Here is a 121896-nt window from a genome sequence, read left to right as displayed (position 1 = left end):
TGTACAGATAAAATTCCATAGTGCACTCTCCAAAAGATTGAATGCAAGTAAACCTTTTAAAGAGAGAAAAATTAAGATAAAATACCTTTTGCCAAGCTTGTTTTAACCACCATACTGCAGTAAAAGTTGCTGAACTATTTTTGGATCCATTCTTCGCTTTGCATGCTGGTACCAGCCCCAGAACTGGACTCTGGGTAATCTAGGACTGTTTCCTATGATGTGTGTCTTCAGAACATAAAGACTATCCTTCTCTAGACTATGCCTTGCCGGTTGATATTGAGGACCTGTTATGCTGTTACAGGGTCAACCAATTAAATTAGGGGAGTATTGTTTTAACTTGTTTACTTATATTGCTTGTTTTGTATGCTCTTGTATTTGTGTTATTTATGTTGATCATATTAGTTATAAGAAGTCATATAGTTTTGTCTACAGAAAAGTATGCCTTATTGGTATTAGTGCACATTGTAGCTTATGTACTTAAACAAAGTAACCCTTTAGATAAGCGTAACTCTAAACCTTGCAGTACTGTAACCTATTGAATGGCCCACTGAGTATAGAAAATATGTTTGCACCTTTATAGTTTAAAGAAAATGCTGCAATATATCAGAATATTTTAGACCCTCCACCCTATGGAACGCAATGAGGACATGTCTCAGCTAGAAGTTTATATAAATTATACAGAGAAATATTTGTTTAGGGAGTAGCAAAATTATAGTTATATTGATGGTATATTTTCTACCAACCTTGGCTCTTATTGGAGCTATGTTATGAAAGCAAATGTATTTTGTTTCCCTTTTATTAATTGCTATGGTATCTGCAATTTGAATTTGGTAATTACAGATGTTTGTCAAAGAAAGGAATTATCTTACCATAAAGATGTGTTTACCTTTAAGAGATTTTGTAGTTTTAAATAATGTTATGATTGTATGCTTTCCTCATACAGGAGTGTGAGAGAATTAAGTTTGCATAAAATAATTAGTAAACTAGTAGTGTTTATATCAGATGAGATTGTTGACTACTAAGATCATAGTTGGAGAATTATAAACATTACAGATAGTAGCTTTGCAGAATAAAGCAACACACGTTTCTTTTATTTTTAGTAGTTCCAAGTGACAGTGTAAAGAAATTCATTTTAAAGAAAATATTTTTATTGGCTGTTTTATGTTTCATTTTTGTTACAGGGCAGGCCTTAGCATAAGTTTTAGCATAGCCATTCAGCCTCTTGATGAAGTCTAGCACTTTTCACTTGCTTAGTATTCATGAAGTATCATTTAAATTGTATAGAGAAGCTGTGAATTATTCTCTGTAAAAGTTTAATCAATGTATTTAGTTTGTATTATATATCCACAATGTTTTCTTGGTTTTAAATGACATAGGATGAGTTAAGCTAAAGGAATTGTGATGCTTACAAAAAGGTGAAAGAAGTTTTATTTGGACATAAATGTGATTGTATTGGGGTGTGTACTCATCTTGTGCTGTTTTGTTTCCTTCTTAGACTCCTGACTAGAGTGTCTGCTTGCTATGGGGATCCACTGGCTACCTTGTCTACCCCATGAACAAACCATTAGACTTTCAGCATCTACCTGCAGAAGATCACTGGATAAGCACCCTTATTGCAAATGAACTGTATGGTATTGAAGCAAAGTGTCTGAGGAAGGTGGAGCACTCTAAGAGGACAACAACTGTTCTTAAAGTGATCAGAGGCCACCTAGAGACATTTGTGCTGTTCCCATGTCATGCTTTACTGTGGAGAATGTACTGAGCAAGGAACTGTTGGACATATTGGGGGGTGCTAGCAATGCAGGTGGAGAAATAAAAGATGCAGCGTTGTTCGGGGGTAGATAGGGGGCTGGTTGGGTCTTTCTGCAGATAGACCAGTAGTTTGAGGATGCTGGGAGGTGGACGGGGAGAGTATTGGAGGGGCCGCACCTATGTGCAGTGAGAAATTGTGCCCCATTGGCCTATAAAAAATTATACCACTACATATGAATACCTTCCTCTACAGTATTCTCACATAGATTCACGTTACCGTAGTATTAGGCTTATATGGTTGTTAAAGGCTTTCCTAATTTTCTGTGCTTTTCTATTTTTGTGATATTCTGTTAGAATAAAAGGGTGGTATGTTAGGAATTATTGTTAGCGTGACCAGCGCCATTTTGTTCTTGGCTGCCATTTTGTCTTTGACATCCATCTAGTCTCAATAACCTTTATTATAGTGGTTTATTATGTAGTGAGAAATATGCTGATGTTAGGGAGACTTGCATAGCTAGAATAGCCCTGAGAATGACCCTGACGATGTGCTTGGATGCACTGTTATCTCTACAAGATGTCAAACAGCCTTGATTTGTGCTGGGCTATGAGGCTCATATTTACTGTTATCTGAAGTTAGGTATTTCTGTAGAAATGACTCCCTAACACTCCTTTTCTTTTGATTAAATTTTAAATGAGCTTCTTTGTTCTTGCAGAAATACTATGCAAGATGATGCAGTTATGAATACGTCACTTGTTAACCCTATATGCCGTAACTGTTGTCTGACGTGCCTTTCAACTTGCAATAAACAGAATAGCTTTTAGAATCATTGCTGCGCGATCTGAAATCTGTTCTCCTGGATATCCTGATCAAATGGTATACTCATTTCCAGTTGGTACTGTGTGCCCGATGCCCAGTCCTGAACTGACACTCCCCCCCTGAAAACAACACCTAACAGACATAAAGAAGGGACAGGACTCCAGAGGGATGTGTTACTGAAAGCTATGAGGGATAATATCACTTATGTGTTACTGAAAGCTATGAGGGATAATATCAGTGCTATGTGTTACTGACAGCTATGAGGGATAATATCACTTATGTTACTGACAGCTATGAGGGATAATATCACTTATGTTACTGACAGCTATGAGGGATAATATCACTTATGTTACTGACAGCTATGAGGGATAATATCACTTATGTTACTGACCGCTATGAGGGATAATATCACTTATGTTACTGACCGCTATGAGGGATATTACCTCTATGTGTTACTGAAAGCTATGAGGGATATCACTGCTGCGTTACTAACAGCCATGAGGGATAATATCACTGCTGTGTGTTACCGAAACCTATAAGGGATAATATCACTGTTATGTGTTACTACTATGAGGGATAATATCACTGCTGTTACCGACAGCTATGAGGGATAATCACTGCTATGTGTTACTACTATGAGGGATAATATCACTGCTGTGTTACCGACAGCTTTGAGGGATAATATCACTGTTAAAACGGCACACAGTATCTGTAATATGATAGTTTAATTTTCTCTTTCTGTCGCTTTAAAAGACCATATAACTCCCTTAATTAAAATATTCACATGACCCAGGGTAAGTTAAAGGCTCTTTTTATTTGTATCCTCAAAACCAGACTCCAGCTGTTCTCCACCAATATACTGGACAATCTGTGATGGACACGATAGTTGGGCAACAATGTCCCACCTAACAGCACTATTTTAGCCCCAATGTTAATCCCATGATGTAGATTTGTGATAACTAATAATTTTACCCCTTGGCTGCCAGTAACATACAAATTAATGATTTTCTCTCTTTAGCTGCTAGTAACAAGTAAACAAAAGTGATTTTAAACCCTTGTCTGCGCCATGCTGTCGTACATATAGGCAGGGGGATTTTTTTGCACAAGCACTTGTTAGTTTACAATATTTAGTTCTTATTAAAAAATATTTAAGGAAAAAATTGTCAATTGTCTCTTTATATGGCAATTAAAAACATGGTGGGGGAGGGGCAATAGGGCAGAGGAGGTAGGTGGAGCAAAGATGTGGGGGGCCCTGCCACACTTTTGCCCTGGTTGGTCTTAGTACGCCCCTGAGCAAATTAGTAAACATGGTTATTTTACCTGCTCTCACCAAAGGTAATCCTGAAAACATGGCCCGAGGACAGGTTTGAAAACCAGTGTACTAGGTGTATGGCTTCTTTCTAAACAGCCATTGTGCCTCAGCTGGAAAGCTCTGCAAGACAATAACTTGTTCTTCAGTCTTCTCAAAAGCAGCTTTGGAAGAAATGTCCCAGAAACTATACTTACATAGGGCTCGATTTATCAAGCCCGTCTCTCCCTTTTGACTGCAGGTTCGCTTGTGCGAACCTTTAGTCAGAATTTATCAAGCTTCCCTGCCCTGTTCTCCAACTCTTAGGTGGAGAAATTCAATCTCCAAGTTTGTTCCAACAGGGGAGATTGACAGTAACTGCCCGCGGGCAAGGGTGGCACACGAGCGCACAGGACCCATTGTGTGCCATGATAAATGCGGACAGCTGCCCACCAAAGGAGAACCCGGTTGGACAGGGGCGAATATGTACGACAGTGGATGATAAATCAAGCTTATATAGTGTTAAAAAAGGCTAAAGCAGCACTCCATGGTAGAGCTGTAAAACCTCAGGATGCTACTGACTTCCATGTCTGTTTAAAGAGACAGTAAAACACCTTTCAGTTTTAGAAACATCCTTGGAAAAAAGAAAAGAATTCCCACTTTGCTATAAATAATAATTTTGAATCAACAGTACTAAAATAATTTAAATTTATTACTCCTATACATGCATGGTTTAAGTCAAATACTTATTGCGAGATTGAAATTTCCACCTCATTAAAATGGTAATAACCCTCAATACAGTTATAAAGTTCTTACATGTTAATCCAGTGGTAATGTGGGTTTTAAAATGATACTAAACACCAAAGACTAACTTTTCTACAATCCACGGTGGTTTAGTACAACAATCTTGGGCTTCCATGGGAGAAATGCGTCTTCTGTAGTTTTGTTTTCTCATTAACAGGAGTTTACAAAATAAATACAATATATCTGGTAAATGATTTTCTCTGTTAAGTTCACCACCACATTCAGATGGTCCCTTTAATTATCTTCTATTCGTCCTCAGCATGGAACCAGGAAGCAGTGCATAGCACTAATAAAAGTCTCTCATACAGAACATACTCCAAATTTAAAGTTTACAACTGGTAGTAGCAACCAAAATTGTAATTAATATCTATAAAGATTTTTGTTGTTGCTGCCAGTTATAAAGTTTACAGCTGAAATACAAAATCCAATTTTGTTATTGAACAATTATCGTCCTTCTTTGAATATAAAGTCAGTGACAAAATGAAGAGTCCTCTAAGGCGGGGATCTTGGAACTCACTGTATCCAGTGGTTGCCAGTGACAGTCTATTAACGCATCATAAAATTCCTCGCTTTGTTCCATATACTGTTTATTGGCTTCTTCTACATCCAACTGAAGGGTATATTCTGTCAAAGCAAATCAGAGTTATTACTTTATCAAGCAAATGTTACTGTGACTGTCATACTACAATCATAAAGCCATAGCATTGTCAAACAGATAAAATTACATATGTAACAACTTCTTAATCTCCAACTGTAAAATGTCAGAAAAGCAATCTTCAGCTAATGGTAAAAAATGGCACCGACATTTCTTTCATACAGGTGGTAAGTGTCCACGATCCATTACTCCTGGGAATTACTCTTCACTACCACTAGGTGGAGGGAAAAAAAAAAAAAGATACCCAAACCCCAGGAATTCTATAAAACCCTCACGCATAACTGGCAACTCAGTCTTGTCTTTGCCTCTGCTGGAGGAGGTTAAAGAATGAAGATGTGCATTTGATTCTTCAGTGAAAAGGGTTCTCAGACAAGTGATTGTTGGAGGGATGTATTTTGAGTATTCGTAGTGGCATATTTTACTGACTAACATTTATTCACACGCCTTTCCACGGATGTCTCAGGGACTTGTCCTTTGTCTCCTTCACTTGGTTTGTCGATATACTCCTATTGGCAAGTACTTTTAATTTTATATTTAACACTCTATAAGCCTGTTAGGTTATTGTTATACATGCTTATTATATGTATATGACCTTGGGACAGTTATATATTTTTTAGGTAATTCCTCTTTATTATTAAGAATTTCTAATTTTGCATCAAGTGATTGGCAGTGCACATTTTTGAACGATTAAAGGGCCACTGTAAGTAAATATTTTCTATGCCTGTTACTAACTACCTACCCTAAATACGCTTTTTATCAATAGCATTTCATTAACATATTTCTACCGTACATCAGAAATCTTGTCTGCAAATTTAATTGTTTTCCAAACCCACTCCGTGGGTATCCTTTGCTCTGTACCAATCCGTTTACAATACCTAGGTTTCAAAATGGCGCTTTAAACACAAAGTTATTGGTTTAAGTATTTTGAACACTCAGTGCTGAAAATAGTGGGCAGGATAACGTGACATCATCGGCGAATAAAAGATATAACTTTTAGAACGTTATGAAACTTCGTTTTGGAGAAAATATAGGTCAGTAGGTTTTAATTAATGTTTATTAACTTTAATATGTTAGTTTTTAGCTTAAAAATTATAACAGAAAGTAATCCTTTAATACACATTGACAAGTTGGCTTTCAAGCATGCATGCCCCGGGCGATGGTGTACGTTTTGGTGTGTTGACTCCACAGGAATGAGCACAATATTATCTACATGGTACACATGAACTAGCGCTGTCTAGCTGTGAAAAACTGTCAAAATGCACTGAGACAAGAGGCAGCCTTCAAGGGCTTACAAATTAGCATGAGCCTACCTAGTTTTAGCTTTCAACAAAGAACATCAAGAGAACAAAGAAACATTGATGCTAGAAGTACATTGGTAAGTTGTTTAAAGTTGCATGCCCTATCTGCATCATGTAGGTTTCATTTTGACTAGACTGACCCTTTAAGTGTTTATAAGCCAAGGTTTTAATTTCAGGCTATGCATTCATTTCTGACCCAACGCTGCTCTTGCTTCTAAGGGTGTTCCTGCTTTTTCTGTTTGTATAAAATCCTTGATTCCAGGCTTCTGTGTCTGAAATGTTGGTTCTTCAAGTAAGAGTAAAAGGTCAGGTAAAAATGTACCTTCTATTAGCTCTAAGCCTGCTGGGGTTAATGTTTCTATTCATAAAGCTGCTATGTCCTCAGAGGAAGAGGTTTGGTTCTGTGGATCAGGGGTTTACCTCTTATGAATCCGATATACAGTATACTTATTATTTTAAATTGAGTATATATATTTTTTTAAGAAACTTTATTTACTTTAGAGGTTAAGGTCCTAAAGTAGATGGTACAAATCCAGTTTACCGTTTAAATCTCGTTTTTTTTATATGGTCAAATCTCTTGATATATTTCCTATCCCTAATGTGGTCTCAGATTGTTCCAGATATTAGGTATTAGTTTCTTAAAACTTCCAGAAGGATTAAAACAATCGTTTCTTTAGCTTCCAGTGTTAAATTTTCGCAAACTCTTACCAAAGTGGATGGGGCTATTTCTACTCTGGCTTTACATAGCTCTATTAGAAGCATACAAAGGAGGGTTTTTAAGCAGGTTATCTTTCTATATCAGAAGTATCTATTTTTGATATGGCTACTGCTTCTTTCGGTTTAATGAGCTTTTTGGGCAGTTTTCTGACAATTCTGCTAGTGAAAATCTTTAACTTTTTTGGCAAATGTGCTCATGCTTCATTTAAGTGTTATGTTAAAAGCATGTTTTTGGCAGTACTTTCTAGGGCTTTTTTGGTTAAGTCTTGGTCTGATAAGATTTCTTAATCCAGACTTATCTTTCTTTTTAGGAAACAATTATTTGGTTCTAGTTTGGTTTCTATTATCTCTTATGTGATAGAAGTCCAGGGGTAACTTTATCTAATCATTTTTGTTCCTTTCCTCAGAAAAGGGCATCAATCAGATTTCTTCTTTCAGAAGCTGGTTCCTCTGGTTCTGTCTGTAAGCCAAGTTCTAACTGGAATATGTCTGAGAAATCCAAATAATCTACTCCCTTATCTCAGTTTGCATGAAGGTGCAGCTCTTGTTCCAGAGAATCTGGTCGGGAGCAGGTTAAGCTTCTTTGTGGAAGTTTGGTTTCATACTCTGGATCCCCGGGTTTTTAATAGTCTCCCAGAGTTAATGAATAGGTTTCAGAATGAGGCCTTCCTCGGAATGTTTTTCTATCCTAGGTTTTGTGAACTGCTGTGAATGTTCAGGCCTTTTCTAGTCCATTTTGGATCTAGAATTTATGGGAGTGATTGTTCCTATTCCTTTTTTGGCACGGGGAATGGGGTTTTAATCTAACCTCTCCTCTATAGCTTTCAGGCCAGTTCTGGATCTAAAGGCTCTGAACTAATTGTTCAGTTTTTATTTTCCATATAGTGTTTTGGATTGTCCTTTAATTTTGCAAGGTCAGTTTATGTCCATAATAGTTTTATGGGATGTTTATCTTCATGTTCCTATTCTCTAGGAACATAAACAGTGTTCTAGGTTTGCCTTTCTGGTCTAGAATTTTTAGTTTATTGCTCTACCGTTTGGTCTAGGTTCAGCTGTCAGAATATTTTCTTAGGTCTTGGGTACCCTTTTGTCAAAACTCAGGGAATTGCAGCGTTTCCTTTTCTGGACAATTTTTTGACAGACATCGATTTTAGCCAATCAGAGTTAGTGCACCTTAACTCCACGTGCGTGAGCACTGTGTTATCTATATGACAAACATGAACTAACACCCTCTAGAGTGGTGAAAAACTGTCAAAAGGCCCTGAGAGAAGAGGCAGCCTTCAAGGGATTAGAAATTATCATATGAACTTCCTAGGTTCAGCTTTCAACTAAGAATACCAAAAGAACAAAGCAAAATTGGTGATAAAAGTAAAATTGGAAAATTGTTTAAAATTACATTCTCTATCTGAATCATGAAAGTTTATTTTGGACTAGACTGTCCCTTTAATGTGCCAAAGTATTATATTGAAACTACTTTAGTTTTCAGACAAACCTCTAGTTTGTTTGTGTTCTTTTCTGGTTACAGGAAAGAAGAGTAAACTTCTATATTCTTGGCTGAGACTTCTGTTCCACAAGAGTTTGAGTCACGTTAGCCTCCACCTTAACATATTACTGCTTATTCTATTAGATTGATTGCCATTTCTTGGCTTTTTAGGAATGAGGCTTCAGTTGTCCAACTTTGCAAGGCAGCTATTATTTCTTAAATGTTACCATTTTGGTGTTATTCTGAGACAGCCTTTGGTAGGAAAGTCTTTCAGGTAGTAGTCTCAGAATGATTATTTGCATATTGGTTATTTTTTCCATTGCATGGTTTTGGCCCTTTTGTGGGTTTATTGGGGTTGTGGATTTAGTTTTTCAATGAAGAAAGAAAAAAAAAAAAAAAAAAGTTTGTTTTTTTTAACCCACCCTTTATTTTTCATTACTTGTTGACTCCACTGCTTGAGTATTCGTTTCCAGGAGTAATGGACTGAGCACTCTTTAACACCTGTATACAACAATTCAGTTTATGGTTACCTGAAATTAATTTATTTCATGGTGGTGAGAACTCACTATAAACCCCATCCCCTGTGTTTTTCTGGTGTTTTTTTCTTATGCACATCTTTTTTCCCTGCTTTGGTTTGCTCTTGATGCATTCCCTACCTCTTTGGCTTGGCCATACGTCAAATTGAGTTATCAATAAGGTGGAAGGGTTTTTATAGAGTTCCTGGGGTTTGGAAATCTTTGCCGCCTCCTAGTGGTACGGAAGAGTAATTCCCAGGAGTAATGGATACTGGACTCTCACCATCATGAAATTAATCAGGTAAGCATAAATTATGTTTTTTCTTCTTTATCAATTTTCTTGTATTGCTCAAAAGTATGATTTGAGATCCAAGTTATTAGGTCACGAAAATGAAGTAAAGGTATGCTAATGATTTACCTTAAAGAAACATACCAGTGTAAAAAGAAAATGCTCTTATGTCTTACAGCAGTTAATAATTGCATTATTGCTTGCATATAACTATGCATTTAACCCCTTCAAAAATGATTAAACACACAGTTAAAAAAAAATCTGGGTTTGTGTCGGCAGGCAACGTTAGCCTTTTGTCAAAATTTTAGTATAAAGTACATTGTTTTGCAGTTTATTTTAGCTAAAACCAATTGCCAACACATATGTAGCATAGTTAGCCTTGAGAAGTCAGCAGGGTGCATTTCAAGTTCGGAGAATGAGATATGGCTCAGTTTACATGAAAGTGGGCAAAATAATGAAAATATCACTAAGTTGTTTTTCTTTGCATAACTAAATATTTGAAATAAAAATATCAAGGTTTACTATCCCTTTAAAGTCAGATCCAGGGCACCAATGCGCTATTTGGAGCTAGCTGCACACACCTGGTGAGCCAATAACAAGACAAATGTGTGTGTCCACTAGTCGTATTAATGCCGTTTGTAATGTTAAAATCCATTTGTACATATATTAAAGTAAATATTATAGTAAAAGTGAATTTGAAAGGGTTGTAAAATTACATGCTCTCTAAAATAAATAAATTAAAAAAGTATGACTTTCATATCCCTTTTAATTTTGTGCCAGGGCTACTTCCGAGAGATCATGGTTGACATCAAACAGTTACCATTTCTGGTTCTCAAAACCAATGTATCCTAATGGAACACTGTGAAATAATAGAACACTATGCTTGCGCCTTTGATATTCTTACCACTTGGGGTAATCAGCATAAGATCTGGGGAAGTGCAACATGACTCCCTCAATGATTTTAAAGTGATATAAAATGTTTAAATTATGAAGTATGAAGTATTTTTTCATTATTTAATTGATCCCCTTTACCTGGAGTTTAACTCTGAAATTTGTGGGTTTCTCTCCCCCCCAAGTGTAAAATATTCACAAGTGTACGCTGTAAACTTCACAAGCCTTAACCTGTCACATATCTGTTCGTCTACCTGGCCTCAGCCAAGAACAGGAGCTGCAAAACAGTGGAAAACCTGGTCTACTCCAATAACAAGTACAGATTGGCTACAAAAAAAAAAAGAAAGTTGTGGATGGAACTTGACTGTCACTTTAGATCTACTCTATCTAGCCCCATCTGCTTCATACAGTAAATGCTATGTATGTGCATTTTGGACCAAACATAGAAGATGGCGTCCGCTTGCGGCATTCTTCAGATCTGCATTTATTTTTGTAAAAGTACGACACACAAAGATCAGTATTTGCTCAGATCTTAGTACGTTGCATGTGCACAAGAAGAAATGTGGTTCTGAATGAACATACCAAGTAAATACCTCATTAAGAGAAATATTTGGACGGAGGACAAATCATCAAAACTGAATGGTTACCGACTAATCTACATACTTGATGCCACATACTGCCGAGACAGAAAAATCTAATTCCAAAATTCTAACATCTTTCTTTATCTTGTTTGAGTGGAGAGCTATTGTCATATATATTAATAAATATAGAGTTGTTAGAATTATTCTACAATGGATTATTGATTCATTTCAATTAGCAAACAATCTGTTTCAGACTAAAGTAAATGTTATTTGAATCTCAAAGAAATAAATAAAGGAAGATCCAAAAACAGGTAAACTATAGAACGAAGTGACTTGAGATGTACAAAACTCACCTTCAACTAATTCAGTTACTGGTTCCTCATACGCCTAGTTAAAAAAAAAAAAAAAGAAAAAAGAAAAATATATGAATGAATGAAATATGGAAATTGTATATAGCAATTCATCCTACAGTTTGCACATTTTAGTTGGCAACTTAGCAAAGTAAATAACATTCTACAGTCATATTGTTCGTTTACATGTATATTCACATTAAAATGGGTCCATTAAAAAAGGCACAAAAAGTAAAGTGCTCTAATGTATAAGAATATTGTATTATTCCACTTCTGCTTTAACATAACTGTGTTTAACCTCTGAAACACATAGTTAAAGTCAGTTCCAGAGCAGCAAAGCACTACTGTGACCTAGGTGAACATATCTGGTGAGCCAATGAAAGAGGCATTTCTATAAAGCCACCACCAATCAAAGTAGTGTATTGCTACTCCTGAGGCTACCTAGGTATTCTTTTCAACAAAGGACACCAAGAAAAGGAAGTCAATTTGATAAGTTACCTTGAAAAGTCTCTTAAAAGTGCATGCCCTACCTGAAAACCATGAAGGTTTACTTTTGATTTTCATGTGGAAAATGTTAAAAATGGACATGAAAATGTTCTTTCATAATTCAGATAGAGAATACAATTTTAAATAACTTTCTTATTTACTTCTATTATCAAATTTACTTCATTCTCTTTGTATCCTTTGTTGAAGCTGAACCCATTGTGTGAGCCAATAATGAGGCAGATATGTACAGTCACTAGCTCCTGAGCCTAACTAGGTATCCTTTTCAACAAAGAACACTAAAAAAACAAAAAACAGAATTTATGCTTACCTGATAAATTACTTTCTCCAACGGTGTGTCCGGTCCACGGCGTCATCCTTACTTGTGGGATATTCTCTTCCCCAACAGGAAATGGCAGAGTCCCAGCAAAGCTGGTCACATGGTCCCTCCTAGGCTCCGCCCACCCCAGTCATTCGACCGACTGACAGGAGGAAATATATATAGGAGAAACCATATGATACCGTGGTGACTGTAGTTAGAGAAAATAATTCATCAGACCTGATTAAAAAACCAGGGCGGGCCGTGGACCGAACACACCGTTGGAGAAAGTAATTTATCAGGTAAGCATAAATTCTGTTTTCTCCAACATTGGTGTGTCCGGTCCACGGCGTCATCCTTACTTGTGGGAACCAATACCAAAGCTTTAGGACACGGATGAAGGGAGGGAGCAAATCAGGTCACCTAAATGGAAGGCACCACGGCTTGCAAAACCTTTCTCCCAAAAATAGCCCCCGAAGAAGCAAAAGTATCAAATATGTAAAATTTGGCAAAAGTGTGCAGTGAAGACCAAGTCGCTGCCTTACATATCTGGTCAACAGAAGCCTCGTTCTTGAAGGCCCATGTGGAAGCCACAGCCCTAGTGGAGTGAGCTGTGATTCTTTCAGGAGGCTGCCGTCCGGCAGTCTCATAAGCCAATCGGATAATGCTTTTAAGCCAAAAGGAAAGAGGTAGAAGTCGCTTTTTGACCTCTCCTTTTACCAGAATAAACAACAAACAAGGAAGATGTTTGTCTGAAATCTTTAGTAGCCTCTAAATAGAATTTTAGAGCACGGACTACGTCCAAATTGTGTAACAAACGTTCCTTCTTTGAAACTGGATTCGGACACAAAGAAGGTACAACTATCTCCTGGTTAATATTTTTGTTGGAAACAACTTTCGGAAGAAAACCAGGCTTAGTACGCAAAACCACCTTATCTGCATGGAACACCAGATAGGGCGGAGAACACTGCAGAGCAGATAACTCTGAAACTCTTCTAGCAGAAGAAATTGCAACCAAAAACAAAACTTTCCAAGATAATAACTTAATATCTACGGAATGTAAGGGTTCAAACGGAACCCCTTGAAGAACTGAAAGAACTAGATTTAGACTCCAGGGAGGAGTCAAATGTCTAAACAGGCTTGATCCTAACCAGAGCCTGAACAAATGCTTGAACATCTGGTACAGCTGCCAGTCTTTTGTGAAGTAAAACAGATAAAGCAGAGATCTGTCCCTTCAGAGAACTTGCAGAGAATCCTCTCTCCAAACCTTCTTGTAGAAAGGATAGAATCTTAGGAATTTTTATCTTGTTCCATGGGAATCCTTTAGATTCACACCAACAGATATATTTTTTCCATATTTTATGGTAAATTTTTCTAGTTACAGGCTTTCTAGCCTGAATCAGAGTATCTATTACAGAATCTGAAAACCCACGCTTTGATAAAATCAAGCGTTCAATCTCCAAGCCGTCAGTTGGAGGGAAACCAGATTCGGATGTTCGAATGGACCCTGAACAAGAATGTCCTGTCTCAAAGGTAGCTTCCATGGTGGAGCCGATGACATATTCACCAGGTCTGCATACCAAGTCCTGCGTGGCCACGCAGGAGCTATCAAGATCACCGAGGCCCTCTCCTGATTGATCCTGGCTACCAGCCTGGGGATGAGAGGAAATGGTGGGAATACATAAGCTAGGTTGAAGGTCCAAGGTGCTACTAGTGCATCTACTAGGGTCGCCTTGGGATCCCTGGATCTGGACCCGTAGCAAGGAACCTTGAAGTTCTGACGAGACGCCATCAGATCCATGTCTGGAATGCCCCATAATTGAGTTATTTGGGCAAAGATTTCCGGATGGAGTTCCCACTCCCCCGGATGGAATGTCTGACGACTCAGAAAATCCGCTTCCCAATTTTCCACTCCTGGGATGTGGATCGCAGACAAGTGGCAGGAGTGATCCTCCGCCCATTGAATTATCTTGGTCACTTCTTTCATCGCCAGGGAAGTCCTTGTTCCCCCCTGATGATTGATATATGCAACGGTCGTCATGTTGTCTGACTGAAACCTTATGAATTTGGCCTTTGCTAGTTGAGGCCAAGCTCTGAGAGCATTGAATATCGCTCTCAGTTCCAGAATGTTTATCGGGAGAAGAGACTCTTCCCGAGACCATAGACCCTGAGCTTTCAGGGATTCCCAGACCGCGCCCCAGCCCACTAGGCTGGCGTCGGTCGTGACAATGACCCACTCTGGTCTGCGGAAGCTCATTCCCTGTGACAGATTGTCCAGGGTCAGCCACCAACGGAGTGAATCTCTGGTCTTTTGATCTACTTGAATCGTCGGAGACAAGTCTGTATAATCCCCATTCCACTGTCTGAGCATGCACAGTTGTAATGGTCTTAGATGAATTCGTGCAAAAGGAACTATGTCCATTGTTGCAACCATCAATCCTATTACTTCCATGCACTGCGCTATGGAAGGACGAGGAACAGGATGAAGTACTTGACAAGAGCTTAGAAGTTTTGATTTTCTGACCTCTGTCAGAAAAATCCTCATTTCTAAGGAATCTATTATTGTTCCCAAGAAGGGAACTCTTGTTGACGGGGACAGAGAACTTTTTTCTTTGTTCACCTTCCATCCGTGAGATCTGAGAAAGGCTAGGACGATGTCCGTATGAGCCTTTGCTTTTGACAGGGACGACGCTTGAATCAGGATGTCGTCCAAGTAAGGTACTACTGCAATGCCCCTTGGTCTTAGAACCGCTAGAAGGGACCCTAGTACCTTTGTGAAAATCCATGGAGCAGTGGCTAATCCAAATGTTAGTGCCATAAACTGGTAATGCTTGTCCAGAAAAGCGAACCTTAGGAACTGATGATGTTCCTTGTGGATAGGAATATGTAGGTACGCATCCTTTAAATCCACGGTAGTCATAAATTGATTTTCCTGGATAGTAGGTAGGATCGTTCGAATAGTTTCCATTTTGAACGATGGTACCCTGAGAAATTTGTTTAGGATCTTTAGATCCAAAATTGGTCTGAATGTTCCCTCTTTTTTGGGAACTATGAACAGATTGGAATAAAATCCCATTCCTTGTTCTCTTATTGGAACTGGATGTATCACTCCCATCTTTAACAGGTCTTCTACACAATGTAAGAATGCCTGTCTCTTTATTTGGTTTGAAGATAATTGAGACCTGTGGAACCTTCCCCTTGGGGGTAGTTCCTTGAATTCCAGGAGATAACCTTGAGAAACTATTTCTAGCGCCCAAGGATCCTGAACATCTCTTGCCCAAGCCTGAGCAAAGAGAGAAAGTCTTCTCCCCACTAGATCCGGTCCCGGATCGGGGGCTATCCCTTCATGCTGTTTTGGTAGCAGTGGTAGGCTTCTTGGCCTGCTTACCCTTGTTCCAGCCTTGCATTGGTTTCCAGGCTGGTTTGGGTTGTGAAGTATTACCCTCTTGCTTAGAGGATACAGAATTAGAGACTGGTCCGTTTCTGCGAAAGGGACGAAAATTAGGCTTATTATTAGCCTTAAAAGACCTATCCTGTGGGAGGGCGTGGCCCTTTCCCCCAGTGATGTCTGAAATAATCTCTTTCAAATCAGGTCCAAATAATGTTTTACCTTTGAAAGGAATGTTAAGCAATTTTGTCTTGGAAGACACATCCGCTGACCAAGACTTTAGCCAAAGCACTCTGCGCGCCACGACAGCAAACCCTGAATTTTTCGCCGCTAATCTAGCTAATTGCAAAGCGGCATCTAAAACAAAAGAGTTAGCCAATTTAAGTGCTTGAACTCTGTCCATAACCTCCTCATACGAAGATTCTTTACTGACCGATTTTTCTAGTTCCTCGAACCAGAAACACGCTGCCGTAGTGACAGGAACAATGCATGGTTGTAGAAGGTAACCTTGCTGTACAAAAATCTTTTTAAGCAAACCCTCTAATTTCTTATCCATAGGATCTTTGAAAGCACAACTATCTTCGATAGGAATAGTAGTGCGTTTGTTTAGAGTAGAAACCGCCCCCTCGACCTTGGGGACTGTCTGCCATAAGTCCTTTCTGGGGTCGACTATAGGAAATAATTTCTTAAATATAGGGGGGGGGGGAACAAAAGGTATGCCGGGCCTTTCCCACTCTTTATTTACTATGTCCGCCACCCGCTTGGGTATAGGAAAAGCGTCGGGGGGCACCGGAACCTCTAGGAACTTGTCCATCTTACATAATTTCTCTGGAATGACCAAATTGTCACAATCATCCAGAGTAGATAACACCTCCTTAAGCAGTGCGCGGAGATGTTCTAATTTAAATTTAAATGTCACAACATCAGGTTCAGCTTGATGAGAAATTTTTCCTGAATCTGAAATTTCTCCATCAGACAAAACCTCCCTCATGGCCCCTTGAGATTGGTGTGAGGGTATGTCAGAACAGTTATCATCAGCGTCCTCTTGCTCTTCAGTGTTTAAAACAGAGCAATCGCGCTTTCTCTGATAAGTAGGCATTTTGGATAAAAGATTTGCTATGGAGTTATCCATTACAGCCGTTAATTGTTGCATGGTAATAAGTATTGGCGCACTAGATGTACTAGGGGCCTCCTGTGTGGGCATAACTGGTGTAGACACAGTAGGGGATGATGTAGTATCATGTTTACTCCCCTCATTTGAGGAATCATCTTGGGCAATATCATTATCTGTTGCATTACTGTCCTTACTTTGTTTGGACACTATGGCACAATTATCACATAAATTTAAATGGGGAGACACATTGGCTTTCATACATATAGAACATAGCTTATCTGATGGTACAGACATGTTAAACAGGCTTAAACTTGTCAACAAAGCACAAAAAACGTTTTAAAATAAAACCGTTACTGTCACTTTAAATTTCAAACTGAAAACACTTTATTACTGAATATGTGAAAAAGTATGAAATTAACTGAACCGGAGCCGTTTTTACATTTAACCCCTATACAGTCCCAGAATGAGGCTCTGTCTATAACTAGAAAGGCCCCCATCTGAAAAAGGTGTCCAACACAGTGCCTGCCGTTTTTCTAAACGTTCCCCAAGATTATAATACCAATAATTAGTTAGAATCTGCATAATATGCCTAGTAAAGCAATTGTTTTAGCCCAGAAAAATGTCTACCAGTTTTTAAGCCCTTTTTGAAGCCCTTTATTCTTTTATGTTTAACTAAGAAAATGGCTTACCGGTCCCCATGAGGGGAAATGACAGCCTTCCAGCATTACATGGTCTTGTTAGAAATATGGCTAGTCATACCTTAAGCAGAAAAGACTGCTAACTGTTTCCCCCAACTGAAGTTACTTCATCTCAACAGTCCTGTGTGGAAACAGCAATCGATTTTAGTTACTGTCTGCTAAAAATCATCTTCCTCTTACAAACAGAAATCTTCATCCTTTTCTGTTTCAGAGTAAATAGTACATACCAGCACTATTTTAAAATAACAAACACTTGATAGAAGAATAAAACTACATTTAAACACCAAAAAACTCTTAACCATCTCCGTGGAGATGTTGCCTGTGCAACGGCAAAGAGAATGACTGGGGTGGGCGGAGCCTAGGAGGGATCATGTGACCAGCTTTGCTGGGACTCTTTGCCATTTCCTGTTGGGGAAGAGAATATCCCACAAGTAAGGATGACGCCGTGGACCGGACACACCAATGTTGGAGAAACAAAAATGAAATAAAAGTAAATTGGAAAATTATAAAACAAAAAACACATGCTCTATCTGAATCATGAAAGAAAACAAAATGGGTTTCATGTCCCCTTTAAATACACTAGTGTGTGACATAAGTTAAGAACACGACCTTCTGAATACCTATATAAACCATGAAAGCACAGGCAAGGGATCTGTGATTATTGTTCTGGATATTAACCTTTAGGACTTACATTTACTCCTTAGCTTAAAGTACCATAAAACAGGTTGAGATCTGTGCATATCCTAAAAGGGCCAATTAATTTAAAATAGTTTGCATAAAAAAAAAAAAAAAAAAAAAAAAAAAAAAAAAAAGTTTAAAAATTGCTGGCAAATATTTTAAAATAATTTTCAAAAATAAGCACAATTAATTAAATAGCTAAGCTGCCTGGAGCAGCTAACTCCACCCCCTTATTAGTATTTAGACACAGGCATTGTATTATAACTGAGTTCACAGCTTCTAGGTATGCTCCAGCAGATAATCACTATGCACTTTTGCATTCTACCAAAACAACAATAGATAAAGATACAGCCATAAAAGGAAGAGAGTGTGTGTGGGGGAAGTTAAAGCTTTACAATTCAGAAACTAAAAAGAAAGGGTTAAATGGCGAGGCACTGCAGTATAAATTTGCAGGTAAAGTAATTAAAGTACATATTATATCATTTTGTCTCTATCCCAACTTGTTTTATGTTATTTAAAAAAAAAAAAACACACCACCAAGTTCAACTCCATGGTAGTACCTACATTTTAAATACACTGTCAACTCTTGGCATAGCACACAAACTTATTAAAACGCATCTTACAATAGTCAAATCCAACATTTCACAACTTTATTCTTTGGCATATTTCATTTAAGCTATTTAATCATCAACTTCTGATACTTTACACACATTTGCCTAATGCATGATCCGCTGTCCGCCAGACATCGATAAATGCTGACAGTGATTTATTTATCATTGCACAAGCAGTTCTGGTGAACTGCTTGTGCAATGCCGCCCCCTGAAAATTTGCAGCCAATCGGCCGCTAGCAGGGGGTGTCAATCAGCACTGCTGCTTCTTAAAGTGAAAGTAATTTTTTTTAGATGTGAATCCGATTTTAGTCTAATATACTGACAAACATCGTAATGGCTAACTTATTTTGTTTAAAACAATATCAGAAGTTAAAATTTTAGATTTCCGATCGCCGTTTTTTTCTGCTTCCTCCTCCCCCTCGCTTTCTTCCGGCTTTCTATATTGAAATTCTTTCTGCGGTCCCACCCGCCGTTTGCGTATGGAAGCGTGCGCGTTCTCAAATTGCAAATCTCTGCGCATGCGCTAACTTAGATCTCCGCTTAAATACATACATATAAGGGATTCCCTTTGCAACTGCGTATGCAGCTTTTGTGAACGCGCTAGTTGACTTACATCCAGTTTAGGATTTCACGCATGCGCAATAGAACAAGTGGGAGTGTATCATGGCGATTTAGACGCCAATGGGGGAACCAATCCGTTAGATACGGATGAAATCCGTATTTAATGCAGGTGGAGGAACGACGGTAGTCTACGGAAGACTAAATAAGTAAACAAATGTAAGCAATGGATTTAAAAAAAAAAAAAAAAAAAATATGAATTTAAGCATTTTTATTTTTCATATACATTGCAAACGAACGCTTATTTTAACTTTACCTCCCGTTTCTGGCGAGCCTGAAGGTTTGCGTGGAAACAGATGTATTTGGCCCCACTCAGGCCATGATAAATCTGCCCCATAGTGTGAATCATCTCTTTCTGTATAAACCCTTGGTATGCCTGCTATCTGCTATAGTGGCACTTACCTGGCCAGTGGTCTGTGTATATCCATATTGTGGATACTGGTAACCATCCGTTTTCTGGTCATACTTCAAGTTAGTATACATCATCATCTGGTAAGCTTGGTTATAGTAATTATATAACTCGGTATAGTCAGTCTGTGCATGCACTGTGTTGCTAAAAAAAATAAAATAATGAACTGTAAATCAATTTGCACATTAAGGTAGACTACACTATTTAACAATTTAAATTTTTATATCATATAGAAACTATAAAGATGTATTTCATTTTGATGGACACAAGTATACTGTAGGGTTCTAGAAATCACAGTTGCCAGGGAGCCATAGATTTTAACCCCTTAACGACTGAGGACGTGCAGGGTACGTCCTCAGAAAAAAGGCAGTTAACGCCTGAGAACGTACCCTGCACGTCCTCAGTGTGGAAAGCAGCTGGAAGCGATCCTGCTCGCTTCCAGCTGCTTTCCGGTTATTGCAGTGATGCCTCGATATGGAGGCATCCTGCAATAACCTTTTTAAGTCATCCGGTGCAGAGAGAGCCACTCTGTGGCCCTCTCTGCACCGGAGATCGGTTGCTCCCTGCGTTGGTGGGTGGGAGCCGGACCGGGAGGCGGCCATCGATGGCCCTGTTGATGTGAAGGGGTGCGGGAGTGGCTGGGGGCGCGCACGCGTGCACGGGAGGGTGGGTGCGGGCGCGTGCACGGGGAGGGAGCGGGTGGGAACCGCTACACTGCAGAAAATGTGGAAATAAAAAATATAAAAAAAATGGCAAAATAAAACAATCAGCAAGGTGGTGGGGGTTTGTCTGTGGGGGGTGGGGGGAAGCTACACTACAGAACCCCCCCCCCCCCCCAAAAAAAAGCACTTTTTATTGTAAACTGGGTACTGGCAGACAGCTGCCAGTACCCAAGATGGCCCCCAATAAGGCAGAGGGGAGGGTTAGAGAGCGGTTTTGGGGGGGGATCAGGGAGGTTGGGGGCTAAGGGGGGTATCCTACACAGTAGCATATGTAAATATGCTAAAAAAAAAATTCATTTTTTTTAAAACCCTTTTATTTTAGTACTGGCAGACTTTCTGCCAGTACTTAAGATGGCGGGGACAATTGTGGGGTGGGGGAGGGAAGGGAGCTGTTTGGGAGGGATCAGGGGGTGGGATGTGTCAGATGGGAGGCTGATCTCTACACTAAAGCTAAAATTAACCCTGCAAGCTCACTACAAACTCCCTAATTAACCCTTTCACTGCTAGCCATAATACACGTGTGAGGCGCAACAGGATTTAGTGGCCTTCTAATTACCAGAAAGCAACGCCAAAGTCATATATGTCTGCTATTTCTGAACAAAGGGGATCCCAGACAAGCATTTACAACCATTTGTGCCATAATTGCACAAGCTGTTTGTAAATGATTTCAGTGAGAAACCTAAAATTGTGAAAAATTTTACGTTTTTTTTTTTATTTGATCGCATTTGGCGGTGAAATGGTGGCATGAAATATACCAAAATGTGCCTAGATCAATACTTGGGGTTGTCTACTACACTACACTAAAGCTAAAATTAACCCTACAAGCTCCCTAAAAGCTCCCTAATTAACCCCTTAACTGCTGGGCATGATACACTTGTGGTGCGCAGTGGCATTTAGCGGCCTTCTAATTACCAAAAAGCAACGCCAAAGCCATATATGTGTGCTATTTCTGAACAAAGGGGATCCCAGAGAAGAATTTACAACCATTTATGCCATAATTGCACAAGTTGTTTGTAAATAATTTCAGTGAGAAATCGAAAGTTTGTGAAAAAATTTGTGAAAAAGTGAACGATTTTTTGTATTTGATCGCATTTGGCGGTGAAATGGTGGTATGAAATATACCAAAATTGGCCTAGATCAATACTTTGGGATGTCTACTAAAAAAAAAAAAATATATACATGTCAAGGGATATTCAGGGATTCCTGACAGATATCAGTGTTCTAATGTAACTAGCGCTAATTTTGGAAAAAAATGGTTTGGAAATAGCAAAGTGCTACTTGTATTTATGGCCCTATAACTTGCAAAAAAAGCAAAGAACATGTAAACATTGGGTATTTCTAAACTCAGGACAAAATTTAGAAACTATTTAGCATGGGTGTTTTTTGGTGGTTTTAGATATGTAACAGATTTTGGGGGTCAAAGTTAGAAAAACAGAATTTATGTTTACCTGATAAATTACTTTCTCCAACGGTGTGTCCGGTCCACGGCGTCATCCTTACTTGTGGGATATTCTCTTCCCCAACAGGAAATGGCAAAGAGCCCAGCAAAGCTGGTCACATGATCCCTCCTAGGCTCCGCCTACCCCAGTCATTCGACCGACGTTAAGGAGGAATATTTGCATAGGAGAAACCATATGTTACCGTGGTGACTGTAGTTAAAGAAAATAAATTATCAGACCTGATTAAAAACACCAGGGCGGGCCGTGGACCGGACACACCGTTGGAGAAAGTAATTTATCAGGTAAACATAAATTCTGTTTTCTCCAACATAGGTGTGTCCGGTCCACGGCGTCATCCTTACTTGTGGGAACCAATACCAAAGCTTTAGGACACGGATGAAGGGAGGGAGCAAATCAGGTCACCTAAATGGAAGGCACCACGGCTTGCAAAACCTTTCTCCCAAAAATAGCCTCAGAAGAAGCAAAAGTATCAAATTTGTAAAATTTAGAAAAAGTGTGCAGTGAAGACCAAGTCGCTGCCTTACATATCTGATCAACAGAAGCCTCGTTCTTGAAGGCCCATGTGGAAGCCACAGCCCTAGTGGAGTGAGCTGTGATTCTTTCAGGAGGCTGCCGTCCGGCAGTCTCATAAGCCAATCGGATAATGCTTTTAATCCAGAAGGAGAGAGAGGTAGAAGTTGCTTTTTGACCTCTCCGTTTACCAGAATAAACAACAAACAAAGACAAAGTTTGTCTGAAAACCTTAGTAGCTGCTAAGTAAAATTTGAGAGCACGAACTACATCCAAGTTGTGCAACAAACGTTCCTTCTTTGAAACTGGATTAGGACACAAAGAAGGCACAACTATCTCCTGGTTAATGTCTTTGTTAGAAACAACTTTTGGAAGAAAACCAGGTTTAGTACGCAAAACCACCTTATCTGCATGGAACACCAGATAAGGAGAAGAACACTGCAGAGCAGATAATTCTGAAACTCTTCTAGCAGAAGAAATTGCAACCAAAAACAAAACTTTCCAAGATAATAACTTAATATCAACGGAATGTAAGGGTTCAAACGGAACCCCCTGAAGAACTGAAAGAACTAGGTTGAGACTCCAAGGAGGAGTCAAAATTTTGTAAACAGGCTTGATTCTAACCAGAGCCTGAACAAAGGCTAGAACATCTGGCACAGCTGCCAGCTTTTTGTGAAGTAACACAGACAAGGCAGAAATCTGTCCCATCAAGGAACTTGCAGATAATCCTTTTTCCAATCCTTCTCGAAGGAAGGATAGACTCTTAGGAATCTTAACCTTGTCCCAAGGGAATCCTGCAGATTCACACCAACAGATATACCAAATTATGTGGTAATTTTCTGGTTACAGGCTTTCAGGCCTGAACAAGAGTATTAATAACAGAATCTGAGAACCCTCGCTTTGATAAGATCAAGCGTTCAATCTCCAAGCAGTCAGCTGGAGTGGGTCGAACGGACCTAGAACAAGAAGGTCTCGTCTCAAAGGTAGCTTCCATGGTGGAGCCGATGACATATTCACCAGATCTGCATACCAAGTCCTGCGTGGCCACGCAGGAGCTATCAAAATCACCGACGCCCTCTCCTGATTGATCCTGGCTACCAGCCTGGGGATGAGAGGAAACGGCGGGAACACATAAGCTAGTTTGAAGGTCCAAGGTGCTACTAGTGCATCCACTAGAGCCGCCTTGGGATCCCTGGATCTGTACCCGTAGTAAGGAACTCTGAAGTTCTGACGAGAGGCCATCAGATCCATGTCTGGAATGCCCCACGGTTGAGTGACTTGGGCAAAGATTTCCGGATGGAGTTCCCACTCCCCCGGATGCAATGTCTGACGACTCAGAAAATCCGCTTCCCAATTTTCCACTCCTGGGATGTGGATAGCAGACAGGTGGCAGGAGTGAGACTCCGCCCATAGAATGATTTTGGTCACTTCTTCCATCGCTAGGGAACTCCTTGTTCCCCCCTGATGGTTGATGTATGAACTTGGCCCTCGCTAGCTGAGGCCAAGCTTTGAGAGCATTGAATATCGCTCTCAGTTCCAGAATATTTATCGGTAGAAGAGATTCTACCCGAGACCAAAGACCCTGAGCTTTCAGGGATCCCCAGACCGCGCCCCAGCCCATCAGACTGGCGTCGGTCGTGACAATGACCCACTCTGGTCTGCGGAAGGTCATCCCTTGTGACAGGTTGTCCAGGGACAGCCACCAACGGAATGAGTCTCTGGTCCTCTGATTTACTTGTATCTTCGGAGACAAGTCTGAATAGTCCCCATTCCACTGACTGAGCAGGAACAGTTGTAATGGTCTTAGATGAATGCGCACAAAAGGAACTATGTCCATTGCCGCTACCATCAAACCTATCACTTCCATGCACTGCGCTATGGAAGGAAGAGGAACGGAATGAAGTATCCGACAAGAGTCTAGAAGTTTTGTTTTTCTGGCTTCTGTCAGAAAAATCCTCATTTCTAAGGAGTCTATTATAGTTCCCAAGAAGGGAACCCTCGTTGACGGAGATAGAGAACTCTTTTCCACGTTCACTTTCCATCCGTGAGATCTGAGAAAGGCCAGGACAATGTCCGTGTGAGCCTTTACTTGAGGAAGGGACGACGCTCGAATCAGAATGTCGTCCAAGTAAGGTACTACAGCAATGCCCCTTGGTCTTAGCACCGCCAGAAGGGACCCTAGTACCTATGAGAAAATCCTAGGAGCAGTGGCTAATCCGAAAGAAAACGCCACGAACTGGAAATGCTTGTCCAGGAATTCAAACCTTAGGAACCGATGATGTTCCTTGTGGATAGGAATATGTAGATACGCATCCTTGAAATCCACCTTGGTCATGAATTGACCTTCCTGGATGGAAGGAAGAAGTGTTCGAATGGTTTCCATCTTGAACGATGGAACCTTGAGAAACTTGTTCAAGATCTTGAGATCTAAGATTGGTCTGAACGTTCCCTCTTTTTTGGGAACTATGAACAGATTGGAGTAGAACCCCATCCCTTGTTCTCCTAATGGAACAGGATGAATCACTCCCATTTTTAGCAGGTCTTCTACCCAATGTAAGAATGCCTGTCTTCTTATGTGGTCTGAAGACAACTGAGACCTGTGGAACCTCCCCCTTGGAGGAAGCCCCTTGAACTCCAGAGAATAACCTTGGGAGACTATTTCTAGCGCCCAAGGGTCCAGAACATCTCTTGCCCCAGCCTGAGCGAAGAGAGAGAGTCTGCCCCCCACCAGATCCGGTCCCGGATCGGGGGCCCGCATTTCATGCTGTCTTGGTAGCAGTGGCAGGTTTCCTGGCCTGCTTTCCTTTGTTCCAGCCTTGCATAGGTCTCCAGGCTGGATTGGCTTGAGAAGTATTACCTTCCTGCTTAGAGGACGTAGCCCTTGGGGCTGATCCGTTTCTGCGAAAGGGACGAAACTTAGGTTTATTTTTGGTCTTGAAAAGACCTATCCTGAGGAAGGGCGTGGCCCTTGCCCCCAGTGATATCAGAGATAATCTCTTTCAAGTCAGGGCCAAAGAGTGTTTTCCCCTTGAAAGGAATGTCAAGCAATTTGTTCTTGGAAGACGCATCCGCTGCCCAAGATTTTAACCAAAGCGCTCTGCGCCACAATAGCAAACCCAGAATTTTTTCGCCGCTAACCTAGCCAATTGCAAGGTGGCGTCTAGGGTGAAAGAATTAGCCAATTTAAGAGCACGAATTCTGTCCATAATCTCCTCATAAGAAGAAGAATTACTAATAATCGCCTTTCCTAGCTCATCAAACTAGAAACACGCGGCTGCAGTGACAGGGACAATGCATGCAATTGGTTGTAGAAGGGAACCTTGCTGAACAAACATCTTTAGCAGACCTTCTAATTTTTTATCCATAGGATCTTGGAAAGCACAACTATCTTCTATGGGTATAGTGGCGCGCTTGTGTAGAGTAGAAACCGCCCCCTCGACCTTGGGGACTGTCTGCCATCAGTCCTTTCTGGTGTCGACTATAGGAAAACAATTTTATAAATATGGGGGGAGGTACTAAAGGTATACCGGGCCTGTCCCATTCTGTACTAACAATGTACGCCACCCGCTTGGATATAGGAAAAGCTTCGGGGGGCCCCGGGGCCTCTAAGAACTTTTCCATTTTACATAGTGGTTCTGGAATGACCAGATAATCACAATCATCCAAATTGGATAACACCTCCTTAAGCAGAGCGCGGAGATGTTCCAACTTAAATTTAAAAGTAATCACATCAGGTTCAGCTTGTTGAGAAATGTTTCCTGAATCTGAAATTTCTCCCTCAGACAAAACCTCCCTGGCCCCCTCAGACTGGTGTAGGGGCCCTTCAGAAACCATATCATCAGCGTTCTCATGCTCTACAGAATTTTCTAAAACAGAGCAGTCGCGCTTTCACTGATAAGTGGGCATATTGGCTAAAATGTTTTTGATAGAATTATCCATTACAGCCGTTAAATGTTGCATAGTAAGGAGTATTGGCGCACTAGATGTACTAGGGGCCTCCTGTATGGGCAAGACTGGTGTAGACGAAGGAGGGGATGATGCAGTACCATGCTTACTCCCCTCACTTGAGGAATCATCTTGGGCATCATTTTTACTAAATTTTTTTATGACATAAAATACATATAGTTAAATGAGAAGGAACCTTGGTTTCCCCACAGTCAGAACACAATCTATCTGGTAGTTCAGACATGTTAAACAGGCATAAACTTGATAACAAAGCACAAAAAACGTTTTAAAATAAAACCGTTACTGTCACTTTAAATTTTAAACTAAACACACTTTATTACTGCAATTGCGAAAAAGTATGAAGGAATTGTTCAAAATTCACCAAAATTTCACCACAGTGTCTTAAAGCCTTAAAAGTATTGCACACCAAATTTGGAAGCTTTAACCCTTAAAATAACGGAACCGGAGCCGTTTTTATATTTAACCCCTTTACAGTCCCTGGAATCTGCTTTGCTGAGACCCAACCAAGCCCAAAGGGGAATACGATACCAAATGATGCCTTCAGAAAGACCTTTCTATGTATCAGAGCTCCACACACATGCAGCTGCATGCCATGCTGTCCTCAAAAACAAGTGCGCCATACCGGCGCGAAAATGAGGCTCTGACTATGATTAGGGAAAGCCCCTAAATAATAAGGTGTCAAAAACAGTGCCTGCCGATATAATCATATCAAAATACCCAGAATAAATGATTCCTCAAGGCTAAATATGTGTTAATAATGAATCGATTTAGCCCAGAAAAAGTCTACAGTCTTAATAAGCCCTTGTGAAGCCCTTATTTACTATCTTAATAAACATGGCTTACCGGATCCCATAGGGAAAATGACAGCTTCCAGCATTACATCGTCTTGTTAGAATGTGTCATACCTCAAGCAGTAAGAGACTGCACACTGTTCCCCCAACTGAAGTTAATTGCTCTCAACAGTCCTGTGTGGAACAGCCATGGATTTTAGTTACGGTGCTAAAATCATTTTCCTCATACAAACAGAAATCTTCATCTCTTTTCTGTTTCTGAGTAAATAGTACATACCAGCACTATTTTAAAATAACAAACTCATGATTGAATAATAAAAACTACAGTTAAACACTAAAAAACTCTAAGCCATCTCCGTGGAGATGTTGCCTGTACAACGGCAAAGAGAATGACTGGGGTAGGCGGAGCCTAGGAGGGATCATGTGACCAGCTTTGCTGGGCTCTTTGCCATTTCCTGTTGGGGAAGAGAATATCCCACAAGTAAGGATGACGCCGTGGACCGGACACACCTATGTTGGAGAAAAGTGTGTTTTTTCCAATTTTTCCTCATTTTATCATTTTTTTTATAGTAAATTATAAGATATGATGAAAATAATGGTATCTTTAGAAAGTCCATTTAATGGCGAGAAAAACGGTATATATTATGTGTGGGTACAGTAAATGAGTAAGAAGAAAATTACAGCTAAACACAAACACCGCAAAAATGTAAAAAACAGAATTTATGTTTACCTGATAAATTACTTTCTCCAACGGTGTGTCCGGTCCACGGCGTCATCCTTACTTGTGGGATATTCTCTTCCCCAACAGGAAATGGCAAAGAGCCCAGCAAAGCTGGTCACATGATCCCTCCTAGGCTCCGCCTACCCCAGTCATTCGACCGACGTTAAGGAGGAATATTTGCATAGGAGAAACCATATGAAACCGTGGTGACTGTAGTTAAAGAAAATAAATTATCAGACCTGATTAAAAAACCAGGGCGGGCCGTGGACCGGACACACCGTTGGAGAAAGTAATTTATCAGGTAAACATAAATTCTGTTTTCTCCAACATAGGTGTGTCCGGTCCACGGCGTCATCCTTACTTGTGGGAACCAATACCAAAGCTTTAGGACACAGATGATGGGAGGGAGCAAATCAGGTCACCTAGATGGAAGGCACCACGGCTTGCAAAACCTTTCTCCCAAAAATAGCCTCAGAAGAAGCAAAAGTATCAAACTTGTAAAATTTGGTAAAAGTGTGCAGTGAAGACCAAGTCGCTGCCCTACATATCTGATCAACAGAAGCCTCGTTCTTGAAGGCCCATGTGGAAGCCACAGCCCTAGTGGAATGAGCTGTGATTCTTTCGGGAGGCTGCCGTCCGGCAGTCTCGTAAGCCAATCTGATGATGCTTTTAATCCAAAAAGAGAGAGAGGTAGAAGTTGCTTTTTGACCTCTCCTTTTACCGGAATAAACAACAAACAAGGAAGATGTTTGTCTAAAATCCTTTGTAGCATCTAAATAGAATTTTAGAGCGCGAACAACATCCAAATTGTGCAACAAACGTTCCTTCTTCGAAACTGGTTTCGGACACAGAGAAGGTACGATAATCTCCTGGTTAATGTTTTTATTAGAAACAACTTTTGGAAGAAAACCAGGTTTAGTACGTAAAACCACCTTATCTGCATGGAACACCAGATAAGGAGGAGAACACTGCAGAGCAGATAATTCTGAAACTCTTCTAGCAGAAGAAATTGCAACCAAAAACAAAACTTTCCAAGATAATAACTTAATATCAACGGAATGTAAGGGTTCAAACGGAACCCCCTGAAGAACTGAAAGAACTAAGTTGAGACTCCAAGGAGGAGTCAAAGGTTTGTAAACAGGCTTGATTCTAACCAGAGCCTGAACAAAGGCTTGAACATCTGGCACAGCTGCCAGCTTTTTGTGAAGTAACACAGACAAGGCAGAAATCTGTCCCTTCAGGGAACTTGCAGATAATCCTTTGTCCAATCCTTCTTGAAGGAAGGATAGAATCTTAGGAATCTTAACCTTGTCCCAAGGGAATCCTTTAGATTCACACCAACAGATATATTTTTTCCAAATTTTGTGGTAAATCTTTCTAGTTACAGGCTTTCTGGCCTGAACAAGAGTATCGATAACAGAATCTGAGAACCCTCGCTTCGATAAGATCAAGCGTTCAATCTCCAAGCAGTCAGCTGGAGTGAGACCAGATTCGGATGTTCGAACGGACCTTGAACAAGAAGGTCTCGTCTCAAAGGTAGCTTCCATGGTGGAGCCGATGACATATTCACCAGATCTGCATACCAAGTCCTGCGTGGCCACGCAGGAGCTATCAAGATCACCGACGCCCTTTCCTGATTGATCCTGGCTACCAGCCTGGGGATGAGAGGAAACGGCGGGAATACATAAGCTAGTTTGAAGGTCCAAGGTGCTACTAGTGCATCCACTAGAGCCGCCTTGGGATCCCTGGATCTGGACCCGTAGCAAGGAACTTTGAAGTTCTGACGAGAGGCCATCAGATCCATGTCTGGAATGCCCCACAGTTGAGTGACTTGGGCAAAGATTTCCGGATGGAGTTCCCACTCCCCCGGATGCAATGTCTGACGACTCAGAAAATCCGCTTCCCAATTTTCCACTCCTGGGATGTGGATAGCAGACAGGTGGCAGGAGTGAGACTCCGCCCATAGAATGATTTTGGTCACTTCTTCCATCGCCAGGGAACTCCTTGTTCCCCCCTGATGGTTGATGTACGCAACAGTTGTCATGTTGTCTGATTGAAACCGTATGAACTTGGCCCTCGCTAGCTGAGGCCAAGCCTTGAGAGCATTGAATATCGCTCTCAGTTCCAGAATATTTATCGGTAGAAGAGATTCTTCCCGAGACCAAAGACCCTGAGCTTTCAGGGATCCCCAGACCGCGCCCCAGCCCATCAGACTGGCGTCGGTCGTGACAATGACCCACTCTGGTCTGCGGAAGGTCATCCCTTGTGACAGGTTGTCCAGGGAGTCTCTGGTCCTCTGATTTACTTGTATCCTCGGAGACAAGTTTGTATAGTCCCCATTCCACTGACTGAGCATGCACAGTTGTAATGGTCTTAGATGAATGCGCGCAAAAGGAACTATGTCCATTGCCGCTACCATCAAACCTATCACTTCCATGCACTGCGCTATGGAAGGAAGAGGAACGGAATGAAGTATCCGACAAGAGTCTAAAAGTTTTGTTTTTCTGGCCTCTGTCAGAAAAATCCTCATTTCTAAGGAGTCTATTATTGTCCCCAAGAAGGGAACCCTTGTTGACGGAGATAGAGAACTCTTTTCCACGTTCACTTTCCATCCGTGAGATCTGAGAATGGCCAGTACAATGTCCGTGTGAGCCTTTGCTTGAGGAAGGGACGACGCTTGAATCAGGATGTCGTCCAAGTAAGGTACTACAGCAATGCCCCTTGGTCTTAGCACAGCTAGAAGGGACCCTAGTACCTTTGTGAAAATCCTTGGAGCAGTGGCTAATCCGAAAGGAAGCGCCACGAACTGGTAATGCTTGTCCAGGAATGCGAACCTTAGGAACCGATGATGTTCCTTGTGGATAGGAATATGTAGATACGCATCCTTTAAATCCACCGTGGTCATGAATTGACCTTCCTGGATGGAAGGAAGAATTGTTCGAATGGTTTCCATTTTGAACGATGGAACCTTGAGAAACTTGTTTAAGATCTTGAGATCTAAGATTGGTCTGAACGTTCCCTCTTTTTTGGGAACTATGAACAGATTGGAGTAGAACCCCATCCCTTGTTCTCCTAATGGAACAGGATGAATCACTCCCATTTTTAACAGGTCTTCTACACAACGTAAGAATGCCTGTCTTTTTATGTGGTCTGAAGACAACTGAGACCTGTGGAACCTCCCCCTTGGGGGAAGCCCCTTGAATTCCAGAAGATAAACTTGGGAGACTATTTCTAGCGCCCAAGGATCCAGAACATCTCTTGCCCAAGCCCGAGCGAAGAGAGAGAGTCTGCCCCCCACCAGATCCGGTCCCGGATCGGGGGCCAACATTTCATGCTGTCTTGGTAGCAGTGGCAGGTTTCTTGGCCTGCTTTCCCTTGTTCCAGCCTTGCATTGGTCTCCAAGCTGGCTTGGCTTGAGAAGTATTACCCTCTTGCTTAGAGGACGTAGCACTTTGGGCTGGTCCGTTTCTACGAAAGGGACGAAAATTAGGTTTATTTTTGGCCTTGAAAGGCCGATCCTGAGGAAGGGCATGGCCCTTACCCCCAGTGATATCAGAGATAATCTCTTTCAAGTCAGGGCCAAACAGCGTTTTCCCCTTGAAAGGAATGTTAAGTAGCTTGTTCTTGGAAGACGCATCAGCTGACCAAGATTTCAACCAAAGCGCTCTGCGCGCCACAATAGCAAACCCAGAATTCTTAGCCGCTAACCTAGCCAATTGCAAAGTGGCGTCTAGGGTGAAAGAATTAGCCAATTTGAGAGCATTGATTCTGTCCATAATCTCCTCATAAGGAGGAGAATCACTATCGACCGCCTTTACCAGCTCATCGAACCAGAAACACGCGGCTGTAGTGACAGGGACAATGCATGAAATTGGTTGTAGAAGGTAACCCTGCTGAACAAACATCTTTTTAAGTAAACCTTCTAATTTTTTATCCATAGGATCTTTGAAAGCACAACTATCTTCAATGGGTATAGTGGTGCGTTTGTTTAAAGTGGAAACCGCTCCCTCGACCTTGGGGACTGTCTGCCATAAGTCCTTTCTGGGGTCGACCATAGGAAACAATTTTTTAAATATGGGGGGAGGGACGAAAGGAATACCGGGCCTTTCCCATTCTTTATTTACAATGTCCGCCACCCGCTTGGGTATAGGAAAAGCTTCTGGGAGCCCCGGGACCTCTAGGAACTTGTCCATTTTACATAGTTTCTCTGGGATGACCAACTTGTCACAATCATCCAGAGTGGATAATACCTCCTTAAGCAGAATGCGGAGATGTTCCAACTTAAATTTAAACGTAATCACATCAGGTTCAGCTTGTTGAGAAATGTTCCCTGAATCAGTAATTTCTCCCTCAGACAAAACCTCCCTGGCCCCATCAGACTGGTTTAGGGGCCCTTCAGAACCATTATTATCAGCGTCGTCATGCTCTTCAGTATCTAAAACAGAGCAGTCGCGCTTACGCTGATAAGTGTGCATTTTGGCTAAAATGTTTTTGACAGAATTATCCATTACAGCCGTTAATTGTTGCATAGTAAGGAGTATTGGCGCGCTAGATGTACTAGGGGCCTCCTGAGTGGGCAAGACTCGTGTAGACGAAGGAGGGAATGATGCAGTACCATGCTTACTCCCCTCACTTGAGGAATCATCTTGGGCATCATTGTCATTGTCACATAAATCACATTTATTTAAATGAGAAGGAACTCTGGCTTCCCCACATTCAGAACACAGTCTATCTGGTAGTTCAGACATGTTAAACAGGCATAAACTTGATAACAAAGTACAAAAAACGTTTTAAAATAAAACCGTTACTGTCACTTTAAATTTTAAACTGAACACACTTTATTACTGCAATTGCGAAAAAATATGAAGGAATTGCTCAAAATTCACCAAAATTTCACCACAGTGTCTTAAAGCCTTAAAAGTATTGCACCCCAAATTTGGAAGCTTTAACCCTTAAAATAACGGAACCGGAGCCGTTTTTAACTTTAACCCCTTTACAGTCCCTGGTGTCTGCTTTGCTGAGACCCAACCAAGCCCAAAGGGGAATACGATACCAAATGACGCCTTCAGAAAGTCTTTTCTATGTATCAGAGCTCCTCACACATGCGACTGCATGTCATGCCTCTCAAAAACAAGTGCGCAACACCGGCGCGAAAATGAGGCTCTGCCTATGATTTGTGAAAGCCCCTAAAGAGAAAGGTGTCTAAAAAAGTGCCTGCCGATATAAACTTATCAAAATACCCAGATTAAATGATTCCTCAAGGCTAAATATGTGTTGATAATGAATCGATTTAGCCCAGAAAAAGTCTACAGTCTTAATAAGCCCTTGTGAAGCCCTTATTTACAATCTTAATAAACATGGCTTACCGGATCCCATAGGGAAAATGACAGCTTCCAGCATTACATCGTCTTGTTAGAATGTGTCATACCTCAAGCAGCAAGAGACTGCTCACTGTTCCCCCAACTGAAGTTAATTCCTCTCAACAGTCCTGTGTGGAACAGCCATGGATTTTAGTAACGGTTGCTAAAATCATTTTCCTCATACAAACAGAAATCTTCATCTCTTTTCTGTTTCTGAGTAAATAGTACATACCAGCACTATTTTAAAATAACAAACTCTTGATTGAATAATAAAAACTACAGTTAAACACTAAAAAACTCTAAGCCATCTCCGTGGAGATGTTGCCTGTACAACGGCAAAGAGAATGACTGGGGTAGGCGGAGCCTAGGAGGGATCATGTGACCAGCTTTGCTGGGCTCTTTGCCATTTCCTGTTGGGGAAGAGAATATCCCACAAGTAAGGATGACGCCGTGGACCGGACACACCTATGTTGGAGAAATAGCCTTGGTCCCAAACGGACAGAAAATGGAAAAGTGCTGTGGTCATTAAGGGGTTAATATTTTATTTATAGCTTTTGGATTTTTCTGTGCATGTCTGGACAACTGGGTGATTCGCTTTTCATTTAGCAAATAAAGTTGAAATATTTACTCTGATATTTGTTCATTGGCAGAATGAAACAATACAGCATTCTAGGGCTGCAACTAACGTTTATATTTTCATAATGGATTAATTGGCCGATTATTTTTTCGATTAACCCCTTAACGACCGAGGACGTGCAGGGTACGTCCTCAAAAAAAAGGCAGTTAATGCCTGAGAACGTACCCTGCACGTCCTCGGTGTGGAAAGCAGCTGGAAGCGATCCTGCTCGCTTCCAGCTGCTTTCCGGTTATTGCAGTGATGCCTCGATATGGAGGCATCCTGCAATAACCCCCCTTGGCCATCCGATGCAGAGAGAGCCACTCTGTGGCCCTCTCTGCACCGGACATCGATGGCCGGTATCGTTGGTGGGTGGGAGCTTACGTGGGAGGCGGGTGGCGGCCATCGGTGCGCTATGTGGAGTGGAGGGGGGCGGGAGCTACGGGGGCGCGCACGGGAGCGCGCGCGTGCACGGGGGTGGTGGGCGGGCGCGTGCACGGGGCGGGAGCGGGTGGGAACCGCTACACTACAGAAAAAAAAAAGTTAAAAAGTAAAAAAAAAAAAAACTTAAATGCAATCTAAGGGTTTTGGAAGGGGTTGGGGGTTGGTCTCGGTGGGGGGGGAAAGCTACACTACAGAAAAGGGAATTTAAAAAAAAAAAAAGGCTCATTTTGTTACAAAACTGGGTACTGGCAGACAGCTGCCAGTACCCAAGATGGCGCCCATTATTGCAGAGGGGAAGGGTTAGAGAGCAGTATGGTGGGGGATCAGTGAGGTTGGGGTCTAAGGGGGGATCCTACACATCAGCATATGTAAATATGCTTTTTTTTTTTTAAAAAAAGGGCCAAATACCTTTTATTTTAGTACTGGCAGAGTTTCTGCCAGTACTTAAGATGGCGGGGACAATTGTGGGGTGGGGGAGGGAAGAGAGCTGTTTGGGAGGGATCAGGGGGTCTGATGTTTCAGGTGGGAGGCTGAGCTCTACACTAAAGCTAAAATTAACCCTGCAAGCTCCCTACAAGCTACATAATTAACCCCTTCACTGCTAGCCATAATACACGTGTGATGCGCAGCGGCATTTAGAGGCCTTCTAATTACCAAAAAGCAATGCCAAAGCCATATATGTCTGCTATTTCTGAACAAAGGGGATCCCAGAGAAGCATTTACAACCATTTGTGCCATAATTGCAGAAGGTGTTTGTAAATAATTTCAGTGAGAAACCTAAAATTGAGAAAAAATTAACGTTTCTTTTAATTTGATCGCATTTAGCGGTGAAATGGTGGCATGAAATATACCAAAATTGGCCTAGATCAATACTTGGGGTTGTCTACTACACTACACTAAAGCTAAAACTACCCCAAAAAGCTCCCTACATGCTCCCTAATTAACCCCTTCACTGCTGGGCATAATACACGTGTGGTGCGCAGTGGCATTTAGCGGCCTTCTAATTACCAAAAAGCAACACCAAAGTCATATATGTCTGCTATTTCTGAACAAAGGGGATCCCAGAGAAGAATTTACAACCATTTATGCCATAATTGCACAAGCTGTTTGTAAATAATTTAAGTTAGAAACCAAAAGTTTGTGAAAAAATTTGTGAAAAGTGAACAATTTTTTCTATTTGATTGCATTTGGCGGTGAAATGGTGGCATGAAATATACCAAAATGGGCCTAGATCAATACTTTGGGTTGTCTACTAAAAAAAAATATATACATGTCAATGGATATTCAGAGATTCCTGAAAGATATCAGTGCTCTAATGTAACTATCGCTAATTTTGAAAAGAAATGGTTTGGAAATAGCAAAGTGCTACTTGTATTTATGGCCCTATAGTTTACAAAAAAAGCAAAGAACATGTAAACATTGGGTATTTCTAAACTCAGGACAAAATTTAGAAACTATTTAGCATGGGTGTTTTTTGGTGGTTGTAGATGTGTAACAGATTTTGGGGGTCAAAGTTAGAAAAAGTGTGTTTTTTTCCATTTTTTCCTCATATTTTATAATTTTTTTTATAGTAAATTATAAGATATGATGAAAATAATGGTATCTTTAGAAAGTCCATTTAATGGCGAGAAAAACGGTATATAATATGTGTGGGTACAGTAAATGAGTAAGAGGAAAATTACAGCTAAACACAAACACCTCAAAAATGTAAAAATAGCCTTGGTCCCAAACGGACAGAAAATGGAAAAGTGATGTGGTCATTAAGGGGTTAATCGGATAAAAAATAAAGAAATCATTTTTTCCTATATTTAAATTAAAATCTGCATACTGAGTGTTATAAATATAAAACTTCAGACTAAAACTTTACATTAACACAACTGTTGGTCCAATTTTTTTAAGCAGCAGAACAAATTTTATAATTAAGCAAAACAAAACCACAAACTTTTTGAAGAGAGGTAGAACTAATAAGAGGTAGACTACCACTGTCTATAACATTCTGTTATTCACTCTTTCAGAAATTTTGCATTGAAATGCAAAAAATGTCCACAAGCTCCTGGCTGAGGCTGGCTCTCTTTTGCAGCTATTTTGCCGGCAGCAGAGAAGAGACACTCAGATGGTGTTGAGCTGCCTAAAATGCATAAGTAGGGTTTTGCCAATTTCACCAAGGTGGGCTATTTATCTTTGTTAGCTCTCAAACAATGCAAGGGGCCTCTTAATAAAGTAAGCCTGTACTTCATTCTGACATAAAAATATCTTGAATATCTATATTCAATGGTAAACAACCAGCTATAAGGTTAGGGGGAAAAACATCTAGTCCCCTCTTAAAATTACAGATATATACTTACAGAGGTTGAATTTGGTACATATTACAATTAAAAAAACAAAAAACAAAGGCAAAAGGGCTAAAGACTATATATATCAGTAACAGGAAACAGCCTTACACATTTATCTATAGAATACATATAATCAGCAATATCAAGTGATCCACTAAAATTGTGTAAACAGGCAATAGTGACATCAATTCATATAACAAATGCCATCAATCTAAGGCATGGTGTAAATAACAAGCTTGGCACTATATAACGCAAAGCATAGACCCAAATCACCTGATTTAATATAAACAATCTAAATGACACCTATTGTATTTCTGGGTTGCACATAAGACAGGAGTGGTTGTAAAGTTAAATAGAAACTTATAGTGTTCTGAAAAAGTGAAAAGTATATGTCCTTTAGTCTAAGGGCATAACCATAAAACACAATATTATGTGCAGGAGACCATTGGAGTAAAGCAGCTGGTGCTGTGCACAGACAAACTAATTGCAAACCAACTAATCTATTATGAGATTCGTTGACAACTATTTTCATAATCGATTATGCCGATTAGTTGTTGCAGCTCTACAGCATTCATTCTCATAGCTAAAGATATTAACAAATAAATGAACAAATGTATTTGCTCATTTGTTTTAATTTGACAATGCAGAGGAAGCATGAGGTTTTAGCAATAGGAATTTGCGAGAAAATAAAAAAAAAGAAAAATTGTATAGGCACAAAAAAACCCCATAATTTATGTAAGAACTTACCTGATAAATTAATTTCTTTCATATTAGCAAGAGTCCATGAGCTAGTGACGTATGGGATATACATTCCTACCAGGAGGGGCAAAGTTTCCCAAACCTTAAAATGCCTATAAATACACCCCTCACCACACCCACAATTAAGTTTAACTTATAGCCAAGAAGTGGGGTGATAAGAAAAAAGTGCGAAAGCATATAAAATAAGGAATTGGAATAATTGTGCTTTATACAAAAAAATCATAACCACCACAAAAAAGGGCGGGCCTCATGGACTCTTGCTAATATGAAAGAAATGAATCAGGTAAGTTCTTACATAAATTATGTTTTCTTTCATGTAATTAGCAAGAGTCCATGAGCTAGTGACGTATGGGATAATGACTACCCAAGATGTGGATCTTTCCACGCAAGAGTCACTAGAGAGGGAGGGATAAAATAAAGACAGCCAATTCCTGCTGAAAATAATCCACACCCAAAATAAAGTTTAATGAAAAACATAAACAGAAGATTCAAACTGAAACCGCTGCCTGAAGTACTTTTCTACCAAAAACTGCTTCAGAAGAAGAAAATACATCAAAATGGTAGAATTTAGTAAAAGTATGCAAAGAGGACCAAGTTGCTGCTTTGCAAATCTGATCAACCGAAGCTTCATTCCTAAACGCCCAGGAAGTAGAAACTGACCTAGTAGAATGAGCTGTAATCCTTTGAGGCGGAGTTTTACCCGAATCAACATAGGCATGATGAATTAAAGATTTCAACCAAGATGCCAAAGAAATGGCAGAAGCTTTCTGGCCTTTTCTAGAACCGGAAAAGATAACAAATAGACTAGAAGTCTTTCGGAAAGACTTAGTAGCTTCAACATAATATTTCAAAGCTCTAACAACATCCAAAGAATGCAACGATTTCTCCTTAGAATTCTTAAGATTAGGACATAATGAAGGAACCACAATTTCTCTACTAATGTTGTTGGAATTCACAACTTTAGGTAAAAATTCAAAAGAAGTTCGCAACACCGCCTTATCCTGATGAAAAATCAGAAAAGGAGACTCACAAGAAAGAGCAGATAATTCAGAGACTCTTCTGGCAGAAGAGATCGCCAAAAGAAACAAAACTTTCCAAGAAAGTAATTTAATGTCCAATGAATGCATAGGTTCAAACGGAGGAGCTTGAAGAGCCCCCAGAACCAAATTCAAACTCCAAGGAGGAGAAATTGACTTAATGACAGGTTTTATACGAACCAAAGCTTGTACAAAACAATGAATATCAGGAAGATTAGCAATCTTTCTGTGAAAAAGAACAGAAAGAGCAGAGATTTGTCCTTTCAAAGAACTTGCGGATAAACCTTTATCTAAACCATCCTGAAGAAACTGTAAAATTCTCTGAATTCTAAAAGAATGCCAAGAAAAATGATGAGAAAGACACCAAGAAATATAAGTCTTCCAGACTCTATAATATATCTCTCTGGATACAGATTTACGAGCCTGTAACATAGTAGTAATCACAGAGTCAGAGAAACCTCTTTGACCAAGAATCAAGCGTTCAATCTCCATACCTTTAAATTTAAGGATTTGAGATCCTGATGGAAAAAAGGACCTTGCGACAGAAGGTCTGGTCTTAGCGGAAGAGTCCACGGATGGCAAGAAGCCATCTGGACAAGATACGCATACCAAAACCTGTGAGGCCATGCCGGAGCTATCAGCAGAACAAACGAGCATTCCTTCAGAATCTTGGAGATTACTCTTGGAAGAAGAACTAGAGGCGGAAAGATATAGGCAGGATGATACTTCCAAGGAAGTGATAATGCATCCACTGCTTCCGCCTGAGGATCCCGGGATCTGGACAGATACCTGGGAAGTTTCTTGTTTAGATGAGACGCCATCAGATCTATTTCTGGAAGCTCCCACATTTGAACAATCTGAAGAAATACCTCTGGGTGAAGAGACCATTCGCCCGGATGCAACGTTTGGCGACTGAGATAATCCGCTTCCCAATTGTCTATACCTGGGATATGAACCGCAGAGATTAGACAGGAGCTGGATTCCGCCCAAACCAGAATTCGAGATACTTCTTTCATAGCCAGAGGACTGTGAGTCCCTCCTTGACGATTGATGTATGCCACAGTTGTGACATTGTCTGTCTGAAAACAAATGAACGATTCTCTCTTCAGAAGAGGCCAAAACTGAAGAGCTCTGAAAATTGCACGGAGTTCCAAAATATTGATCGGTAATCTCACCTCCTGAGATTCCCAAACTCCTTGTGCCGTCAGAGATCCCCACACAGCTCCCCAACCTGTGAGACTTGCATCTGTTGAAATTACAGTCCAGGTCGGAAGCACAAAAGAAGCCCCCTGAATTAAACTATGGTGATCTGTCCACCACGTTAGAGAGTGTCGTACAATCGGTTTTAAAGATATTGAGATATCTTTGTGTAATCCCTGCACCATTGATTCAGCATACAGAGCTGAAGAGGTCGCATGTGAAAACGAGCAAAAGGGATCGCGTCCGATGCAGCAGTCATAAGACCTAGAATTTCCATGCATAAGGCTACCGAAGGGAATGATTGTGACTGAAGGTTTCGACGTCTCTTGTCTGTCAAAGACAGAGTTATGGACACTGAATCTATCTGGAAACCCAGAAAGGTTACCCTTGTCTGAGGAATCAATTAACTTTTTAGTGAATTGATCCTCCAACCATGATCTTGAAGAAACAACACAAGTCGATTCGTATGAGATTCTGCTAAATGTAAAGACTGAGCAAGTACCAAGATATCGTCCAAATAAGGAAATACCACAATACCCTGTTCTCTGATTACAGACAGAAGGGCACCAAGAACCTTTGTAAAAATTCTTGGAGCTGTAGCTAGGCCAAACGGCAGAGCCACAAACTGGTAATGGTTGTCCAGAAAAGAGAATCTCAGGAACTGATAATGATCTGGATGAATCGGAATATGCAGATATGCATCCTGTAAATCTATTGTGGACATATAATGCCCTTCCTGAACAAAAGGCAAGATAGTCCTTACAGTTACCATTTTGAACGTTGGTATCCTTACATAACGATTCAGTATTTTTAGATCCAGAACTGGTCTGAAGGAATTCTCCTTCTTTGGTACAATGAAGAGATTTGAATAAAACCCCATCCCCTGTTCCAGAACTGGAACTGGCATAATTACTCCAGCCAACTCTAGATCTGAAACACAATTCAGAAATGCTTGAGCTTTCACTGGATTTACTGGGACACGGGAAAGAAAAAATCTCTTTGCAGGAGGTCTCATCTTGAAACCAATTCTGTACCCTTCTGAAACAATGTTCTGAATCCAAAGATTGTGAACAGAATTGATCCAAATTTCTTTGAAAAAACGTAACCTGCCCCCTACCAGCTGAGCTGGAATGAGGGCCACACCTTCATGTGGACTTAGAAGCTGGCTTTGCTTTTCTAGAAGGCTTGGATTTATTCCAGACTGGAGATGGTTTCCAAACTGAAACTGCTCCTGAGGATGAAGGATCAGGTTTTTGTTCTTTGTTGAAACGAAAGGAACGAAAACGATTATTAGCCCTGTTTTTACCCTTAGATTTTTTATCCTGTGGTAAAAAAGTTCCTTTCCCACCAGTAACAGTTGAGATAATAGAATCCAACTGAGAACCAAATAATTTGTTACCCTGGAAAGAAATGGAAAGTAGAGTTGATTTAGAAGCCATATCAGCATTCAAAGTTTTAAGCCATAAAGCTCTTCTAGCTAAAATAGCTAGACACATAAACCTGACATCAACTCTGATAATATCAAAAATGGCATCACAGATAAAATTATTAGCATGTTGAAGAAGAATAATATTATGAGAATCATGATCTATTACTTGTTGCGCTAAAGTTTCCAACCAAAAAGTTGAAGCTGCAGCAACATCAGCCAATGATATAGCAGGTCTAAGAAGATTACCTGAACACAGATAAGCTTTTCTTAGAAAGGATTCAATTTTCCTATCTAAAGGATCCTTAAACAAAGTACCATCTGACGTAGGAATAGTAGTACGTTTAGCAAGGGTAGAAATAGCCCCATCAACTCTAGGGATTTTGTCCCAAAATTCTAATCTGTCAGACGGCACAGGATATAATTGCTTAAAACGTTTAGAAGGAGTAAATGAATTACCCAATTTAACAAATTCTCTGGAAATTACTTCAGAAATAGCACTAGGAACAGGAAAAACTTCTGGAATAACCACAGGAGATTTAAAGACCTTATCTAAACGTTTAGAATTAGTATCAAGAGGACCAGAATCCTCAATTTCTAAAGCAATTAGTACTTCTTTAAGTAAAGAACGAATAAATTCCATTTTAAATAAATATGAAGATTTATCAGCATCAATCTCTGAAACAGAATCCTCTGAACCAGAAGAGTCATCAGAATGATGATGTTCATTTACAAATTCATCTGTATAAAGAGAAGTTTTAAAAGATTTTTTATGTTTACTAGAAGGAGGAATAACAGACATAGCCTTCTTGATGGATTCAGAAACAAAATCTCTTATGTTATCAGGAACATTCTGAACATTAGATGTTGATGGAACTGCAACAGGTAATGGTACATTACTAAAGGAAATATTATCTGCATTAACAAGTTTGTCATGACAATTAATACAAACAGCTGGAGGAATAGCTACCAAAAGTTTACAGCAGATACACTTAGCTTTGGTAGTTCCAGCACCAGACAGCGATTTTCCTGAAGTATCTTCTGACTCAGATGCAACGTGAGACATCTTGCAATATGTAAGAGAAAAAACATATAAAGCAAAATTGATCAAATTCCTTAAATGACAGTTTCAGGAATGGGAAAAAATGCCAATGAACAAGCTTCTAGCAACCAGAAGCAAAGAAAAAATGAGACTTAAATAATGTGGAGACAAAAGCGACACCCATATTTTTTACCGCCAAATAAGACGCCCACATTATTTGGCGCCTAAATGATTTTTGGCACCAAAAATGACGCCACATCCGGAACGCCGACATCTTTGGCGCAAAAGAACGTCAAAAATGACGCAACTTCCGGCGACACGTATGACGCCGGAAACAGAAAAGATTTTTTGCGCCAAAAAAGTCTGCGCCAAGAATGACGCAATAAAATGAAGCATTTTCAGCCCCCGCGAGCCTAACAGCCCACAGGGAAAAAAAGTCAAATTTTTAAAGGTAAGAAAAATAATTGATTCAAGTGTATTATCCCAAATATGAAACTGACTGTCTGAAAATAAGGAATGTTGAACATCCTGAGTCAAGGCAAATAAATGTTTGAATACATATATTTAGAACTTTATAAACAAAGTGCCCAACCATAGCTTAGAGTGTCACAGAAAATAAGACTTACTTACCCCAGGACACTCATCTACATGTTTGTAGAAAGCCAAACCAGTACTGAAACGAGAATCAGCAGAGGTAATGGTATATAAATAAGAGTATATCGTCGATCTGAAAAGGGAGGTAAGAGATGAATCTCTACGACCGATAACAGAGAACCTATGAAATAGACCCTGTAGAAGGAGATCACTGCATTCAAAATAGGCAATACTCTCCTCACATCCCTCTGACATTCACTGCACGCTGAGAGGAAAACCGGGCTCCAACCTGCTGCGGAGCGCATATCAACGTAGAATCTAGCACAAACTTACTTCACCACCTCCATAGGAGGCAAAGTTTGTAAAACTGAATTGTGGGTGTGGTGAGGGGTGTATTTATAGGCATTTTAAGATTTGGGAAACTTTGCCCCTCCTGGTAGGAATGTATATCCCCATACGTCACTAGCTCATGGACTCTTGCTAATTACATGAAAGAAAAATAAATACTGGCACTGCCCTGTAATGAAAACATGTATATCGACTAAACATAGTGGCTAAGGGCAACTCAGCGCTCTAATGAATTAGGATTACTAAATTAAGTTATTGTGTTATATATCAATAAAATGATCTGTAAGAATATTTGTCTGCTTTACATTTCAATACATATTAAGCAATACAAAAATGTGTTGTACTTTATTAGTTAAAGGGAACAGAACATTTTAAAGCACTTGCCCATGAAATATCTTAAAATAACTAAATAGGTCACATTTTTCACATCTCCCCACAGAGCTTGGTATTGAGGAAAAACAAACAAACCTTTGTTCGTATAGTCTTGGCGTTTGGTTTAAGGCGGGCCTCAGCTTAAACCTCTTGGTCTATGAAATAAAAATAAAGTTAGAGAGGAAATGATTTAACATAACTTTATATTAGATGTGTGTTGATATTACAAGTTTTTTTTTTCCACATTACCTTCAAGAAGGCCACTAATGTAAAATTCTTGATCAAACCCAGACTGCAATACTTCCTGTCTCAATGGTTAAAGCAGTTGAACAAAACAGAATTATGTCTAATTAGCAATACAACAAATGTTAAGAATGAATACGTTTAATTTAATAACAACAATGACGACTTTAAAGTAGCTGCCATGGTCAGCTTGATCCATTTGGTCTCTCCGTATAGAACAGAAACTGCATTTCTAGATTCAACAACAAAATAGTGTTAGAGAGTAAAGGAACAGAAGCAAGCTGCCCATCCTTCTGTTTAATATGAAATAGAATATATACAATAATAATAATAATGTAATAATAAATATATTAGATATAACACTGATCACATGACAAATCACTACCAATGCTCATGAAGTATTATTTTCTCTAGCGACCCTATTCTTAATAAACCATGGTAATATTTTCAAGCCTCCCAATTACTTCAAAGAACTGAAATCTGCAGCATGCTACTCTGTATGTTATGCACCAAAACTGCCATAAAGCATTGCTTCACTTCACAGGGAGGAAAGTATTTTTATAGCCTTAATGCACTGGATACAGAACATTAAAACAAGTATATATATATTTTATTTAATTAAAAAGGGACATTGTATACTAGATTTTACTTTGCACAAATGTTTTGTAGATGATTAATTTATATAGCCCACCTGGTAGTGTTTTTGTAACAAAGTATAGTTTTGCTTTTTTTTTTATTATTTTTTTAATAACATTGTGCTGATTTTTAGACCCTTAACCAGGCCCCAAACTTTTAGATGTATACTGATGTCTACATATATTCCTTTGGCTCCTGTTTGTATAATCTATCTTTTCATATGCAGGGAAAAAGAAGCAAGAGTGTCTGCTGTTCTGTTTTCCCAGCACTTTTTACTAGGTGTCCTAGCCTAACTTCATCAACACTTCTTCTAAGTAAGTTTTTAAAAAGATTATATACTGGATTTTTATATCAGTATCTTTCCATATTCTACTTTATATTAGTGTCTATTACATGCAGTTATATGGAAATTAGTGTATACTGTCCCTTTAAGACACCAAAAATGAATGTGTGATGTCCAAGCGCTGCACTGTAGGAGATATGGGAATTTTTATATTAAAGGGGCAGTGTACAGTAAAATTGGTGCCTCCTTAACGTGTTTACAATTACTTGTTACACCATATGCAAAGTTTAAAATGTATGGGAAGTTGAACCTTTATGTATAATTTTGCATCCAAAATAAACTTACTACTCATTGAAACTACAACCCAATCAAAACAGACCTCATTTTTTCTGTCTAATTATTTACACAAGCCCTCATGTTTTTGTACCGTTTACTCAAAGGCCAATATTTGAGAGAACAATGGAAAATAAATATTTAAAGGGACATTAAACACTACATAAATGCTAGATGGAATGAGACATTCAAAGAAAAGATTAGTCTGAGAATAAAACGTAGATGTAATTAGGTTACCTTCTCTGCCGTGGCCAATTAGGGAGAGTTATAAAAAGGTCACTAGAGTGTGCAGCCAATGGCTATGTGGAATAAGTACACTTCCACTTCTAACAGGAGCTAAAAAGCTCAGAGTTTCAGAATGGAATTACAGGAAAAGGGGGCAAAACAAAAATTATGAAAATATAAATAAAGAGAGAAGCGCTCAACCTGGGAACGAACAATAGCATAATAGCTTGTTCTATGGCTAGTTAGCACCCAAGAATCAGTCTCCTTTTGCTCAACATGTGCCTTTCACAGAGAAGAACTTTCCTGAAGCATATCAGTCTGATCCTGACTTCACAGTACAGTCCAGCCCCGAAATACCAGGTAATCCCTCTCTCAACGAGAGAAACAGCAAAACCCCAGACGTACGTTTTGGCCTAGTGATGCAGGAATACAGACGTGGACCCATTGCTCCGTGTGCCTAGAGGGATATGGCTGCACCTCACTGACGAGGCCCACACTAGGCTGAAGCGTATGTCTGGGGTTTTGCCGTTTCTCTCGTTGAGAGAGGGATTACCTGGTATTTCGGGGCTGGACTGCACTGTTAAGTCAGGATCAGACTGATATGCTTCCGGAAAGTTCTTCTCTGTGAAAGGCACATGTTGAGCAAAAAGAGGCTACTTCTTGGGTTTTAACTAGCCATAAAGCTATTATTCGTTCCCAGGTTGAGCGATTCTCCCTTTTTATTTATGCAAATGATGAAATATATATATATATATATATATATATATATACACACACACACACATACATGTCAAAGTATTTAATGTCCCTTTTTTAAGTAACTCCATATAACAGACACCATCTGAGAGCATTATGCTATCTAAATATTCTTGTTCACATGTTTTTTGTGTAACCAAAAATGTTCAGTATGCCTGGTGAAAGACAAAAAGAGCTATTTCAAATAAAATGTAATTTAATACAATGAGTAGGTAAAATTGATAATTGGGAACACGTTAAAGGGGAGAAATTATTATTGTACACTGCCCTCTTTAAGATTTTTCAGTAATACTGTGCCCAGAATCAAACTGAAGCAAGAGAAGCTACAAACTTGCAACATCCAACCCTGACACCACAACAAAAAAACTATTATCCAGCAGCAAAAGCATATTTGTAACACAAGTACAATTAAAGGGACACTAAAGTCAGAATGTATTGTGATTCAGATATAGCATGTATTTTTAGGAGAGTTGACTTTCCAATTTCTGAGGCACCAGTAACTGCAAGAGTTCAGTGTATTACATATATGAGTCTGTTAATGGATGATGGCTGCCCCATGATAGTTATTTTTATTATGCACTTGTAGATTATGCAATTCCATTGTATTCAACGGTTAAAGTATGCAATACAAGTGACAATTTCATTAATTAAAAACAAAAGTAGCAGTACTCCTTTACTTGTCACTTGTGGTATTTGATACATTTCGGGGGGTATAGGCTTAAAGGGACACTGAACCCAATTTTTTTCTTTTGTGATTCGGATAGAGCCTACAATTTTAAGCAACTTTCTAATTTACTCCTATTATCAATTTTTCTTCGTTCTCTTGCTATCTTTATTTGAAAAAAGCATCTAAGCTTTTTTGGTTCAGAACACTTGACAACACTTTTTTTTATTGGTGGATGAATTTATCCACCAATCAGCAAGAACAACCCAGGTTGTTCACCAAAAAATTATTGCATTTCATATTTGTTTCACTGTCTCCAAGGGAGCCTTGAGTTAATAATTTTAGGCAATTTATATGAGCTTTTGTTTACTTTCCCCTCCCTAAGCTTCAATGGGGTCACATGCTTTTAAAATGGTGGATTATCAGTTTTGCCTCAGCAATCATGATAGGCAAATCATTATTTCCAATAGAAACAAAGTTGAATCAGTGCTAAACCACATTAAGGTAATACAAGAGTGCAGGCTACCCAGTCTGCACATGTGCAAACAGCAAGGGTTATTTTGTTCTGGGGGACAGGGAAATCAGTGAAAAAAATAAACCTAACAATATACTAAGTTGACAAAATAAAGCTGTAGTTTTCATTGCAAATGTATTCTTATATATGAATATATAATGTAGTTAACTTGTGTTTAGTGTCCCTTTAATGATGGATTCTATTTATGAGGTCAGAGATACTAAATGCACAGACTGACACCCAGAGAATGTGTGTGGTGCCGTCATGTGATCAGTGATATCATGTCATCTATGTTGTCATTGGCTATATCACTAAAGCAGGAGGGGACACTAAATTTTTATGACTCAGAGGAAGCAAATTTGAAGTGAAAAAACAAAACCAAACAATTTTCAAATTTACTTCTATTATTAAAAAGTGCACAATCTTTAAATGCACACCTTCTGAGGCACTAGCTCCTATTGAGCATGTGCGAGAGATCACAGTGTGTGTGTGTATATATATATATATATATATATATATATATATATATATATATATATATATATATATATATATATATATATATATATATATACACACACACACTTGCGATTGGCTAATGGCTGTTACATGATACAGGGGGAAGGGTGAACAGAACTAACTTTAAAATTTGGCAGAATAAAACTCATTTGAAATTCTGCATAAGTACTACTGCCTTGTCTTTGTATTCTGCATTTGTCGATTATACAATTCTACTGTACGTAAGGATCCATTAAGTTCCTAAACTTTTATGTAGTCAAAAGAAAAAATTAAAAAAAAAAAAAAATTATGCCTGCCAGGTCTCTTATGTCTATGCTCATATATTGATAAAATACTTACAGCACCAGTGCCAGGAATGTATTTTCCATTTATTTTCTGCAGACTCTTTGTTGCAGTTTCTTTATCAGCAAATGCAACAAAACCATAACCAGTTGGGAGTCTATGAAAAAGAGAAAACAAATAAATAAGACACAGGAGATAACAGTGCAACTATCAGGGATATGAGAAAAAAAAAAAATATGAAAGTATGAAAGTTGTACTTAAATATTCCTGCAGAGGAGGGCTACCAAACTTACCAGGATAGGCTCAATGACCTAAATATGTATATCTCAGAGGAGAGAAGGAAAAGAGGTGATATGATAGCAAATTTCAAGTATATTAAAGGGCTTAGTAAAGATGAGGCTGTATTTTACATAAAAAGAAAAATTCAAGAACAAGGGGTCATGATCTCAAGCTAAGGGTGATCGATTCATGGAATAAACATCCACAAGAGGTGGTAATAACAATAGCCTGGGACAAGCATAAGGCTCTCCTACAACTAGATACGTTTATACTATTAGGAAATAGCAGACAGACTTGATGGGCCTATGGCTCTTATCTGCCATCAAAATCTATGTTTCTATAACACATTACATTTTAGGAGACTTTTTTTATGTTTACTTCAATTGTCAATGATACTTTGTTAGGAGTAACATCAGCAGAGACTGAATTATTATAACAGATTAACACCTGGTTTCCTACATTTGTTCTTCAATGGTCAAACTCCAACTACCATTTTCCTTATTTAGAGGAACCAATATACGCTTGAGTCTGCAGAAGACAGGGCTTGCCATCATCAGTATGAACAAAAGCTCCATTATTTGGCTTCAGCAGTAATAATTAGATAACAGAAAATTAGGGCAAAATATAAGGCAGGGTTAGACCTGCCATTGGCTCTTAGTTGTTTTACCATGCACAATAAATTATTATACAGGGTATATTACAATCTTCAAATATTTACTATCCCTTTAAATCAATGCCGTTTACTGAGGTGAAACAAACCAGAAGTGCATGTCTGCGAACAATGGATACCTGGGTATCTATTGCTTAAAAGGAACCACAACACCTGCTTGACATGTTTGTAACTAACCTTTTCTGATTATCCAAAAGAAACTGACTAATTCTGTATGCAGTGTTTATCTTACCACATTCTGTTGTATACAAAAAGCTTTACAATTTAAACGTTGATCTGCAGCATTGGATGTGCTAAGTATGCTGCCATCTTGTAACGTACGTTTCACAACACTGTCACGTGATTCACACAGCAGCAGCTATTACTAAATCAGAGTGAGCCCTGCAGTGTCTCAGAAGAACGGCTTCAGACACTGTTGAGTTTATAAATAGCACAAGCAGGGAAGGAAGTGTGAGGGGGGAGAAGAGGTGGAGAGGCAGGCACAGGGGGGAAAAAAGAAAGCAAACTGACGCTGCATAAAAAATTGTAACAAGAGACAATTGCATTCATCTACCTTACATATGATCTCAGGAGCCTTTCTTCCCCCTGTGCCTCCCTCTCCACCATTCCTTACCCCCCTCTCACACTTCCTTCCCTGCTCGTGCTATTTATAAACATAACGGTACCTGAAGCCGTTCTTCTGAGACACTGCAAGGCTCACCCTGATTTAGTAATAGCTGGTGCTGTGTGCATCACATGACAGTGTTGTAGAACGTACGTTACAAGATGGCAACATACATAGCACATCCAATGCTGCAGATCAACGTTTAATTATAAAGCTTTTATCTACAACAGAATGCAGTAAGATGAAAAATACTGCATACAGCATTGTTAGTTTATTTTGCACAATTAGAAAAAGTTAGTTTAGAATATGTCAAGCAGGTGCTGGAGGTTCTCTATAATGACAGAGAGGGACACTGAAAAAGTTTATTTATTCAATATGGGAACATCCAATTAAAAAAAAGAAAAAGCAATGTAAAACATTTGAAACATTCTCTTTTAGAAAGAACAGAAAAAAACAATGACTACGATGTCCCTTTAAAGAGACAAGTGTATAATAGAAGTAGCAGAAAATGAGCATCAAAGTGAGTATAACAAAACTTAGACATTCAGAGAAAATGTAAAAGGGGAAATCATGCAGCTAAAAAGCCAAGACACAGAAGAGATGGGAGTATTTATAAGGAAAGAATTATATGTATACAAATTTAAAGGGACATTCCAACCAAAATTGGAATGCATAGTGTTGCAAGGCAGTTTTGAATTAAAGGAGCATTTTGTAATATATATCTATTAGCAAAAATGTTTCTAGTAAAAGATATAGCAGTTTGAGGAGTGCTCTGCGAGTGTGAACCATCATTTTATAACCCAACACTTGCTCAGAGTGCCCAAGGTGCTTGTATCCTCTGGTAATTTATTCCATTGCGGACATGGCACAAGCCCCACAGGCTCTCAGCACCTGCAATATATAAAATGCTGGTGCACTGAGATTATCTAGCTATCCCGCACATGAACGTGAAGAGAAAAATGCTAACACTAAAATAGTGATAACTTACTAGAAGCATTTTTGCAAATTTATGTATATTATAAATATGTGTCTATCCACAGATGTAATTCATCTATGTGCATTTTAAAGGGACAGTCAAGTAAAAAAACAAAACCTTATGTTTCAAATAGGGCATGTAATTTTAAACAACTTTCCAATTTACTTTTATCACCAATTTTGCTTTGTTCTCTTGGTATTCTTAGTTGAAAGCTAGACCTAGGAGGATCATATGCTAATTTATTATATCTTGAAGGACGCCTCTAATCTAAATGCATTTTGATAGTTTTTCACCACTAGAGGGCATTAGTTCAAATGTTTCATATAGATAACATTGAGCTCATGCACGTGAATTTACCATGGAGACAGCTCCAATTGGCTAAAATGCAAGTCTGTCAAAAAACTGAAATAAGGGGGCAGTCTGCTGAGGCTTAGATACAAGGTAATTACAGAGGTAAAATGTGTATAATTATAACTGTGTTGGTTATACAAAACTGGGGATTTGGTAATTAAGGGATTATCTATCTTTTAAAAGAACAAAAATTCTGGTGTTGTCTGTCCCTTTAAGTGTTGACTTGAATGCCAATTTAAGTAGCATCAGTGTTACAGTCCATGAAATATGCTCATGTCAGAAATACAGAAAAAAAAACCATAATTTATGCTTACCTGATAAATTCCTTTCTCCTGTAGTGTAGTCAGTCCACGGGTCATCCATTACTTATGGGATATTAACTCCTCCCTAACAGGAAGTGCAAGAGGATCACCCAAGCAGAGCTGCTATATAGCTCCTCCCCTCTACGTCATACCCAGTCATTCGACCGAAAACCAAACGAGAAAGGAGAAACTATAGGGTGCAGTGGTGACTGGAGTATAATTTAAAATTTAGACCTGCCATAAAAAACAGGGCGGGCCGTGGACTGACTACACAACAGGAGAAAGGAATTTATCAGGTAAGCATAAATTATGTTTTCTCCTGTTAAGTGTAGTCAGTCCACGGGTCATCCATTACTTATGGGATACCAATACCAAAGCTAAAAGTACACGGATGACGGGAGGGACAGGCAGGATCTTTACACGGAAGGAACCACTGCCTGTAGAACCTTTCTCCCAAAAACAGCCTCCGAAGAAGCAAAAGTGTCAAATTTGTAAAATTTGGAAAAAGTGTGAAGTGAAGACCAAGTCGCAGCCTTGCAAATCTGTTCAACAGAGGCCTCATTTTTAAAGGCCCAAGTGGAAGCCACAGCTCTGGTAGAATGAGCTGTAATTCTTTCAGGAGGCTGCTGTCCAGAAGTCTCATAGGCTAAACGTATTATACTACGAAGCCAGAAGGAGAGAGAGGTAGCCGAAGCCTTTTGACCTCTCCTCTGTCCAGAATAGACGACAAACAGGGAAGAAGTTTGTTGAAAATCTTTAGTTGCCTGTAAATAAAATTTCAGGGCACGGACAACGTCCAGATTGTGCAGAAGTCGTTCCTTCTTTGAGGAAGGATTAGGGCACAATGAAGGAACAACAATCTCTTGATTGATATTCCTGTTAGTGACTACCTTAGGTAAGAACCCAGGTTTAGTACGCAGAACTACCTTGTCTGAATGGAAAATCAGATAAGGAGAATCACAATGTAAAGCAGATAACTCAGAGACTCTCCGAGCCGAGGAAATAGCCATTAAAAACAGAACTTTCCAAGATAACAGCTTGATATCAATGGAATGAAGGGGTTCAAACGGAACACCCTGTAAAACGTTAAGAACTAAGTTTAAGCTCCATGGTGGAGCAACGGTTTTAAACACAGGCTTAATCCTGGCCAAAGCCTGACAAAAAGCCTGAACGTCTGGAACTTCTGACAGACGTTTGTGTAAAAGGATGGACAAAGCTGAGATCTGTCCCTTTAACGAACTAGCGGATAAGCCCTTTTCTAAACCTTCTTGTAGAAAAGACAATATCCTAGGAATCCTAACCTTACTCCATGAGTAACTCTTGGATTCGCACCAATGCAAGTATTTGCGCCATATTTTATGGTAAATTTTCCTGGTAACAGGCTTCCTAGCCTGTATCAAGGTATCAATCACTGACTCCGAGAATCCACGCTTTGATAGAATCAAGCGTTCAATCTCCATGCAGTCAGCCTCAGAGAAATTAGATTTGGATGTTTGAAAGGACCCTGCACCAGAAGGTCCTGTCTCAGAGGCAGAGACCATGGTGGACAGGACGACATGTCCACTAGATCTGCATACCAGGTCCTGCGTGGCCACGCAGGCGCTATTAGGATCCTGGCAATCAATCCTGGCAATCAATCGAGGAAGCATCGGGAAGGGTGGAAACACATAAGCCATGTTGAAGACCCAAGGTGCTGTCAGAGCATCTATCAGAACCGCTCCCGGGTCTCTGGACCTGGATCCGTAATAAGGAAGTTTGGCGTTCTGGCGAGACGCCATGAGATCCAGATCTGGTTTGCCCCAACGCCGGAGTATTTGGGCAAAGACCTCCGGATGAAGTTCCCACTCCCCCGGATGAAAAGTTTGGCGACTTAGATAATCCGCTTCCCAGTTCTCCACGCCTGGGATGTGGATCGCTGATAGGTGGCAAGAGTGAGACTCTGCCCAGTGAATTATCTTTGAGACTTCCATCATTGCTAGGGAACTCCTTGTCCCTCCCTGATGGTTGATGTAAGCCACAGTCGTGATGTTGTCCGACTGAAACCTGATGAACCTCAGAGTTGCTAACTGAGGCCAAGCCAGAAGGGCATTGAAAACTGCTCTTAATTCCAGAATATTTATAGGAAGGAGACTCTCCTCCTGAGTCCAAGATCCCTGAGTCTTCAGGGAATTCCAGACAGCGCCCCAACCTATCAGGCTGGCGTCTGTTGTTACAATCGTCCAATCTGGCCTGCTGAAGGGCATCCCCTTGGATAGATGTGGCCGAGAGAGCCACCATAGAAGAGAATTTCTGGTCTCTTGATCCAGATTCAGCATAGGGGACAAATCTGAGTAATCCCCATTCCACTGACTTAGCATGCACAATTGCAGTGGTCTGAGATGCAGGCGTGCAAAGGGTACTATGTCCATTGCCGCTACCATTAAGCCGATTACCTCCATGCATTGAGCCACTGACGGGTGTGGAATGGAATGAAGGATCCGGCAAGCATCTAGAAGTTTTGTTAACCTGACCTCTGTCAGATAAATCTTCATTTCTACAGAATCTATGAGAGTCCCTAAGAAGGGAACTCTTGTGAGTGGCAATAGAGAACTCTTTTCTTCGTTCACTTTCCACCCATGTGACCTTAGAAATGCCAGTACTAACTCTGTATGAGACTTGGCAGTTTGGAAACTTGACGCTTGTATCAGAATGTCGTCTAGGTACGGAGCTACCGATATTCCTTGCGGTCTTAGTACCGCCAGAAGAGAACCCAGAACCTTTGTAAAGATTCTTGGAGCCGTAGCTAACCCGAAGGGAAGAGCTACAAACTGGTAATGCCTGTCTAGGAAGGCAAACCTTAGATACAGGTAATGATCCTTGTGAATCGGTATGTGAAGGTAGGCATCCTTTAAATCCACTGTGGTCATGTACTGACCCCTTTGGATCATGGGTAAGATTGTCCGAATAGTTTCCATTTTGAACGATGGAACTCTTAGGAATTTGTTTAGGATCTTTAAATCCAATATTGGTCTGAAGGTTCCTTCTTTCTTGGGAACCACAAACAGATTTGAGTAAAACCCTTGTCCGTGTTCCGACCGCGGAACCGGATGGATCACTCCCATTAGTAAAAGATCTTGTACACAGCGTAGAAACGCCTCTTTCTTTATCTGGTTTGTTGACAACCTTGAAAGATGAAATCTCCCTTGTGGAGGAGAAGCTTTGAAGTCCAGAAGATATCCCTGAGATATGATCTCCAACGCCCAGGGATCCTGGACATCTCTTGCCCAAGCCTGGGCGAAGAGAGAAAGTCTGCCCCCCACTAAATCCGTTTCCGGATCGGGGGCCCTCACTTCATGCTGTCTTAGGGGCAGCAGCAGGTTTTCTGGCCTGCTTGCCCTTGTTCCAGGTCTGGTTAGGTTTCCAGCCTTGTCTGTAGCGAGCAACAGTTCCTTCCTGTTTTGGAGCAGAGGAAGTTGATGCTGCTCCTGCCTTGAAGTTACGAAAGGCACGAAAATTAGACTGCCTAGCCCTTGGTTTGGCTCTGTCTTGAGGCAGGGCATGGCCCTTACCTCCCGTAATGTCAGCGATAATTTCTTTCAAACCGGGCCTGAATAATGTCTGCCCCTTGAAAGGTATGTTAAGCAATTTAGATTTAGAAGTCACATCAGCTTACCAGGATTTTAGCCACAGCGCTCTGCGCGCCTGAATGGCGAATCCGGAATTCTTAGCCGTAAGTTTAGTTAAATGTACTACGGCATCAGAAATAAATGAATTAGCTAGCTTAAGGGCTTTAAGCTTGTGTGTAATCTCATCCAATGGAGCTGTGTCAAGGGTCTCTTCCAGAGACTCAAACCAAAATGCCGCCGCAGCCGTGACAGGCGCAATGCATGCAAGGGGTTGCAATATAAAACCTTGTTGAACAAACATTTTCTTAAGGTAACCCTCTAACTTTTTATCCATTGGATCTGAAAAGGCACAGCTATCCTCCACCGGAATAGTGGTACGCTTAGCTAAAGTAGAAACTGCTCCCTCCACCTTAGGGACCGTTTGCCATAAGTCCCGTGTGGTGGCGTCTATTGGAAACATTTTTCTGAATATAGGAGGGGGTGAGAAAGGCACACCGGGTCTATCCCACTCCTTAGTAACAATTTCAGTAAGTCTCTTAGGTATAGGAAACACGTCAGTACACGTCGGTACCGCAAAATATTTATCCAACCTACATATTTTCTCTGGGATTGCAACCGTGTTACAATCATTCAGAGCCGCTAACACCTCCCCTAGTAATACACGGAGGTTCTCCAGCTTAAATTTAAAATTTGAAATGTCTGAATCCAGTTTATTTGGATCAGATCCGTCATCCACAGAATGAAGCTCTCCGTCTTCATGTTCTGCAAATTGTGACGCAGTATCAGACATGGCCCTAGCATTATCAGCGCACTCTGTTCTCACCCCAGAGTGGTCTCGTTTACCCCTAAGTTCTGGCAATTTAGATAAAACTTCAGTCATAACATTAGCCATGTCTTGTAAAGTGATTTGTAATGGCCGCCCTGATGTACCTGGCGTTACAATATCACGCACCTCCTGAGCGGGAGATGCAGGTACTGACACGTGAGGCAAGTTAGTCGGCATAACTTCCCCCTCGTTGTCTGGTGAATTTTGCTTAACATGTACAGATTGGCTTTTATTTAAAGTAGCATCAATGCAATTAGTACATAAATTTCTATTGGGCTCCACCTTGGCCTTTGAACATATTGCACAAAGAGATTCCTCTGTGTCAGACATGTTTAAACAAACTAGCAATTAGACTAGCAAGCTTGGAAAATACTTTTCAAATGAATTTACAAGCAATATAAAAAACGTTACTGTGCCTTTAAGAAGCACACAAAAAAACTGTCACTTTGATATAACAATGAACCGGTTTAGTTATAGCAATCAATTTTTCATATGAAATGCATTAATTTAGCAAAGGATAGCACCCATCAGCAAATGGATTATTAACCCCTTAATACCAAAAAACGATTGACAAATCAAATAAATACGTTTTTATCACAGTCAAAGCACAGTCTCACAGGTCTGCTGTGAGTGATTACCTCCCTCAAACTAGTTTTGGAGACCCCTGAGCTCTGTAGGGACGTCCTGGATCATGCAGGGAGAATAAGGAAGACTGTGACTGAATTTTTAATGCGTAGTAAAAGCGCCAAAATAGGCCCCTCCCACTCATAATACAGCAGTGGGGAAGCTCAGTAAACTGATTTTATTCAAAATAAAAGAGCCAAGTGGAAATTAATGCCCATAAATTTTCACCAAGTACCTCAGAGAGAAAAACGATTAACCTGCCAGTAAACGTTTTAAATATATGAAATAATAATAAAAGCCTGTTGCTAGTCGCTATCACTGCAGAAAGGCTATAAGTTATATGTATACCGTATTTTCTTAGTGAAGTGCCATTCCCCAGAAATACTTTAGTGCCAACATACATACATAACAGCCTGATACCAGTTGCTACTACTGCATTTAAGGCTGTACTTACATTATATTGGTATTAGCAGTATTTTCTCAGTCAATTCCATTCCTTAGAAAATAATATACTGCAACATACCTCTTTGCAGGTGAACCCTGCCCGCTGTCCCCTGTTCTGAAGTTACCTCGCGCTCCTCAGAATGGCCGAGAACAGCAAATGGATCTTAGTTACGTCCGCTAAGATCATACACAAACTCAGGTAGATTCTTCTTCTAATACTGCCTGAGAAGAAACAACACACTCCGGTGCTGTTTAAAACAACAAACTTTTGATTGAAGTAATAAAAAACTAAATTTAATAACCACACTCCTCTCACACATCCTATCTATTAGTTAGGTGCAAGAGAATGACTGGGTGTGACGTAGAGGGGAGGAGCTATATAGCAGCTCTGCTTGGGTGATCCTCTTGCACTTCCTGTTAGGGAGGAGTTAATATCCCATAAGTAATGGATGACCCGTGGACTGACTACACTTAACAGGAGAAACAACACTTAGTTTCTTGAAAAGCAGACGCCCATTTAAATTACGTATCTCAATCTTGCATACCCTGTTTCCCATTTACGGATGACTTTGACGCTCAGGATGCTCTGTCCTAAAGATTCAAAGGCTTGAGTAATGAATTCCTCTGTCATAAATGGCTCAATCTGTAAGAGAAGAAAAAAAAAAAAATATGCAGAGTTAAGATGCTTGGTAAGGCTTTGTGAATAAAGCTAAAAGGGGCAGTATACACCAATTTTCAGATAACTGCATGTAATAGTCACTACTACTCTCTGAGCTTCAATACAGATGCAAGGCCCTCACAGCATGTGTGTGTGCGCGCGTTTATGCTGCTGGAAAACAGCAATTATTTTACTAAAAACCATGTATGCTGCTATCGGAAGTTGATTGCAAAAATGCTTCTATTTAAAATTAAAATGCACCCATGCACATTTCTACTTTGACCTTTCTATAGCTTTAACGCAAATTTATGCACTCAAGTCATGGTACATCAATTCCACATGGATATACACAAACTACTGCATATAGCATCCCTTCGCCCCAAGCACTACTGCATATAGCATCCCTTCGCCCCAAGCACTACTGCATATAGCATCCCTTCGCCCCAAGCACTACTGCATATAGCATCCCTTCGCCCCAAGCACTACTGCATATAGAATCCCTTCACCCCCAAGCACTACTGCATATAGCATCACTTAAAGGGATAGGAAAGTCAAAATTAAACTTGCATGATTCAGATAGAGCATGTAATTTTAAGACACTTTTCAATTCACTTTTATTTTCAAATGTGCTTCGTTCTCTTGGTATCCCTTGTTGAAATTAAAAAAAAATAAAATAAAAAAAAATATGCACATTGACATATACACTAGTGGGAGCTGCTGCTGATTAGTTCCAGCACACATTTGTCTTTTGTGATTGGCTAACTAGATGTGTTCAGCTAGCTGCCAGTAGTGCAATGCCGTTTCTTCAGTAAAGGATAACAAGAGAACAAAGCAATTTTGATAGTGGAAGTAAATTGGATTTTGTTTTTTAAATTGTATGTTCTATCCAAATCATGAAAGAAAATGTAGGGGTTTCCTGTCCCTTTAATCCGAAGCACTACTGCATATAATATCACTTCATCCCAAGCACATGCACTACAGCATATAACATCACTTCATCCCAAGCACATGCACTACAGCATATAACATCACTTCATCCCAAGCACATGCACTACAGCATATAACATCACTTCATCCCACGCACATGCACTACAGCATATAACATCACTTCATCCCACGCACATGCACTACAGCATATAACATCACTTCATCCCACGCACATGCACTACAGCATATAACATCACTTCATCCCAAGCACATGCACTACAGCATATAACATCACTTCATCCCACGCACATGCACTACAGCATATAGCATCACTTAATTCCAAGCACATGCACTACTGCATTATAGCATCACTTCATCCCACGCACATGCACTACAGCATAATAGCATCACTTCATCCCACGCACATGCACTACAGCATATAGCATCACTTCATCCCACGCACATGCACTACAGCATATAGCATCACTTCATCCCACGCACATGCACTACAGCATATAGCATCACTTCATCCCACGCACATGCACTACAGCATATAGCATCACTTCATCCCACGCACATGCACTACAGCATATAGCATCACTTCATCCCACGCACATGCACTACAGCATATAGCATCACTTCATCCCACGCACATGCACTACAGCATATAGCATCACTTCATCCCACGCACATGCACTACAGCATATAGCATCACTTCATCCCACGCACATGCACTACAGCATATAGCATCACTTCATCCCACGCACATGCACTACAGCATATAGCATCACTTCATCCCACGCACATGCACTACAGCATATAGCATCACTTCATCCCACGCACATGCACTACAGCATATAGCATCACTTCATCCCACGCACATGCACTACAGCATATAGCATCACTTCATCCCACGCACATGCACTACAGCATATAGCATCACTTCATCCCACGCACATGCACTACAGCATATAGCATCACTTCATCCCACGCACATGCACTACAGCATATAGCATCACTTCATCCCACGCACATGCACTACAGCATATAGCATCACTTCATCCCACGCACATGCACTACAGCATATAGCATCACTTCATCCCACGCACATGCACTACAGCATATAGCATCACTTCATCCCACGCACATGCACTACAGCATATAGCATCACTTCATCCCACGCACATGCACTACAGCATATAGCATCACTTCATCCCACGCACATGCACTACAGCATATAGCATCACTTCATCCCACGCACATGCACTACAGCATATAGCATCACTTCATCCCACGCACATGCACTACAGCATATAGCATCACTTCATCCCACGCACATGCACTACAGCATATAGCATCACTTCATCCCACGCACATGCACTACAGCATATAGCATCACTTCATCCCACGCACATGCACTACAGCATATAGCATCACTTCATCCCACGCACATGCACTACAGCATATAGCATCACTTCATCCCACGCACATGCACTACAGCATATAGCATCACTTCATCCCACGCACATGCACTACAGCATATAGCATCACTTCATCCCACGCACATGCACTACAGCATATAGCATCACTTCATCCCACGCACATGCACTACAGCATATAGCATCACTTCATCCCACGCACATGCACTACAGCATATAGCATCACTTCATCCCACGCACATGCACTACAGCATATAGCATCACTTCATCCCACGCACATGCACTACAGCATATAGCATCACTTCATCCCACGCACATGCACTACAGCATATAGCATCACTTCATCCCACGCACATGCACTACAGCATATAGCATCACTTCATCCCACGCACATGCACTACAGCATATAGCATCACTTCATCCCACGCACATGCACTACAGCATATAGCATCACTTCATCCCACGCACATGCACTACAGCATATAGCATCACTTCATCCCACGCACATGCACTACAGCATATAGCATCACTTCATCCCACGCACATGCACTACAGCATATAGCATCACTTCATCCCACGCACATGCACTACAGCATATAGCATCACTTCATCCCACGCACATGCACTACAGCATATAGCATCACTTCATCCCACGCACATGCACTACAGCATATAGCATCACTTCATCCCACGCACATGCACTACAGCATATAGCATCACTTCATCCCACGCACATGCACTACAGCATATAGCATCACTTCATCCCACGCACATGCACTACAGCATATAGCATCACTTCATCCCACGCACATGCACTACAGCATATAGCATCACTTCATCCCACGCACATGCACTACAGCATATAGCATCACTTCATCCCACGCACATGCACTACAGCATATAGCATCACTTCATCCCACGCACATGCACTACAGCATATAGCATCACTTCATCCCACGCACATGCACTACAGCATATAGCATCACTTCATCCCACGCACATGCACTACAGCATATAGCATCACTTCATCCCACGCACATGCACTACAGCATATAGCATCACTTCATCCCACGCACTACAGCATATAGCATCACTTCATCCCACGCACTACAGCATATAGCATCACTTCATCCCACGCACTACAGCATATAGCATCACTTCATCCCACGCACTACAGCATATAGCATCACTTCATCCCACGCACTACAGCATATAGCATCACTTCATCCCACGCACTACAGCATATAGCATCACTTCATCCCACGCACTACAGCATATAGCATCACTTCATCCCACACACTACAGCATATAGCATCACTTCATCCCACGCACTACAGCATATAGCATCACTTCATCCCACGCACATGCACTACAGCATATAACATCACTTCATCCCACGCACATGCACTACAGCATATAACATCACTTCATCCCACGCACATGCACTACAGCATATAACATCACTTCATCCCACGCACATGCACTACAGCATATAACATCACTTCATCCCACGCACATGCACTACAGCATATAACATCACTTCATCCCAAGCACATGCACTACAGCATATAACATCACTTCATCCCAAGCACATGCACTACAGCATATAACATCACTTCATCCCACGCACATGCACTACAGCATATAACATCACTTCATCCCACGCACATGCACTACAGCATATAACATCACTTCATCCCACGCACATGCACTACAGCATATAACATCACTTCATCCCAAGCACATGCACTACAGCATATAACATCACTTCATCCCACGCACATGCACTACAGCATATAACATCACTTAATTCCAAGCACATACACTACTGCATTATAGCATCACTTCATCCCACGCACATGCACTACAGCATATAGCATCACTTCATCCCACGCACATGCACTACAGCATATAGCATCACTTCATCCCACGCACATGCACTACAGCATATAGCATCACTTCATCCCACGCACATGCACTACAGCATATAACATCACTTCATCCCACGCACATGCACTACAGCATATAACATCACTTCATCCCACGCACATGCACTACAGCATATAACATCACTTCATCCCAAGCACATGCACTACAGCATATAACATCACTTCATCCCACGCACATGCACTACAGCATATAGCATCACTTCATCCCACGCACTACAGCATATAGCATCACTTCATCCCACGCACTACAGCATATAGCATCACTTCATCCCACGCACTACAGCATATAGCATCACTTCATCCCACGCACTACAGCATATAGCATCACTTCATCCCACGCACATGCACTACAGCATATAGCATCACTTCATCCCACGCACATGCACTACAGCATATAGCATCACTTCATCCCACGCACATGCACTACAGCATATAGCATCACTTCATCCCACGCACATGCACTACAGCATATAGCATCACTTCATCCCACGCACATGCACTACAGCATATAGCATCACTTCATCCCACGCACATGCACTACAGCATATAGCATCACTTCATCCCACGCACATGCACTACAGCATATAGCATCACTTCATCCCACGCACATGCACTACAGCATATAGCATCACTTCATCCCACGCACATGCACTACAGCATATAGCATCACTTCATCCCACGCACATGCACTACAGCATATAGCATCACTTCATCCCACGCACATGCACTACAGCATATAGCATCACTTCATCCCACGCACATGCACTACAGCATATAGCATCACTTCATCCCACGCACATGCACTACAGCATATAGCATCACTTCATCCCACGCACATGCACTACAGCATATAGCATCACTTCATCCCACGCACATGCACTACAGCATATAGCATCACTTCATCCCACGCACTACAGCATATAGCATCACTTCATCCCACGCACTACAGCATATAGCATCACTTCATCCCACGCACTACAGCATATAGCATCACTTCATCCCACGCACTACAGCATATAGCATCACTTCATCCCACGCACATGCACTACAGCATATAGCATCACTTCATCCCACGCACATGCACTACAGCATATAGCATCACTTCATCCCACGCACATGCACTACAGCATATAGCATCACTTCATCCCACGCACATGCACTACAGCATATAGCATCACTTCATCCCACGCACATGCACTACAGCATATAGCATCACTTCATCCCACGCACATGCACTACAGCATATAGCATCACTTCATCCCACGCACATGCACTACAGCATATAGCATCACTTCATCCCACGCACATGCACTACAGCATATAGCATCACTTCATCCCACGCACATGCACTACAGCATATAGCATCACTTCATCCCACGCACATGCACTACAGCATATAGCATCACTTCATCCCACGCACATGCACTACAGCATATAGCATCACTTCATCCCACGCACATGCACTACAGCATATAGCATCACTTCATCCCACGCACATGCACTACAGCATATAGCATCACTTCATCCCACGCACATGCACTACAGCATATAGCATCACTTCATCCCACGCACATGCACTACAGCATATAGCATCACTTCATCCCACGCACATGCACTACAGCATATAGCATCACTTCATCCCACGCACATGCACTACAGCATATAGCATCACTTCATCCCACGCACATGCACTACAGCATATAGCATCACTTCATCCCACGCACATGCACTACAGCATATAGCATCACTTCATCCCACGCACATGCACTACAGCATATAGCATCACTTCATCCCACGCACATGCACTACAGCATATAGCATCACTTCATCCCACGCACATGCACTACAGCATATAGCATCACTTCATCCCACGCACATGCACTACAGCATATAGCATCACTTCATCCCACGCACATGCACTACAGCATATAGCATCACTTCATCCCACGCACATGCACTACAGCATATAGCATCACTTCATCCCACGCACATGCACTACAGCATATAGCATCACTTCATCCCACGCACATGCACTACAGCATATAGCATCACTTCATCCCACGCACATGCACTACAGCATATAGCATCACTTCATCCCACGCACATGCACTACAGCATATAGCATCACTTCATCCCACGCACATGCACTACAGCATATAGCATCACTTCATCCCACGCACATGCACTACAGCATATAGCATCACTTCATCCCACGCACATGCACTACAGCATATAGCATCACTTCATCCCACGCACATGCACTACAGCATATAGCATCACTTCATCCCACGCACATGCACTACAGCATATAGCATCACTTCATCCCACGCACATGCACTACAGCATATAGCATCACTTCATCCCACGCACATGCACTACAGCATATAGCATCACTTCATCCCACGCACATGCACTACAGCATATAGCATCACTTCATCCCACGCACATGCACTACAGCATATAGCATCACTTCATCCCACGCACATGCACTACAGCATATAGCATCACTTCATCCCACGCACATGCACTACAGCATATAGCATCACTTCATCCCACGCACATGCACTACAGCATATAGCATCACTTCATCCCACGCACATGCACTACAGCATATAGCATCACTTCATCCCACGCACATGCACTACAGCATATAGCATCACTTCATCCCACGCACATGCACTACAGCATATAGCATCACTTCATCCCACGCACATGCACTACAGCATATAGCATCACTTCATCCCACGCACATGCACTACAGCATATAGCATCACTTCATCCCACGCACATGCACTACAGCATATAGCATCACTTCATCCCACGCACATGCACTACAGCATATAGCATCACTTCATCCCACGCACATGCACTACAGCATATAGCATCACTTCATCCCACGCACATGCACTACAGCATATAGCATCACTTCATCCCACGCACATGCACTACAGCATATAGCATCACTTCATCCCACGCACATGCACTACAGCATATAGCATCACTTCATCCCACGCACATGCACTACAGCATATAGCATCACTTCATCCCACGCACATGCACTACAGCATATAGCATCACTTCATCCCACGCACATGCACTACAGCATATAGCATCACTTCATCCCACGCACATGCACTACAGCATATAGCATCACTTCATCCCACGCACATGCACTACAGCATATAGCATCACTTCATCCCACGCACATGCACTACAGCATATAGCATCACTTCATCCCACGCACATGCACTACAGCATATAGCATCACTTCATCCCACGCACATGCACTACAGCATATAGCATCACTTCATCCCACGCACATGCACTACAGCATATAGCATCACTTCATCCCACGCACATGCACTACAGCATATAGCATCACTTCATCCCACGCACATGCACTACAGCATATAGCATCACTTCATCCCACGCACATGCACTACAGCATATAGCATCACTTCATCCCACGCACATGCACTACAGCATATAGCATCACTTCATCCCACGCACATGCACTACAGCATATAGCATCACTTCATCCCACGCACATGCACTACAGCATATAGCATCACTTCATCCCACGGCACATGCACTACAGCATATAGCATCACTTCATCCCACGCACATGCACTACAGCATATAGCATCACTTCATCCCACGCACATGCACTACAGCATATAGCATCACTTCATCCCACGCACATGCACTACAGCATATAGCATCACTTCATCCCACGCACATGCACTACAGCATATAGCATCACTTCATCCCACGCACATGCACTACAGCATATAGCATCACTTCATCCCACGCACATGCACTACAGCATATAGCATCACTTCATCCCACGCACATGCACTACAGCATATAGCATCACTTCATCCCACGCACATGCACTACAGCATATAGCATCACTTCATCCCACGCACATGCACTACAGCATATAGCATCACTTCATCCCACGCACTACAGCATATAGCATCACTTCATCCCACGCACTACAGCATATAGCATCACTTCATCCCACGCACTACAGCATATAGCATCACTTCATCCCACGCACTACAGCATATAGCATCACTCCATCCCACGCACTACAGCATATAGCATCACTTCATCCCACGCACTACAGCATATAGCATCACTTCATCCCACGCACTACAGCATATAGCATCACTTCATCCCACACACTACAGCATATAGCATCACTTCATCCCACGCACTACAGCATATAGCATCACTTCATCCCACGCACTACAGCATATAGCATCACTTCATCCCACGCACATGCACTACAGCATATAACATCACTTCATCCCACGCACATGCACTACAGCATATAACATCACTTCATCCCACGCACATGCACTACAGCATATAACATCACTTCATCCCACGCACATGCACTACAGCATATAACATCACTTCATCCCACGCACATGCACTACAGCATATAACATCACTTCATCCCACGCACATGCACTACAGCATATAACATCACTTCATCCCACGCACATGCACTACAGCATATAACATCACTTAATTCCAAGCACATACACTACTGCATTATAGCATCACTTCATCCCACGCACATGCACTACAGCATATAACATAACTTAATTACAAGCACAGACACTACTGCATATAGCACCACTTCATCCCACGCACATGCACTACAGCATATAACATAACTTAATTACAAGCACAGACACTACAGCATATAACATCACTTCACCCCACACCCGACCCAAGTTACTTTCCTCAAGAAATAAATAACTGTCCTGTCATATACAATACGTTCGATATTTGTATTACTCCCGCATAATATTGACAATAAATGTTTCCCACTTACATCCCCCATCCACAGACTCGTCATGGCGGCCTCTTGCAGTTAATTTAGTGTAAAAGTTTCACGACACTAAAATAATCCCTTCAGGCCTCCGTGTCCCACAATCTAAACACAAGACCCGCCTTCAAGCGCGTAACCAATAGCTAAACAGTGTCAGCTAAGCTCGGCCAATAGAAAGTGACAATGGTTCACGTGACTTCTCATACAACTAATCAGAAGATTCCGGAATACTGTTCATTGTAATGATCGATCTTACGTTACTTTACGTTCAATTACGTAACTAATCAAAAGCAAGGGGGCGTGTCGTTTAAGTTACGGGCGAAAATGCGCTTTAGTTGATTGCACTGCGCATGTGCTTGCTACAAGCAGATTTTGATTTAGCTTTGCAACGTCTGTGCTGCCTTTGAGTGTATTTCGTAGCTTTGTTTTATGTTTGGTCGTTTACTCCTTCAAGATTAATCAGTTATTTTTTTTAGTATAATAGTATCTTAGTGTTGTAGGTTACTTCAGGGAATTATTTTCCTATTATAACCGTATCGCGGGCGTTTTGCCACTTGCAGGCCTACTATACTGAGCTGCTGTCCCCTTTGTTAAAACTACTGGTTATACTGCTCTGGGCATCGCAATTCGTAGTAAAAAGTCAAAAAGCAAAATCATAAACAACCCAGAGAAGAAAAGCCAGATATGATAGGAACTTTCATGTTTGTTAAAGTGATAAAACCAAATACAAAACCTTTGTTATTTGCAAGCAATAATAAAATGCTGTAACTTTGCTTTTTTGTTGCTTATATTAAAAAAGCATTTCTCATTATTCTCAAGTCACTTAGCTTTACCTAACGTTCTAACTGTTAGGGAGGAAAGAGCAAGACAAATGTATAATGTTTGTGAAATAGCAGCAGTTAAACATGTTAGAAAAAATATATATGAAAAGGTTTAAAGGGACAGTAAAAAAACGTGAAAATACAGGATTTTGTTTAAAGTGGGCAAATTTCAACACATAAAACTTGTCATTGGCTCATCAAATGTGTTCAGCTAGCTCCTTGGAGTGCTTCAGAAAAAAAAATGCTTGAGGGTGGAAGGATAATAGTTTATGCATTTCTTTAAACGACTTAAAGGGACAGTCTAGTATAAAATATTTTTTTTTATTGATTCAACATAGTATACAAATATAAATGAAACAAATTAGCCACACAGTGATAAAAAAAGAGCAGAAGAAAATGTAATTTAAGTTTATGACCGAGCATGGCCATATGACATAGCACAAATTTTCTAATACAGTATACCATGTTGGGATTTTCCCCACCTTTTAAATTTAAAAGAAGGTCCAGGAAGAAAAGAAACCGGACCAGACAAGATAAAGACAAACGAGAGAAAGAAAAAAAAAAAAAAACAGGAAAGAAAAAGAAAAGGGAGGGAAACCCCAATCTCCCCCTCTCCCAAGCCCTCTCCTACGGCTCATCCTTTCAGGTCTTTAAACTATCGAGATCTCCTTTCCCTGTACACCTCGTAACCTAAGGAAATATCCAGCCTGGGGGAAAGATATCTCTTAATACTAAATACTGAAAGACTTCAGTGCTATGCAAGTGACATGTAAGCATGTATTGGGATGCTACGGGAAATAAGAGAATAATTTTAAGCCACTTCAAGAAAAAATTGGAAATAACTATATCTTGCGAGCTTGTTAGATTACACTGTTCAAAAATAATTTGGCTATGTATTCCTTTAATAAAGCTTGTAAAAGAAGGGGCTTTCCTGCTTTTCCATTCCTTTAATATTAGATTACGCCCTATCATAATACATGTATTAATCAGATTGGTTTTTTTGTCTATCTGGCTTAGTAAATAAGAAAATTATATCCTTAGGGCGTAGTACAATCTGGGGGTCAAAGAGTTTGTTTAACCAGAAAAAGATTTTTTTCCAAAATTGGTTTATTTTAGGGCAGGTCCAAAAACAATGCATAATATCTGCTTGAGGATAATTACATTTAGAACATGTTATGTTCTCATTTCGATTCCACTTAGCTAATTTTTGTGGGGTAATATAAACATTATTTAGTAATTTAATATGGGATTCATTCCATGTGTTAGAAATTAAAGCTTTTCTAGTCCACGTAATACTATTTTTGATTTCCCTTGCCTCAAGATGGGAAAAATGGTTCATCCATTTAACCTGGATTGTATAAAGAGAATCTTTTCCGGTTTTAGTTAGGCATAATTTATACAGGAAAGAATAGGAGTGGTAGCCCTTTTGATACATACCAATATAATCTCCAATTTCTCTTAAACCCTTAAACCCTTGTATAGCTTCTGTATTTTCAAAAATAAAATGCCTGATTTGTAAGTAGGCAAAAAATGATTTTTTAGAGATATTATACTCTCGAGCAATAACTTCAAACATTTTAATCTGATTATTATCGAACAACTGATTTACAAACACCAATCCCTTATGTTCCCAGTCCTTAAAGGTCTGCGAGTTTAGGCCCGGTATAAAATTTGGGTTACCATTAATTGTAATAAAGGAGGAAAATTGATAATTTATCCCTAAATTGGTACATAATTGCTGCCAAGCTTTAATTGTGTTCCATATAATAAATCTATTCTGAATATTTCCTGGAAGTTGACTTTTTCCACAATGCAAAGCCGCTTTGAGTGAAAAGGGAAATATTAAGTTTTCTTCTAAGTCAGTATGTGTTAAATAATTTACTTTAGTAAGCCAATCTACTGCATATCTAGCTAAAATGACAATATTATAAAATATAATATTCGGAAAAGAGGCTCCACCAAAGTCCGTAAGTTGAGATAACCTCTTTATTGATAATATATGTCTCCTCTTAGCCCATATGAAAGTAGCACATGCTCTGTAAAAGGAATCAATATCTTTCTTAAGTATAAACAACGGTATGTGCTGTAATATATATATAGTAACTATGGTAATAGAATAATCTTAATAAGCATTATTTTCGCTAAAAAGGATATGGGAAATGATTGCCATCTATATAATTTAGATTGTGCCTTAGCGAAAAAATTTGTATAATTTAATTTATACCAATTATTTGGATTCTTATGGAACACAATCCCAAGATATGTTATTGATACAAATTGATACAAATGTGTTCAGCTAGCTCCTATGAGCGCTTCAGAAAAAAAAAATGCTTGAGGGTGGAAGGATATCAGAAATAATAGGAAAGCACAGTTGACTGAACAGGGACATTTTATATAATAGTTTATGCATTTCTTTAAATGACTTAAAGGGACAGTCTAGTCCAAAATAAATTTTAATTCTGATTGAGCATGCAATTTTAAACAACTTTCCAATTTACTTTTATCACCAATTTTGCTTTGTTCTCTCTGTATTCTTAGTTGAAAGCTAAACTTAGGATGTTCATATGCTCATTTCTTAGACCTTGAAGGCCACCTCTACGCTGAATACATTTTGAAAGTTCGTCACCACTAGAGGGTGTTAGTTCATGTGAGTCATATAGTTAACACTGTGTTCACCCACTGGAGTTACCTGATTGACAGCTAAAGTCTGTCAAAAGAACTTAAATAAGGGGGCAGTTTGTAGAGGCTTAGATACAAGATAATCACAAAGGTAAAAGTGTATTAATATAACTGTTGTTTATGCAAAACTAGGGAATGGGTAATAAAGGGATTATCTATCTTTTAAAACAAAAATTCTGGTGTAGACTGTCCATTTAAAGTGATGTAAAACTGCTCCATCTAAATAAATAACAACCTAAAAATGTAAGGCTTCAAAATCATTTGCTATTTTACATCATATTTTACCCAAATAGCTGTATCTGTACCCTCACTGCGTTCCTGATACATATGTTTTAGGAGGTTACTGGCTTTTTTTTCCCAATAAAATTCCTTTATTTCAATCTTATACAAGTTACAACAGTATTTGATTATAAATAATAAAAAACAAAAGCATAAACAAACAAGAGTATTATAATTTAGCAGAAAGTAACAATGTAAATTCAAGATAAAAAATACATAATTCAAATATATTAAATGTGACGGAAAGGGGTTTAGCCAACTTGAAGTCACCAGTTTGTCACAAAAATTGTTAACCAACCCTTTCCACTTTAACCAGTTTGTCACAGTCTAGCCACTCCAGGCAAACCTGTGATTTAGCTCAGTGGGTTTAAAGGGTCAGTAAACCTAAAAAATAATGTTATATAATTCTGCACATAGTGCAGAATTATATAACATTATATTAGTGCAAGTTTTTTATTATATAACATCTCCAGTATTTTTAATAAAAATAAGAGGGTTTTCCAGACCCGCCCTCTGTGCTCTACTGAGCGGGTCTGGTTTTTCTTCAGAGCGCATCGGGCCAGCTGTTTAGTCACAGCCCAGCCCGACTGCGCCATAACATTCAATGCAGCTCGCTCCTGCTCTGTCTAACAGCAGGAGCGAGCTGCTTTGAATGTTATGGCGCGGTCGGGCCGGGCTGTGACTACACAGCTGGCACGATGCACTCTGAAGAAAAACCAGACCCGCTCCGTAGAGCAAAGAGGGCGGGTCTGGAAAACCCTCTTATTTTTATTAAAAATACCGGAGATTTTATATAATAAAAAACTTGCACTAATATAATGTTATATATTTCTGCACTATGTGGTTAGGTTTACTGGCCCTTTAAACTCTAGTTTGTACTAGACTCAGAATAATGCCCAAACTCCTCTTTAATTCTACCCACACTAAACTATGTCTGCTGTCTTATTATAAGGGAAATCCTAAGGAAAAACCCAGACTACTAGATTCAAAATCCCAAAATACAATTTGGCAAAAAAATCAATCTAGAATAACACAATATTGTTATTACTAGTCTCTTTGGTAACATAGTTCAGATATGAGATAAAGGCAAAAGTTTATAAAGGAATATTTATTATGAACAAAAAAAGAGTCACAGAGCATTTCTATAAAAAAGGAATTAACAAACACAAATGCACACAAAGTCAAACAGTATTAAAATGAAAAGGACAACTATAACAGAACCTATACCTCTACCAGAATAGTTTCTGTGCCAAGGAAACGTGAAATACAATATTATTTTGTTGAATTCACAAATACATTTCAGGTTTATAACCAGGCCTTTTCCAGAGTGGGCAATGAAGGTATCCACCCCTTTTTATGGCAGCCATAAACCAATTTGCAAGCCCTAGCTGAAGTTGTAGAATACCTTATAATTGTAGTTATGTGTATACATACACTTAGCAATCCCATTATCAGATCATGAGGATAATTTTGATACCACATATGACAGACATGTCATATTTGGTCATCCAGTAACATAAAAGTTGTCAAACATATTGAGATATCCTAGAGTTTCAACTCTAATTGGCCTTAGGTCTCTGTCTTTATAGAGGAAACTGTCTTCTGTCACTCTGTGTTGACATCTTAGCCCGTAAAGATAACTGTAATGAGAAGACTATAAGTTCATCTTGAACTCTTACTACTCTGCCCTTAATCTATATAAGCAACATTACTTATCTACTCTTATCTCTACTCTTTCTTTAAACCCAAAACGTCTGTTCTCCACATTCAATACTCTTCTTCGCCCACCTCCCACCACAACTTTTCTCTCTCAAGATTTTGCAAGCTACTTCAACAACAAAATCGACTCCATCAGAAATGAAATCAGCTCTCAACATACTACCGGTCTTCCACTCCCTTAAAAGCTCACAATAATCCAAAACCCAAATAGCCATAAATTGAGCTCTTTTGCCCCTGTTACAGAGGAAGAAGTTTCTGCCCTTATACTATCCTCTCACCTCACTACCTGTCCCCTCGATTCCATCCCCTCACAACTACTCCCCTCCCTCTCTTCTACCCTTACCCCTATACTCACACACATCTTCAACCTCTCCCTCTGCACTGGTATAGTTCCCACATCTCTTATACATGCATTAGTCACACCTATCCTCAAAAAAACTCTCGATCCAACCTCCCCATCCAACTACCGCCCTATTTCCCTACTCCCTCTTGCTTCAAAGCTTCTTGAAAAGCTAGTATATGCACGTCTATCCCTTTTCCTTACATTAAACTCCCTCCTTGATCCACTGCAATCTGGATTTTGCCCCCTTCACAGCAATTGTTAAGGTTACCAACAACCTACTTACAGCAAAATCCAAAGGCCACTTCTCTCTACTTATCCTCCTTGATCTGTCTGCAGCCTTTGATACTGTTGACCACCCTCTTTTGCTCCATAACCTCCAATCCTTCGGCATCTGCAACACAGCTCTCTCTTGGTTCTCTTCCTATCTGTCTAACCGTACCTTTAGTGTAGCCTTCTCTGGGGCATCCTGTGCCCTATTACCTCTTTCTGTTGGGGTACCGCAAGGGTCTGTCCTCGGTCCCCTTCTCTTCTCAATCTACATGTCCTCTTTAGGTTCCTTAATAAACTTCCACGGGTTTCACTATCATCTGTATGTCGACGATACCCAAATCTACCTCTCTGCACCAGAACTGTCTCCTTCTTTGCTAACCCGTGTCACTAACTGTCTCATATCTCATCTTGGATGTCCTCTCACTACCTCAAGCTAAATCTCTCCAAAACTCCTTATTTTCCCCTAACATAAGAACAGAAAAATGGTATTGCTCACCTCAAATGTATAAGCTTATAGTGCAACCTAGAAGTCAATGTGTATATATATATATATAACGTTAAAAAGGAAGTAGACTACACCAATAAGTGCAGTCTAAAAGTCTAGGAAAATAGCACCTATAAGATAACAATCTCAAAAAGGACAAACAAGTAGAGTACGTGCAAAATGCTTTATATAGTTAATAATAATGATACAATAGAAAATGGTAAAAACATTCATACATACACACACACATTCACACAACAATAGGGTCCTCCAATTGCTTACAGGGCTAACTAGTGAACAAAGTGGTGCACCACAAAAGCACAAAGTCCTGTAATGGCAGGTGTTTGCAAATGCAAAGATAGCAAAGTCATGCAATGAGATGTTAAAGCCTAAGCGTTGCAGCAAAAAGGACAAAGCAGGGTTAATAATCCAAACAATTGCAAATTCAAGCCGTCATGTGGTCCACTGAATACTGTCAATTTTCAATCAAACACAGTTGCTCTGTAAATGCTTAATTCATAAGGCACCATAATGATTTTCCATAAGTTGCCCTCAGCGACAATAAGCCAAAGCACCACACATATAGCTTAGGTGTATGAATGTTCCATAAACAGGGTGCTACACCTGCTGTGACGTATCACATAACAACCGCATTTAGCGGTGTATCAGATGTATCAGACACAAGCAATACTTATCCACACAGGACATTCATCAGCAGGTACTGTTCCATACGGCTCAGAGGGTCAACAAGATGAAAGGGGAATTGTCCCAGAGGTGTGCGGTAGCGACTGACCAACGCGTCCCTGTGCGCGTTTCGCTCCGCTCTCGTAGTCGCTCGGTGCTTCTTTTTCCGGGTTCTGACGTCACTTCACTAAACAGCTCTTTTTATTGGACATAGACAGCATGTGACTTGAAACAATGCCTTTATTCCTAAAAGGCCCGATGGTTAATGCTCAAAGGTAAACATCTCATTGGTTAATACTTAGAAAGGCATAAAATGGCAATTTAAGTAGCTGTTAGATACAATATCAGAAATTTGATACATAGAAACATACATTCACAGCAACATTCATCCTAGATTCTTAGATATCTTGATATCACATTTTAAAGCAGGCAGGAACAAAATAATTGCAATCAATAATATACAGTTTAGTTTTTCTTTATTCATTTTTCTGAATACTAATAAAGCATTACCTCAAGGACTGTCGATATCCTAGAACAGCATACTAATATGTCTAGTTTTTGAAACTAATAAAAAACGGAGAGTGTCAGTTCAAGAAGGAAGCGAACTCCATTTTTTCATTTAACCCATTAGGGGACAATGTATTTAAATGGTACATCCACCGGGTTTCTTTTTGCAAAAGTACTGTGTCTATATTGCCACCTCTTTTGCTAGCTTTTACTGACTCAATCCCAACAATTTTTAGATTTTCTGTGTTTGATTGGTGGTACAGGGCAAAATGCCTAGCAATGGGGCTATCGATGTTGAAGTCTTTAATGTCGTCACGATGCTCAGTTATGCGAGAATGGAATTCTCTATATGTTTTTCCCACATAAAAGAGGGGGCACGAACAGGACAGGAGATATATAACCCCTGTAGTTGAGCAATTAATAAAGGATTTTATTTGGTATATTTTCTTAGTGTTACTTGCAAATGTTTTTGTTTTTCTAACAAATTCACAACATACACAATGATTACAGGGAGTACACCCCACAATCTTTTGGGAGTGCGCTTCTAACCAATTCGTGTTTCTGACTTGGTTAAATTCACTGCTAACCAGGAAATCTTTCAGATTATTAGCCCTTTGTGCAGTCATGAGGGGAAAATCCCCAACATATTCCTGCAACACAGGATTAATAGAAAGGAGGTGCCAGTTTTTTTGTAGAATGCTTTTAACTTTATCCCAATGGGAATTAAATTTAGTAATAAATCTAATTTTGGTAGCTGCAACATCACTTTTAGGTACTTTATTTTGAAAGAGAAGAACTCTTCTATTTGCATTTTTTGCTCTGAACAGTGCTCGTTTTACACATCTTTTAGAATAACCTCTAGCGTAGAATCTATCAGACATCTCAACAGCCTGTTTGTTAAAGATCTGTTCATCAGTGCAGATTCTGCGCAGTCTCAAAAATTGCCCATAAGGGATACTTTTTTTTAAATTTTCAGGGTGATGACTAGATCCCAACAAAAGGCTGTTGGATGCTGTGGGTTTACGGTATACTTCAGTTACTAGCATGTTCCCCCTTCAACTAACAAGGAGGTCCAGAAAACTAATTTCATTAGCATTATAATTACATGTGAGAAAGATATTTAATTTATTTTGGTTAAGAATAAATACAAAATGTAACAGCTCCAATTCAGTCCCATCCCAAAGGATGAGTATGTCGTCCACATACCGGATCCAGAGGGCCACATGTGCATCAACCCACTCCATATGTTCACCAAACACAATGTTGTTTTCCCACCAACCAAAATGGAGACAGGCGTAAGTTGGTGCACACGTGGCCCCCATGGCCGTACCACGTTTTTGTCGGAAGTAATTTCCGTTAAAGAGAAAGATATTATTAGTCAAAACAAAGTCAAGGAGATCAGTGACAAACTGAGTGTGTCTAGAATAGCCTAATCCTCTAGTTTCCAAGAAAGATTTACAAGCTTCTATGCCAACAGAATGAGGGATAGAGGAATATAACGATTCAACGTCTAGGGAAACTAACAGTGTATTCTCAGATATAGTTATCCCATCTAATTTTTTTATAACATCCGTAGAGTCCTGTACAAAAGTTCGAAGTTCGTTAACAAATGGCTTAAGGAAGACGTCCACGTATCTGCTAATACCTTCAGTTGGGCCCCCAATCACCGAAATAATTGGACGACAAGGGGGTTTCAAAAGTGACTTGTGAAGTTTTGGTATCCAATAGAATACCGGAATTTTAGGTTTAGCATTATACAAAAATCCCTGTTCTTGACTAGTAATCAAATTTGATCTCCTTGCATCATTAAGAAAAAATAACAACTCATTATGAGACTTCTGAAAGTCATCATAATTAACTGAAATATATTGATCTTGATTCAAAAGTTGACGCATGGCTTCACTGATGTAATAATTCTGATCAAGGATAACCACATTTCCGCCTTTATCGGCCGGTTTTATGACAAGCTCTTTATGAAACATCAGCTCCTCCAGCGAGTTACGTTCACCTTTAGACAAATTGTCATTGATTACACCAGTAAATTGTATCTGTGCAAACTGATCAGTCACACTCTGCACAAACACAGCAATATTAGGAATTGTAGAGAAGGATGGCATATACGTGGATCTCTTCCTAAACCCTGTTCTCTGACAAATAGCAGATGGTTCACCAATTTGTTCATAAGCCAGGCTTTCCAAATCATGTAAAGCCTCCCTATCACCTCCACTACTGAAGTCAATAGTGGTGCGGGGGGTCATTATCTTTTTAAGTGCAAGTTTTCGTGCAAACAAATGCAAATCTTTTGTGATTTCAAATAGATCTAATCTATTAGAGGGACAAAAGCTTAAACCCTTTTCTAGGAGTTTGATGTGCTGCTGGTTTAAAGGAAAAGAGGACAAGTTGACAATGTTTGATTTTTGATCAGAGGGAGGCTCACCCAAAATGGATGATACGTTAGAATCTAGTTGTATCTCAGCCTGTTCCTGGTGATCATATAGTGGCCTCTGTTTCTCCTTCCTCCCCCTCCCTCCTTTCCTGAGGGGGCCTTCGCGTGTCTCCGCTTCCCCCCTCTCCTGGTCCTACTCCTAAAGGGCGTGGCTCCTGATTGGTTTCTAGACTTATGTTCTCATGATGAGAATTAACTTCTGAACCATCAGTTCCAGAATCATAGTAGTTCCTGCTATTGAATCTATTACGATAAATATATATCTTTTTCCACTTATAGTCATCCTGATCCCTGATTAATTTACGTCTTTTCCTTAGTTTTATCTCACTTTGTAGCTTTTCAATCAGTTTCTGGGTCTCCTTGTTTAGTTTATCAAAGGAGGAATCATTTATATAATGTTGCAACTTTTCATAAACAGTATCAACTTCCAATTTACATTGTTCTAATTTTTTCTCATCTTCAGCAATCATTAGAGTGATCAAATCAAGTGAACATTTAGTTAGAATTTCATTCCATTTCAAAAGGAAATCATTATTAGCATCAATCCCCCTTATATTAATTCCAGGGTCTAGTCTTATCCTAAGTCCCCTAGGGATGATCTCCATTTTGAGATAATTGGATAAACTTTCATATTCCCATTTAATTTTCACTTGTTTAGTCAACTTTTTTTTATAACATTTAAATGCGGAGACTACATCATTAATGAGTTCCTCCTCCCCTTCAATCTGAACACTTTCCTTTAATGAAAAAGCCTCTGAAATATCCATATTCCAGCGCTCATCAGTTAGTTTAAAAGCCATGTCTGTAATACAATATCAACAGTCCTTGGGCTTGCACCAAGTGTCAAATGCTTTAAATACTTAATCAATCAAAGCTCATTAAATTCAATAATCTAAATAACCTTCCAAATAAGTAGAATATTTCAAATATATAAATAATCAGAAGGAGCAAATACTAGAAACTCAGTGGTTACAAAAACTCTTATTCAGAGCTATTATGTCTTAACATAAGAACAGAAAAATGGCATTGCTCACCTCAAATGTATAAACTTATAGTGCAACCTAGAAGTCAATGTATATATATATATATATATATATATATATATATATATATATATATATATATATATATACAGGGAGTGCAGAATTATTAGGCAAGTTGTATTTTTGAGGATTAATTTTATTATTGAACAACAACCATGTTCTCAATGAACCCAAAAAACTCATTAATATCAAAGCTGAATAGTTTTGGAAGTAGTTTTTAGGTTGTTTTTAGTTATAGCTATTTTAGGGGGATATCTGTGTGTGCAGGTGACTATTACTGTGCATAATTATTAGGCAACTTAACAAAAAATAAATATATACCCATTTCAATTATTTATTTTTACCAGTGAAACCAATATAACATCTCAACATTCACAAATATACATTTCTGACATTCAAAAACAAAACAAAAACAAATCAGTGACCAATATAGCCACCTTTCTTTGCAAGGACACTCAAAAGCCTGCCATCCATGGATTCTGTCAGTGTTTTGATCTGTTCACCATCAACATTGCGTGCAGCAGCAACCACAGCCTCCCAGACACTGTTCAGAGAGGTGTACTGTTTTCCCTCCTTGTAAATCTCACATTTGATGATGGACCACAGGTTCTCAATGGGGTTCAGATCAGGTGAACAAGGAGGCCATGTCATTAGATTTTCTTCTTTTATACCCTTTCTTGCCAGCCACGCTGTGGAGTACTTGGACGCGTGTGATGGAGCATTGTCCTGCATGAAAATCATGTTTTTCTTGAAGGATGCAGACTTCTTCCTGTACCACTGCTTGAAGAAGGTGTCTTCCAGAAACTGGCAGTAGGACTGGGAGTTGAGCTTGACTCCATCCTCAACCCGAAAAGGCCCCACAAGCTCATCTTTGATGATACCAGCCCAAACCAGTACTCCACCTCCACCTTGCTGGCGTCTGAGTCGGACTGGAGCTCTCTGCCCTTTACCAATCCAGCCACGGGCCCATCCATCTGGCCCATCAAGACTCACTCTCATTTCATCAGTCCATAAAACCTTAGAAAAATCAGTCTTGAGATATTTCTTGGCCCAGTCTTGACGTTTCAGCTTGTGTGTCTTGTTCAGTGGTGGTCGTCTTTCAGCCTTTCTTACCTTGGCCATGTCTCTGAGTATTGCACACCTTGTGCTTTTGGGCACTCCAGTGATGTTGCAGCTCTGAAATATGGCCAAACTGGTGGCAAGTGGCATCTTGGCAGCTGCACGCTTGACTTTTCTCAGTTCATGGGCAGTTATTTTGCGCCTTGGTTTTTCCACACGCTTCTTGCGACCCTGTTGACTATTTTGAATGAAACGCTTGATTGTTCGATGATCACGCTTCAGAAGCTTTGCAATTTTAAGAGTGCTGCATCCCTCTGCAAGATATCTCACTATTTTTTACTTTTCTGAGCCTGTCAAGTCCTTCTTTTGACCCATTTTGCCAAAGGAAAGGAAGTTGCCTAATAATTATGCACACCTGATATAGGGTGTTGATGTCATTAGACCACACCCCTTCTCATTACAGAGATGCACATCACCTAATATGCTTAATTGGTAGTAGGCTTTCGAGCCTATACAGCTTGGAGTAAGACAACATGCATAAAGAGGATGATGTGGTCAAAATACTCATTTGCCTAATAATTCTGCACTCCCTGTATATATATATATAACGTTAAAAAGGAAGTAGACTACACCAATAAGTGCAGTCTAAAAGTCTAGGAAAATAGCACCTATAAGATAACAATCTCAAAAAGGACAAACAAGTAGAGTACGTGCAAAATGCTTTATATAGTTAATAATAATGATACAATAGAAAATGGTAAAAACATTCATACATAACACACACATTCACACAAGAATGGGGTCCCCCAATTGCTTACAGGGCTAACTAGTGAACGAAGTTGTGCACCACAAAAGCACAAAGTCCTGTAATGGCAGGTGTTTGCAAATGCCAAGATAGCAAAGTCATGCAATGAGATGTTAAAGCCTAAGCGTTGCAGCAAAAAGGACAAAGCAGGGTTAATAATCCAAACAATTGCAAATTCAAGCCGTCATGTGGTCCACTGAATACTGTCAATTTTCAATCAAACACAGTTGCTCTGTAAATGCTTAATTCATAAGGCACCATAATGATTTTCCACAAGTTGCCCTCAGTGACAATAAGCCAAAGCACCACACATATAGCTTAGGTGTATGAATGTTCCATAAACAGGGTGCTACAGCTGCTGTGACGTATCACATAACAACCGCATTTAGCGGTGTATCAGATGTATCAGACACAAGCAATACTTATCCACACAGGACATTCATCAGCAGGTACTGTTCCATACGGCTCAGAGGGTCAACAAGATGAAAGGGGAATTGTCCCAGAGGTGTGCGGTAGCGACTGACCAACGCGTCCCTGTGCGCGTTTCGCTCCGCTCTCGTAGTCGCTCGGAGCTTCTACCGGGTTCTGACGTCACTTCACTAAACAGCTCTTTTTATTGGACATAGACAGCATGTGACTTGAAACAATGCCTTTATTCCTAAAAGGCCCGTATGTTAATGCTCAAAGGTAAACATCTGACTGGTTAATACTTAGAAAGGCATAAAATGGCAATTTAAGTAGCTGTTAGATACGATGTCAGAAATTTGATACATAGAAACATACATTCACAGCAACATTCATCCTAGATTCTTAGATATCTTGATATCACATTTTAAAGCAGGCAGGAACAAAATAATTGCAATCAATAATATACAGTTTAGTTTTTCTTTATTCATTTTTCTGAATACTAATAAAGCATTACCTCAAGGACTGTCGATATCCTAGAACAGCATACTAATATGTCTAGTTTTTTAAACTAATAAAAAACGGAGAGTGTCAGTTCAAGAAGGAAGCGAACTCCATTTTTTCATTTAACCCATTAGGGGACAATGTATTTAAATGGTACATCCACCGGGTTTCTTTTTGCAAAAGTACTGTGTCTATATTGCCACCTCTTTTGCTAGCTTTTACTGACTCAATCCCAACAATTTTTAGATTTTCTCTCTTTGATTGGTGGTACTGGGCAAAATGCCTAGCAATGGGGCTATCGATGTTGAAGTCTTTAATGTCGTCACGATGCTCAGTTATGCGAGAACGGAATTCTCTATATGTTTTTACCACAAAAAGAGGGGGCACGAACAGGACAGGAGATATATAACCCCTGTAGTTGAGCAATTAATAAAGGATTTTATTTGGTATATTTTCTTAGTGTTACTTGCAAATGTTTTTGTTTTTCTAACAAATTCGCTACATACACAATGATTACAGGGAGTACACCCCACAATCTTTTGGGAGTGCGCTTCTAACCAATTTGTGTTTCTGACCTGGTTAAAGTCACCTCTAACCAGGAAATCTTTCAGATTAGCCCTTCGTGCAGTCATGAGGGGATAATCCCCAACATATTCCTGCAACACAGGATCAATAGAAAGGAGGTGCAAGTTTTTTTGGTAGCTGCAACATCACTTTTAGGTACTTTATTTTGAAAGAGAAGATCTCTTCTATTTGCATTTTTTGCTCTGAACAGAGCTCATTTTACACATCTTTTAGAATAACCTCTAGCGTAGAATCTATCAGACATCTCAACAGCCTGTTTGTTAAAGATCTGTTCATCAGTGCAGATTCTGCGCACTCTCAAAAATTGCCCATAAGGGATACTTTTTTTTTTAATTTTCAGGGTGATGACTAGATCCCAACAAAAGGCTGTTGGATGCTGTGGGTTTACGGTATACTTCAGTTACTTGCATGTTCCCCCTTCGACTAACAAGGAGGTCCAGAAAACTAATTTCATTAGCATTATAATTACATGTGAGAAAGATATTTAATTTATTTTGGTTAAGAATAGATACAAAATGTAACAGCTCCAATTCAGTCCCATCCCAAAGGATGAGTATGTCGTCCACATACCGGATCCAGAGGGCCACATGTGCATCAACCCATTCCATATGTTCACCAAACACAATGTTGTTTTCCCACCAACCAAGGTGGAGACAGGCAAAGTTGGTGCACACGTGGCCCCCATGGCCTTACCACGTTTTTGTCGGAAGTACTTTCCGTTAAAGAGAAAGATATTATTAGTCAAAATAAATTCAAGGAGATCAGTGACAAACTGAGTGTGTCTAGACTAGCCTAATCCTCTAGTTTCCAAGAAAGATTTCCAAGCTTCTATGCCAACAGAATGAGGGATAGAGGAATATAAAGATTCAACATCTAGGGAAACTAACAGTGTATTCTCAGATATAGTTATCCCATCTAATTTTTTGATAACATCCGTAGAGTCCTGTACAAAAGTTCGAAGTTCATTAATAAATGGCTTAAGGAAGAAGTCCACGTATCTCCTAATACCTTCAGTTGGGCCCCCAATCCCCAAAATAATTGGACGACCAGGGGGTTTCAAAAGTGACTTGTGAAGTTTTGGTATCCAATAGAATACCGGAATTTTAGGTTTAGCATTATACAAAAATCCCGGTTCTTGACTGACTAGTAATCAAATTTGATCTCCTTGCATCATTAAGAAAAAATAACAACTCATTATGAGACTTCTGAAAGTCATCATAAGTAACTGAAATAAATTGATCTTGATTCAAAAGTTGACGCATGGCTTCACTGATGTAATAATTCTGATCAAGGATAACCACATTTCCGCCTTTATCGACCGGTTTTATGACAAGCTCTTTATGAAACATCAGCTCCTCCAGCGCGTTACGTTCACCTTTAGACAAATTGTCATTGATGACACCAGTAAATTGTATCTGTGCAAACTGATCAGTCACACTCTGCACAAACACAGCAATATTAGGAATTGTAGAGAAGGATGGCATATACGTGGATCTCTTCCTAAACCCCGTTCTCGGACAAATAGCAGATGGTTCACCAATTTGTTCATAAGCCAGGCTTTCCAAATCATGTAAAGCCTCCCTATCACCTCCACTACTGAAGTCAATAGTGGTGCGGGGGGTCATTATCTTTTTAAGTGCAAGTTTTCGTGCAAACAAATGCAAATCTTTTGTTATTTCAAATAGATCTAAATAGAACTTATGGATCTATCTAAATAGATCTTATGAATTAAGCATTTACAGAGCAACTGTGTTTGATTGAAAATTGACAGTATTCAGTGGACCACATGACGGCTTGAATTTGCAATTGTTTGGATTATTAACCCTGCTTTGTCCTTTTTGCTGCAACGCTTAGGCTTTAACATCTCATTGCATGATTTTGCTATCTTTGCATTTGCAAACACCTGCCATTACAGGACTTTTGTGGTGCACCACTTCGTTCACTAGTTAGCCCTGTAAGCAATTGGGGGACCCCATTGTTGTGTGAATGTGTGTGTGTATGTATGAATGTTTTTACCATTTTCTATTGTATCATTATTATTAACTATATAAAGCATTTTGCACATACTCTACTTGTTTGTCCTTTTTGAGATTATCTTATAGGTGCTATTTTCCTAGACTTTTAGACTGCACTTATTGGTGTAGTCTACTTCCTTTTTAACGTTATATATATCCTTATTTTCCCCCCTTCTTCCAAAATCCCCACACCCCATGTCTCTATAACTGTTGATAACTTCATCATTACCCCAACCTCACATGCCCGATGTCTTGGGATCACACTTGACTCAGATCTTTCACTCCTCACATTCAATTCTTGGCTAAAGCCTGCTGCTTCCACCTTAAAAATATTGCTAAAATCAGAAATTTCCTTACACAAGACACAACTAAGATTTTAATCCACTCTCTCTTTCCCGCCTCGACTACTGCAACTCCATCCTGTCTGGTCTCCCTAGCTGCCGCCTAGCTCCTTTACAATCCATAATGAATGCCTCTTCCAGACTCATCTTCTTTACACGTCACTCTTCATCTGCCACACCTCTCTGCCAATCCCTTCACTGGATTCCTCTTGCCTCCAGGATTAAACACAAAATTCTCACTCTGACACATAAAGCCCTCAATTGCATTGCTCCCCCTTACATCTCAGACCTTGTCTCCAGATACTCTCCCAACCCCTTCGCTCTGCTCATGACCTCCTTCTCTCCTCCTCTCTTGTTACCTCCTCACATTCCTGTTTACAAGATTTCTCCAGACTGGCTCCCATTTTATGGAACTCTCTGCCTCGCTCAACAAGACTCTCCCCTAGTTTTAAAAGCTTCAAGTGCTCCCTGAAGACTACTATTCAGGGACGCATACAACCTTCATATCTCCACTGCTATTCCCTTAAACCCCATAGCATGTAAGCCTATGAGCCCAGCTGTTTGTAGTCCAACTTCATAAGAGCCGACTACAACAGTGCAACTCTCAGCAGGACCCTCTACCCATTTGATCCCTGTAATTGCTTTTATATACTACCTATATTCATAGCGCTGTTACAAATACCTGATGATAATAATAATGATAATAATACCAACAAAGCAGTCCTGGAAACACATCTAACCCTTTGTCAAATGATTACTCCTTTATAAATGGTAATTTTATTTTATTTTACATCATTGGAAACAAATAATAAATATTCCCAATTTTTAAAATAATATTTTACCTTTGTTCCTTATATCAGATTATAATCAAATTGCTTAATCACTACCTGTGAGATAAATTGTTGTGAAACTGAGAAAACTTATGAGTTTTGCTTTCAATCCATCTTTTGCAAGATCATTTTTACAGCAAACAATATCACATTTGTTAGGAATATATAATTTCTTAAAGGGATACTAATTTTTTTCTTTCATGATTTAGAGCATGCAATTTAAGCAACTTTCTAATTCACTCCTATAATCAAATTTCTTCATTCTTTGCTATCTTTATTTAAAAAGCAGGAATGTAAAGCTTAGTAGCCGGCCCATTTTTGGTTCAGAACCCTGGATAGCGCTTGCTTATTGGTGGCTACATTTAGTCCCATACATAGTAAAACATATTTTCACATACTAAGTTAATTGGTATTCCTATCAAACATTTTAACCAGTTTTACCCCAAAATTGTTTTATCTGTGGACAGTCAACAAAGTAATTTAAAATGTTGGTATTTGTTTGACTGTGTTTTATACATTTATTCTCACAATCTTTTTTCCATTTACTTACTCTATTATGGGTTATATAATCACTATGTATTATTCTAAACTGTCCCTCTGTCATGTTTGCTGCTAATGTTGCTTTTTAAAAAATATATATTTTTTAAATCTTTATGCACAATTACATAAAAGATCATTTTTATAATTATTTATTTATTTATAAAATATTTTACCAGGAAGGATACATTGAGATTTCTCTCGTTTTCAAGTATGTCCTGGGTCCACAAAACATTGCATTGATACAATAGGGTACAATAATACAAAAACAATATTAATACATAACATATGCAGAATTTAACATAGAACAGGTAGGAAATATAAAATCAACCATGACAGGTGCATTCTGTTTTGAGATATGCAGAGAGGGATCTCTTAAAGGATTTTAGACTTGGGGAAGGTTTTAAAGTGTGCGGGAGGTCGTTCCATAATTGTGGTGCTCTTTAGGAAAAGGAGGATCGAGCTGCTTTCTTTTTGTATTGAGGCAAACTAAATAATGTACTGCTACTGGATCGGAGGTTATGGGAGGTGGGAAAAGCCGGGGAGAGCATTCTGCTCAGGGAGGGTGGGAGCTTCCCAGAAAGGCTCTTAAACACAAGGCAGGAAAGATGGAGGGTGCGTCTGGATTCCAGCGACAGCCTGTTTAGTTCTTTTAGCATGTCACAATGGTGGATCCTGTAGTTAAATTGTAGCACAAAGCATCAGAACGAGTTATACAGTGTATTAAGTTTATTAAGGTGAGTTTGCGGTGCAGGTGCATATACTACATCTCCATAATCCATGATTGGCATCAGCATTTGCTGTATAATCTTTTCCTTTACTGTAGGGCTGAGGCAGGATTTGTTTCTGTACACGGTACCTAGTTTTGAATAGAGTTTAGATGCAAGTTTTTCTATGTGGAGGCCAAAAGATAGATTGGGGTCTAACAACATACCCAAGTATTTGAAAGAGTGGATTGCGGTCAGTGTGCCATTTGATTTTGTTTTAGATGGGACTTTTGTAGTTTGCGTAATTTAGGTACCGTTCCAAAGATCATTGTGACAGTTTTGTCAGTGTTTAGGAAGAGTTTGTTTTTTGAGATCCACTTTTCTACCTCTGTGAACTGGTCTTGGAGCACTGCCTCAAGCTGCGGCAGATAGGGTTTATTTGCATAGATTACTGTGTTGTCTGTGTACATGTGTACAGCTGAGGATTTGCAGACATTTGGTAGATCATTTATAAATAATGTGAATAGTAGGGGGCCGAGAATGGAACCTTGGGTAACACCACACGTGACCGGGAGAGGGAGGGAGTCACTGTCAGAAATGGAGACATACTGTGATCGATCCGATACATATGATCGAAACCAGGTTAACGGACTATCACCAATACCTGATTTTTTTAGTTTGAGCAGTAGTATGTCGTGGTCTACCGTGTCAAAGGCCTTTGCAAAATCAAGAAAAATAGCTCCAGTTAGGTCTCCTTGTTCCATGCCAGTTTGGATGTTATTGCAAACTTTTAGGAGGGCAGTTGGAGTGATTCGGGTGAAAACCCGATTGATCAGGGGTCATATAGTTAGATTGTTGGTAATACTCACATAAATGAAATAATAAATAATGAAATACAAACAGTAAACATAAGATGTTTGCACTGGAGATCTCTTGTTTTCTTAATGTCCTCTGTGTCCATAAGTTTGGTCATCCATGACGACCTGTATAAGTTCATGATAAATCTTCTAACTTGGACATTGGGTTCAGATTCAGATAGCAGTACAAAGCATCACTCAATTCTAACACAACTAACTAAAAACAGGTGCGAGAGATTCATATTGTGACAATAGGTCTAAAGATCACTCGATAGTCAAGTACAGACATTATTTATACACTTTGTTTCATAAACAAATAACAACAATACCTCTAGACATTTATATTTAATGCTAAATCAGCTTTTCAGATTGGTAGATTGAGTAAGGGTGGGTTTTATGTTATAGGCGTTTTTTCTGCATACATATTATATCTAAAATAAAGTCTGGTTTACCACTATAGCTATAATACAGTTTCTCTAGCGACAGGACATAGTCAACTTCTTGAAGCCATTGGTTGTATGTAGGGACATTTATTTTCTTCCAAAATCTAGGGATAAGTCTGTTGGCGAAGTTCAGCATACATTGTATTAGTTTTTGTCTATATTTGCATGGAATTTTGGGAATACTGTTTAGCAATACTTACTCAGGTGTAAGTTCTAGTCAAAGTCCTATCGTGTTATTTATACATTCAGTGATTCCCTCCCAGTAAGGTTTGAGTAGGGGGCAGGTCCTCCAAATATGGGACATAGTACCCATCTTTCCGCAGCATTTCCAGCAGTGAGAGGATGTCTGTGGGAATATACTGTGGAGGCGGTGAGGTGTCGTACCACCTTGCATGATTTTGTAATTGGCCTCTGCTATGGTTAGGGAGATCGAGGACTTTTTTATTGTGCTAAATATCTTTCCCCATTGTGTAAGCAAGTTAGGGAACAGCAACAAACACCGGGCATGGAGCAAAGGGTCAGCCAACCCCTCAATCAAATACATGACTAAGGACCTGTGAGAGGTCTGAAACTTTTTTTTTACTTGAGACCATGAAGCAATAAAGGTCTGTTTTACTGCTACTTTTGGGCTGGAGCGAACTTTTTCTACATATATTTCCCCATTGTGTGTTAGTTAGTGTAGTATTCAGTTCTCTTTCCCATTTTGTTATGTATGTTGGTAGTTTCTCTGCAAATAAGCCCCTTAACATTTTATATATAATAGATATATGTGATCGTACTATAGTAGTTTTGAAACATATTTCTTCAAAGGGGGCGAGGGCTTTTGTAAGGGCCAGCTTATTGGGGCTGGATAGGATTGCATGACGTGCTTGGAAATAGAAGAACCAGTTATGGAACAGGGGGCCTATACTTTGGGATATGTCTGCTTAAGTCCAGAATTTCCCTCCTTTTAAGCGATGCACTGGGATGTTTGTTGGTCTACCATTAAGAGTGGGGGTTATAGTCACTTTGGGTGATGCGATTAGTGGGTTGTTCAAGAGTGTAGTCAGTAGTGAGATTGGGCTTGATATTTTCTTAGTTGTGGAGATTAGTTTGTCCCAGACTTTCAGAGCGGTCGTTATATAATAATTAGACCATTTGTCCTTTTTTTTTTTTTTTACTGGGGTCCAGCAGTGCTCTTCTAAGTTTCTGTCGGCAGTAATTGATTCTATATGGGCCCAAGGCTTAGAAGGGAGTAATTGGTTCCATGCTACTATTCCGGCTAAGTGTATTCTGGCTTGCTGTGTAGTAATTAGTGAGGATAGGGACGCTGAGTCCGCCGTGTTTGTCTAAATACAGTATCTCTCTAGAAACCTTCACTCTCTGCCACGACCATATGAAAGATTCAAATCGTTTCTGTAGCTGTACAAGATATTGGGTTGGTTCCCTTAATTGGTAGAACTTGTAATAGAAATACGTATCTAGGTATAAGGGACATTTTGATGGTGTTAATTCGACCCATCCAGGATAGATGCCCTTGTTCTTGCCAAGAGACTAGTATTGTTTGGGTTTCCCTTTGTAAGGGTACGTAATTGCTAATGTATAATTCAGTCATTGAAATGGATATATGTATTCCTTGGTAGTGTATGCTATCCTTGATTTGAAAGTTTGTGTTGTTGATTAGATATTGGGTGTCAGCTTTTGATAGATTTACCAGAAGAAGTACTGATTTATCCATGTTGATGGAAAAGTTTGATAATTGTTTGTATTGATCTAGGGTGTGTAAAAGGTAGGGAATTGAGAGGGAAGGTGCCTGGAGTGTGAATATGATGTCATCCGCATAAAGTAAACATTTTATGTGTATTGGGCTAAAGTTCACCCCTTTGATGTTCTGATTTTGTCTAACACTTGCTACAAGGATTTCCACCGTGAGAGCAAACAGGAGTGGTGAAAAGGGACAACCCTGTCGCGTTGCGTTTCTTATTGAAACTTTATGGGAGAGGGTTCCTTTTGCGTATATTCTTGCCATCGGATCTCTATATAGTGCTTGAATTTTGCTAATCAAAAACTTTGTTAAGCAGAACCTCGACAGGGCCCACCACATAAATTCCCAATCTACCCTGTTGAAGGCCTTCTCTGCATCTGTGAAGAGCAGTATTAGAGGCACACTCCCCTCCGAAGCTGTTGCTAGTGTCTGCAGCACTCTTATATTATTATCCTTGGCCTCTCTCCCTGGTATGAAGCCAACCTGGTCTGTGTTTATGAGGTCTGGTAAGATCTTGTGTTGCCAGCAGCTTGGCTTAGAGCTTAGTATCCACATTTATCAAAGATATTGGGCAATAATTTGGTACTAAATTGGGTGATTTACCAGGTTTGGAATCACGGTCATAGCAGCTTCTAGGAAGGGCTGTGAAAAATGGCACTGTTGGTCTATGGAGTGATATAGGTTTAGGAGGTGAGGGGCTAGTTGTAGTTTAAAAAGGTGGTAAAATTTTGGGGTAAATCTGTCGGGGCCTGGGGATTTGCCTATTTTTAGCTCCTTGATAGCTTCATGTAGCTCTTGGAGGGAGAAGGGGGATTCCAGTTTTGAACAGTTCTCAGTGGATAGAGTTGGAAGGTCTTTATTAAAATAGTTTTTGCCTCTTTTGGTAGAGTTTAAAGGTTATATAGAGAGTTGTAATATTTTGCAAATTCATTTACTATGTCAGTGCTATGTGTATAGACTTCATCTTGGGGCCTTGAAATTTGCCTAATGAAAGTTTTGTATTTCCATTTATTCAAGGATCTAGCTATTAAGCGTCTGGTTTTATTTTTTTCTGCTAAAAATTTAGATTTCATTGTTAGTGACCGTAGGTGGGCATTTTTAATCGGGTATCTATTCAAGTTGTCTCTGGCTTGGTGTAATTCTGTTAGGGTCTGTTGTGAATTGGGATTCCATTTATGGGCCATCTCTATATTTGCGAGTGTGGTTGTCAGTGTTGTGTATTGCGCCACCCTTAGCTTACGCTGTCTGTGTGTGCATTGCATAATGATACCTCTGGTATAACATGGATGTGCAATAAGCTCCAGGCAATTTGATGTGCATGAAAGATTCCTCCGGTGTCCATCTGCGTCCCGTGGAGTGGAAATCACAAGATGCTCCACCGGCCCAGCAGGGTGGTGTCTGATTCTATTATATAATCTGGGAGAGAACCAAATATAGCCCTGCCATTCCAGGCTTTCATGTTGTGAAGCCACCATCTCTTGTTTGACCTCTTGTGTTAGAGGAATGGATTGAGAATAGGAAGGGTTGCGAGAGTGATGAGCGTGTTTGAGTCTCTGCATAGCTCGGTAGGAAAAAAGGTTATCTCAGCAGAGGGGCAGCCAGGAGATTTATGGAAACAAAAAACTCTGCATAAGGTTAGTAGTTCATAAACATCAGTAACAGTCAAACTTAGTTTGTATAACTGCAGTTCATTTAAGCAACAGATTGAAATAAGCTGAGGATTAGTGTGTGCTGTTAGCAGAAAGCATGAGGAGTAATATTCGTTGTGTAACAGTTTATAGCAAGCACAGGCTTAGTGAGAGCAAATGAGCAGCAGACATAAACATTTAGATTGAAAGGAAGATAATTTATCTTAGGAAAGGAATGCAGTCCTGTGGAGGAGATCCTTAGAGCAGTGTTGCTTCAGTGTGAAATGTCCTGCTGATATTGGTAAACTCCAAGTGAATCCGGAAAGCAGTAGAAAAGGCAGCAGCTCTTGTAGGTGATAGTAGCTTAAATAGACTGTGGACAACAGCAATCTGTAGATGATTGACTTCAGTAACTAGCACAGAAAGGAAACTCTGCAATTGAAGATACATAAGCAGAGTGTCAGGGGAATTGCCGGCTTAAATAGGCTGAAGTAGGAGAACCATACTTAAAGGGGCAGTAAGTTAGAGCATTACAATATTGCTGAGAAAACCCTTTGAGTGGCTCTCTTCAATAGCCTCTTTCTGCAATAGGAGGGAAAGCTCTGAGTTTATTAGGTGTTGCATTTTCGATGGAAAAGGCATAGGGGTTGAAGGTTTGGGTTCTGTACGAGATCCAAGTGGAAACCCTGGATTGTTTGCAATACCCACAAATCTGAGGTTATTTGTGTCCATGTTGTTAAAATAGCGTGCAAGTCTGCCCCCCAATTTTTGAGGGGAAAGAAGAAGGGGTAAAGGGAGACTCACCTTGCTCAGATCTTGTTTGAGGAGGATGTGCTTGTCGAGGGACACCTCTACTTCTAGAACATCTGCTCCTGGTGGGGACAAGCGGTCTGATTTGTGGAGAGGTATAGACCGGTGGAAGGAGCCTCTATAGGTGGCGCGTTTCGATTGATTGATAGGTGACCCCTGAACTTGCCAGCCCTGGCAAAAACCCCTCTTTGATTATATAGTACTCTACGTACACTGGATTGAGCTCTGTCTAATGCAGTAAAAGCTAATGCATATCGGCTAAGATCTCTAACGAAGGACTCGCTGAATAAAAGGCCTTTTGCCGATGAACCCCCTTCTGAGCGAGCCATCTCGGCTAGTTTTGGATCCAGATGTGATAAGGTCGTTCTGCGTTCAATTAATAGAGTGACGTTAGTATTACCCAGAAGACAAATTGTCCTCTGTGCCCATTCCCGTATCTGGTGAGGATCCAGAGAATGTGATGACATAACTGCATTGTCCACCAATTGGAGGAACTGGGAAGGAGGACCTACCAAATCTAGGAGCTTTTCATGGGTGGATTTTAACGATTTGTCGATACCCCTCACCCATGGCCAATGGATTTAGCCACAGATGTTATAATTAAAGACTGTATGTCCTGTGATGGTTTATCAGAATCAAACATAATTAATCTGAGGTAGTATTATTAAGGATGAAATAATGATACAATATGCGTTTATAAAAGATTGGCATAGTAATATATATAAGGCCTGCAGCGAAGCTCTGAAGAGTACCGCAAATAATGATAATGATGATTATAACATCAATGAAATTTATATACAATACATAGTTTCACATGGTAAAAGGATACACTTAGTAGCAGATTCCACTGATGAATAACAAGGAATGGTTAGATGGTATAGATTGGGAATGACACCTGTATGTGAGATACGATTATACATACAACTTTATTATTTCAGAGAAATATATATATATATATATATATATATATATATATATATATATATATATATATATATACACAAATGGTAATACAGTAAGCAAGGAAAAGTGTTAGACTGTTGGAAAAAAGTCTGGATTACACCAGATTGCAAAGGATTAAGATGCGGTAGAATTTAGTGAAAAAGAGTTGAAAAAACATGACCACGTTCACGTGATGCGACGTCTAAGGACGTGACCCCAGATGGCGACGGAGGTTATAGTCAAGGAGATGCCACACGCAAGATAGCCGCTTGTCTAAAGCAGTGGTAAGAAAAGGCAATTAAATGTCGCACCACGTGCTAGACAGTGTAAAGCAGTTTTATAGCGTATCGAAAACAGGATAAAAGGGGAAAGAGAAAAAGCGGTAATGCTTTGAAGTAAATTACACAAATACGGAGACTGTGCAGATATCAAGTTTGTTACAAAAATAGGTTAATTCATAGATACTACACTCAGACTCTTTAGCTTATCACAAAGTAGATGATATAACCTCAAAAAATCATCTCAGAAAAGTACTGGAGTATGGGGGTGTGTGGCTGTGGGATAGCGCTACAAAGGCTCAGAGTCAATATGCTAAAAGGAAAAATGTGATAGCCTAATGAATATTATGTAAGTGAATTGTTATGGCTTATGCTGTATAAATGAACCCTGGTAGATGTCCTAGTTAGTAAAAAAAGGGGGGGTGTATATAAAAGACTCAGTGTCTATTCGGGTTTCTATATAATATCTATTTTAAATATAGCTGAAATGATTAGCTAAATAGGTATAACTCACCCTAGATACGGGTGTGAGTTTGAAGTACAACCCTGAAAAACAGTCTTAATGTTATGGTATAGTCGTGTAATCAAGATAATCTTGCTAGCTATTGAGTGAAAAAAATGGAACTTGGAATTTTTAGAAAAGTATCGATATAAAGGCTACAATTCTTAGATTAGAGGTTGTTAACTCTAAGGTAAATACTGGTTAATGCCCCAAAAATTCCCACGGAATAGATTTGTATTAAAACTTTTTAATGTTATAAAAAATGAAAACATTGAATATAAAAGATTTTAAAATATCCACATTTTAAAACTGATTAGAAACATTTAATCCTATGTGTGATGCCGGCATCTAAAAATGTGATGAATTTTGGATTAGATTCAAAGTGTATATTGTATCTTATCGCTTTATATACACATTAATTAAGTGTGTTAGATACAATGTATAATGTCACAACAAAAATCGCTTAACACAAGGTATGCAATGGGTGTTCTATTCATATTTACTAACGTATATTATTGCAATGCAAGTCACATAGGCTGCGGTGAGTACCGTAGTGTGTCCTGATAATGTGTAATCAACAATCGATACCACAATAGCAAGTTACTTTGGGGAATAACCTTATTGTAATGTCCGCTCCCGGTCGACAAACAAACTGATCCGTCTTGTTTCCTCAGCAGAGTTCAGCAGTCAGTGCTACTTTGTAGATGGTGTTCCGGGTTAAGGTATCTGGTGCGGTCTGTTATGACCGGTGAGGTATTATGGTCTCCAGTGAGGTATTATGGTCTCCAGTGATTTTCCACTTGTATTGATTGGATTTCAGGCTGGTTAGTGGATTGGAAAATACCGGGTCATGGGACAGGAATTATACATGCAGAGACTATTCCTTTTGTGAGATATATCTCAATGTACCTGTCCTAACCGGTATGGTATTAGAGAAATAAATTACACCAGCTTAAAGTGCATAGGTTCAGGGTCAGCAGTCTCTCTACACGTTTCAGCCGCCAGGGGCCTTTAAAAAGATGCTAATTCTGTGTCCTGTTCTGATTAAAATACCCTGACCTTCCTTCTGATTGAATCCGTTGTTTAACCAATGTGATTTACTGTATACTTCACATGAGTGATATTTATGTTTCCCATTGCGTTTTATTGATTAATACAACTAGTGCGAAACATGACAAATGTGTAAAATATAGTAGTGACGTGTCGTTAACCATTCATATGCTTAATATAAATGTTTTATTACAAAATATTTCCCTGGGAGGGATATAGTTTAATCTTTGACCATTCATATTACGCTCCGTGACGTATGCTTTTATAATGCCAGTCTCTGATTCACTTCAGTACAACGTTAGTGTGAATCGAAACTGATTTAGTACGAACAAATGACACTATATCCCAGAAGTGGACGGGGTGGTTATGATGTACCGTTTGTACTCATTCTCCTTAACCCTTTAGATTCTAAATTGTATATGTGTTTAACTTGAGTAAGATATAGTGAGTCAATGGGTTACTAAAAAGAGTAAAAAGAAAGAAAAAAAGTACAAAACATAAAAAAGTAAAAAATATATATACGAGGCTATGCCCGTGTAATTATGGTGTCCTTGTTATTATGTGTGTCTATCGTGAATTTCGTAAGACTTTGGGTTCTTGACATACATTCTCTTAAAACTTTATTGGTGTGCTTTGGGTCGTACGTGTTTTACAGTAGACACATCTTGTTTATTTTATTTTATTTTTCTTCCATTCAGATAATGTCAGTTTCACTGATTTACCTATGTGTTTAACAGTACTAAAATAATAATATATTTGTATGAATTAACCTATTATTGATCCTATAAATAGATTTAGGTGAAGCGATTTACAAAATCTATAATCCATTGTTGGTATAAATATGTAATAACCAACTTAGTTCTGTGATTTACCTATGTGTTTATTAAGAAATGTATAAAACAAATACGTGTCAATTTTTTTTTCTGTATTTGGTTTTCCTAAAGGTGTATTACTATAAGTTAGCCTATAATTGATAATCCTAACTGGATAGTATTATATTTTGTAAAGGAGTGTTAGTATAAGTGAACATTTCAAGTGTATCTAAATAAATAAAGTGATAGAATACTATTAGGTGGTTTAAAACTATATTATAATATTGTGTTTATGTCAATTTTCAGAGTTTATGCCTATTGTACGGTGTTGTATCTATGTGTGACTGGTGTGTTCAAATCCATTTCTGAATTTAAACCTGTTGGGTGAAGTGTTTTGTGATTGAATATGTATTCTGCTTCTTTTCTTAAAAGGAGTGTGTTTATATTTCCTCCTCTTGTTCCTAATTGTATTTTCTTAATACCCCAGTATTTGAAATCCTTCATATTACCGAAATGTATTTCCTTGAAATGTGAATATAGAATAGTTTCTGCTGATTCATGTTCAATTTTCAGTATATGCTCACGTATTCTGTCTCGTAGCATCCTACTCGTTTGGCCGAAATAGAAGAGGTTGCATGAGCATTTTTTACAGTAAATCACATTCTTATCTTTGCATTTTATTAATTGATTAATTTTAAGGCTTTTTTAACATTGGGTATTACTATTTCTCTTCTCTTATCACTGGATTTACATGCTTTGCAAGATATACAAGGGTAAAACCCTTTTAATTTATTTCCATTTAAGTCCCCATCAACCATTCCTTTCTTTTCTACGTATTCGCTAGGAGATAGTAACATTTTTAAATTTTTAGCTTTTCTGAAAATGATATCTGGTTGATTCCTTACTCTCTTTCCTAGTATCTGGTCTTGTTTTATTAAGTGCCAGTATTTTTTCAGAATTTTTTTCATTACAAAGTGCTGTGTGCTATACTCGGTAATGAATGGTATAAAAAAATCATCTGTTTTATCTATCTTGTTATCTCTTATCTTTTCTGTTAGTAGTGTCTCTATCTATTCGGGCTACTTCTTCTTGTACCCTCTCTATTGTGTTTCGGTCATACCCTTTTTCTAGGAATCTTGTAGTTAGTACCTTTGATTGGGACTGATATCTCTCTTTCGTAGAACAGTTTTTCCTTATCCTCATGTATTGTCCTTTGGGTATGTTAGATTTCCACTGTCTTAAATGACAACTCTCGAAATGTATGTAGTTGTTCGCATCTATTGTTTTGAAATAATTCCTTGTGTTTATTTGTTTGTTGTTTATTTAAATTTCGATGTCTAAAAAGTGTATTTTCTGACAACTGTATTCGTGTGTAAATGTGATCCCTAGTCCATTAGTATTAAGATCTAACATTAAAGTATCTAGTAATTCTGTGTCTCCTCTCCATATTATGAATATTTAATCTATATACCTGCAATAGAGCACAAGGTTCGCCCCCCAAGGTCCATTATATATGTTTTCTTCCTCAAAATGGCCCATGAAAAGATTTGCATAACTGGGGGCGAACCTTGTGCCCATTGCAGTACCCTTAGTCTGAAGGTATATCTCATTGTTAAATAAGAAACTGTTATTCTGGAGAATAAAATTGATACATTCCATAATGAATTTGTTCTGGCTTGTTGGTAGATTTACGTCTCTATCTAGTATTGTTTTTACTGCTTTTTGTCCTAATTGATGTGATATGTTTGTGTACAGTGAATTGACATCACATGCTACTAGAGTATAATTTTCTAACCATTCTATATCTTTAATTTCGTTTATAAAGTGTGTCGAATCTCTAAGATAAGCGGGTAGTGCAGTGACGTATTTCTGTAGATAAAAATCTACATACTGGGAGAGGTTAGATGTTAAAGATCCAATCCCAGAAATGATGGGGCGACCAGGTGGTTTTTGTATGTTTTTATGAACTTTCTGTAGAAAATAGAAGGTGGGAGTTTTTGGGTGTGATATGGATATAAATTTGAATTCTGAATCTATGAGAATTCCCTTATCTTTGGCATTTTGTAATATACTTCCTAATTTATCTTTTTGTTGCTTTATAGGGATGTGTTTGATTTATCTTGTAATATTCTGTTTGATTCTTCTATGTAGTATGTTCTATCCATTATCACTATCCCTCCACCTTTGTCTGTTGGTTTTATGATTATATCTCTATTGTTTTGGAGTTCTTTTAATGTCAGGATATCTTTCTTACTTAGATTACTTTTAATCGGTTTGGTTTGGTCTAGTGATTCTAGATCTCTTTTAATGTTTTGTTCGAAAAGTTTAATGTGTTCGCTTTTCTCTTGGGTAGGGTAGAAAGAGGATTTCGGTTTTAGATTTGTGTGTATACAATTTCTATCATCATTTGTGTGTCTCTCTTGTATAGGATTTTTCAAAAAATGTCTTTTAAGCGTAAGTTTACGAATATATTGGAGAGTTGATGCTGTGAGGCGTGCAGCGTTACTGGCAGCAGCCGTGGAACCGGCTAAGGGACCGGAAGTGACACTGGTCTATCAAATTTCAGGTTCAACCCACCAGGAAAACGGAGTGCCGTAGCTGTGTCGAAACCAAGCCACAAGTCCAGATCCAGAATACAAGAAGTAAGCAGGTACTACAACGAGGGTTTCTTGTAGATAAAAAGTATCCTTTATTGAAGAAAAACAGGTTAAAAAGATTTTAACCAGCTACAAACGCTGGATAACACGCTAAAAAAGACAATGGCAGGAGTGTATGAGAGACACTGTTTGCTGTCTGACTAGTTTCGCGTCCCTCTTGGACGCTTATTCATAGACTAATTTGTGATGTAGGGAAGGCTGCATAAAAAGGGGAGCTTTCAGTTCAATTGGCTGTTTGCTAAGTATCATTTAATTAGCAACAGCCATTTATTTGTTAACCCTCTGTAAGCAGGCCTTTCTCTTGGTACATCACAAAGTACAAAGTTAAAAACAAAATTAATGGGGCGGAGCCTGGAGAGCCCGAGAATGGCCGCACAATTTGTCTGTTCTGACTCTGGTTGCACTATAAATGCTTCTAATTGCTACTTATTGCTGTGATGAACCCTGTAAAGCTACTCCAGTATACCCTGGACTTTGGTCTAATAGAAGCTGAAGCCGAATTTCATATAGGGTGTCACCTCTTTAACTTAGGACCGGAGCTTCATCTTGAATCTCCAGGAGCGGTGGCCATTTTAAAGACCTCGTGGCTACATCAGTTTCCAACCACAACCAGGCTTCCCATCTATGAGGGCTATTACCATCACTAAGACCCCCCGGCGGGTACCCTTGGTGGACCTGTCGTTAGGACGCAGTGCTACCTTACTAATCACTGCAGTACCACCAATTTGAAACAGTCTACATCAGAACAAAAGGAGTTTTCTTTATGTCTACCTAGCGGATGCTCATAAAAAACCTGCTATGGAGTTCCCTATAAGTTTCTGGGAGGACCTGCATAACCTGTTTATTGCCCACTATGCCGCTTTGGGAGATACGCTTGGCATAGCACTTGGGAACAGTGACAGTGGCTCTTCACACGATATCACCCAAACTGCACCTATTGGTGTGGAGGGCGGGAGTGATGGCGCCTTGGGGCCCCGGCGTCAGTACTCTGCCCTTAACATATCAGAACGAGCCAAAAGTGAACAGAAGACGCAGACTCAATGCGACTCAAAGATGGAGGTGAGCCGCTCCACTGTTTTGCCGTTAGACCACCCTACAACAGTAACAGGGCTCTGGCCAGCAGAACCGCTAAGCAGAGAAGGTAAAGGGCGCAACACTGATCAGTCTGGAGCGCTGTACCAGGACTGTTCCAATTTGGCACTGTTACTCATTTTTCCCTTCCAGGCTGCAATTAATTCAGTTGGGCTTATGTTACGGCTGCATCCTTGGTATCTTACAGTTTGGGACCCTGGAGGACAGCTGACCGAGAGGCAATGTGGCTGCTGAATATTACTTTGATATGATCTCTCAGTTGGTGCAGGGGATTGTAAGTGATAAGTAGTGACACAGCCTGCCGCTTATTGTCTTGAAACTGAGATGTCTTCAAAAATGCTGGCACCTTAAGAGGGGACACTATACAGACCGCAGGGAGGGAATATGTCTGTTTTGTTTGTATTTCAGCGTGATTTGTGAAGCGGTGCAGGGGACTAGGCGCTCTCTACTAGGGCAGCTTGGTGTCTCTTGTTATGGGACTGTATCGTGTTTGAGGATGATGGCACTGCAAGATGGGACTCAATGACATTCCTTTGCGAGTTATTAGTTGCCTGCAAGTAACTCTTAGTCCATGACTTGTGTTAAAGTTTCCTGAAATTGTATATCTGTCTGGACTAAGCAGCTCTCACCCCTGCACTGCTACATGGAGACTTTTACCTTCCTGCGGTTTTTTTGTTTGTTTTTTTTTCTTCCAATCCCTTTCCTCTATGTTTGCCTCCTTCTTTTTTATGCTAGGTTTGTGTCTATACTAGGCTTTGAATAGCTAATCAATGTTTTGTTAGTTTTTGCATGTTGGATTATGTAAAAAGCCTATTGTATTATCTTATTTCAATATGATATACCAGAGCCTAGCATGATAGGCAGTCAAGTAACCCTAGGAGTTCAGCAAATTTTATCCCTGTCTCCTCCCTTGTGTTTTGAATCTCCTGCTCCTCACCACAACTATTACACACACTCATCACACCTCCCTATTTTCTGAATATGCTATGCCTAAAGCTCAGTCAGTGTCTTGACTGGTATATTGGAGGTTACGGGCTCTTTTGGTTCAAATAGCACACTCTATCTCCCACAGCCTTGGCTTCAGATGCAGGCTGGACCTGCTCAAGTGCCACTTTAGCATCATATAGCGTGTCAGTCTCTTATGACATTTAAGCAAGTGCGCTGTCTGTATGAGATAGCTCAGATTGCAGCTTGACCTTACATATCTTTAGCTCCGCCAACTTGGAAAACTGCCCAAAACTGACCCTGCAACATTACTGGCTGGGTATGCACCCTGACACCCACATTTCATCTAACTATGCTATTTAGTACGACAGAACAGTCTGGGGTGGTCCTGATTGTATATATAAACATGTCACATTGCCGACAGTATAACAGTAAATTTAAGCCGCCTGCAAATTATGCCTGAATAATTGTAGTGGGGACTTAAGTCCTCTAGGGCAATAGTGTCATTGCATTATTTTGACCCTCACCTCCCCTTCCTTTATATGTTTTTGGGGTTCTAATGAGCAATTGTTAAGGTATTTGTTAACATGCTATTGGCTTCAATCAACTTCTTGCTAGAATGTAAGTACCTATACCATGTCCTCTATGCCCTTTGTATATCTCTCAGATATAACATTAGAATCCTTATCTGCAATCAGCTCTTAAGAAAACATAACATGCCTTATAGCCTGTGAGGTCCAAATGTTTGTTTGTCTGTTTGTTTGTCGTTTATAACTTAACCTTTCTTCCTTGCTCATTCAATAGAAGGGAACTCCAGTATTGTGGATATATCATGGGTTATTAATAAGTATAGCTGTATTAGCTATTACTCTTGGTACTATGAGTATCTGCACTTTGTTTAATTGTGCCTTTTGTTCTCCAGTTATCAGTTACAGTTCTTAAGGATTATCTAAGCATGTTTCCTAGTATTTAATAAATCTAATACTTAAAAAACTGAGGTAAACAGAATAAGATCCATGAGTGGTCTTCTCTATTACAGGTAGCCTCCTTTTGCAGCAAAAATCCCATTGGGTCAGGGGTCCAAGAGTGGCCCCTTAATTAATAGAGGAGGCTTAATCTTTTCAATGGCATATCTAACTTATACTCCAACATTATATTGTAAGCGTTTTTTTTTATTTATTTTTTTATCTTTTGTTATCTTATTAGCTGATCATATGAATAGCGCTTGTATTTACATCATACTTACTGTATATTCAACCTTGTGTTATGTTTCTAATGATGATATTCATGGAATGTTTTAATACTATATCTGTATGCCACATCTTACCTCAATAAAAATAATTAAAAAAAAATAAAAAAAAAAAAAAATAAAAAAAAATTAATGAACCTCAGTGAATTTGAAATATACAATTATATACATTGATGCCAATTTGAACAAGATTACATTGTGTCAATGGAGAAAGCAAAATCCAAAATGTGAATTAAACAAAATAGGAAAATATATGAAAAAATAAATGGAAAAATAGAAACATTGGAAAAAATTGACCAGCAGGCTAGTAGAACTGTCAGGGGAGAACCATTAACCCTATCTTAACTGAAATTAAAAACCATAATGTGTATAATAGTAAATAATGAAAATAATTTTAAATCTAATAAATGAAAATAATAGACCATGTACAAAATTGTGTACATATGATGCAAGGATCAGGGAAGGATTAACATGGAACACTAAATTAATTATCAATAAAATAATTGATGTCACATTCACGGTTCATCCCTAATGGTGACCGAGTTTTTAGTTTCAACATCCAGAACAGTTCCTTTTTCTCTAAGATTTTAAATTTATTACCCCCTCTGATGGATGTAGTTGCGATATCTATGATTTTAATACTCATGTTGGCTTTGTTTGTCATATGGTAACCATTGAAGTGATTGGCCACTGCCGAATCCTTATTGTAATTTTTTTTTTTTTTCCAATTTCTTTTTTATTGAGAAAATATCATATAAATTACGTTACATTTACTGTTCACATAAGTTACATGTCAAGATAGAAACAAAAAGAAAAAAAAACACAAAAAGGAAAATAAAAAAAAAACAATATAAGAAAACAAATGTCAGTAATGCAAATATATTTCTCAAAAGTTTTATCCTAACAAAATAAGCAAATTATCTGGATTCCATAAGGAACACAGATTATGGTCTTCAACTGTTAAACAATTAAACTGGATACATGTCGAGAACAAACATCTAAACTGTTTTCTCCTATTGATTTGAAAATCTCAATAAGGTCCTCTGTCGCTCCATGACTATTTAAGGTCCACACACTGCTTATTCTGTGTTTGTAAGTTATATTGCTCCCAGATAGTCTGGGCTGTAATGTATGGGTCTCTCATATCATTTTTATAAGAACCATATTCTTCAAGCTCTATTAACTCAGTGACTCTATTTCTCCATGTGTGTAAGTCTGGGGCTACACTGGATTTCCAGTGTTTGGCTATAATGGATTTCACACCGTTTATCATTATTTGAAATAGGATTCTATGGGCCTTGGACGGTAGTTTCAGAGACTTGTTAAGCAGGAATACTAGGGGGTCTAGAGGTATCGTTAGTCCAAGGGCAGCCTCCATATCTGTAATGCAATTTCTCCAATAATTGTTTATTTCCCCGCACCACCACCACATGTGTCCCATCCCACTACCTACATGACCGCATCTCCAACATCTATCGCTGGCCTGGGGATATAATTTATGGATACGTCTTGGGGTAAGATACCAGTTGTGCAGAATTTTATAGTTCAATTCAGCCATAGATGCCGAGGACGAGGAAGTTTTTGTGTTTCTAAAAATGTTGGCTGCGGTCTGGGGTAATATAATTGTACCTAGTTCCCTCTCCCAAGCTTCGATTGAAGTGGGAAGGTTGCCTGGTGGGGGCTGTGTTAAGATGGTTTGAATTGTGGACAGGGTGTGTTTCCTCTGGTGATTACCTGTGAACAGTTTCTCCAAAGTCGTGAGGGGCCTCAACATATTATTACTGTGTTTATGGGTCATTATGTAGTGATTTACTCGTCTATAGTTAAACCAAATTTGAGACCATGAGTGGCCTTGTTCTTGCATTTGATTTTGAGTCATCAGGTGTTCATTTACAGTAATTTGGTGAATGTCCAGTTCTATGATATTACCATCTGGCCCCCTAGTACCCCCCAGGTCCGCTATTGAAAACTCAGTATTGTGGGTCAATGAAGTTAAAGGGGAGGGGCTGGACGTGATATATGGGTTCATCCCGGTCATCAAAGTCCATTGTAGCATGGTCTCTTTGGTTATAGGGTTTGAGATGTTCTTGGTCAATATTTTAAGGTCAGGGTGCCAGCATAGAGCGGGTAAGTTTATTTCAAGGTTTAAATTTTCTTCAAGTTCTACCCATCTTTTTTGTGTCTTGTGTATCTTCCAGTCCAGTATTCGTTGTATAAAAATGGCTGTTCGGTATGATTTTATGTTAGGGACCCCCAAGCCTCCCTGTTCTCTGGTACGCATCATAGTTATTTTATTAATTCTGGGCTGTTTGCCTCTCCATATGAACGAGTGGAACAACTGTTGTATCTGAGCTATATATTTGGGGGGGAGAGGGATAGGGAGAGTCTGTAAAATATATAACAATCTGGGAAAGGCATTCATTTTGATAGTGTTTATCCTCCCCAGCCATGACAGGCGTTTAGAGTACCAGGAGGATAGATCCCTGGTTAGGGCCTGGCGGATCGGCATATAATTCAGTTTAAAAACCAAGTCTATTTCTTCTGCTAATTGAATGCCAAGGTATTTTATAGAATTAACACACCATTTAAAGGGACATAATGTTTTAATCTTGAGATCCATCCCCGGGGGGAGGGAGACTCCTAGTATTTCGGATTTAGAGTGGTTGATTAAAAAGTTTGTTAGTTTGTTAAATATGTTCAACTCATCCAATAGGAAAGGCATGGCCTCGTCTGGTTTAGTAAGGGAAAACAGAATGTCGTCGGCAAAAAGGGATAACTTGTATTCTCCCCTCCCTATCTTTACCCCCGGGATATCTTTATTAAGTCTGATTTTGGTGGCCAGCGTCTCCAGGAAACACACAAACAGTAAGGGGGAAAGGGGGCAACCCTGTCATGTGCCGTTAGATATTTGAAAAGGCTGTGATAAAATACCATTAAGCGTTATACAGGCACTAGGGTGGGCGTAAAGGGCAAATATCCTATGTAACATGATGTTTCCCAAGCCAAAAGATTGTAGTGTCAATTTTAGAAAGGACCAGTTGACACGTTCAAAAGCTTTTTCCGCATCCGTGGAGAGCCACACTGTTGGGATCCCCACGGACTTGGAATGCCATATGAGATGTAAGTTGCGCACTGTATTATCTTTGGCTTCTCTGTTAGGGATGAAGCCCACCTGATCCTGGTGTATAATCAAGGGGAGAACCGAATTCAGTCTAGTCGCTAGAATTTTCGCATATATTTTAATGTCAGAATTTAAAAGGGATATTGGTCGGTAATTGGGAATCTGATCTGCCTGTTTGCCTGGTTTTGGGATGACCGTAATATGTGCCCGTAAGGATTCAGGGGAGAAGTATTTGTCTTTGTCAATGTCTTGGAAATAAGACAGTAAGTGGGGGGGCTAGTAAATTCTTAAATTTGGAGTAATAGGCGTTTCCGAAACCGTCAGGTCCTGGAGCTTTTCCTATCGGGAAGGCGGATATAGCTTCCTTTACCTCTTTGAGAGATAATGGGGAGTCTAGTTTGGCCTGTTGTTCGTCATTGAGAGAGGGGAGGTGTAGTTGCGCAAGATAGGTGGAGATATCTTGTTCAGGAGGGGGGGGGATGATCCCTCTCCAGGTTGTAAAGGCTGTCATAATAAGTTTTAAATTTATCTACTATGTCTCTGGATGATGTCCAAGTCTTCCCGTCTCTACCTTTTATTGTCATAATGTACCGTCTATTGGATCTTTGTTTGAGGTGTCTAGCTAGAAGTTTTCCCTGTTTATTGTGTCCCACATAGAATGTCTTCCTAAGAAACAGAGCTGCCCGCTTGGTTTCAGTACCTAAGAGCAAGTTAAGCTGATCTCTCTTATGTTGTAAGCTTTCTAGAAGGGACTGATTTCCGGGGAATCTTTTATGTATATCTTGTGTTTTTTTAAGGTCTTCTAGTAATGTAGATAAAAATTGGGTTCTCTGTTTATTTCTTGCCGCTTTCAGGGCTATAAGTTCCCCCCTAATCGTACACTTGTGTGCCTCCCATACTGATTGTGGTGTCACATCTGTCGTGCAATTACGGTCAAAATACTCGCTCAGGGAGGTTATTAACTGTGTACATATGAGTGGATCTTTCAAAAGTGTTTCATCAAATCTCCAGGTCTTTTCAGGTCTCTGTGAAGTGGGCCATCTGAGGGTGCATCTAATTATAGCGTGGTCTGACCACGTTATGGGGGAAATATCTGTATGCTGAACTAAATCTAGACTAGTGACATCTATAAGCAAATAATCGATCCTCGAGTAGACTTTGTGGGGGTGAGAATAAAAGGTAAAGTCCTTCGTGGAAGGGTGTGTTAGTCTCCAAGCGTCGTGTAGTGTTAGGTCTGTTAAATATGCCTTAGCCATCCGTAGTGATTTCTGGGGGATAGAGGAAGCGCCTCTGGAGCAGTCTATGTCGGGTTCCAATGCTAAATTAAAATCCCCCCCAACCACCAAACCCCCCTTTTGGCAATCTAATATAGCATTCCTTATAGTAAGAAAAAATTGGGGTGTCGGGGTGTTGGGGGCGTATATGTTGGCCAATGTTATTACCTTATTGTAGAGTGACCCTACGACTATAATATATCTCCCCTCCTTATCTTTATGTATGTGGGTTGGGTGAAAAGGGATATTTCTCTTAACCAGGATGGCCACCCCGTTGCGTTTGGTATTATTAGATGCTAGGAAAACCTGACCGAATTTGTTAAGGGACATCTTAGGTTCCCTTCCCCGTTTGAAATGGGTCTCCTGAAGCAGAACTATATCGTATTTGAGTCGTCTATATTCTCGGACAGCTAAGGACCTTTTTTGAGGGGTATTTAATCCCTTGACATTGTGAGAGACTATTTTTATGTGTAGTGTGTCTGATAACATTATTTATATTTTAAAAAAAGAACAAAGCATAACATTGAAGTCTCAAAAACCAGTGTGTGAGCCACAATGTAATATTATGGCATCTGACCTGTAAAATATAATTGTTAAACAGATAGCAATCAAAGAGGCAACATTTGCATGAATTAAGACCTGTAAGGAGAAAAACTTTGCAGTTTGCAAGTATGTATACATTACATGGAGCGACAGTAGTTGTAGTTGTAGAATCTAAAACCAAAACATTGTAAAACATCTTAACCAGATATACAAAAATATATAAGTGTGCGGTGTATACAATAAACTTTAGATACACCATGAACTAGGGGGTCGAGTGGTGTCAGTTAACCTTCAGAGTTTAGCTATATGATTTTTAATATATTATATGCTGAACTGGGGGGGTTTAAAGTTAGGGGAGTGGCTATATGAGTAAGAGAAGAGAACATATATAAAACTGTAATTGAGTAATTAAATTGCCCTGCAGGGCTAATAACTTATAAAATTTTCCCCTCTCTAGAGAAAATCTTTGCTAAGTATCGGGTATATGCTAAACAAATCCATTAAGATACAAACATATCATTAATAATCTTGTGCAAGTTAGAGTATTAGTCTGCCATACCCAATGTCCTCAGTTTGCCTACAGTCCAATAGGAACCGCAGGTCGTAGTGAGTTAAGAGTCTGATGACTGTGAAGCTGGACCTGTCTTAAATCTTTTTGAAGGCACTCTGGTCCAGTTAGGACGTTGTTCTCTAGGTCTTTCTTTGCCTCTTTCCTCTTGTGCTGTTGGAAAATCTAGTACCTTTTCTGGTGGCATTTCAAAAACAATATTTAGCTTTTTGGATAGGGAGTCCAGATCATTGTAGCTTTTGTATATGATTTGGGAACCGTTATGATTAATCATGAGGCTGAATGGGAAACCCCAACGGTATCGAATGTTTTGTTCTTGTAGCTTTTTGGTTATAAATCTCACCTCACGTCTTCTTTGGATCGTCTGAGGGCATAAATCTTGAAAGATCTGCAGAGAGTGGTTGTGGAAGGAGATAGTTTGCCTGGATCTGGCCGCCTGCCATATCTCCTCTCTTGTTGTAAATTTCAGCAGTTTCAAGATGACATCCCTGGGGGGGGCCGGCGGTTTAGAAGGGGGCCTCAATGCTCTGTGGATTCTTTCAATGTCGTCGTTTGTGATCATCGTCGCCCTTGGCAGTAGGTGGTGGAAGAGGTCTTTTACATAAGATTTCAAATTTTCTTGTGGAACTTCCTCCGGGATGCCTCTAATTCTTAAGTTGTTCCTTCGTCCTCTATTATCCAAATCTTCCAACTTATCTTGCATCGCCTGGATAATAGAATCTTGAATGGACAGTTGTTGGATATTGGTGCTGACTAGGTTGTTCAAGTGATCTTGGCCATCTTCTAGGCACTCTATTCTAGACCCCATTTCGTTTAAGTCCCTTTTTAAATCTCTAATTTCCTCTTTAATGAAGGACTTAAGCGCCTCAATATCAACTTTGGAAGGCAAATCTGCGATCTGAGATTGTATAGAACGTAAAGGGTCCTTTTGGAGAGTGGCCATATCTGGGGGTATTTCAGAACAGTTAGCCTCTTGTGTTGTATCTTGTGAGGGGCCCTCCGGTGCATGAAAAAAGGTAGTGACTGATGGGGTCAGGGACAGATTTTTGTTCTGTTTTTCTGGTTTGTTTCCTTTTTTGGAAGTCATATTAAAAGGATCTGTGGTCTGGATGCACTGTGCGACTGTCTCTTTAAGGGAAAAAATACCTCTATATTGGGGGTAGCACGTTTGTTAAAGTCAGGATCAATATGTGTGATATTCAGTGGGGGACAATCTCCGTATATTTATCCTTTGTTTATATCTGAGTGGTTGGTTGCAGGGGTATACTCCTTTTTATCTTTGCTGCAGCTGAACATTTAAAACATTTCTGTTTGCATTAGTTCTGTAGGTCTTTGTTAGTTCGTAAAAGGATTAATAGCAGTTCGGAGGAGTTATGACATATATTTATGGCCAAATCAAGTCCCACAGCCGGTTGATTCTGGTTGTGTGTTGTTTCCCCACCTACATGTGCCGTTGCGTAGGGTTAAAGTGAAAGTGGAACGGCCCCCACGTGGCTTTAGGTTTTGCCGTTATAATAATAAAGAGCCCGTGTAATCACTGACTTTAACATCAATTAAAATCGATAAATAAAGTTTCCCAGGTCAAACCGGTGTGCTTCTTTTCAACAGGGCTCAATTTATGTTGCCTTAGCCCATGTCGGTGTGTACTTATGATTGACAGGTTAGGGTTCCGGACCGTTGCCGGTCGGCCTCTCAGTTGTCCCCGTGCCCCTCACTCACCAGTCGGGTAGTATCCGTTGTTCCGTGACTCCAGTAGGCTGGATGTTGTTATTTATGGTCGCCCCTCTGGCTCCGTTATACTGCGATGCAGTGGGTCAAGATGGCGCCTGCGGCGTCTGCTTCTCCTCAAATTATTCTTTGGGACCCCGCTCAATTAATGTCGGGGGGAATGAAAAGTAGACAGGTCTGCTCAGCGGCTCCTCAGCTTTCAATTATGTGACAAATTATTCCCCAATTCAGCCAGTTAGTGGGCTCTGAAGGGCTGACAGCAACGGAGCTCTCTCACTCTGCTGCCATGTCCCAGCACGGCGAAACTCCGCCCCCTTATTGTAATTTTTAACATCTCTAGTGTGCTCATTGAATCTTTTGCGAGCCTCTCTGGAGGTTTGACCTGTATATTGTAGTTGACATAGGTTGCAAGTGATAAGGTAATCCACAAAAGTGGTGCAACAATTGGCATAAAACTCCATGGTATATTCATTTCCTGTGCTGTGACTAGAAAACTTGTCATCTTCATTGATGTATGTACACATTAGACAGTTACGTCTCCCACATTTATAGTTACCCCTATGTTGCAACCAATTTTGTTTAGATACATCAGTTTTCATAACCAAACTTGGTGATATGGCCTGGCCTAGAGTTTTACATTTTTTGGGAACATATTTAATAGTTTTTTGTGAACGCTATTGTGAGTACTTATATTTTTACGACACTTTTCAAGGGAGTTGGTATTATAACCCCTGCACACTAATCTGTTTTTTAATTCCAAAGATTGAGACTCATATATTGCATCAGATTTAGTGTTTCTACGTATCCTTATAAATTGTCCCCTAGGTATTGCCCTAACTACATGTGTGGGGTGTTGGGAGGTGGCATGCAAAATTGTATTACCAGCCGTCTCTTTACGATATGTGCTGGTGATAATTGTATTGTCAATGATTTGAAGTGTCAAATCTAAATAGTTAACCTTATTGTTATTAAACATACCAGTAAATTTAAGATTGAATGCATTTCCATTTATATATTCAATAAATGTGTTAAAGTCTGTCTCATCTTTTTTAGCGTGTTATCCAGCGTTTGTAGCTGGTTAAAATCTTTTTAACCTGTTTTTCTTCAATAAAGGATACTTTTTATCTACAAAAAACCCTCGTTGTAGTGCCTGCTTACTTCTTGTATTCTGGATTACGAATATATTGATTAATATTAATGAGGGTTTCGAATTTATTGAGTTTACATGAAGGGGTGAAAGTTAAGCCTTTGTTAAGAACCTTCTCTTGTTCTTTGTTTAAAGTAATTTTACTTAGGTTGAATATTCCTACTTTTTTCTCATTCATTATTTCCTCTATCTTTTTAGGGTTTTGTTTAGAGGTTCCTCTCCCTCTTCTACCTCTAGTCTTCTTTTCTCTTGGTGTGTTCTTTGTGGTTTTATTGTGTCTGAAATGTCTCTGGATGGCCCCGCTCTTGCGGGGGTCTCCCCTAAAAAATGGGGGTTAGAAGTGGTTATTTCTGATGAGGTATAGTTTGATTGATTTCTATTGGGATATATAATTTGTGGACTCTGTGCTTGTCTTAGAGGTGTAAACCTATTTTGCATTGGTAGTCTCCAACTTTGTTGTTGATTGTGGGGGTTACCTGAATTATCTCTATAAGAATGTCTAAATTCATTATCTCTTTTGGGGTCCTTATCACACTGTCTATTACTGTATCTGTTCTCATATTTGGGTTCTTGATGATAGTTATCCTGTTCTCGGTGTTGTTTGTAATATGGTTCTCTATTTTCTTGCCAGTTATGTCTCGTGTTATAAGTATTGCTGTTCAATCTTTCTCTCTGTCTCTGAGTGTCTGTTATGGTATCCATAATTATTTCTGTATAAAGGAATATGTTGTTCGTTTTGTTGTCTATTGTACCAAGTGTTTGTATTATGAGGTTTATCAGAAGTGTTATGTTCATTCCTCCAATTATTTCTATTGTAGTGTTCATTCCTCCAATTATTTCTATTGTAGTGTTCATTCCTCCAATTATTTCTATTGTAGTGTTCATTCCTCCAATTATTTCTATTGTAGTGTCTACTTCCTGTCTGGTTAGTGTTATAATTTTGTTGTTGTGATGTGTCATTTTGTCTATTTTGGAATTGCCTTTGTTGTTGATTTTTCTTATTCTTGTTATTGTTTTTCTTACTAAATAGATGTATAAGTTCCTTTCTTGGATTTTCTAAAGTATTATCTTCTTTGGGGTTTACATCACTGATATTTTCCTGTTCGATCCATATGGGATCTTCAGAGTTATCAGTGTTTTTTTCTTCCTTTTTGTAATCTGTTAAATCTCTCTTAAATTTAGCATTTTTCTGTGCAGTAATATTCTCTTTTAATTCAGAAATTTTTCTGATAATGTCATTTTGTGTGTTCTTATCTACTTCTCTCATCTCAATGTTGTTCAGTTTATTTTTTACTAACTCAATCTCTTCTTTAGTTTCATTTAGTTGTGTATTTCTAGCTTTCACTATGATATTCATCAGTTTTATTGAAGCTGTTTCTAGTACTCCAAACCATTCAGTTGATAATGTATCTGGTAATATAAATGTGCAATCTTTTTTTAGCCTAAGGCCTCGTGGTACCATTTTTAAATCAATGTAGTTTTGTATGTATTTAATCTCTAATGTGTGTTTGATCTCTTTTGATAAGATATTTTCCAACTTGGAATAAGTGTCTTCCATATTTAGGATCCCTATTGACTTCTCTATCTCAGAATTTACATTGGTGGCAATGTTCTTAAGTAATATGTCTCTATGTGTTAAAATATCCATATTTTTAGGTATTGTTTAGAATATATAGAGAAAAAAAGCTATAAACTCACTTCTGGGTGTTTATTGTAACACAAGGAAGTGTTTAATAATTGTTACTTTATACTTAAAGTGATAGTTTTGAAACAATGTGGAGTGGATCTAAGAATCAGAGGTTCACAGTAGAATACAAAAATAGGTTAATTCATAGATACTACACTCAGACTCTTTAGCTTATCCCAAAGTAGATGATATAACCTCAAAAAATCATCTCAGAAAAGTACTGGAGTATGGGGGGTGTGGCTGTGGGATAGCGCTACAAAGGCTCAGAGTCAATATGCTAAAAGGAAAAATGTGATAGCCTAATGAATATTATGTAAGTGAATTGTTATGGCTTATGCTGTATAAATGAACCCTGGTAGATGTCCTAGTTAGTAAAAAAAGGGGGGGTGTATATAAAAGACTCAGTGTCTATTCGGGTTTCTATATAATATCTATTTTAAATATAGCTGAAATGATTAGCTAAATAGGTATAACTCACCCTAGATACGGGTGTGAGTTTGAAGTACAACCCTGAAAAACAGTCCTAATGTTATGGTATAGTCGTGTAATCAAGATAATCTTGCTGGATATCGAGTGAAAAAAATGGAACTTGGAATTTTTAGAAAAGTATCGATATAAAGGCTACAATTCTTAGATTAGAGGTTGTTAACTCTAAGGTAAATACTGGTTAATGCCCCAAAAATTCCCACGGAATAGATTTGTATTAAAACTTTTTAATGTTATAAAAAATGAAAACATTGAATATAAAAGATTTTAAAATATCCACATTTTAAAACTGATTAGAAACATTTAATCCTATGTGTGATGCCGGCATCTAAAAATGTGATGAATTTTAGATTAGATTCAAAGTGTATATTGTATCTTATCGCTTTACATAGACATTAATTAGGTGTGTTAGATACAATGTATAATGTCACAACAAAAATCGCTTAACACAAGGTATGCAATGGGGGTTCTATTCATATATAGTAACTTATATTATTGCAATGCAAGTCACATAGGCTGCAGTGAGTACCGTAGTATGTCCTGATAATGTGTAATCAACAATCAATACCACAATAGCAAGTTACTTTGGGGAATAACTTTATTGTAATGTCCGCTCCCGGTCGACAAACAAACTGATTGTCTTGTTTCCTCAGCGGAGTTCAGCAGTCAGTGCTACTTTGTAGATTGGGTTCCGGGTTAAGGTATCAGGTGCGGTCCGTTATGACCGGTGAGGTATTATGGTCTCCAGTGATTTTCCACTTGTATTGATTGGATTTCAGGCTGGTTAGTGGATTGAAAAATACCGGGTCATGGGACAGGAATTATACATGCAGAGACTATTCCTTTTGTGGGATATATCTCAATGTACCTGTCCAAACCGGTATGGTATTAGAGAAATAAATTACACCAGCTTAAAGTGCATAGGTTCAGGGTCAGCAGTCTCTCTACGCGTTTCAGCCGCCAGGGGCCTTTATCAAGATGCTAATTCTGTGTCCTGTTCTGATTCAAATACCCTGACCTTCCTTCTGATTGGATCAAATATTTAACCAATGTGATTTGCTGTATACTTCACATGAGTGATATATATTTTTCCCATTGCGTTTTTATTGATTAATACAACTAGTGAGAAACATGACAAATGTGTAAAATATAGTAGTGACGAAAGCAAGGCGCTGTAACTTGTAAATATGCTTAATATAAATGTTTTATTACAAAATATTTCCCTGGGAGGGATATAGAGAGACTGCTGACCCTGAACCTATGCACTTTAAGCTGGTGTAATTTATTTCTCTAATACCATACCAGTTAGGACAGGTACATTGAGATATATCCCACAAAAGGAATAGTCTCTGCATGTATAATTCCTGTCCCATGACCCGGTATTTTCCAATCCACTAACCAGCCTGAAATCCAATCAATACAAGTGGAAAATCACTGGAGACCATAATACCTCACCGGTCATAACGGACCGCACCTGATACCTTAACCCGGAACCCCATCTACAAAGTAGCAATGACTGCTGAACTCCGCTGAGGAAACAAGACGGATCAGTTTGTTTGTCGACCGGGAGCGGACATTACTATAAGGTTATTCCCCAAAGTAACTTGCTGTTGTGGTATCGATTGTTGATTACACATTATCAGGACACACTACGGTACTCACCGCAGCAGAGGCGTAACTAGAATCCACAGGGCCCAGGTGCAAGAATCTAAGACTGCCCCCCCCCCAAAAAAAAAAAATGTGAATTTTACACATTTTTTTTTAATTATTATTATTTTCAACATTTAATATATAAAAAAAAAAGTGTAAATCATTTCAACTTACCGTTATCATCAACAGTGGTACTTTCCAGATCAGACATGGCCATACAGCAGGTCACAGCTAATAATGATATGCGCCTGCAAAATATAAAACACAACCATAATTATAATAAGATATTTGAAACATTTTTATATGATTTATGACAAGGCTTTGCATCATAAGGACTTCTCTTATTTACATATATACAGGTATAATTTGCAAACTTACTTAAATCTCTATACAGGTTGCAGCAAAGCTTCAAAATAATTCTAACTTCAACTTTCAAGTAATTCTTGATGAATTTTAAACGTTTCACACAATAAACTTTATTTCTGTAAAGGAGGACCTGTAAAACAGAAATGTTGACCATATATTAATGTGGTTAACATGATTTAAAACAAGCCTATGCATTACAGTGACTACCTATTGGATCTCAATTTCCTCATCAAAATAGTTTACTTATCTTTCTTAACTTCCATATGACTAAATAAACTATTATGGTATGTTATTTCTGTAGATCTTATGAACTATTTAAAATGTTCTCTTGTGCTGTTAGACACATTATATTAGAATATTTAGAAATTCACTAGCTATAAACAGTTTTAAAAAGATCAGTATATTTAGGAAATGGACACACAAACTTACTCAAATCTCCACAAAGGCAGCAGAAAAACTTCAAGGACAGGTTTCAAAATAGTACCAACAATTATTATAACTTCAAATTCAACTTTTCCATTTCAAACATTCAACTGTTTTTTTCTGAAGAAGGACCTGTAAAATAGAAATGATGACATAAATTAATGTGGTTTCATGAAAGTAGTATTGAACAAATCCAACCATGCATTCAACGTAACCTGTTAGTTAAACTTGGAACCAAGCATGCAAGGCTCAACCAAGAAAAGTTAGTATAACTGTGTTAACCAAACTGAAAAGTAAGTATTTTGGGCAGGGGTCAACAAACATGTTTTCAATTTAGGATAAAATTTAATTAAACTAGGATAAATACTTTTAGGACTCATACACTGGTATTTCCATATACAGTATATATATATATAATAATCCAAAAATGTTGGAGCCAGGGGTAAAATTCTAGGATTGAGTGCCACCCTGGCTCCTGGACCTGTGTTTTGTTGAGCCCTCAGCCCTGTTTTAGAGTAACTTGTAACGTAACCTATATAACTGTACACTTACTACCATCATTACAAGTTACAGCGCCTTGCTTTCGCTTCTGCAAAGTCGTCTACAATGCTTTCAATGTTAAGTCTTCTAGCTCTCTCATTTTCTATGCTTAACAAAGCAAGCCCAGAGAGTCTTTGCTGTGACATGGTGTTTCTTAAGTAATTTTTAATGAGTTTTAATTTAGAAAATGACCTTTCTGCAGTTGCTACAGTTACTGGGAGGGTGAGGAACAGCATCAACGCTATGCACACATCTGGAAGAGTAGAAGACAGTGCACTGTTTTCAACAAGGCGGAGGTGAGCAAGATCTTTAACAGTGGAGCAACTGCGAATCTCTTCTTTAAGTGCTGAGCGTAATGAGAGAAGTTGTTCGGGTAAATCTGGTGATATATCCTCATTGTAAAATATGTACAGTTTTGTTGCTGCTGCTATTAAATTGTCATCAGATTCTGAAGAAAGCATGGCGGGCTGAACTATTAAAAATCTATCTAGTACTGCATTCATCCCCATAAATCTTTTTGACAGCTGGTTTATGATAGTGTCCAAACACCTATAATATACATTAATTTTAAAGCTTTTCTCTGGATCAGCTAGTCTCTCATCCATGCAAAGCTCATCAAAGTGGCATTTTACTTTTTTGATTCTCTTATTTCTGAACTTAGTTTCAATGCCCCACTTTTCTGCAAGTGTCACTGCATTTTCTTTTGCTTCCTCAAAATTATCCCTATAGTGGGAAAGGGCTGTAAAGGAATTCTGGATGAGCTGCACAGCACTGGACAATTCATATCTTTGGATTGCAACACTTTTGAAATTTTATTTAGATGAATCAAGATTTTTGTTTGGAGGACAATGAGTAATACAAAATCAAAAGATTCTATTTTCTTCTTTATATTTGTGGCTTCATCTCTTTCCTTATTTTTGGATGAGGTAAGTATAATTTTTGAAAGAGATGTACAAATATGTGTGCAGAGAGATTTGCAGCACAAAGAGAAAGACTGCAGGTTGCTGGATTATATAATAATTCGACCCACTACAGATAAAGGTCAGACAAATAAAGGATAAGTAAATATATGGATCAAATCATCCAAACATGCTCATTTATACTAAATAACTTTATTGGTGAAAAATATTTAAAAGTCCGACTGGACTCATACACATGCACACACACACATACAATTAAAACTAGCTGGAACTCAGGTAATATAATTGGTATATCAAATAGCACTCTAAAACTCAAAATGTATTTACTGACAAGGGATCTTGACTGTTATAGTATTTTAATATTGATCCCTGGTAGTATATGATGGGCTATAGACAGCGAGAAAAAATAACTGCTGAATTAGTTAGTCCTCCCTAAAGGCAAGTCTGCACAAAGAAAGATAGGCAAAACACTAAATAATTCGATGTGCTGGGTATTAGTGCATTAATTAGCTGTCCCTGCACATCCTTAAATGTCTTAGTGTTTTATTCCCAAACTAAGTGAAGGTTGCGCTATAATTATTATTCTCAGTATTGTTACTGGTAATAGTTAAGTTGTCAGTATATAGGGCCCATAGATATTAGGTATAAACCTTAGATTCAGAGATAGAATATGGTGAGTGCCTCTTATTAGATCACCAGTATAGCAGTTGTTGTGTGTAACCTGCTGCTCGGGGTGAATATATTGAAATAGAATAGCATAAATGGATATTATTTTCTACAAACTAACAAGCGTTGCCGCAAATGTATCCAGTGTATCAAATGGTCACTGAAAAAAATAGGGCATGAAATGTACAAAATTCCCCAGTATCCAGACAAAACGATCACTATTGATCATATGATTTTAACAAGTGCAATATTGGTTTACATAACATTAGAGTCAGAGATATGTCTATATGGTAAAATGTCTAAATTCATTAGCATTATGTTTATCAATCCACCAGTTTATATCTGAGTCACGAATGTAATTTTAGCACATTGCATAGTAGTGCTTTGTCAGCTAGTCTGAATGCTATGCAGTTAAACCGCTTTGATAACGAAAGCTTATAAATTTTGAAATCTGACCCCTACTATTAGCAGGAGAAATACCACAGAAATGCTTGGAAATATCCCATTACAAACAACTAACAAAGTTTGGTAGGAAATAAAGAAGGACTAAGCTACCAAAAACCACCCCTCTGAGGAAGCGTAATGTGAAACGCGCGTCAGGGGCACGAACACGGGGTTATTGAACCTCTATTTTTTAATTTGCTGACTCAGCCTTAGCACTCTCAATATATGCAGAATATCTATAGACAGTTAAAAGTAATCAGGTCTCCGCTATAGAAGAGACCTTTTGGTAGCTTAGTCCTTCTTTATTTCCTACCAAACTTTGTTAGTTGTTTGTAATGGGATATTTCCAAGCATTTCTGTGGTATTTCTCCTGCTAATAGTAGGGGTCAGATTTCAAAATTTATAAGCTTACGTTATCAAAGCGGTTTAACTGCATAGCATTCAGACTAGCTGACAAAGCACTACTATGCAATGTGCTAAAATTACATTCGTGACTCAGATATAAACTGGTGGATTGATAAACATAATGCTAATGAATTTAGACATTTTACCATATAGACATATCTCTGACTCTAATGTTATGTAAACTAATATTGCACTTGTTAAAATCATATGATCAATAGTGATCGTTTTGTCTGGATACTGGGGAATTTTGTACATTTCATGCCCTATTTTTTTCAGTGACCATTTGATACACTGGATACATTTGCGGCAACGCTTGTTAGTTTGTAGCAAATAATATCCATTTATGCTATTCTATTTCAATATATTCACCCCGAGCAGCAGGTTACACACAGCAACTGCTATACTGGTGATCTAATAAGAGGCACTCACCATATTCTATCTCTGAATCTAAGGTTTATACCTAATATCTATGGGCCCTATATGCTGACAACTTAACTATTACCAGTAACAATACTGAGAATAATAATTATAGCGCAACCTTCACTTAGTTTGGGAATAAAACACTAAGACATTTAAGGATGTGCAGGGACAGCTAATTAATGCACTAATACCCAGCACATCGAATTATTTAGTGTTTTGCCTATCTTTCTTTGTGCAGACTTGCCTTTAGGGAGGACTAACTAATTCAGCAGTTATTTTTTCTCGCTGTCTATAGCCCATCATATACTACCAGGGATCAATATTAAAATACTATAACAGTCAAGATCCCTTGTCAGTAAATACATTTTGAGTTTTAGAGTGCTATTTGATATGCCAATTATATTACCTGAGTTCCAGCTAGTTTTAATTGTATGTGTGTGTGTGCATGTGTATGAGTCCAGTCAGACTTTTAAATATTTTTCACCAATAAAGTTATTTAGTATAAATGAGCATGTTTGGATGATTTGATCCATATATTTACTTATCCTTTATTTGTCTGACCTTTATCTGTAGTGGGTCGAATTATTATATAATCCAGCAACCTGCAGTCTTTCTCTTTGTGCTGCAAATCTCTCTGCACACATATTTGTACATTTCCATGTATATTATTGCATAAGGTTCTGGGATTCTGGGACTATAAGTATTATATAAAGTGATTTAGTCCTTGAATTTAAGAATTATAACCCACTTCCTTTCCCTCTCCATCCCCAGTTAAATAATTTTTGAAAGAGCCTGCATGACATCTAAAAAACGATATCGTAGTGCAAACAGGGAATTATGTCTAGAAGACCACCGTGTAGGGCAAAGTTTTTTTAGTGTTACAGAGGATTCTGAATTAAACGATGAGAGACAGGCCCATCTGCTTATACTTTCCCCAAAGAAGGTGTATACATTTTGCACCACATCAAAGAATGCAGAAACTTCCTCTATATCAGCAACAGCATCCTGAATAACGAGGTTTAGATTATGTGCAGCACAATGGACATACAGGGCATTCTTTTCTTTCTGTGCAATCCGAGCCTGTACCCCAGAATAAATACCACTCATTGTTGCTGCACCATCATGACCACGACACTTGGATATTTCAAGTCCCTTGCTTTCTATGCAGGAAACAATATCGGCTTCAATTCCTGCTGCACTCTGATCCTCTATGGCATGAAACCCTAAGAAAGACTCCTTTATTAGAATATTGCAAGCTCTCATATTTTGATCCCGTTCCACAGAAACATATCTAAATATCTGACTCATTTGATCGATTTTTGATATATCCTGGGTTGTGTCCATAATAATGGAATAAAATTGTGCTTCTTTTATTTCAGACACAATTTCATTATGGACTTTTTTTGACAGAATTTCTATTAATTAATTTTGTATTTTTGGACTTAAGTATCTCACTGTGCCTTGGGATTCAGGTAAATTGAGAAGTTGCTTTAGAACTGAGTCATACTCAGCAAGCAGCTCAATGAAGGAGAGAAAGTTTCCATTGTTAACCTCTCCCAAATGCTCTCGGTGTCCATGAAAGGCTAGATTACCCATTGCCATTGTTAAGGCTACATTAATGATTCTATGTAACACTTGTCTCCAAAACTTTTTTTCTTGTCTAATCTGATTTTCATTCTCTTCATCAATAGTTTTATTACGCCTCCAATGATCATAAACTAAGCATGCATCTATATGAGCTTGTGAAGATTCATGTATACCAATTCTAGCAGACAGCCTCTGCCACTTCTTGATCCCCTTTGCCCATGCAGGCTCAAATCCCACCTTTTTACGATCTGCAAACAACCAGCAGGGTTCACAGTATGCTGCATTAAGCTTCGGAAAATAACAAAGCCACATTAATGGTAGCTTAAGCCCTGTTTTGATTACTTGCTCATAATAACTTTCTGAAAAGCACCTTCTTTGAGAATCATTATCACGAGGGAAAGGTCCTGAAGGTCTTCATGGGCCATGAGTTAATATGAATTTTTTTACATTAGGATCAGTTATCGTGACTGGGTAATGCCCTCTATCAGTCACATATTTCTCACCCACCATTATACTTTCAAGGGCACCACTTGACGATGGTCTGCTGCTCTCCATATCTAAATCATAATCTGTATTGGTTGTGGTGTCTACAGGTTGTTCTAGCATTGCGCTGCTGCCTTCAAGTGGACCAATGGTGGTGTCCAACTCTAGAGGCTGGTCTAGCATTGTGCTTTCTTCAAGTGGACCAATGGTGGTGTCTAACTCTAGAGGCTGGTCTAGTATTGTGCTGTCTTCAAGTTGACCAATAGTGGTGTCTAACTCTAGAGGCTGGTCTAGCATTGTGCTTTCTTCAAGTGGACCAATGGTGGTGTCTAACTCTAGAGGCTGGTCTAGCATTGTGCTGTCTTCAAGTGGACCAATAGTGGTGTCTAACTCTAGAGGCTGGTCTAGCATTGTTCTGTCTTCAAGTGGACCAATAGTGGTGTCTAACTCTAGAGGCTGGTCTAGTATTGTGCTGCCTTCAACAAGATCAATGGGGGTTTCTAACTCTGGAGGCGGGTCAAGCATTGTGCTGCCTTCAAGTGGATCAATAGTGGTGTCTAACTCTGGAGGCTGGTCTAGCATTGTGCTGCCGCCTTCAAGTGGATCAATGCTATTTTCAATTTCATCACTGTTTACTCCAGCACTCTCAGGCACAGTTTTTGGTGTGGAAAAGAAATGTTATTTTAGGGAGTTTTTGAATTTTCATTTGGTCTTCCTTAGCCTTCCTATGTTTCTGAGCACCACTCATGGATTGATGTGATGACATATTGGAAAAGTTTTAACTTTTGTAAATAAAGTATATGACAGATACTAGTATGCAAGCTCAATACAATAGATTTGCATAACCAACAAATGCAAGACAAGACAATGCAATAGCACTTAGTCTGAACACCCCAAGTTTGCTGCCTCTGAGTTACACTTGACTCAAATCTATCCTTCATCCCCCACATCGAATCACTTTCCTCATCCTTCCGCAACCACCCACACAATATTTCCAAAATTCGCCATTTTCTGAGTGCTAAAACCACAAAGCAAACAATATACTCCCTTGTTCTTTCCCAACTTGACTACTGCAATAACCTACTTACTGGCCTTACTCTTTCCTGCCTCTCCCCTCTTCAATCCAACCTAAATGCCTCTGCAAGGCTAATCCCCCTTTCCCGTCGCTCTGTATCTGCTGCACCTCTCTGCGAGTCTCTTCATTGGCTCCCCATTCACAGCAGAATTAAATTCAAAATCCTCACCCTTACATACAAAGCTCTCACCAACGCCGCTCTCCACTACCTATACTCTCTAACAAACAAGTATACTCCAGCCCGCCCACTAAGATCCAACAATGACCTGCTCCTTGCATCTTCATCTATCACCTCTTCCTATGCTAGACTTCAGGACTTCTATCGTGTAGCACCTACCCTCTGGAACACTCTTGCTGTCAGGCTTTGCCCTAATCTTTCTTCATTTAAATACTCCCTGAAGACTTATTTTCAGAGAAGCCTACCACTCAACTCAATAATAAACTAATTACACTCATCTAACTCTGTATTAACATCTTTCTCACTCTTGCAGTCCTCACCTCCTGTTTCTCAACCTCCTACCCTTCTAGATTGTAAGTTCACACAGGAATAGGGCCCTCAATTCCTCCTGTATATGTTTTTAAAGTTTTGTCCTGTTTCTTACAAGTTTTATATAAATGTTTTATAGCAATAAATTGTACCCATTGGACATCGCTGGGGAATATGTTGGCGCTTTATAAATAAAATATATTATTAATAATAATAATAATAATAATAATAAAAACTCCAATTGAGTAATATATTTCTTTCTGACACATTTTAAAGTTATGTCTATTTCACTCCTACTGTATCATGTGACACCCATCAGCCAATCAACAAACGCAAATTTAAAATAAGAAAAAAATATCAACTTGTCCACCGCATATAATATTAACAAGTCACTTATCAGGCATTGACGTCACCGCATGTGTGATGCCGCTTACAACTTAAAATGATCTAACTACTGGATATGCTCCAAATAGCACAACTGCAACAACAACACAAGCGACTTGAAAAATGTAAATAAGGGCAAGTAACCACTGGAAGTACTTAGAATGTATATATGGAACAGCCTTAATATAATGTCACAAAGGAGGTCTACTAGCATTACTGTCTGATGTATTATAGTATTTATGAAAAAGGGTGATCATCCTTACCTCAGGGTGTGAAGCATTAACCTATTCACTTACATGGGGATAAAATTATTACATTACCCTATACTTTGAGTTTGAGAACATGGCAGTTTACTTTAAAAGTAAAGATTACTGTTTTAATGTAATAGTAACAGTTTAAACATACATTATGTAAAAGAAAAAAACAACAACTTATGTTCATGTTAGACCTATTTGAAATGCATTGCAGTAGTGGTTAAAGGGATATTGTAGTAAAAAAGTGGCATGCTCTAATTTGCTAATCATTTTGCACTACTTGCTGTGGAAATGTATGCATCTGTTTAACCCCTGTAAAATTGGTTAAACATATAGCTAAAGCCCTTACTTAAGAGCTGCAAAGAACTGTTTATACAGAGCAGTAAAACAGCCTATGAGCCATTCAGCAGTGACAGCTGCACCACCCCGCCAATCACCGGCTGAGTTCAATTTGGGAGCGGTTGTCTGAGCTAATTGGTGCCAGTGTCCCAGTAATATCACAGTGCTTATTGTCTGAGATAATTGGTGCCAGTGTCCCAGTAATATCACAGTGCTTATTGTCTGAGCTAATTGGTGCCAGTGTCATAGACCGTGACACTGGCAAAAATTAGCTCATACAAGAAGCACTGTGATATTACTGTGATGCTGGGACCAATTATCTCAGACAATAAGCACTGTGATATTACTGGGACACTGGCACCAATTAGCTCAAACAATAAGCACTGTGATAATACTGTGACGCTGGCCCA

At 39.3% G+C, this 121896-nt stretch overlaps 1 protein-coding gene and 1 long non-coding RNA gene across 2 annotated transcripts; both read right to left on the bottom strand.

Moving 5' to 3' along the window:
* Positions 1 to 4551: 4551 nt before the first annotated feature.
* On the bottom strand, positions 4552 to 66546 carry LOC128639110 (tRNA selenocysteine 1-associated protein 1). Its single transcript, XM_053691269.1, has 7 exons — positions 66421 to 66546; positions 57141 to 57238; positions 47972 to 48071; positions 43556 to 43614; positions 19752 to 19902; positions 11444 to 11477; positions 4552 to 5285 (listed from the first exon to the last, which is right to left on the bottom strand). The coding sequence occupies exons 1-7, from the start codon at positions 66442 to 66444 to the stop codon at positions 5131 to 5133; spliced, it is 621 nt and encodes a 206-aa protein (XP_053547244.1). The 5' UTR covers positions 66445 to 66546; the 3' UTR covers positions 4552 to 5130.
* Positions 66547 to 112867: 46321 nt separating this feature from the next.
* On the bottom strand, positions 112868 to 113615 carry LOC128638181 (uncharacterized). The gene is made up of 3 exons (XR_008399056.1): positions 113489 to 113615; positions 113072 to 113189; positions 112868 to 112941 (listed from the first exon to the last, which is right to left on the bottom strand). It is a non-coding gene; the product is annotated as an uncharacterized LOC128638181 (long non-coding RNA).
* Between the last annotated feature and the right edge of the window lie 8281 nt (positions 113616 to 121896).

The sequence above is a fragment of the Bombina bombina genome, chromosome 8 (genome assembly GCF_027579735.1).
Source record: "Bombina bombina isolate aBomBom1 chromosome 8, aBomBom1.pri, whole genome shotgun sequence".
Lineage (NCBI taxonomy): Eukaryota > Metazoa > Chordata > Amphibia > Anura > Bombinatoridae > Bombina > Bombina bombina.
This window is presented reverse-complemented; position numbering and strand designations above follow the sequence as displayed.

Excerpts from the sequence above, each read along its gene's own strand:
- LOC128639110 (XM_053691269.1), bottom strand. The coding sequence starts at position 66,444 with ATGACGAGTCTGTGGATGGGGGAT. Across the intron at positions 48,072-57,140 it reads ATCCGTAAATGGGAAACAGG|ACTCCCAACTGGTTATGGTT; the intron begins GTATGCAAGATT and ends TCTTTTTCATAG. Across the intron at positions 19,903-43,555 it reads CCAAGACTATACGAACAAAG|CAACACAGTGCATGCACAGA; the intron begins GTTTGTTTGTTT and ends TATTTTTTTTAG.